The sequence below is a fragment of the Arachis hypogaea genome, chromosome 2 (assembly GCF_003086295.3).
Source record: "Arachis hypogaea cultivar Tifrunner chromosome 2, arahy.Tifrunner.gnm2.J5K5, whole genome shotgun sequence".
Classification (NCBI taxonomy): domain Eukaryota; kingdom Viridiplantae; phylum Streptophyta; class Magnoliopsida; order Fabales; family Fabaceae; genus Arachis; species Arachis hypogaea.
This window is the reverse complement of record NC_092037.1, coordinates 102,765,362-102,907,164: the sequence shown is the minus strand read 5'-3', so window position 1 is coordinate 102,907,164 and position 141,803 is coordinate 102,765,362. Positions and strand designations below refer to the sequence as shown.

The 141,803-nt window shown below is 31.6% G+C and overlaps 18 protein-coding genes and 2 long non-coding RNA genes across 30 annotated transcripts in view; 10 read left to right on the top strand and 10 right to left on the bottom strand.

Moving 5' to 3' along the window:
• The window catches only part of LOC112760556 (pentatricopeptide repeat-containing protein At4g38010), a 4,157-nt gene extending 1,247 nt beyond the window's left edge, over positions 1–2,910 (top strand). For both annotated transcript variants that reach the window (XM_025808125.3, XM_025808126.3), the window contains 2 exons: positions 329–382; positions 533–2,910. In XM_025808125.3, the coding sequence (XP_025663910.1) occupies positions 984–2,753 (1,770 nt within the window). In that variant the 5' untranslated portion in view covers positions 329–382; positions 533–983 and the 3' untranslated portion in view covers positions 2,754–2,910. The remainder of the gene's footprint in view (positions 1–328; positions 383–532) is intronic.
• Positions 2,911–6,478: 3,568 nt separating this feature from the next.
• LOC112760540 (cytokinin riboside 5'-monophosphate phosphoribohydrolase LOG3) lies at positions 6,479–11,380 on the bottom strand. The gene is made up of 7 exons (XM_025808124.2): positions 10,308–11,380; positions 9,885–9,982; positions 9,632–9,662; positions 8,780–8,879; positions 7,284–7,354; positions 7,030–7,173; positions 6,479–6,839 (listed from the first exon to the last, which is right to left on the bottom strand). Exons 1-7 carry the CDS (start codon positions 10,425–10,427, stop codon positions 6,744–6,746), a joined length of 660 nt encoding a protein of 219 aa, XP_025663909.1. The 5' UTR covers positions 10,428–11,380; the 3' UTR covers positions 6,479–6,743.
• Positions 11,381–34,090: 22,710 nt separating this feature from the next.
• On the bottom strand, positions 34,091–38,143 carry LOC112760488 (protein CNGC15a-like). 4 transcript variants are annotated; one of them, XM_025808120.3, is made up of 7 exons: positions 37,375–38,143; positions 36,749–37,289; positions 36,448–36,660; positions 36,083–36,375; positions 35,895–36,006; positions 35,569–35,805; positions 34,091–35,007 (listed from the first exon to the last, which is right to left on the bottom strand). In XM_025808120.3, the coding sequence occupies exons 1-7, from the start codon at positions 37,407–37,409 to the stop codon at positions 34,270–34,272; spliced, it is 2,169 nt and encodes a 722-aa protein (XP_025663905.2). In that variant the 5' UTR covers positions 37,410–38,143; the 3' UTR covers positions 34,091–34,269. The 4 variants fall into 4 exon arrangements, with proteins under 4 accessions (XP_025663905.2, XP_029149753.2, XP_072063653.1 ...); XM_029293920.2 differs by having other exon boundaries at positions 36,448–36,573; positions 37,375–38,140; XM_072207552.1 differs by having other exon boundaries at positions 37,380–37,559.
• A 701-nt stretch (positions 38,144–38,844) lies between these two features.
• LOC112760514 (29 kDa ribonucleoprotein A, chloroplastic-like) lies at positions 38,845–41,262 on the bottom strand. 2 transcript variants are annotated; one of them, XM_025808122.2, is made up of 5 exons: positions 40,723–41,262; positions 40,395–40,496; positions 39,681–39,983; positions 39,407–39,511; positions 38,845–39,265 (listed from the first exon to the last, which is right to left on the bottom strand). In XM_025808122.2, the coding sequence occupies exons 1-4, from the start codon at positions 41,059–41,061 to the stop codon at positions 39,449–39,451; spliced, it is 807 nt and encodes a 268-aa protein (XP_025663907.1). In that variant the 5' UTR covers positions 41,062–41,262; the 3' UTR covers positions 38,845–39,265; positions 39,407–39,448. The 2 variants fall into 2 exon arrangements, with proteins under 2 accessions (XP_025663907.1, XP_025663908.1); XM_025808123.2 differs by having other exon boundaries at positions 38,845–39,261; positions 40,723–41,256.
• Positions 41,263–50,667: 9,405 nt separating this feature from the next.
• Positions 50,668–55,302, top strand: LOC112760446 (phenylalanine ammonia-lyase). The gene is made up of 2 exons (XM_025808116.3): positions 50,668–51,673; positions 53,301–55,302. The coding sequence occupies exons 1-2, from the start codon at positions 51,279–51,281 to the stop codon at positions 55,048–55,050; spliced, it is 2,145 nt and encodes a 714-aa protein (XP_025663901.1). The 5' UTR covers positions 50,668–51,278; the 3' UTR covers positions 55,051–55,302.
• A 365-nt stretch (positions 55,303–55,667) lies between these two features.
• Positions 55,668–58,561, top strand: LOC112760462 (isocitrate dehydrogenase [NAD] catalytic subunit 5, mitochondrial). 2 transcript variants are annotated; one of them, XM_025808118.3, is made up of 7 exons: positions 55,668–56,208; positions 56,805–57,125; positions 57,213–57,374; positions 57,471–57,545; positions 57,642–57,751; positions 57,831–57,903; positions 58,059–58,561. In XM_025808118.3, the coding sequence occupies exons 1-7, from the start codon at positions 56,035–56,037 to the stop codon at positions 58,248–58,250; spliced, it is 1,107 nt and encodes a 368-aa protein (XP_025663903.1). In that variant the 5' UTR covers positions 55,668–56,034; the 3' UTR covers positions 58,251–58,561. The 2 variants fall into 2 exon arrangements, with proteins under 2 accessions (XP_025663903.1, XP_025663904.1); XM_025808119.3 differs by having other exon boundaries at positions 55,937–56,208; positions 56,792–57,125.
• Positions 58,562–59,857: 1,296 nt separating this feature from the next.
• LOC112760430 (adenosine kinase 2-like) lies at positions 59,858–63,953 on the top strand. The gene is made up of 12 exons (XM_025808115.3): positions 59,858–60,185; positions 60,375–60,428; positions 61,271–61,317; positions 61,471–61,502; positions 61,587–61,688; positions 61,796–61,863; positions 62,187–62,263; positions 62,359–62,456; positions 62,700–62,770; positions 62,846–62,912; positions 62,999–63,179; positions 63,436–63,953. The coding sequence occupies exons 1-12, from the start codon at positions 60,094–60,096 to the stop codon at positions 63,576–63,578; spliced, it is 1,032 nt and encodes a 343-aa protein (XP_025663900.1). The 5' UTR covers positions 59,858–60,093; the 3' UTR covers positions 63,579–63,953.
• A 1,637-nt stretch (positions 63,954–65,590) lies between these two features.
• On the bottom strand, positions 65,591–66,999 carry LOC112720627 (auxin-induced protein 15A-like). Its single transcript, XM_025771626.3, has one exon. It carries the CDS (start codon positions 66,262–66,264, stop codon positions 65,854–65,856), a length of 411 nt encoding a protein of 136 aa, XP_025627411.1. The 5' UTR covers positions 66,265–66,999; the 3' UTR covers positions 65,591–65,853.
• Positions 67,000–70,734: 3,735 nt separating this feature from the next.
• Positions 70,735–75,151, bottom strand: LOC112760393 (uncharacterized). 4 transcript variants are annotated; one of them, XM_025808112.2, is made up of 9 exons: positions 74,598–75,151; positions 73,836–73,897; positions 73,286–73,385; positions 73,017–73,069; positions 72,704–72,791; positions 71,947–72,563; positions 71,499–71,720; positions 71,360–71,422; positions 70,735–71,258 (listed from the first exon to the last, which is right to left on the bottom strand). In XM_025808112.2, exons 2-9 carry the CDS (start codon positions 73,884–73,886, stop codon positions 71,037–71,039), a joined length of 1,416 nt encoding a protein of 471 aa, XP_025663897.1. In that variant the 5' UTR covers positions 73,887–73,897; positions 74,598–75,151; the 3' UTR covers positions 70,735–71,036. The 4 variants fall into 4 exon arrangements, with proteins under 4 accessions (XP_025663897.1, XP_072063639.1, XP_025663899.1 ...); XM_072207538.1 differs by having other exon boundaries at positions 73,836–73,894; positions 74,598–74,915; XM_025808114.2 differs by lacking the exon at positions 73,286–73,385 and having other exon boundaries at positions 74,598–74,905.
• A 306-nt stretch (positions 75,152–75,457) lies between these two features.
• LOC112760377 (putative white-brown complex homolog protein 30) lies at positions 75,458–79,283 on the bottom strand. The gene is made up of 9 exons (XM_025808111.3): positions 79,019–79,283; positions 78,852–78,915; positions 78,628–78,774; positions 78,483–78,517; positions 78,313–78,386; positions 77,363–78,225; positions 76,385–77,286; positions 76,004–76,293; positions 75,458–75,925 (listed from the first exon to the last, which is right to left on the bottom strand). Exons 1-9 carry the CDS (start codon positions 79,233–79,235, stop codon positions 75,635–75,637), a joined length of 2,883 nt encoding a protein of 960 aa, XP_025663896.2. The 5' UTR covers positions 79,236–79,283; the 3' UTR covers positions 75,458–75,634.
• A 2,531-nt stretch (positions 79,284–81,814) lies between these two features.
• LOC112760361 (serine/threonine-protein kinase PCRK1-like) lies at positions 81,815–85,400 on the top strand. The gene is made up of 5 exons (XM_025808110.3): positions 81,815–82,279; positions 82,842–83,249; positions 83,829–84,089; positions 84,294–84,416; positions 84,585–85,400. Exons 2-5 carry the CDS (start codon positions 82,869–82,871, stop codon positions 85,098–85,100), a joined length of 1,281 nt encoding a protein of 426 aa, XP_025663895.1. The 5' UTR covers positions 81,815–82,279; positions 82,842–82,868; the 3' UTR covers positions 85,101–85,400.
• Positions 85,401–86,465: 1,065 nt separating this feature from the next.
• Positions 86,466–91,475, top strand: LOC112760319 (OVARIAN TUMOR DOMAIN-containing deubiquitinating enzyme 12-like). Of its 2 annotated transcripts, XM_072207522.1 has the most exons (11): positions 87,147–87,484; positions 87,562–87,681; positions 88,250–88,690; positions 88,781–88,935; positions 89,297–89,370; positions 89,647–89,701; positions 89,789–89,937; positions 90,018–90,066; positions 90,502–90,586; positions 90,880–90,936; positions 91,061–91,475. In XM_072207522.1, exons 3-11 carry the CDS (start codon positions 88,330–88,332, stop codon positions 91,120–91,122), a joined length of 1,047 nt encoding a protein of 348 aa, XP_072063623.1. In that variant the 5' UTR covers positions 87,147–87,484; positions 87,562–87,681; positions 88,250–88,329; the 3' UTR covers positions 91,123–91,475. The 2 variants fall into 2 exon arrangements, with proteins under 2 accessions (XP_025663892.1, XP_072063623.1); XM_025808107.3 differs by lacking the exon at positions 87,562–87,681 and having other exon boundaries at positions 86,466–87,484.
• Positions 91,476–91,681: 206 nt separating this feature from the next.
• LOC112760345 (transcription factor TCP11-like) lies at positions 91,682–93,032 on the bottom strand. The gene has a single exon (XM_025808109.3). The coding sequence runs from the start codon at positions 92,602–92,604 to the stop codon at positions 91,999–92,001; it is 606 nt and encodes a 201-aa protein (XP_025663894.1). The 5' UTR covers positions 92,605–93,032; the 3' UTR covers positions 91,682–91,998.
• A 2,376-nt stretch (positions 93,033–95,408) lies between these two features.
• Positions 95,409–96,824, top strand: LOC112730138 (uncharacterized). The gene is made up of 3 exons (XM_025780243.1): positions 95,409–95,904; positions 96,046–96,232; positions 96,428–96,824. Exons 1-3 carry the CDS (start codon positions 95,409–95,411, stop codon positions 96,822–96,824), a joined length of 1,080 nt encoding a protein of 359 aa, XP_025636028.1.
• Positions 96,825–98,133: 1,309 nt separating this feature from the next.
• LOC112760303 (RNA polymerase sigma factor sigF, chloroplastic-like) lies at positions 98,134–101,850 on the top strand. The gene is made up of 9 exons (XM_025808106.3): positions 98,134–98,512; positions 99,151–99,302; positions 99,406–99,509; positions 99,706–99,909; positions 100,027–100,300; positions 100,401–100,631; positions 100,722–100,862; positions 100,953–101,153; positions 101,395–101,850. The coding sequence occupies exons 1-9, from the start codon at positions 98,422–98,424 to the stop codon at positions 101,680–101,682; spliced, it is 1,686 nt and encodes a 561-aa protein (XP_025663891.1). The 5' UTR covers positions 98,134–98,421; the 3' UTR covers positions 101,683–101,850.
• Positions 101,851–101,930: 80 nt separating this feature from the next.
• LOC140177714 (uncharacterized) lies at positions 101,931–102,395 on the bottom strand. Its single transcript, XM_072210862.1, has one exon. The coding sequence runs from the start codon at positions 102,393–102,395 to the stop codon at positions 101,931–101,933; it is 465 nt and encodes a 154-aa protein (XP_072066963.1).
• A 10,972-nt stretch (positions 102,396–113,367) lies between these two features.
• LOC112760287 (uncharacterized) lies at positions 113,368–114,874 on the top strand. The gene is made up of 3 exons (XM_025808105.2): positions 113,368–113,606; positions 114,430–114,508; positions 114,639–114,874. The coding sequence occupies exons 1-3, from the start codon at positions 113,455–113,457 to the stop codon at positions 114,705–114,707; spliced, it is 300 nt and encodes a 99-aa protein (XP_025663890.1). The 5' UTR covers positions 113,368–113,454; the 3' UTR covers positions 114,708–114,874.
• Positions 114,875–115,087: 213 nt separating this feature from the next.
• Positions 115,088–117,198, top strand: LOC112760271 (thylakoid lumenal 15.0 kDa protein 2, chloroplastic-like). The gene is made up of 5 exons (XM_025808104.2): positions 115,088–115,683; positions 115,759–115,865; positions 116,453–116,612; positions 116,694–116,803; positions 116,894–117,198. The coding sequence occupies exons 1-5, from the start codon at positions 115,311–115,313 to the stop codon at positions 116,984–116,986; spliced, it is 843 nt and encodes a 280-aa protein (XP_025663889.1). The 5' UTR covers positions 115,088–115,310; the 3' UTR covers positions 116,987–117,198.
• A 16,500-nt stretch (positions 117,199–133,698) lies between these two features.
• On the bottom strand, positions 133,699–135,918 carry LOC112760250 (uncharacterized). The gene is made up of 2 exons (XR_011867902.1): positions 134,887–135,918; positions 133,699–134,052 (listed from the first exon to the last, which is right to left on the bottom strand). It is a non-coding gene; the product is annotated as an uncharacterized lncRNA (long non-coding RNA).
• A 5,713-nt stretch (positions 135,919–141,631) lies between these two features.
• LOC112760239 (uncharacterized) overlaps positions 141,632–141,803 on the bottom strand; it is a 2,459-nt gene continuing 2,287 nt past the window's right edge. The window contains exon 5 of the long non-coding RNA XR_011867901.1: positions 141,632–141,803. This exon is cut by the window's right edge and continues 103 nt beyond it. This is a non-coding gene — a long non-coding RNA (uncharacterized lncRNA).

Genomic DNA, 141,803 nt, shown 5'->3' with positions numbered 1-141,803 from the left:
GCAAATACGTTGAACTGAACTCGGACTATATTTATCCATATAGAAATTAGGTACATTTTCATACTTTATAGTTTTTATTTTTACTCTTTTGGAACTGAAAATGAACAATGTCCAAGTTAAGCTGGATTCCGTAAATGCTATATATATATATATATATATATATATATATATATATGATTTCTGAATTCTGAGGCCTGTAATACCGGTAGCATTCTGAATTTCTAATTAAATAGATATTTAATGCTTTGGTGTGTAGAACTCGTGGTTCTCTCTTCAATCAGTGATGACAAATTTTTTGAGATCTAACGGTGGCAATATCTGTTGGCAGGATGGTTTTTGACATTATTTGCAGTGGGAGGGACAAGATTGAAAATCCGAGCAGGTGCGATGCTTAGTTGCTATATGATTAGTTCATTTGAATTCTTATTTTGACTTGTTTAAGTACGGACAACACTACTGTTAAACTTTTTTATTTTAATTGAATTATGAATTAAAATGTTCTAATTTTAGTTTTTCCCTTTCCCCAAACTAGGATTGGTTAACAGTGGTTCCTGAGCTCAAACTAGGAGCCAAAGTAGAACAAGAGTTAGTGTGGCCATCAGAAGAACAACTAGGCGGCGGCAGCTGCACCAACACATGGCCTAATTGCTCAGTCGCAACAAACCCCGAAATAGGCCGAGCTTGAACGGTAAAATACAGCGTTGCATTTGCTGGAAAAGCCCAATAATGAGGATGGTTCACAACACTATCACTGGAAGAAGCAGCAGTGCCAGGTAACTTTTTCATAGATCCGTCAATTAAGGCCCATTTGGCCATTTTAAATAGCAACAAGGAGACGAGGAATTCACAAAAACGTGTTTTTATTGCTTGTTACTTTTTAGAATGCAAAGTTGACAAAAAGCATTCATATTAGTCATTACATAATTCATTGGTAATGGCAAAAATGATTAATCATGTTTGAGCATTGAGCATTCTTGATTGGCATGAATAAGGCTACGCAATCTCTGAAATGGGTTCTGTTGGAATTCATTGATAAATGTAAGGACTTGAGATCCTTCAAGAAAATTCATGCACAATTATTGACCTCTGCCCTTGTTTCCAATGACTTGGTTGTCGCCAAAGTTGCAAATCTTTTTGGTAAACATGTCACCAATGTTCATTACACCAGCAATTACTTGAAGCAATTGGATTGGAGCTTGAGCTCCTTCCCTTGCAACCTGTTCATTTCCAGCTATGCTTCTTCCCACTCACCCAGGGCTGCAATTATTGTCTATAGATGGGTTTTCAAAAATGGGTTTGTTCCTGATGTGTTCACTGTCCCAGCTGTTTTGAAATCATGTGCTCGATTCTCTGGGATTTTTGAGCTTAGGCAGTTGCATGCAGTGGTAGTTAGGAACGGTTTGTGGTGTGACATGTATGTGCAGAACAGTCTTGTGCATGTGTACAACATTTGTGGGGACAATGCTAGTGCTTGCAAGGTGTTTGATGAGATGCCTATTAGAGATGTGGTGTCTTGGACTGGTTTGATATCTGGGTCTGTGAAGGCTGGGTTGTTTGATGATGCCATTGCATTGTTTTTGAGAATGGATGTGGAGCCTAATTTGGCAACTATTGTTAGCATATTTGGGGCTATTGGGAAACTGGGTCGTTTAAATTTAGGGAAAGGGGTTCATGGGTTGGTAGTTAAATGTCCATATGGGAAGGAATTGGTGGTAGACAATGCATTGATGGATATGTATATGAAGTGTGAGTCTGTTGCTGATGCAAGGCAAGTGTTTGATGAGATGCCTGAGAAGGACATTATTTCTTGGACTAGTATGATAGGTGGATTGGTGCGATGTCAATTTCCAAATGAGTCACTTAACCTGTTCTATGAAATGCAGGCATCAGGTTTTGAGCCTGATGGGGTTATACTGACCAGTGTTCTTTCTGCTTCCGCAAGTCTTGGGCTGCTTGAATATGGCAGATGGGTCCATGAATACATTGATTGCAGCTGCATCAAACAGGATGTTCATATAGGAACAGCATTGGTTGACATGTATGCAAAATGTGGTTGCATAGAGATGGCGCAGCGTGTCTTCAATGATATGCCTTCTAAGAATATCAGAACTTGGAATGCCTTTATAGGTGGCCTAGCAATAAATGGACATGGACAAGAAGCATTGAAACAATTTGAAGAGTTGATTGAATCTGGGACCAGGCCTAATGAGGTGACGTTTTTGGCCATTTTCACAGCATGCTGCCATTCCGGCCTGGTCGATGAAGGTCGTCGGCTTTTCAATCAGATGACGAGTCCAAGTTACAATATTTCACCGTGGTTAGAACACTATGGATGCATGGTTGATTTGTTCTGCAGGGCTGGGTTGGTGGGGGAAGCTATGGAGTTGATAAAGACAATGCCAATGCCGCCCGATGTGCAGATCCTAGGAGCTCTCTTAAGTGCCTGCAGTACATATGAAAATGTTGGATTCTCCCAAGAAATGTTAAAATCACTTCAAAATTTTGAATACCAAGATAGCGGTATATACGTTCTTCTATCGAATCTATATGCAGCGAGCAAGAAATGGACCGAGGTGAGAAGCTTGAGGAGACAGATGAAAAAGAAAGGAATAAACAAGGTTCCAGGTTCTAGCATTATAAGAGTGGATGGTAAAAGCCATGAATTTTTAGTTGGAGATAATGACCATCCTCAAAGTGAGGATATACGTGTAGTGTTAAACACACTTGCGAATCAAATCGATACCCTTTCTTGATTATTGTCTTAGGCTTGGTTTATGTTTGTCGGTTTCTATTTGTATAGGCTTTGTTTATGGTCTTTGATCAATGAAATTTTGACAACGAAAAACTGGTGGAGGTCTATGAATTTATTTCTAGCAAAAGTTATAAAATAAAATCAGGGATTCCTGCTAATATGGCCCTTGTCTTTTTCCACAATTCGTGTTTTTCTTGGAAGAATTGTACAATTTATGTGGAATCATGACTATGATTATTATAGTAAAATCAACTATCATCAAGTGTACGCAAGAGAAAATATACACTAATGTTGCAGACTTCTTTATTGATTGCACTTTGAGTGGTAGAAATTGAAAAAGACTTGCTTGAATAAAAACAACTTAGTCGTGATTTATATTTCCGAGTAATGGACATGCGAATCCAAGACTTGAAATAAATAAATAACTGAAATTGTTGACATGGTTCACTGAAAATCATAGCTTTGTTAAATGAAGATCATGTTTAGTTATGCAGATACTATTTTCTTGGACAACACTAAGTGCATTACTATCCACTAAAGTGATCTAATAGCCACATTTAAATGATAGGAGATTAAATTTTTTTAAGCTTCAAATTTAACTTTTTAATATCTTAAGTACATGATGTAGTTAAACTGGTCATCTTGTTCTTTATGAGATGTTTCCTTTTGTGGGAAGTTTTGTTTTTTTTTTTTTTTTTTTTCTGAAAAAAATTGGCCTTACCTTTTTTCTTAACCAAACTCATTCCTATCATAAAAAAATAGCCCTATTGGGCTTCAAAGTGGGTTTTAGTTTTTTACACCAAAAAGTGTTATTGTATTGGTTTACTTGTCCCTTATTTGTGACTCTTCATTCTTCAACTTTCTTTAGGCCAAGTAGGAACTGGGAAAGTTTCGTATTTTAGCAATTATTTGTCTGTGCACACTGCAGACAATACAATTGACATGGGCATAACTTTCATAATGTTAAATACTTAAATATAATTCCACACTTTCTGCAACTCGTTGGATATATATATTTGTGGCCCTTCCAACTCAACAAACTCCAAATGACGGTTGGGAATTTGAGTTGCTTAATTGACAAGTTAGTTAGTTAGTTACTGGATAAAGCTGAGTTAGTTATACCAACCAACTGTCACTTGCACTAAGTGTATCTTTTTTCTTTTTGGTTGCCCACGGATTCCTCCAACCCGACAGGTCAAGAACTAATCCGTCATGGATCTGAGCTCCATTTAAGGGTCTGCCGCTAGCCAATGAGTTACTACATGCACAAGGCGCGATTCGAACCCCCAACACTTGCTTAAGTGGACGAGTGAGCTGACCACTCACCACTCAACCAGCCCAAGTTAGTTCTACATTAGCTATTTTTAATCATGTATAAAACTTTATTCATTGATTTAGTACAATCAGAAGCTCATTTAATTGTATTATATCAATGAATATACTTCATCTAATACAATCATGTACATTTAGTGATGCAATCTTTTATTTTTAATTATTAATGTCGAAAACCAATCACTATTCAGTTGGAAAGTTTGAGCTTTTCATAGTACCTTAAAAGGAATGGCTTATGTTGTTTTGGTTGCTAAGGACATTCACTTTTTGAATCCTTATAAATGCAGAGTTTTCTTTATAATAAGTCGAGTAAATGCATCAATCAATTAATTAATTATTTTCTTTATTATATAATATGATAGTATATTGATCCCCACTCCCTCCAACAACCAAAGCAAGAAGCAGGAAGCACCATGTGACAATCTCATTGGAAGGGAAAAAAAAAAAAAGAAAAAAGAAAGAGGGGCAATGTTCTGTTTACAGAAAAGGATAAAACCAAAGTACAAAAGAAGGAACAGCACTATGCTCTGTTACATAATTGGACTATTGCATTTTTGCATATACCAAAATGCTGTATATGGTGAAGCATGAAGATAAGATTGCTGTTTAATACAAGAAGATCTTCCTTATCCAAGATATATACAAGAGAGAATTGATCAGAAACCGTAGAAAAGGGAATATAATTTGACACACTAGGATACATAATGCAAGTCCTTTTAACTTAAGAAAACAAATGTGAGGCAGAATATGTAAACCAATGTTTACCTAACAATGAAATAGTGGTTGATAGCTACTCTACATGCTAGCGGTCCAAGATGTGGATGTTTGCCCAAACTATCACTGCATATCACACAATCATCCTTTTATCCTTTAGTCCCTTTGCCGTTACTAGATTCTTTTAATTTCAAGCAAAAACTTTGTACCACAAAACAACAACTTTCAACTAACCTACTCTTGCTTCTTCCCATATAATCCTATGCTCAAACATGAATAATTCTATGTTGTCTATACCCTTAATTCAAAACTTTATTATATTTCAATGCAACAACTAGCTTAGTTTCTGTTAAAACATTTGATAAGTTCTCTTGCAGAACACAGAACAGTTGTATCCACTGCCATCAACATCTTTAGAGTGTTGTATATATAGGACCTTGATGTTTCAAATTTTTGTTCTTCCTTGGCATGCAATGTTTCAGTTGAGCATGGCTTCAAATCAAAACATGATTACCAATACAAACTACTCGAGCTTTTTATCGAATTAGAGACCCCAAAAATGTACAAAGAAGTTGTTTCAACAACTGGCAATTTGAAAGAAGATACCGGGGACCAACAACATCAATGTATTGGGAATGCTATGATAATATGTCCTTAGACGCATGTGGCACATGATCACTTCATTTCTAGTTTGGATCCCATGTGGCCTTTGCTTAACACATGGCAATGTCATGTTTGATAGGATGTATAGGGCCTACAAACTTTTTCTTATTAATAAATCTTTTATGTATATTAATTAAACCATCTATTTCTTATATCAGAATTCACAAGTAATAGTAAAAGCTATTAAAAAGAGTGTCATGCTATCTTGAACATGTATTGGTATGCAAAGTTTGCCTAATTAGGCTGAGGGAAGAAATTTCATTTCTATACATATAAATTTAACACATTATACTTTATCATCTTAATTGAACTTGGCAAGATTCGAAAGTAAATAAGTGCATTCTAAATAAAAATTAATGCAACTAAATTTTATTGTGATAATACAGAATCACATTTATCACTCATATCGTCTTTTGTTTTATTGATAAGACAAGCTTCTCTATATGCCTCAGATTAACATATGATTCTATCAAATTTTCCATAATCTTAAACAACATATTCCAAGTTAATCAAACAACTTATTAGAATATAAAGTAAAATCGCATTCAGAAATGTAAGATTCACAAAAAAAGATGTGGTGCTAAATTAATACAGTAAATTTTGAGCGACTCTTCTTACTGTCAATCATTTATGTAAATATAAAATAGCAAATTTGTATTCATGTAAAAAATATCTAAATTGTACTCCCACTCAAGTATTGGTCTGAATCACAACCGTTGAAATTTGAAAGCAGTTACTTCAAGACAAGCAATGAACATGATTGTTGCACTATCTGTCCCATTCTAAAATTATTAACACTTGATCCTGTTCAAGTTGGACTATATTCTGCATGAACACCTTCCCCACCTCTTCCCAAGCCATGCATTGTGTCCTCTGTTTGTCTCTCTTCTTTTCCAAATAGCAGTTCTTTGTTTACAAATTTAATGAAGTGTTTTTGTGTGGTTGAAGTTGAAACTTTGCCAAGTCAAACAAAAATTACTTGAATAAAAAATATACTGTCAAAGGTACGCTGAAGAGTGGTTGAAAGGTAAAATTAGTTAACATGGAGTAATACTAATAACTAAAAAGGTACTTACAAGTTACAAATTGAGAGGAAATCATAGTTTCACATGAAGGGAGAACAAAGTACTTTCACATTTTTCAGGTCAATCACAAGTACTTTACAAAAGAAGTTCACCACCAAATAAAAGAGGCTAGAATACTGATATAACACTATAGCTTCTTCCACCTCCAAAATTCTATTCCTAGTCTCATATCTTCCGTGCAGATTAAGAAATTGCAGCTACCTTGACATGTCATACTCCTGAGGATAAGCAAGTTGTTGTTCCATCTGCCAGCTTAACTTGGAAGCAACACCTTCATGACAGGGAACATACTCCTGTGAAACAAAGAATATTATTTCATCTTCTGCCTAATTAAATACATTCTCTCTTACTACAGTAATAAATGTCACACTTTTAAGGTTTAAATATACTAAATCTATCAACTTGCAACGAAATGAGGTTATAGATAAAACATGGTAGCAGTAATATAGTTAATTAGTTATATGTGTTGCTATGAGAAATCACCTCCAATTTCTTGACAAGCTCTTTTGCTGTTGGTGCTGATACAATTATATGGCGAGCATTTGGACTAATAAACCCTTCTTCCACAGCTTTGTCAATGAATGACAACAAGGAATTAAAGTATCCATCAACATTTACTAACCCCACCTACAGGTTGAAAAGTATCAAATCTAGTTAGGCAACTTTGTAGACTTGAGCTTATAGTAATTTATAGTAATAGAGTTTCCAATTAAATGGGAAAAGTGAAGTATTATTACTGGTTTGTCATGAATCCCAAGTTGAGCCCATGTTATGACTTCAAGAAGCTCCTCTAGAGTCCCATAACCACCTGCATGTAACTTCCATGAGCTTTTCAACAACTTAAAAAGAGAAATTGGAATTCACTTTAGTATTAACTATTCTACATAAAGAGTGAATCCACTAAGAAAGTAAATACTAACTTAAATCCAACAAAGATTTTAATGTATAACACTAATTTTACTCATCAAATGTTTAAGCCAAAAATCCATTTTTCCTTATAAAGTGCAATGCATGCCATTATGGATTCGGTTCGTAGCTTGACAAGCCATTTTGCCTACCATTAAGATCAAGCTTTGATATATTTTTACTCTGTATATTGTGTAACAATGAACATAAACTCATCCACTTTTGGATTAAGTATAAAATCCACATTGAATAAGTTCACATTCTATCTAAAAAGTGAAAAAGTATGTGTCCAATTAATGTGCAAATCAAAATAAGTACCCAAAAAAAATTTTATTCCCATATTTTTGTCATCTAAGCAATAGAGTGATTAAGAGCTTTATCTTTGCGTGCCTCCTCTCTACTCTGTCACAAAAGCGCAGCACTCAAATACTCAGATTGATAACTACTAGAAAGAAAAAAACAAAAAGGTCTTAGAAAAGGATAAAGCATCATTCCAATTTCAGGTACAGGTGCTAATTAGAAACCTTATCATGTCAAAGTTCTTCATTTGAAAAAGGGTAAGGCTTTTGTACAATCACGTCATGGTTTGAAGTGAAAGGTAAAATTGGTATTCAACCAGAACCACAGATAAACCCATAGCAGCTCAAGTTCTTTGTTTTTGGCCAAAGATGGTTGAAAAGAGTGGCACCCTAATCAATCATCACAGTCATAGCATTGGAATATGTGAAAAAAAATAAAGTCACAGAGAAATTGTTTTTTTGGCAGCAGGGTCAAATTGAATTGAATATACATAACTGGCACAAAAAAGTTTTTTATTTATGATCCCCTTTTTTAAATCATGAAAAAACCTTGTCTACTTCTGGTTTCTTCAAAATGACTCATGAATAAGTCAGACCCAAAATAAGGAAAAAAAATGTCTTAACAAGTGAAGGAAGGACTAGTCCACATCCATTACTTATATATGGTTCGAAAATCATAAACAAGTACATAATATTAATACTAATATAGTTAATTAACTTGTCAACAACATTCATGATTAGGCGTGATAAGCTTTTTAATTTTTAATAATGTTAAGACCAAAAAAAAAAAAAAGAAAAGCATAACCGGTCTTGTTAAATGCTGAATATAAAAAGGGCGATAGACAGACACCAATTGGGAGACTTAGTCTTGAAAGTTGCATACACTGAGATACGGTCAGTGCTTACATGATAAAAGTAGAAAACTACAAGCACCATGATGTTTCTATTTTTTTATGTTTTATTTTTCTTCATATACCTTATATAGTTCTATTTTAATGAAACCAAATGAGTTTCTTTTTAAGGCTAACCTGGTAAGGCAATGAAAGCATCTGAATGCTTAGCCATCTCTGCTTTCCTTTGATGCATATCTGCTACTGCCTTTACTTCTCCCACTGTTTCACCAGTTAGCTGCAGAGTGTACCATTTTGCACAGTTGAGACAACAGAAAATAACAAGAAAGAAGAGCTGAATAGTTTAGTAGTTATGAGGTTTTTGAGAAAGAAAAATGTTTCTTAAACATGGTCATTATTGTATTTCAAGCCATATACTTGTCATTATTATTGGATAGAGTATGGAATTTAATCTGAGTTTAAATTCTAACCAATGACTATATGTTGGCACAAAGTACTATAGCTATGTTCAAATAATATTTTACTCATTTGGAGGATAGGTAATCCAATGCATGATGCATCTAATCTAGAAATGTTGACGTCAGGAATGTAATGTGCAGCCAAAGAGGTTGAAAACAAAAATAAAGTAATTAATTTTAATATACTACAGTACATTCCTCATGTAAAGTTTCATTATAGTAAAAGCCAATGAAGAAAAAACAAAAGAAATTGCAAGAAATTGAACAAAGGGCCAAGTTTTGAAATTGTCAAGAAGCTTATTTTGAACACAGAGGAACTGAGTAGGCTTTTAACTGAAAAATGAAGATACATAAGCAAGAAAAGCATAAGTAGAGGGTACACACATGAATGACATAGAAAGAATAAAAAAGGAACAAAATCTGAGTTCTACTCTCTCCTTGGTGTAGAGAAACATATAAAACTAAAAGAATAAAAATGGAAGAACAAGTAGGCATATTTTATTATGAGAAGCAAAAAGAGTAGAAGCTTTTTCTACTGCTGAAGCTGAAGCAGAAGCAGAAGCAGACATACCTCTCGAGGCATGAGCGTCTTGGGAATAACTCTGCAAAGAAATAGTAACATCACAAACAGTGTAAAAGAAGTAGAGACCAACCAACAAACAATCAAACATAGTTAGATGAATCATTGACTCTGATCCTTCTACCCTTTTTACCCCACATCTTTTGGGGGAAAAAAAGAGAAAGAGAAAGGAGAAAATAATCATAGAAACAGTGAATTGAAACAAAACTCAAAAAGAGTGTCATAGTGTCATACTCATACATACCCAATAACATGCCTTCCACCATCATGAACAGCTTGTGAAACCAAACCCATTAGACCAATGCTTCCACCTCCATAAACCAGATCAATGTTCCTTGAAACCTTGAGAGACATTTAACACAAATAATAAGCAAATGATAAGAGTGGCCATGATACTAAAATGATGACGACTAGCTCGTTTGGAAGAATATATTAGCATGAGTCTAGAAAAGAGAAAGAAGCTCAATCAGCAGAGGGAACTTTGTAAACTCGTAAAAGTGCTTAGCTAAGAAGCAATGATCTTGTCAACAGAGCTCAAAAACCCAAAGTGAATAAAAAAGCAAGCTTTTTAGAACCCCAGAAAAGAAAAAGGGGGTGTTTTTGATTGAAGAGAAGATTAAGGTAAATGTAGCAGTTTATGAGGTGAAAAGGGGTGATTCAGATTTACCAATTCATTGCCAAGTTGAATGGCAGCATCTTGGTAGGTACTCTTCTTGCCAGGGCTACTACCACAGAACACACAAACCCTCTTGAACTTTGACACCCTCTTCTCACCATTATTCTCCATTCTCTCTTCAACTCACAATAACAACGTAACGCTGCTGAAGCTAACAAATTTTAAGGATTGTTTTTTGCTGAACCTATCACTCATCCAATGTGTGACATGGAAAGAATCATCAGAATCATGATGTCATCATCATCATCATCAAGTTATTGAGTTCTATATATGTGTGTTGTTGTTGCTTCACTGAGTGAGCAAGAGGCAAGCACTCTTCTCTTCTCTTCTCTTCTCTTGTGTGCTCAAGTGCGCCCTCTCCTTCCTCTGCTTTCATGGCTTTATATAAACCGCCCCATTCACAAACACTGCCATGGCACGTGACTGCCACGCGTGGACCACTCTTTCATTTTTTTTTTTATTTAACATTCTCAATTTCTCACAAAAAATACAAACTTTTTATCAAAAGCTTTGTTTAGTTTACCCCCAAAGAGATTAGAGACTCAAGCTTATGAAAAACCCTAGTTTCTGAAAATCACGGAAATAATTTAAATATTTACTCTAATAAATAAGTTCCTAAAATGAGGTCTATAATAAATTACGAGAACGAAAAATTATAACTTAATTTGAATTGGCCAAATAGCCAATTTATTTATTATTTAAATAAGTGTTAAAAAATTTAAATATCTGTTTTATAAATATAATAATTTTTTGACTAATAATAAAATTTTAAATTAAATTTAGATTCGCAATGAATTAATGGATTAGACAACTTATATTATTTTGAGAGAGCAACAAATAAATATGAAAAGAAAACTTTATTGAGGTTGAATATAAGTTGGGGAAGTAATAGAAAATATAGAGTTATAATATAGATAGATAAAATGAGTGGGGGTGTGAGTGATATGATATAGAGAGTAGAGAGTAATTTGGGAGGCTTATCCAAAGAAAAATGAGTTAGTGATGGCCACTCAGTGCTCATAATAGTGCCAATTATGTATGTGCGCACTGCTTCATTCCCATTCATTCTTCAATTCCTTCCACTTGCTACCTTTTATATTGCTCCTTTGCCACAAACTCTAACTAATCTCATTCATTCATAAAATTCCAACTAACCAAACTTCTTGCATAACACAAATAATAATTAATATATGCTCCATTAAATATCTAAAGGATAGATTATTCAATAAATGTTTTTTGTAATTAAGTCTTAATTAAGTACTTCAAAGTTAGTTTTTTAATTGTTAAAAAAAAAACTTTTTCTATTTATCATATTTTTTTCTCTTAAAAAGAAAAATAAAAAAAGCTAAAACAATTAATTGATGGGTGTCATATTGTATAATATTTGTGTGAAATATACAAAATTTGGTTTAAGCAGAGGGAAGTTATGGGTAATAGGTAGTAGTAGTATATATTACATGCATGTGCCCTTAATTAGTAGACACACTTGTTATAGACATAGGAAACATTTCATTTTTATTTCACACGCTCCTTCGCATTACCCATTCTTCTCCACTACTTATATGAGGTTAGCAATGAAAAACATTATAATTTCATGGGGGTTTGGCTTCATGCAATTATTAATTCATGTCACAATATAAAATATTTGTTGTCAGGATTGCAGCCCATGCCTTTAAGTAAGCTAATTTATTTTTAAACCTATATATTATGCTAATTTTAATTTAGAGCTCCAATCCCAATGTATAAGCCTTTCTGGCTGTAAGCTTTTTATATGTTTGTCTACTTCTTGTCGTATGCCATTTTTAGAGATTATAAAACTCATAATCATTCCTTCTCATGCTTGCATGCGCGTTTATAAAACCCATGTTTTTGTGTGTTTCTCAACCTCCTACTTCTCTTATTACGTTACACAATATCATTATTAACCTTAACACAAGGAAAAAGACGATAATCATGTTCGTTCCAAACTCCAAACTCTCAAATTCGCCCTACTTTAATGATCATAATGCACAACCAAAACACTCATTCAAGGCATATGCTTGGAATTATCGAAAATTATATACTTCCTCTAATTTTAAAATTATGCTATATATGCGTGTATATATATACATATTTTAAAAAAAAACATATTATTTAAAATATAACTATTTATATATATTTTTTATTAGTTTAAATTTTAAAAAAATAATTTCATGATATAATATCAATAGTTTTATAATCTAAATTAAAAGTTTAATTAGAGTTCAATCTTTACTAACTCAAAAGAAAAAGTTTAGAATAAGATGGCCAACAAAAAGAGAACAAATACAAAACAATCATATAAACTCAAAAAAAAAATTTGGATAACAGAATGTATTGGAAATATAATTATTTATAACGTATATCATTAATCACTGGTTGATTAATAGTAAAAAGACCGTGGAAAATTCTAAACTATACCATGTACTTTTTTAATCAGAATAATAATGTTGTATAGATAGTAGGTATATATTTTTTGTCCACTAAATATGATACACATCGGGAATTTAGATCTTCTAAAGTGAAAAAATTTAGTAAAATAGTAAATTAAAGAGTTAATCATTATTGATTTTATAATTTTTATGAAATTTGTGTCTCATTATCTTAATTTAAGAGTGATTAACTTTTCATTATTTGTATTTTATATTTTGATAATATTAGAAATATAATATTGATAATTTGACATTTGTTATATTAATATTTTTGAATTATTTGAGAAGTAATTGAAAGAAATAAAATAAAATAAAATAAAATGATTTGTGAAATTGGCATTCACGGCAGGATAATGTTTTTTTCCAAAGGAAAGTGGTTGGTAATTAAGGATGCATGCATGCATGGAAGTCACATGCACAATTATCTTCCATATCATTATTGGTTTCACCCAAACATAAAGTGTTTGGAAGATCTGTGAATATAGTATACAATGGGCCGCCCATGAATAATTTGTTCAAAATTCCCAATTCTAGTTTGTGCTGTCAAATTCCGTATAATACAAGTTTGAGGATATGTTTGATTTCAAAAAGGGAAATGGTCCAAACTATTCATAAATATTATCTACCTCTAATCATACCATGAGTTTCATATATTTAAGGAAACAAAATGAATTAACCTCTCTTCTTGTTTCCGGGTATATCTTTATTCACATGTAAACTGCAAAGTGTCACCACGCACTACAAACCACAAAAGTCCTTCAATTCCAACCAACCATTTATTTAATTCAAGATTTGAGTTTAGAGTTAAAATTAATATTTATAGATGAAGATAAACATTGATTACCTTATGAATAAATAATTTAAATATGTTATTAGTATAATTTAAGGCATATCAAGAACACAATATATAAAAAAGTAAATCAAAATCAGTAATCTAGCTATGACAATAATGACATACTTCGTGCAGTATAGGGTTGATCAATAGAAATGTGAACAAATTTATAAATTTCTTTTTCAAAAGCTCTTTGGAGTAAAATCTTCTTAATTTCTTAAGATATAACATAATGCACATTAGAATGGGATTTAAAGAAATCGTTGTTGTCAATAGTAAATTTCTGTACACTTACTAAAAATATGATGACCTTTCGGATCTAGCACTCTAATACTATGTCATGATACCACTCATCTCAAAAGCTTTAGCTAATGGAAAAAGGTAACACTAATGGTTATATTTTTAATACTCCATAAACCTCCATTATACACATTGTACAAATATTCCATTGGCTTATCATACTTTTCCAAATATGATTTCCTAATTCGAGTTAAACTTAATATGGTCTCTGAGATTGGTGTCGTGCATTAAAATCGCCTATAAAATTTTAATTACACCAATTACGTATTTGAGATTGACAAAAGTATACCACATTAATTTCTAATTTATTTTCCATTAAATACGTGATGACATGGCTTAATAACGTGGGCTATAGTGACACGTGTCACTCCATGATTTAGCCACGTGTAATGGTATGATGATGTGTTGACCGATGACGCTTGGCATGCTAATATGGACAGTTGTGCCACGTGTTACAATGCTATTTGGCCACATGTCCATTTGTGCCACGTGTCGCAACAGTATTCGTCCACATGTCATCCACTATGTCATCAATTCATCATTGTAGATACACCAAGTTAGTCACTTATTTTATATTAATTGACTCGTTTTAGTCTCTGAAATTGAATGTCGTGCACCAAACTACCCTTCACTAATTTTTTCTCATTTTTTCTATAAATTCAAAATTCTCAATATCTTTGAATTCATTAATTTCAATTCTATTTTTTACATGTTATTTAAATACAAGTACTTTTATAAAATATTTTTTCTCTTGCAGGTACTTCTAACTGCCGTCTTAGAGATAGCAGTGAGGGTGTTTGAAGTGTCTTCAGTCTAACTTATTTACACACAACAAAAATATATATTTTATAAGAATTGAAAAAAAGTGTATTTTAATTCTTGATAAAAATACAAGATTTTTGATAAAAAAAAAATATGTCTAATTAATCATAGAATTTTTTTTATAATAATATATTTATATATTACAAATTTTATCAATGTTAAATTATTATAGAAAAAATTATATAATTAAAACTAAAATCTTAACATTTTTTATAAAAATACTTATATTTAAACGATATATGAAAAAATAAAATTGAAATTAGTGCATTCAAGGTATTAAAAATTTTGAATTTAAAAAAATGAGAAAAAACTAATAAAATGACTAGTTTGGTACACGATATTCAATTTCAAAGACTAAAATGAGTCATTTAATACAAAGTGAAGGACATCTACAATGATGACATAATAAATGACACGTAGACTAATACTGTTACAACACGTGGCACAAACGAACACGTGACCAAATAGCATTGTGACACGTAGCACAACCGTCCACATCAGCATGCCAAGTGTCATTGGTCAACACATCATCATACCATTACACATGGCCAAACTATAGAGTGACACATGTCACAAATAGTCCACATCATCAAACTACATCATCACGTCGTTAATAGAAAATAGATCAGGAACTAACGTGATGCATCTTTGTCAATTTAAAAAACGTAATTGATACAATTAGAATCTCAAAAACGATTTTAGTACACACGACCATCTCAAAAATCATTTTGAGATTTAACTCTCCCAATTCATTTCCATTTATGGCATGTAGTGCTAACTGTTGTCATGTTTCGTATGTAATTTTGGTTAACTTGTCAAGAATAGGTAAAAAAAATAATTTTTTCTTCTTAATATTGTATTATTAGGAATGATATTTTTATAATAAAATAAATTGTGTGTTAAATATCACTATGACTATTTACAAAACTGTCATTAATGTTATGTTTCTTTAATTAAAATAATATTTTTTTAACAAAACATCATTAACATTTTGTGTTTTAATAATTAAAATAATATTTTTTATTATAAAATATTAGTAACATTTTATTTATTTATAATTAAATATTTTTTATTATAAAACGTCAATAACATTTTGTAATACTACTACTATAACTGTGTAAAACATTAAAATAATTAAATATTTTTGTATTTCATATATAAAAATTTTAGCTAATAAAAAATTTTAAAGATATAGAATAATTCAATTATAAAATATTTTTCTTAAGATTTCTGTTTGTTTATATGTTTTCCGGAAGAATGAACTTGGAATAGTTAATGCAGTTCTCTTTTCTTAAGTTGGGTTAACACTTATTTGTTAAATTAGATTTGAGTTAAGTGATAAATTCAAAGATATAAAACTTGTATAATTTATGATTTATATATACTTAGAGACTAAATCAAAATTATAGTTATTTCATTTTTCTTCTTATTTTATGATTTATTCAAAATAATAAGTCTGTATGTAGTATAAGAAACAAGGTCTTAACTATCAGAAATGTTTTTCTGTGGTGACGACTTCTTTTTTTTTTTTTTCTTTTTTTAGGTTTGGGACCCGAGGGGCAAATAATTAAATGTGTCAAATTGAGCTCGCCTTGTACTTTGTCTCTTTCTTCTCTTCTTAAATAATTTTGATTTCAGTCTAATCTCATCTATCTCTTGATTAATTATTATCAACGAAAGTGGTTATATGATTTTATGTTGCTATGTTGCCACGTACAACTATCTCAATTCTCAATACATCAAAATTTTGTCCCTTCACCATATCTATCTCAAATCCCATCACCACACAAGTTATTTATTTATTTATTTATTCATCAATTTATTTAGTTTTTTTTTCCTGTCCATGATTTCTGCCTTTTTTAAATCTGTTGAGGACAGAGTACGGAGAAAATAAATTATATATACACAATTATTTTTATTTTCTAACACTAAAACTCCCATATGATCTAATTATATAATTACATTAATGATGATAAATTGCATAATTTGGAGTTTGAATAACATCGGTTACAGTGTCTAGTGAAAGATGCTCGTACATATAGAGTTTACTTTGCATGTTATATTAAGAATTTAGCTAATATTTATTCTACAGACATATATTAATATTATTGATTAAAAAATTTATATTTAAAATTTTAATATATTTATTTTTTATTTATTAAAACTAAAATTAAAAACTTCACATAAAATAGGAAGTAAAAATAATAAAAGAAACTAATAAATAGATTTCTTATCTCCTATTTTAATTATAAAATTATTATTAATTAATTAAATTTTTAATAAAAATGATACATAATAAAATATTTACTTATAATAAATTAATTATGTACTTTAAAAATATATGTTAATGAAATTGATGGTGAAATTGTTGTTATACCATAGGAGCAAAACTTGAGGAAAACTCAGATCCAAAAGGAAATGGATAATTAATGCAACGCAGGTGGTGATTTCAATTGACTTGCGGCTCCTCTGCTTTTTCTCAGTAAATAAAGGAATCTCAGTCCTTTTTGTAATCATTAATTTTAGGAATGATTGCATTGGTAATCTACAATATGCCAGTTAAACATCCATACACTGAGACATATCTCCCTCACTTGCTAAAAAAAAAAAAAACCCTCATGTTTTGCTTGCCAATAATAATGCTCAATATAGATAAATTATTTGCTTTTCTAAATTTGCTACTTATAGTATTTTCTCAATTCTTTGAAAACATCGAGTGCTTTTTATTGTACACATTATTTAATTTAAAATATTCGAACTTATTACATGTCAATGCAAGCGCCCTTTTATTATCTAATTTCGCAATTAAATTTAAACAATTAATTCAACTAGCTAGAATAATATTCTTAATTTGACCAGAGATTTTACAAAATCTAATTTTTAGATAAAATGTATGTGACTTCTATTTGTTGAGGAAAAAAACATATTTAATCATATGACTTTATTAATTACTTTGAAAATTAAAAAACTTCTTCTAGTCGATCATTTGTATTCCTAATTTCACAGCTAATTAATTACTAACGAGAGTTATTTAGATAAAGATACTAAAAATATTTTTTTATAAAAATATTTTTTAATAATTAAAATTTAATACATATAATCAATTAAATTATATTATTTTTATCAAAATTAGATTAGATAAATTAATTTGACCGAAAAATGATAAATTAAATCTTGAATTAATCTAAATTAATATTATTTTTTATAGAAAGTAACTACAATACCCTATTATAGAAAATGACTAAAATATTTTTATTATATATATTAATTTTAAAAATCATAAATTTTAGTCTTTTATTTTTCTATCGTATGGTTAGGATTTAAAATTTTTAAAATTAATATATATATATATATAAGAGTATTTTTAACATTCTCTATAATAAGGGTATTGTAGTCATTTTTTTATAAAAAAAATAATATTGATTTAAATCAATTTAAGATTTGATTTATTATTTTTTTCCGTTAATTAAATTAATTTATCTAGCCTAATTTTGACAAAAATAATATAATTTAATCAATTATATATACTAAATTTTAATTATTGAAAAATATCTTTAAAAAAAAACATTTTAGACGTCTTTATCTAAGTGACTCCTATTACTAATTTCTATATATACAAAAGAATCAATGAATATACATGAAAGTCTTTTAATTAACACATAAAAAAATGGACTTATTGAACCTGATTAATTCATACATACCTTAATTAGCTTGATATAAAATAAAGTGCTTTATTTTCATCTGATGAGATTCACATACATGTGACAACAATTCATTTTCTAAAGCAAGATTATTGTTGCATGCACTATAAAGTAGTACTTTGATTATCTTTCGGTTGCTTTTTATCTCCTTATTAGCTTATTGGAAAATGAAAACACAATTGCATTACATGAATAGAATAAGGGGAAAATTCAAATATAGTCAAATTCAGGTGAAGTTGATGATTAAGAGTTATTATATAAAAATTTAGTCAAATTATTTAACGATTCTCAATTATAAACTCACGTAAAGTTTACTGCGTTTTCACCATGGAACAAACCTCCAGCAATAATGTATGTCCCTTACATTTGAGCACTATACTTCCATTTTATGTAAATAATATAATTAAAGTATTTTAATTGAGATTTGAGAGAAAAAGAAAAGAGAGTGGGATAGAGTAGTTTGTGTTGTGAGTTGAATTGAAGGTGCAATGATGCATACTCATTAGAATTGAATGAGACAAGAATAATAATGCATGCTCCATATTCATCAGATTCAGAGGCACTCATTCACATATATTCATTGCTTCTCTCTCTCTCTCACATTATGTTGTCCACCAACCACGCTTACACGCATAATCCCCATCTTTATCTTCTCTCTTTTTCTCACACCTCGCCACTAATAATATTATTACTACCAATTTAATTTACATAACAAATTAATCCTCGAATAAAAAAAATCATATATTTTTCTAGAAAAAAGTTAAGGATAGATGAGTGATTATTGAAAATTGTTTTTAATTAGTCACGTGCGTTATGTAAATAAACTATATATATAAATAACTTTATAATATTATATGAATAGATAAAGATAATTATTATTGAGATGAAATGAAAGAGAGCAACCTGAAACTGGTGGAGGAAGCAGAATTGCAAAGTTGAATGCGTATTTGTTTTTGTTGGCCACTCATGAAGTCATTAGTTCCGACCATAGCTCCCAAACACGACGAGACGTTTCTTCGTGTCACCCAATTCATAATGTCTACCAAATTTTTATAAACTTTTCCCTTTCAATTTAATTTCAATTTTCCCTTTAAGGTTTATATATATAGCTTCGTATTTTCTTTTTATAGCAAAGTATAATTCGACTCAACTCCAATTAATTTATCATAAATGAATATTTTTTTTTATTAGACGTATAACTATTCATTTGCGTGTCTTTTTTTATTAAATTAAATTTTTAAAAAAATTAATTTTATGATATAATATTAAAATTTTTATAATTTAAAATCTTTTATTCTTATTAATTTTAAAATAAAGAATTTTGTATAAAGCCATATGTATCTTTATTAAAAATGGTATGAAAATGCTTATGAAAAAAAATCTCAATTCTCAACTAACCATATCTTCAAAAAATATAAAAAAATTTAAGTTTCAATACATTTACTATATCTTTATTAAAACAATTATTTTTTACTGATAATAATTTTAATATGTATCTAAAAAAAAAAATACATGTTAACTAAATTCATTAATTATTACACAACTAGTCCTAAATCTTAATTGCTACTAAGTGGTTACTTGGAGCATGATGTTTTCCCACTATGATGAGTTTCTTTTTGCATGGTCCCATAAAGCTGGAGACGTGGAAGGGCCCTCTAATTACGTCTGTACCAAAATAAAGCAGACGTTTAGGCATAAAAGTCTTGATTAATATGTAAGTATGTTACTAACAACAAATGACACCTCTAACAACTTATTTCGGTCATTTTGTTACTTTTGACCTTAGCTTGTTCTCAACCAATGAGTTACTATGTTAGGCTTTTAAATTTTATTATTACTTTCAATTAATTTTTATTCGATCTTATTTATTTTTTTACTTGTTTTCTTGGGCTAACTAACTTCAAATTAAATTTCAAAGTCAAACAAATGAACAATGCATGATAGGAAAGTGACTTTGAATTTATGGATCAAAGTATATTTCTTATGCTTTTTTGTTCTCAAAATGATACTATTATTTTTCAGTTCTCACTACTTTACATAGATACTTATTCTAATGTATATTAAAAGTATACGAAAATATAAAAAAGAAAATAAATATTATATTTTTTGAATTATTCTCTTTTTCTTTTTTTATGCTTAATATTTATTGTACCATATTTATTATATGTTTCTTTGGAGGCATAATCACCGAATTTGTACATTGTGATTAAAATGAAAGAGATTTCATTCACATGTGCTGGTTGAATATTAGACAACTTTATTTACTATTTTCAATCTTTGTTTAAAGAGACCAAAAGGACAATTTAACCTTTTCTCCTTTAATGTCATAATCTTTCTTCATTCTAATTCTCCAGCTTTCTGTATTCTAGTTATTTCTTTTAGTTCTTTATATTCTTTCACTGTTTGAGCTTTTGAATTTTTGTTCAATAGTTTGCATGTGCCTAATTTGTAACAAAAGTATGCTTAAGTATCAAGCATGCCACACTGAAGGAACTGTTGAATAATTGTGACATCTTTTAATGAATTAATATTTTCTGGTCGAAAAATACATTTTTTCTTAAAATAATTTTGTTTGACAACTAGATATTTATATTTATTATACAAATCATGTTTTAATTTCTTTTAAACACCATTTTTTACACTTCATTCGTATAAAAAATTACTTATTCTTAAAATTTAAATTAATAGATAAAAATATATAAATAAGTATATTTAATAAGCTTTCGTGCAAATTTTTTTTAATCAAGTGGACGAGGTTTAGATTTTTTTTAATCGAATTGAATGGAATAGAATGATTAAATTGAATTGAATATACGCATGTGTTCTGAATTGAATTAAATTTATAATCTCTCAATTATAGATACAGGTGTTTTGAATTTATATAATGGATAATGTTTCGTTCATTTAGTACTATACAATTGTTTCGCCATAATAACGTGTTCAGTTCATTCTGCAAAAAGCTGTTTGAATTTAATTTTATATAATGAATAATATTCTGTTCATTTAGTACTATACAATTATTTCACAATAATAATGTGTTCAGTTCCTTATGTAAAAAGTTGTTTGAATTTGATTTTATATTATGGGTAATATTCCATTCATTTAGTACTATACAATTATTTCACCATAATGACGTGTTCAGTTCATTATGCAAATAACGGTTTGAATTTAAATTTATATAATGGATAATTTTTCATTCATTTAGTACTATACAATTGTTTCACTATAATAACATGTTCAGTTCATTCTGCAGACCAGGTGTGTTGTGGATGAATAATTTGTCCCAAAGGTCGAGATGATTTTTAAGACACTAGAAGAAGTCGAAAAGTTCTACAAAAATTATTTTTCTACCAAAATAAGGAACACTACTCGGAAGGAAGACGAGATTAAGAATCAACTAATCGTATGCAGTAGAGAGGGGAGATGAAAATTCATTTCTCCAACTCTGAATAGTCACTTTTTTGTGTTTGATATTAGCTTTCTAAAAATTTTTTATTGAATAGTCACTTTTTTGTTTATTGAATAGTCAATTTATTTTGTTATGTCAAAGGGTTCAGGTGTTTCTGAAACTAAATACTGATAGCAATATTTTTTAAAAATTTAGCTCTCTACTATATTGATATATGAACTTTTTCGTTTCATTTATTTTTTTGGGGCTCTTAATGTGTTTGATAAATACCATGATTTCATTCACTGTGAACCTAAAACAAAATAGCAGTCAGACAATTTCAATAGATATATACATAAACATCTCAAACCGACAAGATAAGGCTAATCCATCTTAAATCATATATATATATATATATATATATATATATATATATATATATATATATTAACATTAGATTTTCAATAACATTTACATTGATATTCACATATATACATTGAAAGAAGCAATGTTTGCTTTTTTAAACAAATTAAACAAAATAGTCTTAATTACAACCAGTCAAACAAAGTATATCCTATTTACTATCTATATCCTAAGATGTGAATACAATAAGGACTGGAGAGGACAACAAATAACTTTGAGAGTCTTATTGCTTCAGATGCTCGGATCACTTGGTTTCTGATTTTGGTGATAAATATATTTAATGTGTACATATCCTTACGTTATAGCTCGGCTTCTCCTTCTTTGTCACCATTGTCTTCTTCATTTTTCAAGTGAATCAAAATGGCCAACCCAACTGAACCGAACACCATTCATGTGCTAAATAAAATGTGATAAACATTCAATCATCGAGAAAAACCTTTCTGCATGCAAAAGAACTCAACTGAACACATAACAATCAAGTGAATCAAAATGACCGACACTATTGAACCGAATACCAATCGCATGTGCTGAATAAAACATGATAAACATTCAATCATCAAGTAAATAATTTCTGCAAAAAAAAAAACTCAACTAAACACACTAACAATCAAATGAATAAAAATGAGCAACTCCACTTAACAGAAAAAAAATAAGAACACATTTCCATTCCTATGCCCTGGTTACGCCAAAAAAATGGAATCAGATTAAGTCAATCTACTAAACGAAGTAACTCAATTCAGTAAACCTAAAATGCAACTAGGAGAAATGCAAGATTGCAAAACTTTAAATGAACATTAGTTTTTATCATACCTTTCGTAGTCTCTGTTCTTATTTTCGTTCGTTTTTTCTTCTTTCTTTCGAAATCTTCTTGCAATTCTTTTCTAGTAACGATTTTCACAGAGAACACAAGTGAAGTTTGAGAGATGTTGAAAGAGATTCGAAGTTTTCCAGTAGCGGTTTCAATGTTGAAGAAGGAACGTTATTTCATATTCAAGGCACGAATGAATATGTTAACGTTTTCGATGCTCTGAGCACGTGTAATACATGCTCATTTAATGGTATTGGATTTTTTTGGTATTGGACCAGTTTAGATGGACTTGGATAAAAAATTATATAGATGTGTAGCATGACTGTTATTTTTAACTATTAAAAATTTAGACGCTAACAAAATTAATTAAAAAAAGTTAACGATATATTCATAAAAGATTAATTCTATTAAACAAAAATATCTAATAATTAAATTTTGTGGTAAGTGTATTTAAAAATATATAAAATTTTTAAATTACCCTCCATCATCTTCTTTAACATTTTGAAACCCTAATTCCTCCTAAAAATATTTAAAAAAAAAATCAAAACTTATAATCCATCCCTATTAACACGGTTACTCTCTTTCTCTTTTCTCCCAATAAAAACTTTTTAAGCGAAGACTTGTTCCATATGAGATCCTCAAGAATAGAAACCTCAATGCGAAGCTCACAATGAGCAACTACCTTTCACATATTTTGTTTTTACACTTTTATAGTATATTACTTAACGCAAGAAATACTACTAATTAAATAGATATGGTCGTAATTATTATAATTGATCTCTTACTTTTTTTTAAAGAATATATAAAAATAAAAATAACAATACAATGTCAATCATGCAACCACAATTTTAGTTTGAAATCATTCATAATAAAAGTCTCTTTCCTAAACAGATTCCATGAGAGATTAAAATTGAGATAGCATGAAAAAATTTCTGGTTGGAAGTGACATAGAGGGACAATAATTGAATGGTACTATATAAAGTTATTAACTCTTCCTTACACGGCAAGGGGATAAAAAAATTACAATCCTTTTTATGGGAAAATTCAACTTGATGCATACAAGGCTATGAAATATGATTTTATTTTTTAATATGGAGATTTTTGTCTTGGCCTGCACACTATTTGGCTAAAGACAGAACTAATTTTCAAGTACCATCAAGTTCCCTTGAATTTGAGTGTGACAAATTAAAATAAAGAGTTTGGTTATGGCCTTACACTAGCCTTGTCCTTAAACTTGAACACAATTGTTTGAGGTGTTGAATAACACATTAAAACTTCATTGAAAATTTGAAATTAAAACAAAAGTGATTTTTACCTTTAATGGAGAAGATTCTCAAATATAAGGAGTGGTCGTTTTCTGTCCCCGCACCGTTTATAATTAAGATTGTGAAATCTTGTATAAAAAATAGAAAACTCTATTTATATATTTATATTATAGACACCTAAACACATATACTTTTGTTTTTTCTTTATTAAAAAAAATGCTTGGAACTTTCTACTAAATATTTGTTGAATTACAATATGTTAAATTAATAACTTATATTCATACATGTTTTAAATATTTGTAATATATGACGTGGATTTCATTTATAAAAGAATATGTTATAAATAAATCTTAAGATAAATATAGTGGTATATTTGATGTGATTTAAGTTATTATAAATGTTGTGCCATGCATGGTCATGTTCTCTAGCTAGCTCTGAATTCCACCAAAATTTGCACCGCCAATTTTAGGTGCAAATGTTGGATTGCTTTTGTCACTTTTGTCAAGATTTCAATTCAACAATGGCACGCGCATATATATTTTCACAATTTATCTATAATATCATCCTACCTCCTACCTAGGATCGATCATATATATGTATACACCAAGTGCTACCTAGTTTCTTGTTTTCTAATGGAGGTTAAATCACAAAATCAAATCTATCACCAATTTCCATGTTTTGCTTCACTTTAATGTTTTTAATTAACTTTGGGCACATTACTTGGAATTAGAATTATATTTAAATTTGTTGTGTTATGCGTGCATGTGTTACGCTCAATTCTTCACCATGCATTATCTCAATTTTAGTAGTTTAAAAATTTGAAGATTCTAATCTAATATATATTAAAATTATATTGTGAAGGGAATGAATCCTATACTAGAATAAAATGTTGTAGTTTTTAAATCTGATGAATTGCACATGAAAGAAATTAGCAAAATTAAATGATAGCAACTATAATTCAAAATTTAATTATTATCGTTTTGGCCGATTCCATGCCACTCTACTAAATAATTAAATTTCTCATATTTTTATTGTGCAATTCATTTCAATTTTTGAAATAAGAAACTCAATACAGTAAGGTGAAGCATTTAAAAAATCCAGAATTATAATATAAATAGGAAAAGTCTAGGGGCCAGCAGTTTTATTGAATTTTGGCCAGCATGTAACCAGCAGAGGAAGGTGAGCTATTGGATGAAATCTCATACTAATCTCACACCATCAAATCATCATTGATGGCTAGTTGATGGCTAACAATCACAAAAATCGCTGGCCCCTAGCATTGCTCATATAAATACTAAACAAAAAAACTAAAATTATCTCTGGTATTGTTATCAATAACTAGACTGAACAAAACCAACTCACTCTTTGTAGCTCCTAATCGACTTGGTAATAACTTCCGCAATACATATTTCTTGATTCTTGAAAATCTTGACATTCCTTTCCAACCACGTATTTCAAATAATAGCAAAAATACCAATCAACCACCTGTTACGTTCGACTTTTCTTACAGGAGCTCCTGTCCAACTCATCTATTCTTAATATATAAAAGTAGATACATAAGCATGCACCACATTACTTTTGAGACATTTCTTTCCTTCTACTAATGCCATGTCAGCAATATTGCTTACTTGGCACAACTTTAGAATCAACCACTCAATTCTTGCCAAATCAACTATTATTTCTAAATCAACAAAAAAATAAAATATACGAATAAAAAACTAAAAAATAGAATCCAATAAATTTGTAACCTCCAAATATATTGAATTCATATTCCTATATTTATTATATCTTACCGTTATAAACAATACAAGAAATTTATAACCGCAACAATTAATTTATAAATTAAAAGTTTAAAAAATGAAAATTATATTTTATTATTATAATTATGTTTATTATAATCATTTTAATTTTTGCCAATGAGTTATACCTTAAATGGCATAGTCTCCCATATTGGTCGCGAGTTCGAGTTTCTGTATCTTTAGTAAAAAAAAATCATTTTAACTTTTAGAAGTAACACTAGGTACAAAGAACTATTATTGTAGTTTTTACTTATTATTAAAAATAAATTCTATTTTATTTTACCAATATAAAATTTGAAAAGAATATTTGAAAACTAAAAAAAATTTATTAAAAGAGTATCAAAATGAAATAAAAAAATATATGATATTAGACATACATTTTCATATATTAGATACATTCGTAGTATATAAGATGCATCATGCATGCATGTTTATCTCAAAACACTAATTAACAATTTTTTTTTACTCAAAATGTTTAACTTTAAGCTTTTGTTGCGTCTATTTGTACATATAAGATGCATCATGCATGGATACAAATCTAAATATATAATTATTACAATAATTATGTTGATGGCAACTCCATAAGTTTAGGCCATTAACTACGTCAATTGCATTGCCAACTTTAGAATAATTATTATTTGGCACAATTTTAGAATCAACCATTCAATTTTTGGCAGATCAACTATTATTTTCAAATCAACAAAAAAATATATACAAATAAAAAACTAAAAAATAGAATCCAATACATTTGTAACCTTCAAATATATTGAATTCATATTCCTATATTGATTATATCTTACCGTTATAAACAATACAATAAATTTATAACCGCAACAATTAATTTTTTAATTTTTATAAATAACTCAGTAATAAACATCCATATTACAAATGTCATAATAATATTATTAATCATAATAAATTTTACGTTATAATTATTTAAATTCCATACCATTTAAACTACATATATAAGTCTCTTATCACAATTCCTTCACATAACATCAAATCTAGAACAAAAAAATTATTTCCGAACTACACATCTCAAACTTACTCAATAGAGCATCATTTTTTCAGAGCAGAAGGATTAGAAATTGAATAACTATCCAAGATCTAATGGCCATGCAATGAGAATCTAATGATCATGTATGACAAAAAAAAAATCACAACATATATCATACATTCATACTTGCTCAAATACCATATACCTAATGATAACATAAATTGAATATTGGAATAGAAAAAGATCTTCACAATTTTAGCAATTATAAACGAAATTGATGACAAATTATAATGGAATTATGTTAAATGTAAAAAGTGTCAGAAGAAAGCATATAAAAAAAGAAACAACTACATTTGTGGCACATGTAATCAAACACCACAATATTCAACAATAAGATAACTCTATATACTTTTCATAATCTCATCTATTAAATTATTAGTTGCTAGCCCAATACTTATTTTAGGTTCAGAATTCAATTAAAAGTTTTAGATCAAAGTGTTACAACAACTTTTGTACTATTTGATGGCGGCACAAAAAACTTATTGGGTACAACTGCTTCAAATCTAATGACATTTCAGAAAAATAATGACATTGAAGCACCACCCCATCAAGAGATTAAGGAGAAAGAAAAACATACAAATTCAAGACACATCTTCGGAAGAAGAACATACATACAAAGATAGAACCAAATAACACAATAGAAAGTGTATCAAACTCAACAATTCATAAAGAACATGTCTTCGCAAGAACCAATGACAAAAAGAAGAAAGCACCAATTCTAACAAGTAACAACCAACAAAAAAAAAAGGAGGGCGAGCGCCACATAAGATGACTAAGTCCATAAACTAAAACAAATACAAAAATCAAACCACCAAATAAAAATGTCAATTTGTATAACTCTAATATCCAAATTTTTTGTACTACAAATTATTTAAAATAAAATACTTTTTAAATTTAACTTCAATTTATACATATTTAGTTTATTTCTACAAAACATAACAATTTTTAATATTTATTATATATTATCATTAATTTATCATCTCGCGTATGGCGCGGATCTCATTCTAGTTTTAATTAAATTAGAACAAATACTATCTATTATTTTTGTTGGCTCATATCTAACTGCAAGCAAGTTAATGCAAGTTAGGAAGAAAATATTTTCTTTTTATGGATGAAATAAAAAAGCAGTGTATAAATATATACTCATGATGATGAAAATGTATATAAGTTAAGGGTGATTGATTATATATGCACCATAGAAGACTGTGCCCGAATCCCAAAAGTTTCCTGAAAAATATTTTGACAAAGATAAGGGGATGTGTATTGTGCAAAAGTTGTTTGGCAAAGAGTGCTTGGCACGTACCATGCATTACTACTCATCACTGCCCAACACAGATTATTATTATTATTATTATTTTTAGGTAATTTAAATATTAAAATATGTTAAATTAGTTTATAATAATAAAAAACAAATAGGAATAGGAAAAATGTTAAAATAACATGATTGGAGGGTAAGTGTTAGAAAGAAGACATAAAAAAGCCTGCTAGATAGTAATGTTGAATTGAGTGGTTTGACTTTGAGGTCCACAGTCCACACACATAGCCATAGCCCATATCTTTGTGTTTCAGAGAGCAGTGTAAGCATTAAAACCCTACTTCACCCCCTTAGCCTCATCATTCTCCATTCAATGGGGTCTTGACACGTGCCATCCCCCACTATATCATTCGCCACCCCTCTACCTAGCTCCTATCCCTGCCTTGCCACTCTATCCCCTCGTCATTCATTATTCTTCCATCATATACTTTCATTTATATAATAGTATGAATTAATTTTTCACATAATTAAAATAAATGAGAGAAAGTGTTATGTAAATACAATATTTTGAAAAATTAAACACAAATGTAACAAACTTAACTATATATAATCTACGATACTTTAATGCGGAATCTGAATACACATAATTCGTTATATCTTATTGTGAATTACGTTCAGAAACTGCAAACACATAAATCGCTACACCCTATAGCGATTTATAAACAAATGGACCAAAAATGTATTTCACGAGACTCTGTAAGGGATTATAAAGAGAGTGACTCACTATAAAAATTGCGTGAGGGTGTAGTAGATTTTATGATAGAGACTTACAGAGAGAAAATAGAGAGAAGGCAGAAGAAAAAGGGTGGGTTTAGGGTGATATTCTTGGAGCATTTCTATTAAGTAGACCAATAGAAGATGAAAGACAGTTGTACTGGTTCAACAGCGTTGCTCACGTAGACGGAACCATAAATGAAGAGGTAAGTCTCTTTATTTTCTTTCAATTGGATGATATCTGTATATTTTATATAATCTTAAGGAAGTTATTTATTAATTAAAAAAATATAACCTTAGTTTAGTTTAAGGTTTTGAAAATTAAAATTTAAAATTTAAAATTTAAATTTAAATGTAGAGAATTTGAAGTTTAAAATGTAGATGGCAAATTTGTTGTAATTTTAAAACTTAGGTAGTTTATGTCTTGAAACATAAATTATGGTTTGGTGATGTCAGTGTTAGAAATTAATCAGGTGTTCTTTATTTCTGAATATGTAGCCAACCCGATGTATTTATAGCGTTCATATGCAATAGAATATGCCGTTACATGATAGGATCATACCTTGCTTGGAGAGGGCTGGGTTGTACCACCTGTCTAGGCTGAACGCGCATTGATTCTAGTTGGATTAGCCTCTGGTCAGCGCATTTATCGAAAGATAGCAGTCTGAGACTCACACTTTCCATATGCCATTCGAAGAGTGTACTATCACGCTCTAGGACGTGGCATATCAGCTGGGGTTGCCCGTAGATGGCCAGCCTGTTTCTTGGTACATTATTGACTTTCACCTGCACATCGAGGGGTCAGACCGGCGTGGGATTAGTTCCAGGAGTTATTTGGTGAGCTTCCGCCACCAGATAAGAGAAAGTTATACACAGTCCACTTCACATGGTTCTATGAGAGGTTCAGGGTGTAACCGGCTGATGCTTCCGAGGAGACCGTGCGCATATATATACACGTGCGCATATTATGATGTGCTGTCCCAAGTTCCTGACTCCCAGCTGCCGATCGACCTTAATGAGCATGCAGACAATCCGTAAGACACTTGGTTTGGCATGGGGGGGGGGGGACGCCGCCATCTGCATTTGGAGTGAGTCTACAGGATGCTCCACCCGGAGATTAGCGAGCGACCAGAGTTAGGCGTTCGACTTGATGTGGCACAGGCTCGCACCTACTTGATCCATTTGGGGACGACCATGATCATGATGGTGATCAGTAGTAGCGCCCCTTGTGTTAGTTCTGACAGTTATATTTGTATGAATTATGACTTATTTATTTCCTGTTAGTGTTAATGACTTATGTAGTCATTTATTTTGTGTTAGTGTTAATGCCTGGTGGCTATTATATTTTCTATGGCTTCATATATTTAATTTGCACGACTTATTGCTCATGACGAGTATATTTGTATGACTTCATGCATTTTGCATCATGGATTGTTACTATTATACTGGTATTCATGAATTTGTTCCAAAGTTCCACTTTCTTCATAATCCGCTACAAGATCTCGCGAAATACATTTTGGGCCAATCTGTTCATAAACCACTACAGGGTGTAGCGGTTTATGTGTTTGCAGCTTCTGAACGTAATCCGCGATAAGGTCTAGCGGATTACGTGTATTCAGATTTCACATTAGGGTGTTGTGAATTACATATAATTAAATTTGTTGCATTTGAGTTTGATTTTTCATAATGTTATATTTACGTAACACTTTCTTCTATTTATTTTATTTATGTGAATGGCCATAATCATATCTATATGTATATAAGAAAAGTTTGAATAATTTTGACAAGCGACACATTTTTATTTAGAATTAATTTGAAAATTTTTCATGATGACATGCATGGCTAAAAGCAGGATTATTGAGGAGTGAAAAGAGTAACTAAAATGGTGCATGTCCAAAGCCTAACTTGAAGGAGTTTAATAATATCCTATATCTATCTATATATATAGCAAATGAAGTGAGAACTCAATCAAGCTAATTGCTTTTTTGGAGCCACATTGGTCAATTTTGTCCATTTCTTATTAAAGATTATTATTATTGTGTGTGGTGTTTATTTAACAAGAGACAATAGGCCTTTCCTAGCCGATTTTGGTGTCGACCAAAAGCCTTGCATTATATGAAATCATACAACTTTGATTTGTAAAATCAAGACAATACAATATATATAGGACCTAAAATCATACATTCATTCATACCCTAAATTTTCATTTATATATATATAATATTTTTCCCCCTCCTTGTAGCTCAGATATTGTATTGCCTTTAATGGGAATTTTGTTTCCTTATGTTTCTTCCTTATTTGGAAAAGGAGTAAAGGTTTAAATAATGCTATCAAGAGTCCTCTCTTTTGAATAATACAATAACTGCTTTTTTGACTGCAGTTGTTTGCATGCTTCCTAACAGAATGAATTAGAATTACATATAAATATAAGGAGTTAAAAGCCTCTTTAGATTATGGAAAGTTAAGGAGTTCTTTTTCTTGTTCAAAATATTTTGCAACTAACTTTATGAAAGACAACTAACTTTATTTATTTACAATTTTTGAATGTCTTAGATATGAATACAAATTTTGAAACGGCTGTGGTCAAACAAAAAGTAGTATGATTCAAGAAATAATAGCATGCAATCAATTGGACAGCCTATATGCTTTGGATCCCTTTGTTGATACAACATTAATTATTAGCTATTTAAAAATGTACAATATACCAAGACCAGTTTCAATTCATTCTTTGAATGTCAAAAAGGGAAGTCAAAATAGAACATAGCAACATGTATATATGTGTCATATTTGAATTGAAAAAAAAAAAGAACAAGATGTACGTGTCATATTGATATCCCCTGTATATAACAAGAAGAAAAATAATAATAATAATAATAATAATCCTGTAACACGAATTTTAGATATGTAATTCTTTTATTTTTTTAAGGGTTTAATTTTCAAATTTTGGATGTGGATGTTGAAAGGAAATTATTTAGTAGCTAAAGGTGGGTTGGGCCGAACGTGAAAAGTTCTTGACAATTAGGAAAATTTCGGAAGGAATCAAGTAAGAGAATATAATATAAGAAGACACCACATCCAACTCAAAACCTTAAGGTGTCAAGTTAATAGATCTCTCATCTTATAAATTCCTCATTCTTCCTTATTTTTTTTGATGTAAGACTAATTTTAACACTCCTCAGACTTGCAACATTAATAAAATGGGGATTTCAAACTCTAAAAATTCTTTTCGAAAGAAAAAATTATAGCATTATTTACAATTTTTTTAGTGATTTAGTTTAAACCAACTGTTTATATGTAAATCATTTAAATACATAGTATGATAAATAATTAAATCAAATATATCTAATTGTTTAACTATTATTTTTACGTAAGTAATTATTACTTTTAAATTTTTCACCCGTAGAAGAAGTTCGGCTTTGAAATAATTAAAATGAATGAAATATCTTTTTTAATAAACTAATCGATTTATTATTTGTATCCACAACACAAGAGATTTATGGTCCATTGAATATGCCATAAAGTTCCAAAATGGCATATACTTTTTGCCTATATATTCCGGCAGTAACAGACAAAATCAAAGGTGGTGGCATTGCATTTGAACGATATACTAAAATGCAGATGATACGTATGGCTTGCCTTCAACACTATTTAATTTGTCACATATTTTTGAGACATCCTTATTCAAAATCATGTTCTTGCTAGTAAATTTTAATTCATAAATTATCCACTTTATTAGTAGCCGGCAACTTTAGTATCAATAAGGAGAAATCACAAATGTTAGTTAATCTGTAAAAAAAAAAAAAAAAAAAAAAAAACTGTTTAATATCAACATGACATTGATGGCATGGAGTATTTAATATTGTAAACATGTTTTAAAAAAATGTTGAATAATAATGGATCCCATATATATAGGTTGTTCATCATGGTAGCCATTAATAATAGTGAATGAATGGATAAGTTTGGCTAAACGAAGGGTTTTAAACTTTGATTGGATTAATGTTAATTTTTTTAATTTTGGCTTGGCTTGCAAGGCAGTTTTCCTAGGATAATTAATATGAGTAGCTACGAGGCACTTGTCTCTAACATGCACTCTCTAATCATCATTACATTTAATTTTATTCATTCAAAACTTACGGCTATATGACCACTTTGATTTGCACAAATATATGCTCATAGGAACTTGGAATTAGGCCAGCTTCAATTCAATGTAAACTAATATTATACTACTACTAATAGAAGTGGCGGTATTAATTAAATAGTATGTAACATATATAATTAATTAATTAACAAGCTAATTAGGTTACATTGATTAATTAAATATAAAAAGAAGGAAATATATAGAGTAGTATTGTGTAGAAGTAGAACACAGCATACTATTGGGACATTTCTGACCACTAAGAATTAAAAAAGGACTTTATTTCATTCTTGGAATTAAGTGTGTGTTTTAGGCTAGTGCATATAATATAATAGGTACTTAGCAAATGGGTTTGGAATATTCTTTTTCAGAGCTTACATTTGATGAAGAATCTTCCATTCCTTGAATGTTAGGTAATGTTGGTGAAAAAACATTCTGATCGATTTCCATGGTAATGAATTGTTGAATTCCAATATAGTTAGTTACTTACTAGTCAAACCTCTAGTACTCTTTCGGACCCACATTAACAATGTCCAAAATTTTCGTCATTCAGAGCCGCCAAATGCTCTTCAATATGCCCAAGCTAACGTTAGGTGTTTCCCCATAATAAATAAATAATAAAACAAAACATCAAAAGCATTTATAATTTTTAAAATAATTCCTATGATGGGGAATGACATGCTATTTAGAATTTTTGCAACCAAAAGAAAATTGAATTTATAAACTTTTTAAGAGAGAGAAATCATAATTATGTACAACCAAAAATTTTCCTCAACACTAGTTTATTTATATCTTAAAGGCCCTAATCTAAAAGATGAGCCCTTAATTGTTACAAACTTCACTGTATGTATACCTCATTTTCTATTTATATTTGATTAATCCAACAAATAATTTTCCACTCTCTAATTAAGGAATTAATTAAGATCATTAAACTTGTTTGTACTTTACTTATCATCATCATTATCATCATCTTCATCTGTAAAGTCTGGTTCAAGTGGCTTCTTCAATGACCCAAAAAACATATCAAACTCAGGCCCATGTCTTAGGCTCATACCTCTCCTTGGGCTTGCTGCCAATTTTGATGAATACATACTTAAACTTGATCCAGTCATGGGCTGCAAGGGTGCAGAGAAGTGCTCAGGCCCATTTCGAGGCCCACAGGCCATCATGATCATCATTGGACTCTCCTTTCTCTGGAGCTCACTTGTCTCCTTGATTCTCTTATACCTAAACCAAGCTGCTTGTATAAAACATGCAGCCCATGTTCTCCATTGATGAGAATGGAACCTGAAAGTTTGCCTAAGTTGCTTGCTATGTAACCTTCTGAATTGGGCCGCCACAAATTTCAAGTCTTCAGAAATTAGTGCAAAGGCCTCAACTTCAGTTATGGCCCTCACTGTTCTTGTTGATGAAGGAAGGGCCACAGTTGGACGTGGGTCCAAGGCCCATGTGAGAAGCTCCTCACCGCAGAAGTCACCGGGCCCAATTCGACACGAGTTGAAGAATCCGGTTCGGCCACCATTGGTGGTGCAAGAATCTAAATGGCCTCTTACTATGAAGAACATCTCATGAACAAGGTCACCTTCACGGACAAGGCATGTCCCTTGGGAACATAGTGACGGTTTTAGCCTCTCACATATTGCATCTAGGATTCTCTCATCCATCTGATCAAATAATGGTACCTGATCACATACAATAATTTGTCACATTCAAATATGAATAATCACACGATGAAAATTCAAGTACAGTTAACTTCACATACAATTGATAGGTGTTAGATAATAATTTAACCAAATAATTTAACTTTTAGTTATCAACTTCATATGAAGTTAACTGCACTTGAGTTTCTATCTAATCGCACACATCATTAAGAATAAGAAATTTTAGTTATATATGTTACTAGTGAATCCAATAAAAGGATATCAAACATATTGTCATAATGTCATATGTGTGTTTAAGATGTGGTGGAAACTCAGGTGCAGTCGACTTCACGTGAAGTTGATAATTGAGAGTTTTTAGATGATTTGATTGATTTAACTAAATTTTTATCTAACGGTTCTCAACTATTAACTTTACGTGAAGTCGACTGCAGCTAAGTTTTCGGCTTAAGATGTTATATATATCCAACTAGGAGTTAAACAAAACAAACAACACTGCATGAGAAGAAGCTTATTGAAAACTATGATGCACAAAATATGAGTCACCTAGAATACACGTTGAAATACAAAATAAAAGAAACATACTTGGCGAACAAGATTGAGACAAAGGTGGCGCTTAATGTCACGTCTAAGATCAGCAGGAAGGTCTCTAAGAATGGCTTCTTCATCAACACCACGAGTGGCAACCCATCTCAATTGGTCATACCTTCTCACATTTTGCTTCAGATGCCGAGGGAGTTGCCTATGGTGCATCCATCTTTCTGTATCTGTTCTCCTTATTCTCCATTCTTCTAGTCTCATTGTTGTTGATTGCAAATATGTCTATTTAGAAACACAACATAACAATTTATTATCCACACTCAAATCTATTTCTATTCTAATTCAATAGAAATAATCATAGATTTCATTACTTGCATATTGCCTATGAGCAATGCAAACAGCACCAATCCAAGAATTGCAACAATCACAGCAAAATTTATCTCTGTGACTTGCGTGCTTGTCAAGAGATTCTGTCCTAAAGAGCTGAAAATTTGACATAGGAACAGTGTTAGAACATGATTTTCATTTATCACTTTATAATAATCAACAAATTAGTTACCTAAGATTTCTCAGTCCCCACCAAAGACAATAATAGTATTTGCTGAAGAATTCTGAGGCTGTAACTTCCAAAGAAAGAGCATCAGCAAAAATACCAAACTGAAAGAAATCACTGTCCTGATCACAAAGGCTTGAGATATTGCTTGATTTGAGCCATGAAGTCCTACTTAGGTCCCCTATGCTTTCACATTCAAGATAATGGTACTTGCAATTTCGGTACTCAAGATTACAAACTTTCTTCCAACACTCATCTTGCCTTTCAATTGACAGCAGATACCAGCATGATCCTAAAACCTTTTCAACACATATTGTTAAGAACAAAACCCCGAAATCACAATATTATATGAATTTGAATGGGTTACTCACATGACTTGCTAGCATATAGAGCATAAGATTATATGCTGCACCAGCCCAAGCTTTCTCCATCATTACCCCTTTAGTCTTGATGATTTCATGTGAGAGTGGATAAATCAGATATAGCCTCAAGAGGTACTGAAAAATGGTAACCATGCTCAGAACATGCCTTGAAGCAAACATTTGTGACCCCTTTAGATTTGGAATTACGGTCCAAATAACCACCTAACATTTTATTTATACGAAATTGTAAGCTGTAGCAGCAGAAGAAACACAAGAGGATTATGATGGTCTTAACAATTCAACAGCATACCTGTGGAAGAGGCTGTGCAGCCAGTAGATCAATCCAAAAGTCCTTATGCATATACTGTGATGCAATCTTGGAGGAGTCTATGATAAGCTCTCCTCTACCAGAAACACGCGAAGAAGGCGCCACATAAGCAGTTTGAAACCTTACATAAATCTGAATAATGTAAAATGCATCAACCATGGACCGGATTATGGTGAGGGAAACTTCAAGACCAATAGACATGTCAATGCACATTTCTTTCTTGGCCACTGGCAAGTAAAAGAACAAAGGATCCACAAACAATGAAATCAAGCATGCTACTAAGAAAATCCTGTTCCATCTATTCACTCTTGGACCCCTTGGATCCAATATCAGAATCTCATCTGCATCATAATCCTCTGAGAACACTCTAGATAGTTCTCTTCTTCTCTCCAGGCACTTTCCTCTTGTTGCATCCTTCCTATTATTCTCTTTTCCGCTCATTATCTTGTTATAGCCATGCATTGATAAGTGGCTCTTTTCCTTGCTTTCTGTTAACTTCTCTGTCTCAACATCATCATGAAACCTGCAACCACATGTTATCAAACTCATTAAGCTACTCATAGTTCCCAAGATACACTGATTAGAAAAAGGGTATAGAACATGCAAACCTTACAGAAGATCTTGATCTACCACCAGAAGCCATAGTTCTCTTCTTCTCTACTTCAAATATATGATCTTCACCCCATGAGAAATCACCATTTATACAGAGTTATTAGCTACTGAAAAGATATTCGGTTAAGATCTCAACCACATAAAACATGTAGTCAAAATTTGCCTTGCCATATCCCCCCACAAAAATCATGTGACTAAAAAGGTAGAACAACTCATATAGTGTCATAAGCTATAAAATACAGTATCTTTTAACAGGCAAAACCTGTGAATTTGGAACTGCCAAAAGCTTTGGTTGGAATTGAAGTCTTCCCTATAGCTAACCTTTTTTTTTTTGCCCTTGACTCTGCCTATCTTAAACTTTATGGCAAAGTTTTACATAGCCGGTGCCAAAAATAAAAGAGGAGTATTGTGCTAAGTTATTCAATGCACAGGTAAATACTTTGTCAAATTTTTATGATGTAGTTACTTTTTCTTGTTTTGGAGATAAAAAATAAATAAAATTAGAGATAGTGAACAAAATGAAACTTTAAGTGAAATTGAGTGATGACAGATGGATAGCCACAAAAGAACTGTCTTTATACACTACTTGTTGAGTTATATATATACTTATATAGGCATGCAAAAGATTTATGGTGCAGTATGGAGAATTGTATCACTGAAAAGAAGCACATTAAAAAAAACAAAGATAGAATAACAGGAGAGTGAGAAAGAGCAGCTAGAAGAATGGGTAATGAAGCATGCAATTCTCATTCTTTCTTCTTTTGGCAAATAAACTGCATAGCCATAGTCATATATAATTATTAATGGTGGTAACTGTTAACGCCAAGCTGCAAGCAAAATCATCTACCATCCTCTCAACTGCTTCTACCACTCTTAGGACTTGGGAGTTAGGACAGTTATGGGTTAATTAATACTTGAGATTAACCTAAACAATATTGACAAATAGGATTTTAGTATTGGTTCAAATCACATACATAATTAGTGCTTTTTTCCGTGCACAAGTGGCTTTAGAAAAAAAAATGGACTAATCATCTAGATTGAAGAATTGTGTTGTGGTCGAGGTCTTGACACAGTAGCAACATATTTGCCTCCTTAGCAACCACACCCGGATTTGAAACTTTGTTAAAATCAAGTATTGAATAAGAACCCTTCAAAATGTTACTTGTAAATATGCGCATGTTTGTAAAGACTAAAGTTGAAGAGTAAACAGGAAAAAAGAAAAAGAAGAATTGTGTTTACCTAATTTTATTAGAGACAATCTGGTTCTCCCAAATCTCATTAATCATTTAGGCAATACCGTGACTCTGAATGGAAGACTGGCAGCGGCAGCATTAAAGATAAGATGAAGCTCGTGCACGTATTGTAGCATTCACCTCAACTACTCCCCAGTCCCCATGCTACGTCTTTGTTTACAAACTACCACTTAATATATATATATATATTAGTCAACATACCACACCTCATTATTTAGATTTTAATCATTCAATTTTAACATTAACTTGCCCGTGGTTCGTAATATTCTATCACAAATCTCATAATTCTATCTCAACTTGAACAGGGAAAAAAAAAAGAAGCAAAACAGCTAGAACATTTGCTGCTGAAAAATAATTTTCCAGGCACATTGACAAATGAAAATAACCAATAATATTGAGTTATCTACTACTATGACAAAAAAGTGGTGAAACAAGGTCTATAATTTAGTTTCCAATCACAACCAGCAACTTTGAAGCATACATCAAACTCTTAAAGACACACTTATATGCTCTTCTCCACAGGAAGAAAGCCTCTCAGATGTTGCTCCTTCTCGTTGGATGCAGCCGCAATGTATGGAGTTCATTTTCTTCTCGCAAACACGGATGAGTTGCATCCACTTAGCTTCCAATCTACCTGTCAATGAGTTAGTAGAGGATTACTAAAAACTCAATGCATGGATTCAGTGAGGAAATTAATTGTGGTGAAGACCAGAATTACATGGTGTTTTTCCAATTGAATTCACAACATAAATTGAATAGGTTTACAAAATAGTACCGAATTCTACTCTTGATCAGGCATAGATGATATGTTGAATCCTCAAAACGGGCGCTTTGGCTTAGAATCTGCTAAAGAAACTCTAATAGCTCTGCCATTCAAGTCCTGCAACCAAATGACATCAAAATAATCAAACAATGGTATGATGGAAACTAAATGCCACAGCAACTCATTACACTTACAATGTAACATATACAAATGAACAAGTTCAAACTCATTAAATTGTTATTTGTGATTAGCAAACGGGATACTAGGAGTGGATTCACGTGCTTACCGCGCCATCTAGGGATTCAATAGCACTATTGACCTCTTCAGGGCTGCTGTAAGTCACAAATCCAAAGCCTCTTGATCTTCCACTTTCCCTGTCATAGATTACCTTGGCCTCCAAAACTTTTCCTTGTTCACGAAACAAGTTCTCAAGTGCTAAGTGGTCAACACCCCAAGCAAGATTACCAACATGAACACGGTTTCCGTTATCTGAAGAGAAACCACCCCTAGAAGGAGATCTGAAACGGGAACCCTCATTCTTAGCAGGAGGTGGTCCAGAATTCACTCTCAGTGCCCTCCCATCTAGCTCCTACAAATTTCCAGCAACACTTATCTTAGACAGTAATAACTAATAAACAAAATGGTCACAAAGGGACACCATAGTATACAATACAACATTAACAAATAGTGCAATTTGAACATAGTAGTTATCCACATACCACCCCATCTCCCATTGGATACGGTGCGCACTCCAACTAATGGAAAACTCGAACCTTATCCTATCCAATGATGGATGAATGGTACATTCAAGGAACATTTCTCATAATAAACACATTGATATTTCACAAAGCAAAACTCAAAAAACATATTCACATAGCACTGTCAAATTTTAACATAGATAACTTCACAGAATAAAAGATGTAATAATCAGAAAGAAACAGAAACAGAAACAGTAAGATGCTAAGATGTATTATCATCAAACAGAACACCACCAACTTACATAGCCATCGAATTGTTGTTTAGCAGCTTCAGCTTCCTCAATCGAAGACATGGTCACAAAACCAAAGCCCCTGCTTCTTCCACTCATCTTATCATAAATCACCTGCCAAAAAGCAAACAACTTCATTCAGAACACCCAACCCAAAAGAAAGAACAAAACTTTGTATGCAATTCAATTCGCTAACCCTAGAATAACTAGTTTAAATAATTTCCATGAAAACAAACAGGAAAATCCCAAAACCAATCCTTCCACGAAGGTTTCCTCAGAGGGTAGAAAAATCAATGATAAAAAACCAAACTTTAAAGAAAGAAAAAGAAAAAAGACGCACCTCAACGACTTCAACGGTACCAGCACTTTCAAAGAGCTCAGCGAGTTGGGCGCTGTCAACACTGAAAGGAAGGTTGCCAACGAAGAGCTTGAGGTCAGGGGAGAAGCTGCGGTCATCTCCATCGCTGAGAATCTCTTCGTCCTGGTCGAATTGGGAGGAAAGAGCGACATTTGAAACGAACCTGGTTGGACGAAGAGGAAGGAAAGTGGTGGAAATGGAAGCGGATTTGGTGGGGTTGAAGGAAAAAGAAGCGAAGCATTGTGGAGGAGAAGAAGAGAGGGGTTGTCGGGTTCGAAGTGATAGGGTTGGAAGAGCAAGAGAAGCTGCAGAGGTAGACATTGTGGCTGAGACTGAGGTTTATGAAACGGATAAGATAAGAAGCAGAAGAAGGGAAGAGAAGAGAGAATGAGAGGGTTTATGAAATGAAATGAAATGAAATAATAACGGAGGGAGGCTGAGATATTTATCCAACACAAGGGAAAATATCTCACACTCTCACTTCTTCAGATAAGGTAAGGTTACTTGGTTCCTCTTTAGGGTAACCTATTTTACCAATTTGACCTTTTATTCACATTTTTTTGTTTTATTTAAAACTAGATTAAATTATTTTCTATTAAAACATTCAATTTTTCACAAAAGAATTTAAAAATGGCAGTTTCTCTTAAAAATTATTTTCTCAATACTAAAAATCAACTATTAAGTAAATTTCTACATATTTATATATGGGAGATACTCCTATAAAGACGCAAAAAACGTCTTTTTTTAAAGATATTTTTTAATAATTAAAATTTAACACATATAATCATTTAAATTATGTTATTTTGTCAAAATTAGGCCAGACAAATTAATTTGACCGAAAAAAATGAATCAAATTTTAAATTCGTCTAAATTAATATTTTTTTTTATAAAAAATGACTACAATACCTCTATTATATAAAATTACTAAAATATTCTTATAATATACTTCTAAATTCTAATCCTTTTCTTCTCTATAGTTATAGGGTTAAAATTTAAAGTTTTCAAAATTAATATATATATATATATATATATATATAAAATAGGAATATTTTAGTTGTGTTTATAATAGGAATATTGTAATATTTTTTTATAAAAAATATTAATTTATACTAATTTAAAATTTAATTTATTAATTTTTTTGCTAAATTGATTTATCCAGTCTAATTTTAATAAAAACAATATAATTTAATTGATTATATGTATTAAATTTTAATTTTTAAAAAATATCTTTAAAAAAAGACGTTTTTATATCTTTAAAAAAAGACGTTTTTGACATCTTTATATAAGTGACTCCCTTTATATATATTTATACATATTATTTTATAATTTTTAATAAAATAATTTAATCATCAAAATAGTTAAACCTAATGCAACAAAATAATCAACTTATCATTTATGTAAAACTTAAAATAAAAAGAGTATTTTATAATAATTAAAATTTTATTTAAGCTTGTAGGCTTGTAGCTAAGCATGGGCGAAATGTGGTGAGGAGATATTTTTGTTGTGGGCCGAAGGACCTAAGATAGATCCAAATTCAAATTATGAGTCCAAGTGGGCAATTGTGCACTGCAATTTTCGTTGTTTTCTGCCTTGGATGACCAAACAAAAGCTGGATTTTCTTTATTCTTTTCTGTTACCAAGTTGGTGGCTAGGAAAAAAATATTGTCTTATGAGTTGAGTAATGATTATGAAAGTGAAAGAAAATTATAAAGATTATACATGTTTGATTGATAACAAATTACATACGTGACAAATTCATAACCTCTAGAATTATTTGGCATATCTTTTCACACTTCATTAATAAGTTGTCTTTATAAAAATATTTAAAAATCATTCGAGTGTTTTTGCTATCTAAAACATATGGAATGAATAATGATTAAATAATATCTATATTATTTCATTTAAATTATAAATTATCATTATTTGGAGTCTATTATTGGACTCTAACTCGCACTTATAAACAAAATAAATATTGGAGAACTTGAACTAATTTACTAGGAGTCCATTTTCAATAGTTTGTGTGGCCTCACAATCTTCACATATATGCCAATCAAAGCCTCTGCATTTCAAGCCCACTAGTAGCCCATAAATAAAATATTTTTTTAACGGGAGGCATAAAAAAAAAGTCGACCTGTTCAGTTGTTTGTTGCTATTCAATTTTCTTTTTAAGAAATTAAATAATATTGGTTTTGGTGTTTTATACTACTAGTGAAATAATCACATGTTTAAAAAAGAAAGAAAAATTGCTCTAAAAGGAAATTAAAAAAGAATAATGCATGCTCACGTCTACTACTAAACCACATCATGCAAGAGCCTTCTTGAATTAGGTGCAAGGCCTTTCAAAGTTAAAAAAAACTTTGGTGCCTAACTCAACGTTGACCAGTTAAATTAAATATTATTATTTTGTTGACGTTATTTGTGTGTGCATAATAAAATATTAACGCATATGGTTGATACTGTATAATATAGAACTGAGTCATGGTAGGTAATCGGTACTTTGACAACATATATATAGGATCACTGGTAGTGGTAGGTGCTTAGTTAATTAATTTCACTAGTTTATGAATGGTGATAATCTTCGAATATTTTAAACCCCTTTGCTCTAAATAAATATTGTAGTTAAAATGCATCAGTAGCGGATACATTATTTGTAAGTTTTAATTATTTGTTTCTGATGTAAGTGGGGTTTTAAATTTTAATTTAGTTATCGAGATTAACTTGGTGCGGCTCCCAAATTTATTTGCCACATTCTCAGTTTCTCACTATATTTAATTTCGACATATTGATATATCTAAACATATATAGATGTGAATGTGAATGTGAAGTGAGAATCAAGTTGTGTAATTCGAGGATGAAAAATTAGCAGTGGTGAAAGATCAGAGCCTAGTGATAATGATAATGATGGTAGTTATATTTGGTGTAAAATAGATATCTGAATTAGATAATTATATCTTGTATATATATCATTATTAAAATTATTAAAAAATTTATGTATATTTATATTTAAATAAAAATTCAGGTGCCAATTAAGTTTACGTAAAACTGATAACTGAAAATGATTATATAAAAATTTAATTAAATCATTTAAATTATTTAATAATTCTTAATTATTAATTTTACGTGAAATTTTTTCACTTTATACTTATATCTACTTATGTATTTACGTCTAAAAGAAACCAACCAAACCCCGCCATATATTCCTATGCCGCATGTATTCACCAAAAGATACACAGACTTTTGAAAAGAAATTTTGATAACTAACATTGATGTTGTCATATTATAGTAATGACTTTATTGAATGTGTACGCACTCAAATCCTTTTCACACCTACGGATATGGCTTTGATTAAACTCTTGAGTCTTAAATCCTTATGTTTCTTTATGTTCGATCCGAGGTTCTAACATGCATCACAAAACTCATCATCAAAAGGAAACAATGTACATTCTATTTCTATACATATAAATTGATTTTCACAAATAATTTTAATCACTATATTACAAGAAATGAATTAAGCTAAGCTAATAATAAGGAATAGTTGATTCCTATTACAACAACTATATATAGCGCATTTACGAAAAAGGCAGGCAACTACTACGCAATTGTGGTGGTAGGTGTGTGTGATTTATTCAGCTTCAGTGGGTTATTATTACGATACCACATTGCAAGTTGGAACACTTCAATCCTTCACGTTTTGCTTTCACCCTTTTAATTCCCATCAACTTAATATATATTTATGGTTCTCATCATTATTAGACTCTCTAATTATTATTAATAGTTATTGTATTATGGATGATGATTATTTTGGGACTTAATATCTGGGGGTTGGTTTTATGGATACTTTTCATACTTGTGTTGTGTGTATAGAGGTGATTTCTTCTCATCAATAATCTTAACTTAAAAGATCGAGTTTTACCAAAAATCAAAATTGATTTTGCATTAAAAGCGCCCTATCATCAATTCTATGTATTAAGACTTAATTAAGATTGTGTCAATATTAATTTTCAATTTCGAGAAATAAATGGTGTGCACAAACAAGAACTTGGTAGGAATTAATCTCAACTTTGTTGATGTAGATATGTGCATGATTTTCATTTTCAGATCTGTTGGCTTTATAAAAGTACCGTTTTATTATTGTCAAATAACAACCTCAGTCTTTTGTATGGGTCAACACATTTCTCACACTTACCTACTCCATCGTTGGCGCATATGTATGTAAACATACTATTTATATGTATTTTGTATTAGTTATTGATGATTTTGATATATATATATATATATATATATATATATATATATATATATATATATATATATATATAACGAGAAAAAAGGTCAGGAGCCAATAAATTCTAACTAACATTTGATTAGGATTTGTCTTTTTTTTTTCCTGAAAAGAAAGACAAGCTCAATATATTAGGTGGAGTATACATAAGTTACAAAATAACAGCAATTCAGTTTTTATATCATTTTTAACATAGTCATCAATAACATAAATTATTTTTCACACCATTCTTTGAAGCAATAAAACAATTTAGCAACACAATTTACCGTAGTTGTAGTTTTATGCTGAAAAATGTGTTTATTTTTACATAATGAAACATTTTATATAACTGAAAAGAAACTCATTAATTATGTTTTACATTTGTCTTTTTTTATAGACATCAATTTCCAACTCTCAAAGTGTTATTTTATGAATTCTAAGATACTCCAAACACAACCCATATGAATAATTCATGTGCATCATACCTGCCAGGCAAACTTACACTAACAAACAGATGTTGTACAGATTCAACTTTTTTATTACACATAGCACAAATGTTATCATTTTGATCAATGATATCCAATCTATTCAAACGATCCTTTGTACTAACTCGGCCTACTAGCACAAACCAAGTAAACAACTCAAACCGAGGGGGCACTAATCCTTTTCAAATTCCATTTGTGAACTTGTAGCTAAGGATATCATCCACCAAAGTCTGTTCCTGCAAAATCTGCACAAATGAGCTAATAGTATAAACGCCATTTTTGTCAAATTTTCATACCACTTTATCTTGTACTCCTGTTATCAATCTCACATCATGCAGGATATCCAGCAATTGATTCAAACTGTTAGTCTTCCATTGGAAGTTCCACACTCACTCTATCCCGTCCCAAAACCTACAATCCCCAATTATGGATCATTTGTTATTTAAAACCAAGAAGAGTCTCGAAAAGGAGTCTTTCAGCTTCCCATACTGTAACCATATATCCTCCAAAATTTGGTTGATCTACCATCTCCTACTTCCATAATAAGTCCATCAATAATCTTTTGTCTGACATTTTGCTCTTTTATTTGTAGGTGACATATATCTCTCCACGGGTCTCTTTTGTCAATAACTCTTCAGTAGACAAAAGCTGTCTAGAGTTCAGATTATTGCACAAGTACACAATCTTCTTCCACAGTGGACAATTTTCTTTAGAAAATCTCCACCACCACTTGAACAATAAGGCGGTATTACGAACCATCACATCTCCCACACCTAATCCTCGTAAATTCTTCGGAGCCTGAATCATGTCCCACTTTACCACAGCCAGCCCAGGTCGACCATCATCTTTCTCCCAAAAGAACCTTCTTTGCAATAAAATTATTTTTTTCGCCATCGCAACTGGCATTTTATACAAGCTCAGATAGTAAATGGGTATGCTATTAATAACTGACTTGATGAGAACCAACTTTCCTGCTTTATTGAGTACTTTTGCTTTCCACAAGTAAATTGTTGTAACTGTTATATATCGGTTACAAGTTATAATTTAGCCATAACTACAAATACCAAAACGCCAGATATACATTTATTCTCGACTTAAAACACCATTATTCGGAGATTTGACAGTTACTATTATTTCTCAGATATAAAAAAAATGGTAAAAAGATTATTTGATTCATTGTATTCTGCAAATTAAAGCTTGTTATTACTCACTTACTTACTTGAGCGTCAGAATGCCTTTTGCAGGCCCTTACTCCTTTGTTTTCTCACCGCCAACATATATCTCATCTTGAAGAAGAAATTGCAAGCATTCACCAGTGGACGAGTTATACATTGACCAAAATCAGCAAGAACATTTGGCGCCCACCGTGAGGTTTTGAAATAAAGACCTTTTGTTTCTATAGGCCCCAAAATTTCCTTCCTTGATCATGGCTGACTTACCTCCTCTCATACCATCTGAACTTCTCCGATCCGGATGGTAACAGGGTTACAACAGGCCAATTAACGCATGGCGGAAAAAAAATTAACGGATGACAAACCAAATAGCTGAGCTAACCAATGTTCGGATTGAGCATAACAACGGTCACAATGAGCAATTAGATGATGAAGAAAATAATTCTGATCTAACACATGTTTTTGAAACTCAACAACCTGAGAAAATTCAACAAAATGATGATGAAGACGATTTAGACAACGCTGTTGTACCATTCATGGCCGACGTTATGAGCTTCAAGTTACCTAGGAACTTCACCTTACCGCTAACGTTTATTCCCTATGATGGCGTGGGAGACCCAAAAAAGCATATTAAGAAATTATGATCTATGATGATCGTTAACAGTGCTTCTGATCTTATTTTATGTCATTGCTTTTCTATTTTTTAAACAGTGCTGCACTTGACTGGTTTTTCTCTTTGCCTGTAGATTCCATTTCACGCTTTCAGGAGCTCGCCAAACAGTTCGAAAATCAATTCGCTGCATCTTCTATCTACTTGCATGACTTTGACTATTTGAACACTATTAAACAAGGACAACACGAAAGTTTAAAAGACTACATCATTCGCTTGACCAAAGTTGCAATGACTATTCCATACCTCCATCCCGAGGTGCACCAACATGCTATAAAGAGTGAATTCCACCGAAAAAAATTTCAAGAAACCATCACAGTGGTCAAACCGAAGACCTTGGCCAAATTTCGAAAAAAGGTTAAAGGTCAAATGAAAATTGAAGAGTTGCAGTAAGTTCGGAAATCCGAGAAAAATCAAAACAATAAGGAAGATGACAATGTTGGAACAACAAAAAACCTTTTCAATTAGTATCATGTTATGATTCTTATACCCAATTCAACACTTAAAAAAAAGACATCATCAAAAAAATCCTATTTTCACAAGTAATTAAAGTTCCATTGTGTATCTTTTTTTTCACAAAAACACTATGTATTTTTTCTGCTAATTATAGTATTACGCTCTTTATTTTTTTGTACTAATACTTTTGATACGATCTTATACACATATTCTACTATGTTATTAATTGAACGAAAGTCTCATTTTCTTTGTCCCAACAAATTTAAGAGCCATAACCACTCAGGTAATATCAAAATCTCTTGATAATTTTGCGATTTAAAAAAGACTCACCATAATTATAGTAAATTCTGACCAAATATCTCTCTAGCTAACACTTATTTTCTATCTAATGATCAAATATAATCAATTGGTTATTTTTAAATAATTAGTATTAAAATAATCAATTTTATTAATATATTATTAAATATTTTAATATATAAAATTTATAACCGTAAATAATTTCTTCATCAATCACCAAATTAATGTCGTCTTGATTGTAGATATGATGGAGGAATCATTTTGATTTATAATTTAAAATCGAAGTATCATTTTGATTATTTAGTTAAATTTGAAGGACTATTTTGATTATTATCTTATGCCAACTTAAAAATTAATGTGCAAGCTAAGCAAAATTTTTATTAACAACATTAACTTAATAATTAATAAAAAACCATTTTAATTTACAGTTTAAAGTTGAGGAATAATTTTAATTAATTTCAAAACTAAGGGACCATTTTAACTTTAAAGGGAAATTGTTATCTATAAACTTATTTCCTGACCTCAGAAGACTCAAGTCAATGATGGAAAAAAATCACGGTCAATAATATTTAATTTAAAGATAGGTCAAAATAAAGCTGCAAAGAAGACCGGCGGCTGTGATGATAAGCATTTTTTTCTTGTGGATAATGCATTATTTGAATCTATATATTAGTTTATATATATACTTCGTTGAATAATTATAAATATTTTATTGATATTTAAATATGATGATTGATGAATGTAGTGTTCATGCAGCAGCCTGCCATGTTAGAACAACTAACTGTATATGTTAATTAATACACAAACTATATAATAAGCTCCATTATTTGACTCGTTGACTTATTCCTCATCTTGAATTCAACCTATGAACTTTCTCCCATACTTTGTTGGAGGCCAAGACTCAACTATCATTAAGGACTTAATTACGTTATATTTAATAATTAATTTGATGCAAATAACATAATGTGGTTGTATTTCCATGTGCTACAGCCTTAATGTGAGATTCTGATCTGTTGGTTGTTTTCGAACCCATCCATCATTATTTAAAATTTCATATATACTTTTATAGTTTTTTTTTTCAGTACTAATTTAGAAACTATACATATGCAATGTATGTGTTATTCTAATTAATCACAATTCAGAAGTGTATATAGTTTTAATATTTCATCCTGATCAAGTTCAATTCATCATGTCACGTTCATTTGTGATTTGCAGCCCCCTAATCTGTCGTTATGTAATTAACTGATCTTTTTTGCTTTCTGTGACTAGAAATAATATATTCGGGAGTTTAAATCTATAAAATTGTATAGTCAATTTTAAAATCTCTAGAATAGTATTAAGTAAAACACCAATATTATCTGGTAATTAATTCGTTAATCTGTTTAAATAAGTGTTAAGTAAGTGTTAGGATTCAAATTATATATGTAATAATTTATTGGCTATTAATAAACTTTTAAATAGAATATAAAGCTTTAATCTGTAATAAATTAATTTTTAGCATCGTTGAATTAAAAAATACTGTAAAAAATAAAAAAATATTTAACGAAAAAAACTACGTTTTTTTTATTCAAGCTAGGGGCATTTAGAAAAAAAAAAGAAAAGAAAAAAAGTTTAAAGAAAAATATGGAAAACCTGTATCGATATTTTCACTATTGTAAGTGATGGATATGAGTGAGTTTACGTGGAAACTCAGTTGCTTTCCGTTACCCATGCGAACAACGTGGAATGTCACTCGGTGGTTGCAATTATTTATTTCATTCATTAATTTATAAAACTGCATTGATATATACATTAAAATTAATAATTAAAATTAATTATTAATATAAAATATATATTATTTAATTTATTTTTAATATATTTTTTATTTATTTATGATTAATTTTAGTATATATTTATCGTAATTGTTGAAAAATATGTAAAGTTATATGTCCTTTTTCGTGTAATTAGGTGTCGTTTTCCCAAGCCGTCACTAAATACTACAAATTGTTAGATTTTGTCTTCATTGAAAACATTTAACTCTGCGTTCAAACGGGGTGGCTTAGTGGCTATTGCTTCTCTCAATAAAGAAAGTTTTAATCAAACCCCAAATTTCCTCATTGCAAGTGGTAAATGTATAATAATAATAATAGACACAAGTACTACTCTTTTAAAAATATATTTACCAAAGATTTTTGATGTAACGTTGTTTCTTGCACTTGCCCTCTCGGTTTGTATATATCTCTGAAGAAACTAGAATACAAATTTCCAAGAAGCTCCTAACATTTACTCGGTCAACTGCACTTTCCAATACATTGTAAAGCTTAAAGCTTCAATCCAAAACAAATTTCATACTAAAATATATGATCCCAATATGGTCATGTGGTATGTATATATGTCTAGTTTTAATTGAATTCAGAAAAATATAGAAAGTCAAGTGTCGCTAATTATGTCTGACATTCAATGTATACGACTAATATTGGTGCTATTCAACGTATATATCCTTAGTAACTACTATATAATTGAATAATAATAATGATTTTCTCTATATAGTAACATATTTAATTTTCATCAGTCTATAAAATAACAATTGTGCACAAAAGAATAACTAAGGAAAGAATGTCGGAGCAAAAAATACTAGTAGAAATGAAATTAACAGTTAAAACGCATATTAAGAATATTATTGAAAGATTAAAATATTGTTTTAATAATTAATAAAACCGTAGATCTAAAGCAGCCATAATAAAAGGAATAAGAGTAATAATAGATAATTAAAGAAGTAGTAGCCAGCTAAGTAGTAGTAATGTGTGTAAATAAAAAATAAGAGAATTACATACAATGTAGTTGGTGCTTTCACCAACTACTACGCTCCAATGTTGTTCCACTAGGCAGGCAAGCCCAGCTACCAGAGGAGAGAGAGCCTCCACAAAACATAAAAAACAAGACGCCACGTGTCACAATCTAAAACCGTCCATTAGTCTCCCACCAACCCCCTCCCTCCTTGCCACCCCTTATGCTCACCTACCAAACACACCAACGCATCAGATTTCCCTTCTCCCCCTTTATATAATAACCCCTCTCTCTTCCAACCCCTCTCAGGAAATCATTTCCACTTCATTTCATTTCATTTCCATTTGCATTTCATTTGGTTTCCTCTCTTCACTTCCCCGTAACCGACTAACAACCTCTTCAGATCCGTTTCCCCATCACTACTAACTAACATGGACACTCACGTGAATGGTGATGCCACCTTCTGTTTGAGCGCCAACGGTCAGGTGCCACGTCACGACCCATTGAACTGGGGCGTCGCAGCCCAGGCTTTGGAGGGGAGCCACTTGGACGAGGTCAAGAGGATGGTCGCCGAGTACCGGAAGCCGACAGTTAAGCTTGGCGGCGAGACTTTGACTATATCTCAGGTGGCCGCCATTGCTGCCAAGGACCAAGGTGTCGCCGTCCAGCTCTCCGAGGAGTCCAGACCTGGGGTTAAGGCTAGTAGTGACTGGGTTATGAATAGCATGAACAATGGTACGGACAGCTATGGTGTCACCACCGGCTTTGGTGCCACTTCTCACCGGAGAACCAAACAGGGCGGTGCCTTGCAGAAAGAGCTCATTAGGTACGTATAATTAGTTAATTACTCTTTATTATATTATTCTTAATTATTATTGTTAGATTCGTTACAGATTTAACTCTAACATATATACGTAATATTAATCTCTTTAATTATAAAAAGAACAATGTCTTTCCATATTAAAAAAAGTAGCTAGACATCAGGAGAAATCTATCTATAATAATAATAAATTAATAATAATGCCGAGTTAAATAGTGTCGGTAATGAGTAAAAATAAGTTCAATAATTCAATTAAAAAATTTTCGTTAAGAATATAATTTAGAATTTATTATAAAATAAAATAATATTAATAAAATTAATCAAACATGAATCGAATGAATTATATTTTTTTATTAATTTTATTAAATTCTCTATTTTGTTTCCCTTACAGTGTCTTTTATGTATCATACATTTTTTGTTTGATGTCTAAAAATAGTTAGGAATGAATTATGCTATAACTTTTACGCCTTATTATTGTAGTGAGATTCTAATTTCAATACGAGCCACTAATATATTATATGTATCTTTTTCTTTATCCCGCACAAAATTAGTAATATCATGAAATAAAGCATTTTCGGACATTCTCAAGTTAACCACTTTAAGTATCTATAATTGCCACGACACACCGCACCGCGATGCTGTCGCAATTCATGAATAATTGAATATACGTGACATCCTAGTAGAATCTGTTTTTTATAAACGATAATAAAGATCTATGACATAATTAATTCACATGGTGCGTAAATCTTTTTACTGTTTATGTCATCCGTACATTCTCATAATTAACAATTGATGTTAATAATTAGCTGGTTTATAATAGTTATTAGAAGTAGTAGCAAGTTTTATTCTTTAACCATTTTTACCAGTAATAATAAATGCCATAATGTAAACGTGGTTATTATTTATCATAAGATACAGTAGTATATTTTGGCAAACATGTGAAACATGACCTATCAAATTTACTGTTTTTGTTAGATGGTAAATAGTAATGGATCCCTAAAACTGAACAAGTATTGTAGGGAACACGAGGTACCCGTGGAACAAACAACAAAAGGATTATTTTTTGATAAATCATAAGCATGTTGGGGACCCTAGGGTAGATAGATGTCCACATCATATCCGGTACTGCCAGTTCTTACACTTATAATTATTGGATTTGGTGTCCAAGCCCTAAATTTAACCAGTCAACGTGGTGAGTTGATTAAAGTCGAGAGTTATAATTAATTATTCACCAAAAATAAAAAAAGTTCCGTTTGGTATTTAATATTAAATATATATAGTTTGAAAAATTGTTAGGTGAAACACGAGCGTTGCACGTGACATGGAGTTAGGTGGGTGCATAGTCTTCTATAGTTACTAACTTTTCTTAGTGCTAACTCCTAACTCCTTTGGCTAACTCGCTAGTCACCATCTTTGACTTGGTGATTCCTCATTTTCTAAGTTACTTTCCATTTTATTTTAAAACTTGACGGCTCTAAAATAGTACTCTAATTGACTATTGACTATTCCCCACCTAACTGCTAACTATACTTGTGTTATTGAATTAAAATTTACCTATGATTCATTGTTGATTAGGAATAATTAAATTACATAAAAGATTTCTCTAATCCTTAGTTCTTTTTTCTTCTTTCAGGTTCTTAAATGCTGGAATATTTGGCAATGGAACAGAGACAAATTGCACATTGCCACACACAGCTACTAGAGCAGCAATGCTAGTGAGGATCAACACACTCCTCCAAGGCTACTCAGGAATCAGATTTGAGATCTTGGAAGCCATAACCAAGCTTCTGAACAACAACATTACACCATGTTTGCCACTTAGGGGAACAATCACAGCCTCTGGTGACCTTGTTCCATTATCATACATTGCTGGTTTGTTAACTGGCAGACCAAATTCAAAGGCTGTTGGACCCAATGGAGAGATCCTTAATGCAAAAGAAGCATTCCAAGTGGCCGGAATCGGATCCGAGTTCTTCGAGTTGCAACCTAAAGAAGGCCTTGCACTGGTGAATGGCACTGCTGTTGGTTCCGGACTAGCCTCAATTGTCCTATTTGAGGCCAATATCCTAGCTGTCCTGTCGGAGGTTCTTTCGGCCATATTTGCGGAGGTGATGCAGGGGAAGCCAGAGTTCACTGACCATTTGACACACAAATTGAAGCAGCATCCTGGACAAATTGAGGCTGCAGCCATAATGGAACACATTTTGGATGGTAGCTCATATGTCAAAGCCGCCAAGAAGTTGCACGAGATTGATCCGTTGCAAAAGCCTAAACAGGACAGATATGCACTTAGGACTTCACCTCAATGGCTTGGCCCTTTGATTGAAGTGATTAGATTCTCAACCAAATCAATTGAGAGGGAAATTAACTCTGTTAACGACAACCCTTTGATTGATGTGTCAAGGAACAAGGCTTTGCATGGTGGTAACTTTCAAGGTACTCCAATTGGTGTGTCTATGGATAACACAAGATTGGCCATTGCATCAATTGGGAAACTCATGTTTGCTCAGTTCTCTGAGCTTGTCAATGATTTCTACAACAATGGCTTGCCTTCAAATCTAAGTGCTAGTAGGAACCCCAGCTTGGATTATGGCTTCAAGGGAACTGAAATCGCCATGGCCTCTTACTGTTCCGAACTGCAATATCTTGCAAACCCGGTGACTAGCCATGTCCAGAGTGCTGAGCAGCATAACCAAGATGTGAACTCTCTTGGTTTGATTTCAGCTAGGAAAACAAATGAAGCTGTTGAGATTCTCAAACTTATGTCATCGACCTTCTTGATTGCACTTTGCCAAGCCATTGATTTGAGGCATCTGGAGGAGAATTTGAAGAACACCGTGAAGAACACTGTGAGCCAAGTTGCCAAGAGGACACTAACCACCGGCATCAACGGCGAACTCCACCCATCAAGATTCTGTGAGAAGGATCTTCTCAAGGTTGTTGATAGGGAGTACTGTTTTGCATACATTGATGATCCTTGCAGTGCTACATACCCTTTGATGCAGAAGCTAAGGCAAGTTTTGGTGGAACATGCACTTGCAAATGCTGAAACCGAGAAGAATGTGAACACCTCAATCTTCCAGAAAATTACAACCTTTGAGGAAGAATTGCAGACCCTTTTGCCTAAAGAAGTTGAGGGTGCAAGAATTGCATATGAGAATGGACAAAGTGCGTTACCGAACAAGATCAAGGAATGCAGGTCCTATCCATTGTACAAGTTTGTGAGGGAGGAGTTGGGGACTGAGATGCTAACTGGTGAGAAGGTTAGGTCACCTGGTGAAGAATGTGACAAATTGTTCACGGCAATGTGCCAAGGGAAGATCATTGATCCTCTTCTTGAGTGCATTTCTGAGTGGAATGGTGCTCCTCTTCCTTTATGTTAGGTTTAAAGTTTGGTTTCATCTTTTTCTTTCTGTGTTTGTATTTTTTATTATATTGCTAAGAATTTGGTTTGTTTGTTAAGCATGTGGGAAATCAGATGCAGAGATTTGTTAAGCATTAAGAGTGAGTGTGATTAATGATGTAATAGATCAGAATCTCTCATTTGTTTGCCATTGCTTTTTGGGCACAGATACAATACCCAGCCTTCTATGTAAAGGAAGTTCTTTCACTTAAATAATGCTTCTAAATTTTCATTCTTTGTGTGTTATAATCTTTTAACTAATTGTCTTTTAACTTTGCTACGAATCATTATTAGTAGCGAGTTTCAATGGGAATTGTCAAATGCCTCTTTGATGCCGGAGATGACAATTCAGCCAATTTCAGACTATTAATTTCGAGAATAAAGGAAAGACCAAAAGAATATGTCAAATGTTAATGGAAGTGTATTAAGAAAACTATTGCTTTCTTCAGTTATTAGAATTAAAAAATCACAAATTATTGCCTTAAAAGAACACTATTAGAAGAAGCAAAAGAATATATATGGACCAACTCATTCTCCAGATTTTCCTGATTATTATACTTGTGTAAAAACTTGGTATACTAACATAACATGTTATATATATAAGATTAGGTGAAAAACTCAGATAAAGTCGACTTCATGTCAAGTTGATATATGTCAAGTTGATATCTGAGAGCCGTTAGATAAAAATTTAGTCAAATCAATCAAATTATCTAATGGCTCTCAGGTATCAACTTTACGTGAAGTCGACTATATCTGAGTTTCACTATAAGATTAACCAACTTTTATGTTGTTTTATTGACAAACGCCACAAAAAAGAAAATAATAAAACAAAAAGTATATTTATTAGAAGTTTAAAACTTAGAAGTATAACGGAAAAAACTGCAAATAACTAATAAATATATTTGATTGTAATTGTGCTGCGTAAGAATCAATCCATCAAACAGAGTGTGTGTCGCCGTCAACTATGGCTTCTTCTTGCATTCACCTCCTCAAACGAACCCTCCGAAGCGCCCACCTCCCATCAAACCCTACCACCCCAGTCGCCAGATTCTTCTCCTTCGCTTCTTCCACTCCGATCCGCGCCACTCTCTTCCCCGGCGACGGTATTGGCCCCGAGATCGCCGAATCCGTCAAAAAGGTTTTTCCTTCACCTTCTATTCTCTTCGATACGCCATTTATTTATTTTCAATTTTTCTTTTGCTTATTTGATTTTCTTTTTGGCATCGGTGCATGGTTTGAGTAAAGATCTCTCCTTTTTTACTACTGATTGTTTACCTCTTGTGATTAATATTTTCAGCTGAATTTTCCTGTTTTACGTAACATAAATTTATGAAAGTAAAATTAAGATGATTCGTAAGATATGCTCTTTAATTCCGTAACTTTGATTTGATTTATGTAAATTTAGATTTACGGTTCACTACGTCATGCTCATGCAAGTATATATTTATTTCGTTACTTAATGTTTTTGAAAGCATAATTTGCGTATGGAAATGAAGTAATGGAACTATGCTTATGTGTTTGATACTATGCGTATGTGTTTTTACTCATTTCCAGAGTTATAGTTAACATGTCATAACTTTTCGTTGGAGTTAAACGGATCCTTTATTAACAATCCCAACTCTCAAGTTTCGTATGCTGCAAAAATATGACTCTTGTAGTATGGTATATTAATAGAAAGAGACTTGTGTTGAATCAATGTAATGCTTTGTAAACTCTTACAGTTTCAATGATTAGATATTCAAGGAAGCTGAGGTGCCCATAGAATGGGAAGAGCACTATGTGGGAACTGAAATTGATCCGAGAACCCAGAGCTTTCTGACATGGGAAAGTTTGGAATCAGTTCGGCAAAATCGGGTTGGCTTGAAAGGGCCAATGGCCACCCCTATTGGAAAAGGGCATCGTTCATTGAACCTTACACTAAGAAAAGAACTGAATTTGTATGCAAATGTTCGACCCTGCTACAGCCTGCCTGGCTACAAAACTCGGTATGATAATGTAAACCTTATCACCATCCGTGAAAATACTGAAGGAGAGTATAGCGGTCTTGAGCATCAGGCAAGTTTCACACTTTCACAAATTTTGATGTTGGATGCTATGAACCAAGTTCTGATTAATATATCTTTTAGTTTTTTTGTGTAACAGGTTGTGAGAGGTGTAGTAGAAAGTCTCAAAATTATTACACGCCAAGCAAGTTTAAGGGTGGCTGAGTATGCTTTTCACTATGCCAAGGTACATGGAAGAGAGAGAGTGTCTGCTATTCACAAGGCCAACATTATGCAGAAGACTGATGGTCTTTTCCTCAAGGTCCAACAATACATACAAATACCTATAAGTGTTAATCTCAAGATTTATTTGTGATCCCTACCTAACAGTGACCTTGTATTTGGAAACTTGTTCTAGTGCTGTCGTGAGGTTGCGGAGAAGTATCCTGAGATAAAATATGAGGAAGTTGTCATTGACAATTGCTGCATGATGGTATATCTGTGAACTTGGATGTAGGATACCACTGTATATGGAAATTCTTTTAGTATTATAAAGGGAATGACATATGTTCTATTTTACCATCTACAGCTTGTGAAGAATCCTGCTCTTTTTGATGTATTGGTGATGCCTAACCTTTATGGTGATATTATCAGTGACCTTTGTGCTGGCTTGGTTGGGGGATTGGGCTTGACACCAAGGTATAACTTTTTGCAGTTTAGTCAACAAAATCAAGAAGTTACAATCTTATCATCTGACCTTATTTTATGCCTTTTTCAGCTGCAACATTGGTGAAGGAGGTATTGCACTTGCTGAGGCTGTACATGGTTCAGCACCTGATATTGCTGGAAAGGTAAGGTTGTGTAGAAATGAAACTTGGCTTGGCTTATGAGAGTAAGGTTGCATAGATATGAAACTTGACACAGGGTGGCAGGCAGGGTCACCCTCATTTGAGGGTTATATAATATATACTGTTGCTTGCTTATATTTTCCTTTGGATTTGTGCAGAATTTGGCAAATCCAACTGCTTTACTGCTAAGTGGTGTTTCAATGTTGCGCCATTTGGATCTCCATGACAAAGCGGATCAAATTCAAAATGCCATCCTCACCACAATTGCAGAAGGGAAGTACAGAACCGCTGATCTTGGTGGCAAAGCAAAGACAACTGAGTTCACCAATGCAATTATTGATCATCTCTAAATTATGCTTTTGAGTCAGCAAGTAATTGCTGACAATGATTTTGTTTTCTGTTAATGACTTAATGTTCATCCCCCCTCCCCTTCTCTTTTCCAGAGGAATAGGACCTCAGCATAATGGAAAACTCATCTAAATGTGTGACCTTGAAACCAAAGACATGGAGTGAGCAGCCTCCATGCAGTCTTATGGCCTTTGACAGGGGACAAGTCTCTAACACTTCTAACATGCACTTTGATTGAAAACCTTCCTTACTCCATTCTAGTATTCTTGTTAATGATCTAGCTAAATAAAAGTACCATACAATGTTTCGTTCATTCATAGTCGTCAATTTTCTTGTCTGTGCCGGTTATTTGCTTAGTAACTTATTCGAAATTTGCTTGATTCAATCACTACTATCTATATATACACTTTGTATTTTATTTCTTATTGGTTCAGGATATATACACGTTGTCTAAATCATGATTTGAAGATATCAAATTTGGGAAACAAACACACAAGTTTTTGTTCCTGTTGGAAGTACATAGATCATTATTCATTGGTCATTGGCTAGGTAACTAAGGTCAGACAATACCATTCATCCAATTAGCCTCCAACAACCACGTAGTGTCAAGGGTTTATTGGAATTTTGCTAGTGCTTGTCAAATATGATGACATTAATAAACTACAGATGGAAGCAATGTTATGGTCTATGGATCGGGGACCAATAATATCCTAATCTAATGAAGCGAAGCTCCAATACAAACCATATAAGGTTTTGGTAAAGGGCAAAATTGGAAACATGCAGCGCAAAAGTAAACAAATTTTGTCTCCATCAAGTATCCAAAGTATCATCGAATATAAATCAATATTAGCTATCTAAGTTGATATAACAAAAGGGAAAAAAACACACGGTTGTTGGAGAAGATTATATCTAGAAGAAAAATATTTCCTATGCTTAGTTTGTTTTGTGTAAATAAATTGATATATACTACTTTACTAATAGATAATTACAGTGTAACTTTCACATTTTATCAACAATAAAATAGAGGGCTGTTAATTCTTTCTTTTTTTGTCTAAGCTTGGTGACACTATATTCCTTGCCCGGAAAAAAAATGTCTGGGGTTGGTGTGGATTTTTCACTATCAATCAATGTTATATATAATAATAATTTGACTTTTATTTTCTTAATAATAAATTATACATATAAAAGTATTATGTGTATATTTAAAATCCATTATTATTTATTTATGTATATATATATGTTTTTGTATATATTTATATTTAAAATATATTTTATTTAAATAACTAGTTTTATAGATGATTTTCGTATATAAGGAGATAGTCAATATAATAATTTTTTAAATTATTTCAAAATAGAAAAATGGTGACCGACAAGTTAGGGTAGCTTTGTGGAATTGTGGTATGGCCGTATGGCAACGAATGCCAAACATTTATGGAGTTGGAGCTGAAATGGGACCCACCTGGGTTGGTGGATTCTCAGATCTCACCAGTTACTGCCTATTGGTGAAACAGGGTAGTTGAAAGCGCACACACTGCATTCAATTACAAAAAACACCCCCATTAGCAATTGGTGAAGGGTATATTATCTAACCAACCTATGTATACATATCATATCTTATTCACTTAATGATGTAAGAAAAAAGATTTTAAATGAAATGGATGAAGGTAAATTATTTATTTAATAAGTAAAGTATTTTTCATAAATGTGAATAATAGAATTAATTAATAAGTAAATAACAGAAAAGAATCTGAAAGCGCCTATAAAGCGTGAGCTAGATCTGCATCTCACTCTCTAACTCACTCACTCCTTTCATTTCATTGCTTTCTCTCACTGCGTTTCGATTCAATGGCGTCTCAGTCGTGCGATGGCATTCTCCTCGGAATGGGAAATCCTCTCCTCGACATCTCCGCCGTCGTCGACGACGAGTTCTTGCAGAAGTAAGCATAATCTCCTCTTCCTTCTCTCTCTTTCTTTCTGCGTATCTTATCAAGTGTAGCTCTGAGCTTAGAAGTAGTAATTATAGAGTGATGACGAAAAGTATAGTAGAGTTTTTTGTTTCCGAATGATCGATTCGTAAGTCGTTGTTGAGAAGATTCAGATCTCGCGGTTTTGTGTGTTTGGCGCAGGTATGATATAAAGTTGAACAATGCTATTTTGGCAGAGGACAAGCACAAATCCATGTAAGACTACTATACACAGTTACTACTTTCCAACAATATGCTTTACTAATTGCTACTTCGTTTTCATTTATGCCTGAAATCAATCTCTTCAAAAACATGCTAATTTTTGTTCCATTTCTCTGCCTTCTTTTATTATTATCTTTAGTTTTAGATATAGAACAATTACTTCTCTGTTACTTGCTAAATGGCTAAGCTCGTTAGCTTTTTTTAAAAGCAAACCGGGAGCTGAAAACCGAGTTGTTTTCATTTTAAAATGAAAGGGAAGGGAGTTCATTTCATTTCAAACAATAATGATGACTATGAATTGCATTCATTTCAAGGAACTGGAATCAATAAGCTGTTAACTTCTGATTTTGGCTGCTGCATCTGACTACTATCTTAGATTAACTTTTTATTACTATTAAATTAAAGGAATTATAATATAGAAGTGAAAATCCATATGAATCCTTGATGAGCTTCATAGCATGGATTGTAGGGAAAAATTGCTGTGCCCATTTATTATCCACTGCTTCTTTTCTGGCAATCCTGTTTTCTATGTATATAATAAATTTTATTATTAAGGTGAATCTCACGTTTTAGGTGTGTTAGATACTCTGTTTCTTCTGATAAGTATCGTTAAATACTCATTGTTGGAATTTCTCTTTTAAGCTATGAACTTGACGTAGTAATTAGAATTGGACATTCAACTTACATTTATAGAAGAATTATCATTAGGTGTTAATGTCACTACCCAAGCTCTTTTGTTTTTTGTTTTGTAAGTTGCTACGCTTTGGTTTTAGGCAATTTAGTAAGTGGACAAGATTTTTTTTTTTAAAATTAATATGACTAAACCATCATTTCAGGTATGACGAAATGACCAACAAATTTAATGTGGAGTTTATTGCTGGAGGTAATACATCAGATCTAGCTTATTGCTTTACTATTAATTTGTAATATCATGATTCACGAACATGCTGGCTAAAGAAGGAGAAAGGAAAGAACAGAAAAAGCGGATGTCAATATTTCATAATAATGATTCTATGATTTTCTTGTTGGCTGGCAGGTGCTACTCAGAATTCAATCAAGGTTGCTCAGGTCTGTACTTTATCTTTATTGTTAGTAAATCCCAATATTGAATTGTTGTGATCAAAATAACTCACCCTGTATTGCTGCTTACAGTGGATGCTTCAAAAACCTGGTGCAACAAGTTATATGGGTTGCATAGGAAAGGACAAGTATGGGGAGGAGATGAAGAAGAACTCAACAGCTGCTGGTGTAAATGTAAGTATAATCTTGTTATTCATCTTCTCCTTTCCTTGCCATTTGTTTCTCTGCACTGATAAACATAAAAATCGATTCTGAAATCAACTTGTTCATTAAATGATCAGGTTCACTATTATGAAGACGAAAATACACCTACAGGAACTTGTGCTGTTTGTGTAGTTGGTGGTGAAAGGTTTGGCAGTCAGATTTTCCTTAAGTTCTTTCTTGTTTTAGTTTTGGCATAACCCAAACTGTTTATGTTTGATTATTGTTCTCATTATCTATTTTTATTTTCTGCTTTCTTATTTTTAAGATTCCATGAAGAAAATAGTAACAATAGAAAATGAAAACAGGAAACAAGGTTTTCGTGTTTTCATTTTTTTCTTCTCAAAGTTATCAAAACAAATGAAAAGAAACGAACAGAAAATGCCACTCAGGAATCAAAGAGTTATACACTTTATGCTGTTTTTGCAAGACAATTATCTGAAGCTTTCTATTGATTGCTTCTAAATATAGGTCACTTGTTGCCAACTTAGCAGCTGCTAATTGCTACAAGTCTGAGCATTTGAAAAGACCAGAAAATTGGGCATTAGGTACCCAGTTTATTTGTTTGGACCCCTTTATGTCTCTATATCTGAATAGTCCTGAGACTGACATTTGTTATTGTTCATGTTTTGTATGTAAACAGTTGAAAAAGCCAAGTATTACTACATTGCTGGCTTTTTCCTAACTGTATCTCCAGATTCCATTCAATTAGTTGCTGAACATGCTGCTGCAAATAACAAGGTATGATACGGATAGAATGTGGTATTTCCTTTTGATTAATGATATAAGCCTCTGAATGTTGTGCTTAAAACTTCTAATTCAAAAATTTCACTTGCCATAGCATGAATTGTAATTTACACCATATCTAAGGACCACCGAATAGATGAGTGAGATTTTATATTGGGAGGATTCTTTTGTGCACTAGTTAGGAGAATTTATCATTGATCATTCTTTTTACTACCATTTTTTTGTTGTTGTATGCAGGTCTTCACCATGAACCTTTCAGCCCCCTTTATCTGTGAGTTCTTCAGGGATCCACAGGAGAAAGCCCTGCCGTAAGGATCTTATCTAAATGTAACTGAATTGAATCTTACAAATTGATATTAAGAAGTCTCATTTTGGGGATACAGGTATGTGGACATTGTTTTTGGAAATGAGACGGAAGCGAGAACATTTTCCAAAGTTCATGGCTGGGAGGTAATTTTGACTTGTCCGAGCTCAAGAATATTGCAATTTTGGTTTTAAATTTATCTTCATATTTTGACTACTCTTCTCTTTACCAGACTGACAATGTTGAGGAGATAGCTAAAAAGATTTGTGAGTGGCCAAAGGTAACAGCAAGAAAAAGAATAGCCGTTATCACACAAGGTGCAGACCCTGTGTGTGTTGCTGAGGATGGGAAGGTGCAACTGTTCCCTGTGATCCTATTGCCCAAGGAGAAACTCGTTGACACTAATGGAGCAGGTATATCCCTTTTGCTTTTAGTAGATGAATATAGAACAAAGTCATATGTGCAACTGAATTTTTAACACTAAAAGAAATTGAGTTTGGTTTTGGTATACTTCAACCGATAATCAAGCATATGTGACATTGAATGCTTAGAATTTTAATAGGCATTTGATAAAGTGATCTACTCCTGGTCATAAAATGTGTGTTGTCCATGGTTTATCAACATGATTATATGATGATACGTTTTCAATTATTTTTAATGTGGTTGTAGGAGATGCATTTGTTGGAGGATTCCTTTCACAATTGGTTCAGGAGAAGCCAATCTCAGAATGTGTAAGAGCTGGTTGCTATGCAGCAAATGTGATCATCCAAAGGTCCGGCTGCACTTACCCAGAGAAGCCCGATTTTCAATGATTCTGTTGCCGCCATCAAGTTTTGATTATTTTGAGGATTTTATTACAATTCGATTATGGTACTCTTAACTGGTATGGGATTTTTTAATCCCCCAGCAAAGGGAAAATACGTGAAGTTCAACAGGGAGACATTATATTGATATATTTGAGTCCTCATTATTGTTGTCATGTCCTTTTTGGGTTGGTTACATGTTATCTGTTAGATACGTAACAAGGTGTTTGCACTTAATAATTGTGATTGCTTACAAGGAACCGTCGCAACTTCGCCTATGATCTTGGGAGAAGTTTCGTAGGTGCCTTGAATTTTCGGGACTCGACCACTTTGGTTCATGTCTTCATGATTATATGTATTCAATGATATAATATTTTCTATGGATATTCTGTTCTTGCATTTTAGATACGAATTTTCAAGTAAAAGAAAAAAGGGAGGAAATAAACACTGCCTTTAGTTGTAGATTTACAAATGGTCTAGCCTTTTGCCGTGGCTTAAATGGTAAGGAAGGATTTAACCGAACGATAGTTAAAAATTGACAGTAATTAAAGGAAAACAAGACAATCTTACATGGGGAAAAATCTACGAGCATTATATTATACGTCCAAAATTTTCACAGGTAGCATAGACAAAGGCACTTTGAAGTTAACTTATTTCTAAAGCAAGGATGTTAAATATCACGTTCAGTATCATTTTCCTTGAAAGCTTTACGCTCAATCTTTCACCCAAGAGAACCCTGTTTATATCTTTTTTTTTTTAAATTTGTCGCGGATCTAAACTCCGTTTAAAAATTTGTTATTGGTCAATGAGTTATTACATGCACATATACTTTTTTAAACGGATGAATGAGTTTATTATCCGACCATCTCAAGTTGGTTCTTAAACTGTATCTAAATCTACTTTCTAAAACACTTTTTAAGAATATATGTTAAATATCTAGTTATTTTTGCTATATTTTATTTTTTTTCTTATTTATCGTTCATATAGATCAAAATTATTTTTGTTAGTTTAGTGGTTTATCGTTTACCCATAATCTAATTAATACTTAAGGCCTCTTTCCTATAATGGTTTCTTTTGTGAGAAAGAACTATCCTACTTTTCCCATTGAAAACACGAACTACATACCGTGGACCAAGTTTTTCTATCGATAACTTTTCTGAATGGTGACAATGCCTTGTCAATTTGCCTCCATTATTATGCTCTTTTCTCTCATCGCATTATGAATTTATAATTTTCATTATTCATTGCTGAAAGCATCACTCACTAAATTTTTCAGCTTCAAAATGCTACCACTAAACACAAACAGCTAGGCGCATTGACCAGAACCGGGAAAGAAAAAGAGCTTAAATGACTAACTATGCATATACCCTAGCATACAAAGCACAGGTTCAATAGAATAAACCCTTTAAAAAAAAACATAGAATAACCATTATATTAAGTGCATGGTGAAAAGGAAACATGGTAAAGAGATGAAGTTCTTTTTGATAGATAATTAGATATTTATCTAAATGAATGTGTTATTTTATTTTGATTAATTTTTTAAAGTAGATTATATATTCTTTTAAAATATAAAAATATTATAATAGAAGAACTAAATTTAAATATTAATTAACGAATAAGATTATATTAGATTTTTTAATTTTGATAAGTATAACTATTTTTGAAATGTTTTACCTTAATTATTTTTAAAAAATATTTTTATTTTTCAAAAGCTGCCTACAATCACAAATACATTATTTTTTTATTTACCAAACTCAAAATTGTTTAAAAGTACAAACATCTCTGTAAAAAATGTTGCCAAGCCAAACCCGATTCAAAAATATTATGAATACAAGATTTTCACTCTTTAATAATTGATGAATATAATAGATGGTGTATGCTATGGTGTCTATATACACTTGCCTAACTTACTAAAAAGAGATAAAAATTAATATTTAAATTAAAAAATATAAAAATAAATAATTTTTTAATATTTAAAACTTACTACAAAAAACAACTTCAACAATTTCGGCACTAAAGTTAAAGACATAGAAGAATTGGCCATAACGGATATGGTAAATGATCCAATGATGATAGAAATTAGTCAATTACTGCTACTAAATTTATTAATCAAACAATCGAAATTCCCCGGCCCATTATTAACACATAATTTGTCATATTCTTCCCACTAATGTAATTGAGATCGTCACTTATTTATACATAATAAATTATTTTCCTAGAATTTATTAGATTGAAGAGATATATGTATACAAAAATTATATATGTTCATATAAGACTACTACTCTCAGAGATAAAGACAGAAACACACACGATCATTCTGTGGAGAACTTGCACAGCGAAGAACACTGAGGAAGATGTGTTCATCACAAGGAATGCATAGTTTGGAATCGGCAATGAAATCATACTCTTCTTGAGCTTGATCCAACAAGGCCCTAAAGAGTGGATGGTGAAGCAATGCAACTTTGATCACAAATCTCTTGTGTTCTTCTCCAACATACACTACCAAGTGACCCTTTGGAACATCATTTGGAATGGAGCATCTCTTATCCAATGAATTAGAAGATGAAGGCCACAAGTTAGTGTATTTTTTAAGGTAACATTGGTCGCAAGAATCAGACACAGTAGTACAAGGTATCACTTTGCTTCCCATTTTCTTGCACTTGTTAAGGCACCCTCTAAGAAACCTTGTCTTCATAGTTCTTAGAATTTTAACTACTTGTTGATGAATGATATATAGATATTAAATATAGAAAGAGAGAGAGAGAGAGAGATCATATAAGAACAGAGGAAAAGATTCAAAAGAAGTGCAATGAGTATTACTTGGAGAGAGTGAGAGAAGCTACAAAGGTTTATATAATTGTGGCATTGGCATGTGATGAAGTGGAAAAACCAATGCAATGAAGAGCATTAATGTTTGACATGATTGGAAGCCTATGCTATTGATAATATAAATATATTATTTGTTATTATTTTTTTTAATTAAATAAATAAATGTGTGCCAGTTACATATATTATGGTATACTATATAGTTGCTGACCCATGTTCATCAATTTTAAAGCTACTTTTTATATAGATATAGAAAATTGAATATTTTGATTATACGAAAATGTACGATCATGCATGCTGCCAATGATTATTTTAGGGAGGTACAGGTACATATATATAAAAATGTATACATCAATGTTATCATCATCATCATTACCATCATCATCATCATGTATGTATAACTGATTAACACCCCTGCCTCCTAGGATTGGAAGAAGTGAAGGATTCAGTGCTTTCTATCTGCAATTCTTGAAAGGGTATGGAGCTTATGATTCACTATCCCTCTCACAATGCTGAGACCCCACAACATGAAGGAGAAGAAAAAATAAAAATAAAGATAAGATATGAAAGAGAGAGTAGAGGAATGGGATAAGTGTCTTGGGCTAAGTGCAAAATCCACTTGGGATGGCTAATTTTTATTTTATGACACATGTTGGAACTTTATTCAGATTCGTGTTTCATAGGGTGGCTTCAACTTTCCTTTTTGAGTCGTAATTCTTGAAAATTTTTCGTACTGCTAAGTGCAAAAAAGTCGGTGATATAATATTGCTTTTAATTGCCACAATGCTGTAAAGATTTGGATTAATACTTAATAGTATAGTGTTATATATAGTGGATTATGCATGGTGGCTGGCTGGCTGCGGATGTTAATGGAGATGATTGAAAAACACAAGGGTCAAAATTTCGTTACTAGAATTTTTAATTGCATGTTGATATTGATATTAGCATTTTTAGCTCTAAATAATTGGTAGATGGATGATGCGCATTTCTTTAACTTAAAAAAGATAAGGAGATTCGAACCCGCGATTTCTTAATTGAACATGGAGAGACTATATCATTTGAGTTATAATTCATTAGCTAATTCTAATGAATCTTAATTGAAACAACAATTCTTACGAAAAATGGAGCTACATGGTTTATGAATCACGTTTTAGATTTATACAATGCATCAAGACCACGGAAAAAAACAAAGAAAAAGATTTGTATATTGCATTATTAATTAACTAACTGTAAGTAGTGTTAGTGTCTTTGTCAATCTCAGTATTGGATGCTTCTATGCATGGATTGAGATGTGAATTTATTATTCTCAATCTGGATAGATTATAGTCGGAGTTTGCCATATAGCGTTATTTATTTATTTATTTATTATATTCTAAGGACCAAATAAATATTGGTACTAGTATGAGTATCCGTACAAAATATTAAAACTTTAAAAGTGTCAGCTGGTATGTATGTTCTGCAGATGAATCTAGGATAAGTTTGAGTTTTCATTAGCTTTGTAGTTCCAAGGAATTCAGGAAATGGGCATATGCATGGCAAAGGGGTGGATACGAAAATATGCTTCTTGTGAGCACAACACACGAGATTCAATGGACATTATGGATCGGATCGGATTCTTTACATTTTCCCTCAAAAGTGAAAACTACATTTAACTTTGACCCAAAATGTAGATTGGACTTTGATTTTATTTTCTATGATCTATGATATGTCTTGATTTGTTGTTATGCATTCATTATTCACCTCTTCAAAAATAGAACAGTATCATATTTTAGTTTATAAAATATTAAACCATTGCAATTTATTAGCATATCTAATAAGAGTTAGGGTATGGTTGTAAAGGTGGTCTATTATCTCCAATTTTTTAGGTTGAATATATATATATATATATATATATATATATATATATATATATATATATATATATATATATATATATTTGAGTAAATACCAATTCGGTCTTTATCTATTTTCATGAAGGACAAAACGATTCCTGTCCAAAAAAAAGGGGACACTTCGATTATCAACTTTTTTATTTTGGGACAATACGATCCATCTGTTAAAAATTTCATTAAATAATAACAAAATTCAGTTTTGTGGGAGTTTTATTTGTATTTTAACATAAAATTCTTTTTAACAATATAACTAATTACTATTACTATTATCACTACTTTTTTTATTCTCATTATTATCATTCCTACCTCTATTATTTTTATTACTTTATCATCATCATTATCTCCTCTACCGTCATCATCACCAATACCAATATTATCAAAATTAAAGTTCTCTTCTTTCATTTCTTATTCGATTTTACTTTTTTTTTTTCCTTTAAAAGGTATTTGTACTACAATCACTTTTTTGTTGCGACATCATTTTCATCAATGGTTTTTCTTCACTTAACCACAATTGGTGAGGAAATTTTTCAAAAACAAACTTATTAATAGTTTGTGGAGATTTAAAACCCCATAAAATACAAATAAAATTCCCACAAAACTAATTTTTATTATTATGTAATGAATTTTTTAACAGAGGGTGTCCAAAAATAAAAAATGTTGACGGTAGAAGTGTTCTTTGTTTTTGGATAGGAATTGCTTTATCTTTTGTAAAAATGGATAAGGACCGAGTTGAATATTTATTCTATAATTTTTTATAATATTTTTTAGTCTGGTAGGCCAATGATTATTTTATCGTGAATTTAACCTCTATTTAAGGATTTGTTATTTGTTATTGGAAAAAAAAATTTTACATATATAAAATGTAATTCAAATTCCCAATATTTATTTAAACGTATTAATAAGTTGACCAGTGAATCAACTTAAAATATAATTGTTAAAGTGGAAAATATGAATCATTAATATAGAGTGAAAGAGAGTAGTTGTGGGAATGGGGAGACAATATAAGAGATTTCCCTTTTTGGATGCAGAAGGGTCAGAGAGATGATTGAGATCCAGCACATTGATACATCCCCTTTAAGACACATGTGGCCATTGCTAGGTTGGTTCAAATTACAATAATTAATACCAACTTCAGTTTCACGCATCATCTATCTTCTTCTGCAGTAATAAACTGCCATCAACACTATTCTTCTTCTTCTTCTAGATAAGACACAAAACTAGAGTTATATATTAAAATCATTTTTAAAACGGAAGCACTTCATTGGATGAACAATGCACTTCTCAATAATATATTCCATATTATTTTGAAATGCCATCAAGGTTGTTCTGCATCCTTTGCTGTCCAAATTCCCCATAACAATTAAGATACTTGTAATTTATGTCACATGCAAGGCACCATGCCAAACTACGCGGAATATTGATTCAAAAACAATCTATGCACTTTTTTTTTTCCTTTTACAGTACCCGGGAAAAAAAGGAATTTAAAACTACAAGAACAGTAAGAAGGAAAAAGATAAGAATGATGATGGAATTGTACACTATAGGACAAGTGATGATAAGGTCCATGATGATTAGGGTCATTGTAGAAATGGTGCACATGAGGGTTGGGCCACGAACTAATGGGAAATGGATCCTCTCCAGTTTTTAACACTTTCTCTTAAACAAGAAATTCTTTTGGATTTGTTTGATTTTTATATAGACTTTCTTTCTTTTTTTATTTATTTTACGCTATTTCTTTTCACTTTTGAAATTCATCAAGAATTGAAATCTAGATTTTTTGGATATAAAACTTCGATGCCATGTCATGAACTATATCTAACGAGAGAGATTTATAGCTAGAGATGAACTGAATTCAAATCAAATGATGAGTCTATTCGTGTAAAAAATGATTGTGATTATGATTAGACAGCCTTTCCCTTTTGTTTCCATACCACGTGCATATATCTGTTCTATTGAGCTGTCATTTTGGATGACACTATCATTTGTGTTCCCATCTCCCATATCTCACAATCAACACCTCTCCATGCTTCCCTATAGGAAGCATACTTACTTACTCTTCATTCTTCTCTTTTGAGAACTTGCTTTGCACACAACAACGCCTCAAGTTTTAATCTCTCTCTCTCTCTCTCTCTCTCTCTCTCTCTCTCTCTCTCTCTAGCTAGCTTAACGTCTTTGCTGCTCTCTACAATTTCATGTGAAATCATTTGTAATATTCAACTAATGCAAACACATTTATGTAGTACTCTTATTTTGTTACTTAGCTAGTCGTGCCATCTCTGAATTTCTAAAGAATTGAATCCTCTCGTAACAGTAAAAAAAAGTGGAGAATAAAATGAAGGATAGGTTAATGATAAAGGGGAGTAAAATTCCCTAGGTGTCAAAAGGAAAAAACAAGAGTGCAAACAACTCGATATTTTGTGTGTGAAAAGAAGATAAATGCTGCAAGATGAAGCTCATAACACCCTTCTCTCATCATGATGTCAAATGTTTTACATCTAAACTTGGTTTTAAAACATATCAGACATCATTTAAGAAATCATACTCTTGCAGGGATTAGGCATTAACCATGGCAAATTTATGTAGAGCGGAGCCAACTAATAATTCCTCAAGTTTACAACTAAAAAAATTTTCTATGCCTTTGTAAAAGACCAACAGAAACTACTAAATGTATATAGCTGTGCAAATGATATATCTAAATTTCAACAAGATTTTTTGTGACTATGGATTCACCTCTGTTACAGAGGGAGTTTCACTTGTAAGTACACTTCCTCCGTATATTTCTTTTGCTCTGGCCAATGGGAGGAGAATCTTTACTTTGACTAACTGAAGTAGAAGTACCAAGTTTGCTACCGCGAGAATTCTTTGAGCCGCCGCGTTGCCTTGGGTACGGGTGAATTTTAGCCAATTCACGCACACGGCATGCCACGTTAAATGGTAGGGGGCGTAAAGTATGATCATCATTTTGATCATCCTGCAACCACAAATGATTGTAATCATATATTGGCACCTCAATAGAACTAACTGAAATATTTGTAATACATCATCAAATTTTCTTAAAGGAAGAAATTTAACCTCTTTCTGGTCTATTGTGTTTGTCTGAATGGAACTGGCTCTTAAAAGATTACGCCACTTGTCCTGCAGAAATCACATTTAGAAAACTCTGGTTTGCAAAGAAGGAAGCAATTGAAATAGACAAGGCTTTGTGAAGTACCCTGAGATCTATGGGTGTTCGATAGCTTGAAGAAGAAAATGAAAACCTCTTTATATCCGTCCACCTACCAACTCCATATTCAGATATGCCATCAACCAACTTAATAACCTCAGAGAGAGTCCACATCCTCTGATGCTTTCTCCGATCTTTCTTTTTAGATCTTTTTGGTGTCAAACATTCATCCTCAGAGTCCAAGGAAAATGCCTCCTCATCATCAAGTTTCTACAAAAACAAATGCCTTGTTAAATGAAAAAGAATAATGTCCAGTAATAAAAGCAGATATAGAAATGAATAACATAATATTAGAATATAGAATTACGAGCAAACTAGAGGTGATTATTGATCTTGTAATTGAGAAATAGTGTACAATGAATCTAAGCCCCACTTGGAAACAAGCAAGACACGAGGGATGCACAATGAGAAAAATTCTTTTCAGATAAAACCCTACCTCTTTCTTTGGTCGGCCCCTGTGAGCTTTCAACTTTGGGATTGTCACATCACTAATTCCATTACTAGACTTCTCAACTCGAATCTTTCTCAATGCTTTAATTCTTATATGAAGTTCATCACATGATGAGGCACTTGAATGTTTTCTTTTTGTACCAGCAGTTGGTACCTTTTCCTTTGACCTTGAATTTGAAGTCTCTTCAATGTACCTAAGAGTAGGCTTTCGGAATCTCTTCTCTTTAAGTGCAGTAGGTTGACTCTTTTCAATTGAACCCGTTTCCCTTTTACAATATAATATACCACCAGCCAAATGATGATCATTATTCAACTGATGTAGATGCGGTATGTCGAGTGAAATGTTGTACAGGCAATCCTCATTTGCCGGTTGATGAGGATTGTTCCTGAAGGCACCACGTGATTGATAGGATACTACATCATCTAGAGGATTATTTTTGCATTCAGATTGTGCAATGGGTAGTTTTGTAGATTCTGATACCCAACCAACAATGCTGCTTCCACTCAATTCTGAAGAATGACTTTCTGAAGTTGAGTTTTGCAGAAGGGAACCTTCACAAGGACCAGGGCCAAGCACCTCAGCCTTGCTGTCAAATTCAAAATCTGTAGATTGGAAAGATAAAATTACAAAATACAATATTTGAAAAGGAAAAGCTTAACGAAAATAACAAGGCAAAGACTTGTTCTTTTCTTTTCTATTTGAATATCATATCATTATAAGATATTGTTACTTAATTATTTACCAAAAAAAACCTCCTCGCATGCACCAGAGAAAACATCAGTTCCTTCAAGGTCATCGATTTCAACATCATCCAAAAATCCATCAAGGACCTAAGAATATTAAGACAATGTTCATACTAACAAAATATGGGCATGGAAAATTTTTGAAATAAGAAAAGGGGAAAATATACTGTTCAACATTAGATGAGGCAACATACAAATATACCATGATAGCCTCAAATTTCAAATACTCAATCATCAAGCAGTTTAAGTTCAATATATTTGAACTACTAGTTTCAACATCACCTAGTAATAACTGTTAGTAGAGACAATTACCTCCATCTCCAAGTCATCCTTTCCATTGAAAGCTGCATGAATATCCAAACCACCTGATGAATGTACACACACTACTATCAGATTGAACATCACAAATAACTTGGGAAATTACAAATAAAGTCTGAAAGCAAATTCCCATTGTCCTAAAAAAATAATCACAATATCGATATAGAATTAATAATCAATTTTAAATCCAATTAAGATCCAAAGGAAACATTTTCAACATCAAAGCATTTCCTTCCGTCATTCTCATATAGATTACAATATACCATCTACTGAGACATGCTCATTTCTATTTTCTGCAAGAAAATGGTCAACTTCCATTGCTTCATCTTTAAGAGCAGGCACAGATGATTCATCCACCTGAACCTAAGGAAATGTGAAATAGAGAAATCATAAATCATATACCTTCAGAAATGCCACATTGCTGTTCACAGTTAATTCAAGAAGACCATTACAAAACAATGACATAAATTCAGATGAGTGTTCAATGTTCATACAAAAACACTATTCAAATCAGGCTTGCAAGTTGACTTGCACTAGTTCGCAGAGCAAATACAATTTACTCATAATTTTTTAAAGGAAAAAAAAAAACGTGTTTGAATCGTTTCAACAAGTGAACAACAATCAAATTATATTATACCTAAGGTTTGTGCCTACTTCAACATTATTCAATTTAAGTTAACAGAGCATACATTTTTGTCAACACTCAATCCAGAGGTGTGCTTCAATTAGGGAAGAATGCGAAGAGCAGGATGAGTTAAACGATTTGCAATTATATATGCACAGAGAAATGACAATTTCAACCAATGTCCTTACCCTTTGGCATTTCATATTGGAACACTTCCGCAACTTTTCATCCTGATCCATCGCATATTCTACTGAATATTATACAATGTCAACATGCATCAGTTTAATCTTCTAACTCATTCATATTCAAAGACAAAATACATGTTTGTAGAAAACAAAAGCTAGCATTCGCCCTTAACATTACTACAATGTATACAGATATAATCAATTTGAATTGACTGCCCCTTTATCATTGTTTTTCTATCAGCATATCAACACAAAAATAAACACCATTGTAATTCAAAATCAGAGATTTCTTCAAAATTCAGAACAAACGGGAAGATAAAAGTGCTCCAAGCAAGTGAAAAGGAAAAAAAAAAAAAAACGCATGCAAAAGTGCCACCAACACAGATTCCATTGATATCGGGGGAAAAATCATTGAAAAACCAAAATGATTGCTCATGCATAACACACAAGCCTCTAACTCAATTATACACAAATCAATCAAAAGCACAACACTATGCACAGCTACCATTTCCTATGCTCATTTTTTTATCCTCAGTAAAATTGAGCTAATTCAGAAAAATCGAAGTAGTGAAAATTACAAGGAAAAAAAATCCCCAATCTCTGATTTATTCAGCAAGTAAAGCAATCAACAGAGAAATAACCGATCTTAAAGCTCATACATAGAAATAAAAAATCAGCACCAGAATCAAATTGAGGTAGAAATCAAGATCTAACTAATGAATAGCAGAAAGTAGAGAAGAGTAGTAACAAGGATGAAGATCTAACCTCAGGATAGAAAAAAAAAAAAGAAGAAGAAATGAATTGAAATCCGTAGAAAGAGAGAAGAGAGAGATTAGAGAATGTTCGAAACCGAAAAATGCTGAAACCGCCAAAAAGCGACACGAAACGAAGGGATAGAATAGAACTGAAGCTGCCGTGTTTTTATTCGATGGAATCAATCGCTAGTTTTTCGTTTTCTTTTTCTTAATTATTACTAAAATTTAATTTAATCTGAAACATATACGAGAAAATAATTAATTAAATTGTTGATTCAAGTGCACAAGTGTTTTTAACTCCTTAACTATCAAATTTGCAAACTAAAAAACTTTTCACAGTAACCAAGTTCTGTTTGATAATTGTGGAGAGTGACACGTGTCAGATGTTGAGTGCATGAGGTCTTTTTCTCTCTTTCTCGTTCGCGGCGCTGTACTGTCAGAAAATCCATCGAGCACGCTATCGCCGCCACCACTTGCAAGTTGCAACATAACGACGTCGTTTTTCGCTTATTTTGCGCCTTCGCGTTTTTCTCGTGTCCATGTCTACTCACCACTCTTATCACCTACTACTTACTACATGCAACTCATTTTAATTTTGATAGAAACTTAGATATCTAATGTGCAGTTGGCTTTACCTAAAGTTAATAATAAAGAATTGTTAAATAAAAATTTAATTAAATTAATTAAATTATCTAACGGTTTTTAATTATCAACTTCATCTAAAATTAACTGTATTTAAATTTTTATCTTTAATTTTATAATTAATTAAAATTAAATTTTTACTTTTTAAGGAAAATACACACTTTGAAGTTTAAACCACAGTAATAAGCACATTCTAGGGAGTGATAATTGGATTGAAGAGATAAAATAAAAGTATTAATTTCTAACTTTTTTCCACTGACTAATTCTTGTCTATACAGGGAATGAAGGGCCTAAAATATGTAATGACAACAAGAGAATGCTAATTAGTAATTAGTGCTAATCACATATTCTACTAATAGTATTATAAACATGTTTAATATGTGCATTAGGGATGATGGATGAGGACTACTTCCTTTGTGTGATCAAGAGACAACCAAAGGCGAGAATTCTGAAGAGTATTCCATAGAGAATGAGGATTACAAGGCACATAATCCACTCGTTCACATTATAGTCATTAGTCTTAAGTGAACTACAACGTGTAATTAGCCACACTCCTGTGTACCTTTCAGCATTTGCAACTACAAAGGCCTCTAATGCATAATTTGGGTAGCACAGTTTTGCTAGGATCTTCATCAGTGTTGTGTCTCTCTTTTGGCTTGCAATCAGAGTCATAACCACAGGAAATAGCACTGAACACTACATACAAGTAATCAAAACAAATTGAGATACTGAAAGAAAGAAAGAAAGTAAGAAAGATATTGATTCCTTCCATACCAGTTGTGCAGCAGAAGGAGCCAAGTAAATTGCTAATATATAAGCCATGCCAGTAGCACTGTAGACAAGGCAAAGCAGAATCACATAGTTACTTGCAAAGCTTGACCTTGGATTGCTAAAGAAATAGAACATGGATAGATACACCACAGGCTTGATTACTGTGTTGAAAAGATCAATTGTGTCTTTGGACATAAAATGAGCAAGACTACTAATCCCTGATGCACTTTCCCTCCAGTACTGTAATTTGTCAAGTGAAAATGATCTAAGAGCTGCAATCTTGCACAGTAGAGCTGCAACAATAACAACAACAACAATAACAATAAATATATGAATGAATTCATGTCCCTAGTCCCTTATTGTGTATGTTTGAAATGAACTTACACACAGCAATAACTGTGAATGTATATCCAAGGGAACCAAACGTTTCATCATTGGCTGTAGTTAGCATTCCTAAGATCGCACCAGCAACTAACAAAAGTAGATAATCAACTGCTTGAGATTTTCCTTCTCGTAGTTGCTGCTTACCAACCCTGCCAAGATAGTATCTATATTGTCGAAATACACCAGGTGTTCTTCTATTGGACAAATCCTTAACGATCAAAAAGTTTGAGTCTACATGATCTTTCTCTATCTCAACACTATCCCAATGATGCTCTGATTGCTCTTCACCACCACCTTCAGCTTCACCCTTGGATGAAGATTCAGGATCATGGTTTTCAGACATTACATGAAGCATATCAGGAGGAACATTGTAACCATTATGGAGCATCCACTTGATGGGAAGCTGCTGGTATGTGACACCGGAAGAAGGCTTCACAATACCTTCCAAAACATCAATGAAGTGGTCAGGGGGATTCACACGGTCAGGGACAGGGATTCCAATGCTAGCAAAGTATTCCTCAACTTTCTTCACTGGTCCATGATATGCAGTAAGCCCCCCTTTGGCTAGAAATATTATATCATCAAACATTCTGAACAATGTATAGCTTGGTTGGTGAAGTACCATGCATATGTTAACCCCTTCATGGGCTTCACGCCTAAGAGCTTTAAGAAGCAATGAGGATGAAGCACTATCAAGACCTGTTGTAGGTTCATCTAATATCAATAGTGAAGGCTCCATCACCATTTCTAATCCCACATTCACACGCTTCTTTTGTCCTCCTGATATTCCTCTCCTTTCCACTGTCCCAACAAGGGAATCTCTTATTGCTTGCAGTCCTAATGTCTCTATTACTCTCTCTATAATCAGAACCTTATCTGCTTTTGCCATGTCTGCTGACAACCTTCAATATCACAATCACAGTTAGTTACTAGTCCTAATGTTCAATCTACGTCTTAGATATATAACTATTCATGTACCTGCATCTTGCGCTAAAGCGAAGATTCTCCTCCACGGTCAAGTTACCATGGACAATATCATCTTGAGGCACAAAACCGATAATCTTTTGATAACAATGAATGGATTCATGTTTGCCATTGATAAGAATAGATCCAGTCATGGTGCAACCTCTAACTTTGCCAGCCAAAGCAGAAAGAAAAGTGGTCTTGCCAGCTCCAGAGGGTCCCATCACAGCTGACACTCTACAAGGCATCAGTTTACCTGTCACACACCTTAGAAGATGCTTCTTTTTCCCTCTCAAAGTTAGAGTCAAATCCTTGAATGAAACTTCAATGGCTGGCCTTGCTTTAATCTCTTCATCAACATTAGTAGCCATTGATATAACTCCAGAGAATGTTAAGTTATTGCTCTGTTCTTGTTCTTTCTCCTTCTCAATCTTCCCATAAGCATACCTTAGAATCTGGCTTTGTGTGTGCAGATTTTTACCCTTTGGTTGCTTGTTCTTCAGGTTCTTATCTCCAATGTTCAAGTGGAATCCTTCGCTGCTGTTCAAATCACTGTCAGCCGAGTTCATCATCTTTGTGAGGTTGCTTTCCTTTTTCTCAGAAGAGTTGTCCGAAGGTGGCAGAGGAGAAGCAGCAGCAGCAGGATTAGTAGTGTCCTGTTTCATGGATTTTCGGCGCGAAAAGGATCTTAATTGTTCTTGCAAACCTTTCTTCTTTGTAATGCTATCTTTGGCTGATCTCCATCTTTGTCTTGCTTGTGCAATCTCTTTCACATGCTTGGCAGCTCGCTCTCTAGAATCCGCCTTTAGCTTTTCTCTTGTTGCTAGAATTTGATCAGTACAGTTGTAAATGAAGATCAGCAGAGTACTCAGTGCAACCTATACACCAAACAATGATAATTGAGACTAAATTTTAAGATATATATGATTAGATATTTCATATTTCATAATCTACTTAGTCCTTACAATAAGCAAAGCAGCATAAGCATGCATATTTGGGCTTTCTGTGTTTGCTTTACAGGAACTCAACATGGAGCATGCTGTAAAAGTGAACAATTCAAATTAATTTTATCTTCTCATTCAAAATACAAACTACATATTAACATATAGAGCTTAACCAAATAAAAAAAACTCACAATTTTGGCGAGTGGAACCCCTTCTGCAGTAATATCTGAAAATTGGAAATGTAGGTAATAAGAAACAGTATTTCTCTATTAACAAACATACTTATAAGAAGAATGATACAATATACATATAAGAGGAGATGAAAGAAAACAATACCCACGATCACAAGCCACTTTACGTGTTGTAGTTGGGCAATATGATCCTGGATCACAAAAGATATCACTGTTGTTCACAACTCCACTCCATACATCTGCACTTCCACATGCATGGTTTGGATCTCCTGCAGGTATCTGGTAGCTATATCTGCATAACAAACATTATAATAGTAATGAATACATATGAACCAAGTCTAATAATGAATGCTATTAATTACAACTTACGGTTCACATGTTGAAGTGGTTGTATTCAGTTTCCCAATTGGACAATAAGAGCCTAGTGGGCAAGCTGCATGAAATGACAGCAACTAATTGATGATTAATAATAATTATTACTAATAATGTATGTAAAGTTAAGAAACATGGAGAGAAGCATAGCATCACATACTTACGTATCATGCAAGTCAAGCCTTGAGGGCAAAAGAAACCCTCACAACAAGGTTGACAATTATCAATTCTAGAAGGAATCTCAGGTAATTCCTTTTTGAGGTCAACAGTGCTTCCAACACTACATCCCCAACCAGGTTCACAACCAGCAACCCATGATGACAGATTGCAATTCTTGTTCGGTTTCACATAACTCTGAGATGTAGTTCCTGTTGTATCCATAAAACTCTGAAAATAGTACCTTATTTCAACTGAAGTGCATATTCTATCTCTGAAATCTCCTGATTCAGTAATCAAAATTAACCATGTTATTATCATTATTATTATTAAACATCCATCACTCAATACTTAATTCAACAACTCATACCTTTTTTCTTTACACAAGAATCCACAAAGTCTAACCTCCCCTTAAAATCAAAAGCTTCCTCCCAATCTTTTTTCCTGAAACATAGAAACAATAATGTAGTTAAGAAGAATCATAGAGGAAAAAGGAAGATATAGATACATATATATATAACTCACATGTCCTTTATGCAGAAGCTTAAAGTTTTTCTAATGTCGCTAGTAAAAAGCGTTGCAAGACTCTGAAGTTCTTTATAGATTTCCTCAGCATAAAACGAGGTTACATATGGTTGATCCGCACATTGAATCCTAGTTGGTAGCAAACTCAATGATACAAAAAACAACACCAAGAAAACAAGAGTAGCTACCGAGGAGGAATAAGAACTACCATTATTATTCCTCATCCCATTCATTTCCACAACACACCAAACCAAATCAACAATATGACCATGCCATGTATGTATGTTATTACTCAGAACTTTGTCATTTAAGGTTGTAGGTTGTGTTAAGCAACCTTAACTCCGCTATATAACTCTTATGTTAAATCTTATCAGTAATAATCCAAATAGATGAATCGAATATTACTATAGAATTGTGATAATGAAGATGTATCGGATCGGAGGAGGTGGAAAACGGTGATGATGATGAGAAAGGAGTTTCATTTTTTGTGTTTGTGGGAATGAAATGTGAGAAGGGAAGTGTGTCCTTGTTTTGGGATGAAGAAATGGAGGAGAGAAAATGGTGCCTAAATTGGAGGGACGTGCATGGATTTTTAATTTGCATGCAAATATTTCACAACTGGGATATTATTAATTCAATTTGATACAACCGTTAAGCACAAAAATTCATGTGTAAGCTACCAAATATGCACGTTCATAAAAAGTACTAACTTTGGAATTTGATTTTGATGGGTACATTTCATTTCAACCCAACAAAATTACTACTTCACTTATGGCCTAAATTAAATACGGATTTGGAGACTTTCAATAATAACCACAAATAATTTTTTATAATTCAAATCATATAAAATTATATCTTTATATTAAAGTGTTGAAATTTTTCACTTCTGTAGAGATACCAACATAAAGATATCAATTCAGAACAAAGAGATATGTAAAGTTTTGTGTTTTAATTTTATAAATATATATACTACGAGCTAATTCTAATTCTTCTTCTGAATTATTAAGAGTTTCAAAGTTCAAACTTCTAATTAAAAATGACCTAATCAGAAATTAAGGTAGTGTTTGATTGATATCCATAGACTGATAGACACAGTGACACATGTCTGCTGTTTGATTTGGTGAGACACAACTTTTCGAAGGATACGGGAGGACACAGAAACACTAAATTTATGTACCTCCAATTTGGTGAGACACGAGACACAACTTGTGAGACACTGATTTTTTACTCTTTTACCGTTATTAAAATTTTAAAATTTGTTTTCTTATCTCTCCAAACCTTTCTTTTTTTTTCTCTTTCTCTTTTAGATTATACAACTAAATTTATCCTTTTATTTTCTTCAAGAAAAAATTGTACATTTAATTTTTTTATTTAAATTTTTATTAATCTTTGATAAATTCTGAGCTTTAAATTTTTATTTTTTTAAGAAAAATTATATATTTAATATTTAAATGATAATTTAAGATGATATTAGAAGAAATAAAAAAATTAATGGTGATGATGAACAATGTTTGAGGTAATAGGTATATAGTGATGGTGGTAAAATTTGTAGTTAAATGAAGGATAATTCAATCTTTTTTAAATATGTGTGTTTTGTTCTCTATTTTTATCAAATACAATACAAAAATACAAATATTTTATGTCTATATCTTTAATATTTATGTCTATATTTATGTCTCATCATATATATTAACCAAATGGAAACTAAAATAATGTTCATAGATATATGTTTATTAAAGTAATTTAAGGAAAAAAAATAGACATAGCATAGTAAAAAAAAAAAAAAAAATTCATATGTAACACGTGAAATTAAACCGTTCTCCAACACCAATGCACAATCATATAAATGATATAATCAAAGATGAAGTCATTGATTTAGCCCTTCATGACTTGTATTCAAAGTCAAAGACTCTGGTCAACCATGGAAACGTCCATGAAGGTTCCTATCTAGGCTCCACTTTGAGGCGAAAGCCCTTGCTAATCATACCTCCTTCCTCGTTCTTTCTATTAACATGAAAAAAATTCACACTTTTAATTTCATTGAGTTAAATATGGATCTTTAAAGTGAAAAAGTTAATAGAATTAGTAAAATAAATAACTAATTACTTTTAAATTAAGATAATAAAATATATATTTATGAATATTATAAATTAATAAAAATTAACTTCTCATTTTACATTTTTACTTCTCTTTCTAAACACTTTTGATTTGAGTTGGGTGTTACCTAGAATCTACCGAAGATAGCAGTGTATATTACTAACTAACTAACACACATGAGTGTGTCCAAATCCATAGAAAGAGACAAAGCAAGGGGCATGTGAGCGCCACTTAGATTCATTCATCCTTTTCTCTCTCCAATTTCACAACAAAACTAAGCTGTTTCTGCCCTTTCTTCCCTTCTTTTACTTGGTCTCTCATATTCCAAAGACACTTTCACATTACACAAACTGAAATTATTATTATATATACTATTTGCATTGAAGAAACATGAATTGAGGTTGTTTTTTCATTCCTTCATTTGGCTTCTCATTTTGGTTGGTGAGCTTTAACCTGCATCCTATGCAGCCTCTCAAGTTTCCAAGTGGAGTCTTTCTATTCATGTGGAGGCCATGATTTGAAGAGGCTCTTCTCAGAATCTCACTGCTGAAAAAAAAAAGGGAACTTTGTCGCTTTGTTTAGCTCCCACAAGCTGAAGCTTTCTTTGTGATCAAACTATATCTGATTCAGTATATTTAGGATTCGAGGTGAGTTTCATTTTCATGAAAGTTTCTATCTTTTCCTTTTATCTGTTTAGGGGCAACTTATGCTGTTCTGGAATTTGGATTTGAAGATACATGTGCCGTTCTTATTTTGTGACTTGTTTTTGGGTTTTGAAATTAACTCATTAGATTGTCCTCATAAACAATTGGCTTACTTCAAATAGGGTTGGATCTTTGAATGATGACCATATTTCATTTCTTAACAGAATTTATGTTCTGGTTATCTGAAAATTAAAGCTGCTGTGAATTATGATAGGTTAGTTAATGTCTTAATGCAAATGCTTGTTCTTTTCCCCCCTCTCTCTGAGTTAGTGGTATATTATATATATATGACAAGTCTTCATCATATATCTATGACATTCAATTTTGGATGCCATGTTGCATTTTCAATGAAGAAATTTAGGGAAAATGAGTTGTCCTTCATAAATTGTTGAAGTCTTTGAGATATTTCCTTAAGCTGTGACCTTTAATTGAAGGTGTTATGTTGCTTCTCAATGACCTTTCATGTATGTTTCTCAAGTTTTCCTTCACTGTTCTGAAAATGCAGTCCAGCTCCAGTCAAGTTTAATTTGCAATGAAGTGTTTTCCATTTAACTATGGAGAGAAAAAGGATGATCCTAAGAACTTTCTATCGCTTTCGGGTCGGTCTAACATGTCTACTTATGTTGAGGGTGAGATGAAGAGATCTGGTTCCGAATTGAATTCTCAGGATGTCTCAGACAACAGCACAGATTCCTTCAGGAGGAATGCATTTCCAAGTATGTCACAGAGACCCAGCAACCTCAGAGTATTCTCTGTATCCGAGCTGAAATCAGCCACGAAGAATTTCAGCCGGTCCGTTATGCTTGGAGAGGGTGGGTTCGGGTGTGTCTACAAGGGACTTATCAAGAGTGCTGATGATCCTTCAAGAAAAATTGAAGTTGCAGTCAAACAACTTGGTAAAAGAGGGATTCAGGCAAGTCTTTTTAACTTCTTATCTTACCTCTATTTCACCTCTTCAAAGTTATACAAATTTGGTTGTTGTTATGTATATATATATATATGTATTTGGATTCATTCTGTATGGCATTTTGATGTGTTTTGATATCTAGGGCTTAGTAATTGAACTTTCACTAAGTTGCTTAAAGTAGAACAATATTAGAAGTTACAATAATGGGCTTACTAAGATTCCCTGCCTGCTATACAAGATTGCAATTATGTTATTAGAATTGAGCAGGTCGAATTCAACCCGAAAAGCTAGCTTTGATGTTAAAGGTTACTGAGGCTTTATCTCTAGAGTCTACGTGATATGGAACTTTAATGCACCCCTTGACTAAGACAAGGACTTGGAGCCTGAAATTTGATTAACTACAGGATAGGCCATGATAATCTGATACCTTACTATGAGTTATTCTATTCCAAAAACTTGAGCTATTAGGTAGAAGTATATAAATAATTTTACATTTAGAGTGTGTTACCTTTTTCTGTATTTGTTTCTGTTCATCACAAATTCACAATGCGTTAACCTTGTGTTATTATCTTTTTGGCTTTATAGGGTCATAGGGAATGGGTTACAGAAGTGAATGTCCTAGGCATAGTTGAGCATCCTAATCTTGTGAAACTAGTTGGCTACTGTGCCGAAGATGATGAAAGAGGAATCCAGCGGCTTCTAGTTTACGAATACATGCCAAAAAGAAGTGTTGAACATCATTTATCCCCTAGATCAGAGACTCCTTTACCATGGAGCATGAGATTGAAGATAGCTCAAGATGCAGCTCGAGGCTTAACATACCTGCATGAGGAAATGGATTTTCAGGTATAGCCAAAAAGATAGCATATAATTTCCCATTGTGTAAATTTTTCACTTTGGTCCGCGACTTTGTAAGCATATAATGTCTCATATACAAAGTCAAGGACCAAAATGAAGTAGTAACTAGCTAAACTGAAAGATAGTCAAATGTGTTATGCATCTTGTAATTCTTGTGCTAACTAAGTAACTATCTATGTGTGTCATATTTAGATAATTTTCAGAGATTTCAAATCTTCAAATATCCTTCTGGATGAGGAGTGGAATGCAAAGCTATCTGACTTTGGTTTAGCAAGATTGGGACCATCTGATGGATTAACTCATGTCTCAACTGCGGTATGGCCATGTTTAGCAACCTATAATTTCATATATTTAATCCACTCTTCACCATAAACAGAGATTTTATTGATTTTGATCTTTGCATAAGCAGAAACAGAGAAGATACATAAATAATTATATCTTTAACAATAACAAATATTCTTAAATGGTTGTTGTATCAATCAGGTAGTAGGAACAATGGGGTATGCAGCTCCTGAATATGTTCAAACCGGCCGACTCACCTCAAAGAGTGATGTATGGAGCTACGGTGTCTTCCTTTATGAACTCATTACCGGCAGGCGCCCCATCGATAGGAACCGGCCCAAGGCCGAGCAGAATCTGTTGGAATGGATAAGGCCATACCTCTCAGATAGTAGGAAATTTCAGATAATATTGGATCCAAGACTTGAGAGGAAGCACCTCTTAAATTCGGCACTGAGACTAGCCAGAGTAGCTAACCGATGCTTGGTTAGAAATCCGAAGAACCGGCCTAAGATGAGTGAGGTGTTAGAAATGCTGAACCGGATCATGGATTCTTATGTAAATGCCAATCCACAGGCACCATTGAGCTTTGTAGAACCAATAGAAGCTTCCCATGACACTGAAATAAACAAGAAGAAAAGGTTCATTATGGATACAAAATCTGCAGATTGTAGTAATTGGTTTAGGATGTGGAGACCAAAGGTTATAAGAGCATGTTGATTATTATATTCTTAGCTTTTAAGCCAATCAAATAACCCTATGAATTTGAGGCAACATTTTCTTTGTTACTCTTCATCATCTCCTCTAACAAAGTGTACATAGCTGCCATAAAGTTCTACACTTACCATATGAGTTAGTTTGCATTGTTCAAAAAATTTTAGAAAATTCTAAGGATGTTACTCTACCAATGTTTCTGAGACATGGATGTAATTTTCATTCCATATGGATGTATAATTGTACATTATTGAATGAGTTGAGTTATATGCAAAGAAATATTATATAGATAATCTATTTTTCATATACCTCAAAGAAGCTCTATCATAATTTCTATTTGATTTGTACAGATTTTACAGGTTAATTTCATGAATATGGGTTTAAATTTTTTGTAAGTTAAAAAAAACAATATATGAATTTATATGAGTTTTTTTTTACAGATTATGATTTTTATATATCATTTCAGCCATTCATTTTGGTGAATTACACCAACTAAATAACCATCATAGAACTAACCTTATTTTGTAAATTAAACACCGTAATAATAAGATTCAATATTAACATGAAAGTTTTAGCTATGTCTTCTAGCATCATTATTATATCATATAAAATATATTCCACTCATCATCCAACTTGTTTATATATGTGTGTATTATGTCAAAGATGTGTAAACATCAACTCTGACGTTAAGATCACACGGGATTTATTTTCGGTGGAAACTCAGACGTGAAGTTGATATTTGAAAACCGTTAGATAATTTGATTGATTTGACTAAATTTTTATTTAACGACTCTTAAATATCAACTTCATGTGAAGTCGACTTCACCTGAATTTTCACCTTTATTTTTAATCTAAATTATTTTATTGCATGAATAAAGCCAATAAAATGGTGGCTTTTTCTTTTCTATGAGTGATTTGAAGGGTAGAAAATATATGTGGAAATTTTATGGTGGAGGTTGAAGAGAAGGATTGGATTGGAACAAAATATTTGACTGAATCGGATAGGATAAGGATATGCATAATAAAATGCTTGACTATAATAACTATTGGATTATTGTGGTGGCAGAAAATTATTAAATAAAGAAAAGCCCTATAATTAATTTTGGGAAATCAAAATAAAATAGAATAAAGAAGACAACTATTATAATTTTAGTTATTATTTACTAGTAATTACTAAATTTGCCTCATAATAAATATAAAGGATAACCTCTATCACTAAAAAAGTGAGAATATTCAGTGTACCTGAATGTGACACTCCAAAAAATAGGTTTAATTATAGAAAACTAATTAAAACCTTTAGTGCATCACACGCGTATTTAACTATTTATATTGAAGTCCATAAAATAAAATAAAAACTAATGTGTAATATATAACTTAGGTAACAAGTTTTTGTGGCACAATTAGTCCATTACTATGAGCTGGATTTTTCTGACCTTAATCATTCCAAAAAGCCGACTTTATTAGGTTTCTATATGTAATTATAGAAAAAGACTCGTAATAAAAAAACAACCAAAACCTGCAAGCTAGGTTGCATGCTTCCAAGGTCACGTTTCATGGAAAAAACAAATGAAAAGTTATTTATTAATTTTATGTACTTAAGTTTTTTGTCATGGACAACCTAAATTCATATATTAGTTATCAGATTATGTATAATCATGTTATTATATTATTGTATTAGTCACTATCATCTTAAATTTATATTGTAGTATATTTTAATCTATATATCATCATAATATTTTAATTATTGAAAATGTCAAAAATTTATAACTCATTTTTAAACGATAAAAATCATAACTTTTTCATTCTGATATATTCTTTATTTATATTTATTTTGAAAAATTGTATCTTCTCAATTCCCACATCAATTTATTGGACAATCCTCCACCAATCACAGCCGTTGATTCTGGTACCTTCATCACTCAGTAATCAATCTGAACCGTACGTTCTCTCATTCCCTCAAATCCAACGTTCAATGATGCAGATGATTGAAGTTTCCAACCACAAAATTTAATTTTGATGCTTTAAGCATCATAAGTAGTCATTTGGGTCGGAGATTCTAAGATTTTAATGTTATAAATTTTAGGATTCTAAGGAAAATGCCGCTAAAATCAGAAAAGTTGTGATTTTTTTTTTCTTCAAAATAGTACAAAACCAACGAAGGTGTTCGACATTTAACGGCGTGGCAAACTGTATATAAAGGCTTCAAGTACACACTTTTATGTCCTATTTTTGTTAGCTCAAAACACCATCAATATGAATGTTCAACGCATCGTATGGTCATAGCCATCTTCCTTTGTAATTTTTCATAACTACACAGTGGTTTTCTGTGAAGGTCCCTTGAACAAACAGGACTTGGAGTTTTTCTGAGCTGGGTTGGAGCTGAATCCAAGGTACGGAAGCTTCTCAAATATGTTACTTTTTTTATATATATAAAAAGTTTTCTTAGTTGATTGGTTATGCTGCTCAGTCTGTGGGTGCTGTTGTTATTGGATCATTTGTTGTTTGTGTTGCAAAGTTGGAACCTTTCCTTTTTGAGCTTATTTGGGTTCGTTTTGGATTGGCACAACTCATAAGGATTAGTCTCAAGGTAGACTTTGGATTTTCTTTTTCTTATTTGTGTATTTTATTCATTTTGTTTTTGTGAGGTCACCTCAAATTTCTATCATGGTTTATTTTGTTGATATTGAAGTTGTGTGATGTAGAAATGGAGTCAATAGGAATAAGAAGTCTGTGAATATTGTATTTTCCTTTTGTAGCATACAGAGACTGTAAGTGATAGTTTTGGTTAAAGAGGATCAAATTTTAAGGTAAAAGAGAATTTGTGAAGTTGACTTTGGGTGTTGGTGGAAGTTTAGGAGGATATGTACGGCAAAGATGCTTGATCTCAAACACAATCAATGAAATAGATGATTAATGGTTCCTGATTTTGTGTTTTAACTTTTAACTTTGAGAGGAAGAATTTGTGCCTGTATTTTATTGCCTTTTTTTCTTTTTAAATAAATAAATAGCTTATGATGTAGTTAATTTGACTCATAATATCTGGTTTAATGATCATAGCCCATGTCATAAGTATTTTCATGAATAGCATGTCTTTGTATTCATTAATTATTACAGCTGAAGCTTCAACTCTTAATGTTCAAAGCTTATTTTGGCAGGTGTATTATTTTGCTGCTACAAAATCATTTCAATATTTTCGTATAGAAGACTTTTCAGATCTTTCTGTTACTATTTGAAAATGGGTTTATATGAGCATTCGGATGTTATTCAGTGGGGTATTGATTTTCTTGATGGTGACAATGGTTACTGTCCTGGATACTACAGTAATGCTTATCAATATGATAATGGTGATGCCTATACTGAACACTGCTACCATAGCCATTATGATCCCTATATTGGAGACTGCTCCTTCCGTAGCCATTATGATGCCGAAGAAAGTAACCAAGTGGAGAATGATGAGATCATTGCGCGTACTCTTCAGGAAGAGTTTCAACAGCTACAGATTGCTGAGCAATCAAGACAGTCGCAAGCAGAAGAACAGCAGTTCGCTGTATCTGATTATTGGCCTAATACACCAACTGGGAACTATTGTACGCCAGGTATGGTTAAAGGACTTGTGCTTGTTCATGTTAGATGTTTTTCTTGTTGAATGAAGTTGGTTAGTTTATTCAGATATGTTATTTATGCAGGTCATGACTATACTCACGAAGAAGTTAATGGCGTAGGAACTTCTTATTCATGTTATAGTCCTCATGAAGTGACAGGATACTCATTGGAGCAAACAGACAAATATCCCTTTGATGATGAAATTGAGAAGAGGTTGAGTCAGATGGATCCAATTCGTGTATGTGTTTCTTCTCATGCTTGTGTGGATTCATTTTTGAATCATCTAGTGTATCAATAAAATAAAAGCTCAGTTCCTTTGGATGTTCATTTTAGTAATAAACAACTATGCTTTTTAACTTGTTAGCTTAATTGATGTCAATGTTGAAATTCAGTTCAAACGATTGTTGCTAAGTTTTATTGTGGAATTTGGAAGCAGTTATTCCTACTTCTGGTTTGAGTTAGTGGTAATTTTTAACATGTTGGTTTGTCCAATCCCTCAGTTTAAGAAATACTATTCCCTGTTAATTTTCTTACCCTCATTATGAAATTTGTATGTTAATGCGGTATGATTTTAAAATTGTTTTTCCACTATTGTGTAGCATGTTCCAAGAATAAATGGAGAAATTCCTTCTATTGATGAAGCAACTTCGGATCATCAGAGGCTTCTAGATAGGTATACTACCTTTGATCTATTTTATTTGTCATGGTCATATATCAACTACGAGTATGTGGTTGATTTTCAAATTCTATCCTTTACACAATAGTTTAATCACACCCAACATCAATAGAGTGGTTTGGTTGGATATGAAATTTCAGGAAGTGTATTTCAGTTCAAAAAAAGAAAGAAAAAATAAGTTTAGACTGGCTGACAGAACAATTCATTTTGTGTAACATTGTCTTTTATTAGGCATATACTCAACATGCCATATGTATTGATACTTTTAAACAGATTGCAGTTATTCGACTTTGTGGAGCATCAGGTTCAAGGTGATGGCAATTGTCAGGTATGATGCTTTAATTTTAATGTTCATTCAATGTTAGATAACATCTTCCATATTTCAAATAGTAAAATATTTTAAATTCCTGACCAGTTTCGTGCATTATCTGATCAACTATATAACACGCCTGATCACCATGAGCTTGTGAGACAACAAGTTGTGAACCAGCTGAGATCACATCGAGAGATTTACGAGGGATATGTTCCCATGGAATATGGTGCTTATTTGGAGAAGATGTCTAAGTAAGAATCCAGTTTCTTCCTCTATAATTTCTTCAAGGGTAACCAATAACTCCTTTTACTTAAATTGTTAATGGAACCAGGAGTGGTGAATGGGGCGATCATGTCACTCTTCAAGCGGCTGCAGATTCGGTATTAGTCTTGCAACTTCAATATTTATGTTCCACTGTGACAGATATTTGCTTGGCCAAAGTTTTCATGAATTAGTACTTTGACCATTTGAACTTTAATGTAGTTTAGGCTTGGAGTTTTCAAGTTTCTTCATGATTAACAATTACTATGACATATTGTCATTTCTAAATCTTCTAGAGATTGAATGCTCAATTTGCCTGGCAGCAACCAATTGTCATTCCTACTTAATAAAATGCATGGACCAGTTACCGATTTTTAAACATTATTCGACCATGACACTAGAACACAGGATGAATCCTTTTTGAAAGAAACCATTCATAAAATTTCAATCATTGTGAAGTTCATAATAATACTTGAAGTTACCAGTGGTGTGATATGCATTTTTACTTACTATTGGGCAGCTCTGAAATTTTGTTCCTTGTGTTATTTTTTCAGTATTGTGTAAGAATTTTTGTGATGACTTCTTTCAAGGATACCTGTTGCATAGAGATTGTTCCTCATTTTGAGAAACAAAAAGGAGGTAAGATATTATTCTTAATTCTCTTCATCTCACATTGTTTCTTAAAATCTTTCCGAACAATTCGACATAGTTTTCAACCCCAATGGTACTTCAGAAATAGCAAATGATTCTAAATGCAACGTTTTATATTCTCTGTCTGTTTCTTAAAATTGTTTGAATAAATTACCATCATGAACAACATATTGTATTAATAATTTTCCATTTTCTTAAGGTAACATTTATTTTAGGACCTCTTTTTCTGTTGTTCACCTTCATATACCGTAATCAAATTGAAAATTGTGTGTTTAATGCAGTGATTTTCCTCAGCTTTTGGGCAGAGGTGCATTACAACTCAATCTATCCTCAAGGAGGTACATTTTTAACAAAACTTTCATCCTTTTGGATCAGAATTTGATCAAATGACTTGGGATTTATGTAATTAAATTACTATGAATGGCCAAGCTTAACATATATTGTATTAAACTATTGATCCAGATATACCTTCAATTGAATCAAGAAGGAAGAAAAGGTGGTGGAACTTTGGGACTAGGCATTAAGATTGTGTAGCAACAAATTATTTGGTGTGCCACTCTCCTTTTTAGACCAATGGATTTCTGTATTCAAATTCATCATCTAAGGGTCGCCTCAGGAGAAATCATTGCATGCTTTGAGCACAGTTAATGCATATTTTAGGAGCATTACAATGTTTTTAAAAGTTTAAATACTATACAGATATACCCAGAACAAAGAATTATAGATGATCATAAAATATGTAATAAATGTGCTCCAAAACCATATAAGTATTTCTCGTTGTACAGGAGCAAGAACTTTTTGTGGTGCTATAGTATAACCTTCATGTGCCACATTTCTGAATAAATCAATTTGATTTTCCTCCTTATTAACAATATAATCTGGGCTTGCACCTATGAACATTTCACATTTTGGATACTTCTATAAGGTGAATGATTGATTCGTACTAGTTTGTTTTCACATTGGTCCACGGATACATTCAAAAATATAATATATATTAGCATCATAACAGATCTTCTTCCTATTCTCTTCAATTCAAATCTTAAAAAGAGCTCCAAAGAATAGATAGATAGTTCACTTCAGATGTTCATATTAATAAATAATCATTATATTCATAAGGTTTTTAAATCATTTACATAGCTATCTTAGTATCTTACCCTTCTTTATGTAAGATAAGGAAACAATTAAAAAAAAAAAAAAACAAATAATAAGATAGACACTAGCAGTAGTAGTAGCTAAACACCTCTAACATTGATCCCCACCCAACACTAAAAACTAACCTTAAAATAAAATCATTTAAAAAAGAAGCCCTAAAATCTAAAACCCACAAAAACATCCACATATTAATCTCGTACGCTCCGAAGCTAAAAATAAAAAATAATAAAATTAAAAAGCTCTTATTATCATTGATCGCTGAGAGCCTCCTCGTGCTGCGATTCATCCGCCGTGGCTGGCTGCAACAGCAACGACGTGAACGGCATGTATCGGTGACCGTTCACCGAGGCGTACTCCATTCCTGGAGGAGGCTGGCAGAGGTCGAGTCGGCGGCTCGGCCACTGACTCCCGCCGGCGCAGACCATCGTCGGAGTGGCGGATGCAGACGGCTGGACACGGCACGAAACAGAGGGAGCTGAGGATGTGACGGCGGCGGCGGAGGAAGAGACCGGGGCGGCAGGGACGGTACCTGTGCCGGTTGCGGCGATGATGGATGGCTCAGCGTGGCGGAGAAGCCACTCGATGGTTTCGCCGTCGGAGCGGTGGCCGAGCTCGCGTGTGAGTTGAAAGATCCGGGCGGCACAGAGCGGCGGCATGCGAACGCGGCGGCCGCGGCCGTTGACCTTGGTGTGGCGGTCCTTGTTGGAGCGTGATGAAGTCGTGGATAATGCGCCGGCGCCGGAGGATTTTCTGAGGGCGACGCCGGTGGTAGTGGTTGTGGTGGTGACGGTGGAGGAAATAGGAAGAGGTTCTGATTGGGAAAATTGCTGATGGAGAACTATTTCGGAGCTCATGTTATTTGAAGGGGGAAAAAGGTGAGATTTTTAGGGTTTTAGAGAGAGAAGGGGATTGAAAAGTGAAAGTGAGACGATGATGATGGATTGACCCCACAAAAGGGTAGATAATGTTTATATACCTCCCTTCAATTCAGGCCTGTGGGTCCTGTCCAGTGGGCCTCACTTTTTTTTTTAACTCCTCTTTATAACAAAACTCTGTTAAAAATTGTATTTAAAAATAAATTATACACCAAAATTAGTTAATAACTCAGTTATTTATATAAAATATATATTAAAAATTAACTATTAAATTAATTATTGATATAAAATATATATTAAAAATAAATTAAATAATATATATTTATATATAAATATATAATAACTGATTTAGTCATTAATTTTTAATATTCACATCACATTTTTGCATTGATATTTATACACATTTTATTTGGTAACTGATTTTAAAAAACGAGAAGAAGAAGTGTTGCATACAACAAATACAAGGTCATTCTAGCTAAAAGGAGCAAGACAATATGTCCATAATCACATTACATGGATATTAGTAGGATCAGATGAATTTTTTAATTCTAGATGCTGGACACCAGATTTGGATTGAATATTTCCCTGAAAATTCAAACCATGTACCATTCATTACAACGGATATTAGTATTAATGAAAATGGATTTATTTTTCCAAATAAGTTTGGTGAATCTCAAACCATTAAAATACTTTCGTTTTAGTTCTTCTCTTTACTCAATTTATCAATTGTCTTATCGTTTATAAAAAAAAAAAAAATTAAATTTATTATTATTAATTACAGACTTTAATGTAAAAATATAAAATTAAAATTTACTAAAAATAATTTTAAAATTTTTTACTGATAATAATATTAACAAATATACATAACTACATCCATATTTTAAAGTGCGAGTACAATCACGTAAGTACTATTGTGAAGGTGTAACATGTTCCACTTTCTTATAAGTATAAAATACTGTACGAATGATGAAATGTACCAGAGGATAAGGTTACTTAAAATTTACTAATGTTGTTTGCATCACAATTTCCCAAATGGTCAACATGTCAGTTGACTCACCAAACCTGAGACAAAACCACCTGAACTCCACGCTTTTCTATGTCCCAACTGTCCCATCTCTTTCACAAAATCATTTTACTTGTGCTAAAAATTAGTAATGCTTGTATAATTAGATTAATTAAAATTGAGAGTAAAAAACCATAATAAGCCAACTGGCTCAAAAAATTACGTAAATACGTCAAAGCAAAAATCGTTTCAGCAATAAGCCAGATCGTATTTTTATATAATTCGAACCAGGTTGGTTCGAACTCTAATTGTTAGTAAATCGAACCAGGTGAGTTCGAATTAGGTTTTGTTGGTTGGTAATAAATCGAACCAGCTTGGTTCGAATTAAGAATGAACGTAATTCGAACCAAGCTGGTTCGAATTATAGAGAGAGACGGTTTCCGTGTAATTCGAACCGGGCTGGTTCGAATTACACAAAGCGTAGTTCGAACCAGACCAGTTCGAATTAGTGTGAGACTGAGCTGTATATATATGGTTCCAAACGTGAGTTAGTCTCATTAGAGGGAGTAAGATGGCTAGTGAGGAGAGTTTTGTGGTTTTGGTGCACCACAGAGGATCTGTTAATAGAAAAACTCGTTCCGGAGTAAAGTTCACAGATAAGAATCCTCTATGTATTGTCGTAACATCTACGACGAGTTATGATGACCTTGTTAGCGCTGTACTAATGAAGCTCGGTCTGGATGGTGCGAAGCGGGTAAAGAAGTTTTTCTATCGCATTCCAGTCACGGTGCTACAGAATACCGTGAAGTATGATTGCTTCACGATTAATAATGATGTGGACTTGCAAGTAATGTTTCTTTGTCGGCGGCAGTTTCCGGAGGTGAGGACACCGGAGTTGTTGGCACGGCTGGTTGATGTTGTATCCAGCTCCGGCGGTTCGAACAGGAATACGAACACGTTAGTGAATCCAGCAGGTTCTAGTTCCCGGCCTGCCGTTGCTTCCTCGTCCATCCCTGTGTACGAACCAGTGGTCCAACATGTCGCCTCCCCGTCTTTTGCTGTTGACCTCAATGGCACCGAAGGCGAGGAGGTAGTGGAAAGGGAAAATTTGCCGAACGCTTTAGTGGGAGTTGCACCTGTTGGCGTAGGAGACGGTTTTTTGGTTGATGAAGAGGAGGATGACGTCGAGCCGGATATGATTGACGATGACAGCGCTGATGATATTGGAGCGACTGGGCCTGCATTGGAGGTAGGTGGTTCTAGCTCTGGCACACAGCAGTATCCACCACATTTTTCCTCGTTGGACTTGGACGCCATGAGACATGAGGGGGTATTAGGGCACGCTGTTGGATTCGGAGCTAGAGATGCGGAAGGGACTACTGGTCTGACAGAGTTCCAGGTTGGTCAGCAATTCCAGGATAAAGATGAGGCCCTTTTAAGTGTGAAGACTTACAGCATCCGGCGAGGGGTACAGTACAAGGTGGTGGAGTCCGATCACCGCCGGTATGTGGGCAAGTGTTCCGAGTTTGGGAATGGGTGCACATGGTTGATTCGACTGAGTCTCCGGAAGCGCAAGGGCATTTGGGAGGTTAAACGGTACAATGGACCTCACACTTGCCTGGCCACATCCATCTCGAGTGACCACAGGAGTTTGGATTATCATGTGATTTCGGCGTTTATTATGCCAATGGTTAGGGCCGATGCATCCGTGAACATCAAGGTGCTCCTGAACGCCACGGCAGCGCACTTTCGTTTTAGGCCGACTTACCGGAGGGTTTGGATGGCGAAGCAGAAATCTATTGCCCTCATATACGGTGACTGGGATGAGTCCTACAACGACCTACCTAGGTGGGTGTTGGGTGTGCAGATGACGATGCCTGGTAGTGTTGTCGTCCTTAAGACGAGCCCAGTTCGAGTTGGAGGACAAGTGGACGAGTCTCAAGCGTACTTCCACAGGCTTTTCTGGACTTTCCCGCCGTGCATCGAGGCATTCCGTCATTGCAAGCCACTAGTGAGCATTGACGGCACCCATCTGTATGGGAAGTATGGGGGGACGTTGCTCATCGCGATTGCACACGACGGGAACTCGAACATTCTACCTGTCGCATTCGCACTAGTAGAGGGTGAGAATGCGGAATCCTGGACATTCTTTCTCTCGCACCTTCGACAGCACGTGACCCCGCAGCCCGGTCTGCTGGTTATATCGGTCAGGCACAACGGCATCAAGGCTGCGCTTGAGGCCCCTGACGGCGGTTGGCTACCGCCATCTGCGTACCGTGCATTCTGCATACGACACGTAGCGGCTAATTTTGCCCTAACCTTCAAGGGCAAAGACGCTAGGAGGCTACTAGTGAACGCGGCGTATGCGAAGACCGAGGTTGAATTTGATTACTGGTTTGATATCCTGCGATCTGAAGATCCGGCGATGTGTGAGTGGGCGAACCGAATTGAGTACTCGTTGTGGACTCAGCATCGTGATGAAGGGCGGAGATTCGGTCACATGACGACGAACATCTCCGAGTGTGTGAACTCTATCCTGAAGGGGGTCAGAAATCTCCCTGTAGCATCCCTGGTGAAGGCAACATATGGTAGGCTTGCGGAACTGTTTGTTCGCAAGGGGAGAGAGGCTGAGGCCCAGATGGGAACAGGACAACAATTCAGTCAGCATTTGGTGAAGTGTATTGAGGCCAACATGAAGACGGCCAGGTGCTTCACGGTGACGCTGTATGACCGGGATAACTCCGAGTTCACTGTAGCAGATACCACTCCGACTGGTTCTTTCTCCTTGGGTACTTACAGAGTATCACTTGCCTCTCGGACATGTGACTGCGGGTACTTCCAGTCTCTTCATTTCCCGTGTCAGCACGCACTTGCATGCTGTGCATACTCACGGGTCACCTGGACCTCTTACGTTCACAGCGTCTATCAGATTAGCTCGGTGTTCAGTGTGTATCGGATGGGATTCACACCTCCGATCCCGGAGGGATTCTGGCCACCTTACGACGGGCCCACGGTGATTCCAGACCCTGACAAGAGGCGTGCCAGAGAGGGTCGTCCTAGATCCACTAGGATACGGACGAATATGGACGAGGCAGATCCGAATCGGCCAAAGAGGTGCGGCCTATGTCGCCAACCCGGACACACACGACGTAGTTGCCCACAGGTTGGAAGCTCGTCTCAGACAGGACATCATTAGTATGCATGTTGTTAGTGTTAGCATTATCTACATTAGTGCGCATGTTGCTAGTCTTAGAGTTATTTACATTATTTTGCATGTTGTTAGTGTCAGTATTATTTACATTAGTACGCATGACTTTTAGTTTGATTGTTGCGAGTAGTAATGAATACGGCTTCTTTAATTATGTATAATGCTACATTTTCCGTAGGTGCACAATTTAATAAGAAAAAATAAACACTGAACTGTTTCAAGATTCATTGATCATACATAATCAAAGTCCAACAACACAAATAAAAAAAACATAGGTGAACAGACTATAACATAACAAAAAAAATACAAATCACTTTCGTACATGAATGAACTTTAAGGAAAAAAATACATGAAACGTGAATCATCTAAACAGATGCGATGTCATCCCCATCATCTGGTGGGGCAGGCTGTGCTGGTGGCGCAACATGCAGGGGTGCCGCCGAAATCCCTGCGACAGACTCTGATGCAGCGGTGAAGGCGGATGGAGGAGTACCTCCGAGACAGAATCTGGGTCGTTTTCTCTGAGATTTTGTGGGGTAGGGGGTAGGAATAATAGTTCGAATGAGGGTGATTCGAACTCCTTATATAGCCGAATCACCCATAATTCGAACCACCTTGGTTCGAATTATAAAGAACCACGCCAAGGGTAATTCGAACCAGCTTGGTTCGAATTACATGGTTTGGTTTCCAATGAATAATTCGAGCTAGGCCAGTTCGAATTACGTGCAAGAAGAGTTCGAACCACCCTGGTTCGAATTACGTTTAAATTTCCTCTCCCCTAATTTGAACTACCCTGGTTCGAATTATTCAGGTTTGTAGTTCGAACCACCTTGGTTCGAATTACATAAAGATAGTGTTTGGCTTATTGCTGAAACGATTTTCGATTTGGCGTATTTACGTTAGGGTCTTCTTGCCTTGGCTTATATAAGTTTTTTACCCTAAAATTGATTTGCACTAGTCAAAATCTTTTACACCATCATTTAGCTATACAATTCATTTCAATAATTATTTAAATAATATAGATGAAAAATAGTTATTTTTATTCACATAATTGTATATAATTAAATACTATATTAAAATTAAATTTATATTTAAATACATTAATCTAACTTAATTTAATCTAACATATATATTAAAATCTAATAGTACTAAATATATAATGAATTGGGGAAATAATAAATATTCAAGCAATTTTTAATTAAACTAACAAAAATGCATGAAAAAAATATGAAACTTAGCCCACATCCAATAGTGAAGAAAAGGCCCATAAGGGTGGCCCAAAATAAGCCCAATGGAAGATTTTGTATCATCGTCATCATGATTCATAGGCATTAATGAAAAAAAGAACAACCTAATCCGTTGAAACAAAATAGAAGAGCAAAATCTGAGGTCTGAAATAAGCTACGAAGACTTTAGCTTCTGCTTTATCTATATTATCCATAACACAATACTCACATACAGCTTCTACTTCTACTTCTACTTCAACACAATGAATCAAGCAACAACACAATCCAACTTACTACTTGCTACTACTACTAGTAGTTTAGTACTATGATATGATTTCTTAGTACTTTCAGTTTCAGTTATGGAATCTGTAACAAACATGTTTTGTTCCTCTTCACCTTTTCCTTCTAGAGCTTTTCATTGCAACAATTCACCTCCTTCTTCTCCTCCAGGTACTGTTTATCACAATTCAGTTGCTATGTCAATTTACATTCTGAATTCCACGTATATTTTATATTCTGAAAGCAACATCGTAATGTTTTGTTGTTTGAGGATAGGAATAAATGTTAGTGTTATCTTAAGGGTGAAAAAAAACAGCTAGTAATCTATGTTAGTGTTATTTTTGTCTTCTTAGTTCTTACTATTACTTACTTCAGTGTTTCCCTGATCTCTGTACTTTAATTTACCAATGCTAGTTTAATTTATGCAATGTGCATTTCCTATTTGTTCCGCTGGAGCTCAAGAACCCTTGCTCTATTTGTGCTATTGTGTTGACTGTTGAGTGAAAAGAGAGAAAATAATTGAGTCGGTTCAATTTGCAAGTGTCTTAATGCATTTGATTTTGCTAATTTGTGGATGTGATTTACTCCTAATTTTCACCTAAAGCTTCCTTTTTGATTTACTCCTAATGCATTTGTGTGAGTTGAAATTGTCTTCTTACATGGTTAGTGTCTTAATGCATTTGATTTTGCTAATTTATGGATGTGATTTACTCCTAATTTTCACCTAAACCTTCCTTTTTGATGTACTCCTAATGCATTTGTGTGAGTTGAAATTGTCTTCTTACATGGTTGTGCTTTTTAATGTGCAGTTTTGACGCTCCGCGAACAGGTCGGCCTCACATTTTCCTCTTGTTCTTCTAGCATTTCAGCACAGCAATTTCCTACCTCGGTTCTTTTACAAGAGCCACGTGATGAATATAAATCTCTTTTGCACATGTATAAGGACGAAAAGACGTCTCAGGTCTAGATTTTGTTGATATACTTTTACATTTTGGTATAATGTTATGATCCCTTCTGGTTACATGAAATTCACTGACTTGTTCTTAAAATTAAATGTGAGGCAGATGGATAGTGCCCTGGTTGATGAAGAGAATGACACTGCCACTGCTGATCAATTAGTGCATGATTTTAGGAAGCAATTGCATGTTTGGTCTCATTTACAGAACATGTAAGATATGAAATTTCTTTTTCAATCTTTTATGTTTAGGTTGTGTTTGTTTATGCTTCTCAAATTTGTGTAATTTATTGGGATAAGCTTCTCAAAGAATTAGAATGAGAAAATTTTGAATTGGCAAGCTTGGAGCTGCTATTGCTTTTTGTCTCAAAATTAATGAAGACCTTGGTGTATAAATGGTCTATTGTAGATTGAGTTCTTCGGGAATAGAAGACATTGCTGCCTCTTCGACTACAGAACGTGTCGCTCTTGACTCTGAGAGGCTGGCAGATGACTTGCAATGTAATGCAGTTTCTCTTGCTATGAAAGCGTTGTCAGCATCAAAACAAGCGGCCTCAGTAGTTGAAGACTTGAAATCACTTAAAGCTGATGATGATGAATCTCTTCATTTTGGGTTAGTTCTATCTTTTTAGTTGACTCTAACATCCTTGATACAATTTTCATGTTTATGTTTATAGGTCAATTTGTTTGGAGTGTAATGCTTAAATTCTTCCATTCTCCTCTACATTAGTTTGGATGTCCCTTCGCTTCGAAGCAACAAAACTGTGAGGTCAACACGACTTCTAGAGAGACGATCAAAACAAAGAAAAGCGCCAAAGTCTAGAGCTAAGGATGATGAAACTTACCTTCCAAGAAAGGATAATGCTCAAGGAAGACTACGCGTAGGGAAGAAAATAAATGCAGAACTGAACCAAAATGATGCGCTGCACATGTTCTTGTGGGGTCCTGACACAAAGCAACTTTTGACACTTGAAGAAGAGTCTAAGTTGATTTCTCAGATACAGGTGTTACACTCAATTTCCTAATATCTTTCTTTTTAACATATGATATGCTCTATTAAGGATTTAAGGTATTTATATTACCTAAATGTGCGTAATGTAATAGGACTTAATGAGATTAGAAGAAGTGAAAACCAGGCTTCAGTCTCAGTTTGGGAGGGAACCAACTGTCGTAGAATTGGCTGAGGGTACGGGACTTAGCTGCCGAACGCTGCAGATGCAGATTCATTGTGGTAACAGAAGCAGAGAAAAGCTGATACAAGCTAATTTACGCATGGTAGTTCATATTGCGAAAAATTATCTGGGTCGCGGCCTTAGCCTCCAGGACTTATTACAGGTAATCTTGAAGAAATTAAACATGTTCCTTCCTCCATGGTAAAGGCCTGTTTCCATTTTGATTTTATAGTGCTGCAATCATATCTTTTAGGAGGGAAGTATGGGTCTAATGAGGAGTATTGAGAAGTTTAAACCACAAGCTGGCTGCCGTTTCAGTACTTATGCATACTGGTGGATAAGGCAATCAATCCGAAAAGCCATATTCAAACATTCCCGGACAATCCGTTTGCCCGTAAGCTTGGTTGTCTAAGTTTAAGCTTTCACCTTCTGATTAGAAATGATATGTTACCCAAACATCAATGCTATTCCTCTGTTTATCCAGGAAAACATATATATCCTTTTAGGAAAGATATCTGAGGCAAAGAAACTATACATGCAAGAAGGAAATCTAGAACCAACCAAGGAAGAATTAGCATTGAGGGTAGGGATTACACGAGAGAAAATCGACCATTTGCTATATGTTGCAAGAAATCCAGTTTCTATGCAGCAAACTGTCTGGGCAGACCAAGCTACAACTTACCAGGTATGTTGTAGTAGCTAATGCCATTTTTATTTTGATATCATGTTACTTCTTAAAGATCTGTAAAATGAAGCTTAAAAAAATGCAGCGTTTGCATCAATATTTACAGCGTTTTCAATGGTTGAATGTTGTACTAAGGATCTTTGTGTTGTGTTGATAATTGCAAAATAGAAAAACAAATGGAGAAAGTCTCGTAGTAATGATTTAGAATTAAGAATTAACCACCTATCTCTTATAATATCAGGAAATTACAGCAGACACCACAATTGAGACCCCAAACACGACAGTTGAAAAACAACTAATGAGACGGCATGTGCTCAACCTCCTACGTAACTTACGCCCAAAGGAAAGGAAGATCATCCGCCTAAGATTTGGTATTGAAGATGGCCAACAGAAATCTTTATCAGAAATCGGAGAAATATTCGGTTTGTCTAAGGAGAGGGTCCGTCAGTTGGAGAGTCGAGCATTGTTCAAGCTTAGGCAGTGTTTGGTGAGTCAAGGTCATGATGTTTACTCAGACTTGCTTGTATAGAACCATGGCCTGCACAATTTTTCTAGCTACGTTTTTTTATAGCAGTAATAGCTAGGTGACGTTTGGTAAATGAATATCCAAGTGTTATAAAGGTGAGGCTTATGTTAATATTGTTTCCACAGATAATTGTTGTATTTAGCATTAATAATAAATGGTTCATTATTTAAATATCAGTTTCATAATGATAACAAGATTTAATGATTTACGACATACAATACTACTAATGTCAATCAAGCGACACTACTAAATCAACGAGGTTGAAGCAACATGGCGAGTTCAACATCCGAATCATCAGTGACATAATATGCGCTAAGAGGGTAACTATCCTTCATCTCCACTTTGAAACGACGAAGAGTGAATAACTGTTGAGGAATTGCCCAATACTTCTCAACTTTCCTGCGCAGGTCGCTTACCTTGTCCATTTCTCTCACCCTCACATAACCATTGCTACCATTGAACTTCACCAGAACATGTAGTTTCAGGTCCGGTGGCAGTGGCGTAACGGTTAGGATCAGTGTTGTATCATAACGGAATCCATAGTCTCTAATGCGTGCTTCATCTTTGAGCTTTGTGTTTTGATACCATAAGGCTTGCCTATGTATGCCTACTCCTAACTTCTCCTCAATCTTATCTTTCAAATCAAAAATAGTTTCATTTGGATACATATCTATCTCAGGCACTATTTGTGCACCAGCTATCTTGAATAACACCATAGTTTCAGAGGGGGAAATTGAGCAAATTTTGTTAATATTTTCTTTTTAATAGCTGCAATAAATATGACATTTTATAGGCTGCATGTGAAAATTGAGATGTCAAACTAACAGAGTCACAAATCCTTTGTTGTTTGGGCATGTACGTAGTATGTGTTGTGATCTTTATGATAGATTGGTTGATATACCATCTCATTTTATTTTTGTGATCTGAGTCTCTGATGAATATATATATGTAAATGTTGCACAAGAAACAATAATAGCATATACTTCACATCCATGAGGCAGTATGTAGCAACTAGTAAGAGGTAGCTAGCATATAAGAATGAATATAATATTTTTTCCAAAAAGAAAAAGAATAGGTAGCATTTAAGTTTTTCGTTCAATTCTATGCAAACTACTAAAAATATTACTTTAAAATTAGTCACTAAAATTAATTATTATATATTTATATATATATAAAATATATATATATATATAATTTATTTTTTATGTGTATTTTATATTTTAATCTAATGATTGATTTTGGTGCACACCGATGTAGTATAGTTGAATAATTATTTATAAAACTATTTAAAACTTTATTTTAGGTTAAAAAGAATAAATAGGGTTTAGTTAGTATTTATTATACTAGAAATAGTGTTAAATGTAAGGATGTGCGGTTTGAATCAATTTTGAGTCAAAAACTAAAATGAGATACATAATTGGATGATAATTTAGAACAAACTTACTTGTAAAAAAGAATCTTTACCAAATTTACATTGAATACCAAAGTTACCAACCCTTCCACTGCGAAATTCCATATATATATATATATATATATGGTTGCCATAAGGCATAAGCAGTAGTATTGTAATAAGTTGTAACAAGAAAAAGAAAAAAGTGACAATATTCTTGTATTCACTATATTCTAATTGAGAAAAACAAGAAAATCTTAGGGGGTTGAATAGGTTCTATATAAATGCACAGCTTCAACTGGCCAAAAAGTCAAACACGACATGGTGTCAAATCTTGCATCATATTTGCTTCTTTTTTTGCATTCATCAATAAAGTAAGAAAACCACTTCAAAATAATAATAATAATAATAATAATAATAATAATAATAATAATAATAATAATAATAATAAATAAGAAAACATTTATTTCCATACTTATTATTTAGCAGCCCTATCTCTCAGAAATCAGTAACTATATAATCTAAGATAAAAAGTGATGACTTCATTTTTTTCGGTCTAGCTGAACTTGGGAGTTTTTTAAAAATATTATTTATATATTAAAATTAGTCATTAAAATTAGTTATTAATATATTTATACATACGTAATTTATTTAATTTGTTTTTAATATATATTTTTATTTTAATATATATTTTATATTGTAACGATTTTGATATACACATAGCATAATCGTTTAAAAAAATCTATCCAATAGTTAAAATTTTTGCTGTTAAGATTTTTTATAAAATGATGTAATCACTATATGCTGTAAGCCTATCTTCATTTAGGCGACCAGTAGTTATTGAATCTTTACAAATAATAATGTTGACCAAATGTGAGATATTAATTATGTTAGTTTTTCTGTGGAATCAAGAAGTAGCTAAGTGGAAATTGGGTTTAAATTTTTCTTAAAGAAGTGTATTCTTACAATAAGTCTCCTTTTAGTATTTGGAAATAGGTTTTTAAGTAATGCATGTGGTTTTTGCAAAATTTATTAATAGATTGAACAATCTGTCAATAATTATTCTATCGATAAAATTGACTATTTTTTTGTAATTTATTTTTCCTAAAATGATCCTTTATAAAGAGATAGTTTTGTAAATAAATACATTATATAAAAGGATGAAAGTTGTAGAAAACTTATAGAAGGGACGTTGAATCTATGACATTTTTTTAGTTTAAAGAAATAATGCTTAACTTATCACCTTTGACTTAGATTCTATTCGAATTCAGCAGCAAAAAATTTATGAAACAGTTTTATTTTGTCTCATGAATATCAAAAAATAAAACAGAGAAAGGAAGAGATAAGCTAACACCATCATGTATCCTAGTTTAGTTGTCTTGTGCAATGCAACTTACATCCAGTCTCCACCACAACAGTGGTGGAATTTCCACTATAGTTAAAGTATTACATACACCAATTCTACGGGATTGACACAATCCTTTCTCCCTCAAATTCTAACCTAACTTGACTTGGTTATGTTAATACCTAATTCTTCATTCTTAGTGCTTACCCAACTAAGAAAGGAGTACCTCACTGATATAAGATACAAGACACAAAAATAATCTAAAAAAATCAGAAGACACTCTAGACTTTTCACTCACGTGTATCACTCAACCTTTTATCACTCTTTGACTTTTTCATAAACTCTCTCTTTTTGTCTTTTACCACTCAAGAAATTATAGAAATATATACATTGAAAATAAAATTACAATCTGTAAAACATGAAGAAGATTAATGCTTCAACAGCCTCTTTGCTATGTGATGAACCAGATTTGCTTGCCTCTGATTTAGTTTCTCATTTTGGTGGAATGCTCATTTGATTAGGAAAGATTGTCCAAGTTGATAAAATTTTTTAAAGAGCTCTTCTCAGAACATAAACCTCAAACGCTAGTTCTCTCTCCTTGCTTCAGTATAAACAAATTTTTTTTATATCTTCTTGCATGTTATTGAGTTGCTTTCTTCCAAGTCAACCCTCGAACTTTGTGCTACACCAACTTATCTTTTTTACTCTGTTCAATTAATTCCCAAATTAAAATTTTGAAATAATTTTTTTTTTTACCGAATGCCTCAAAACAGTAAAGAGGACAAGTTTTCAATGACAATCACGTATCTGAATCCTTGAGATACTTCATGGTCTCCAAGAAATAATCTTAGCCTTTGATTCACAGCAGTGTGTTTTAGAAATGACTTTCTCCATATATCTCAAAATGAAGTAGCAGAGAGTTAGAGAAGGCGGAAAGAAAATAAGATGCATGTAAAAAGAAATGAATCACCTTTAACCTCTAACTTAGATTGATGTGGTTTGATTTAGGTAATTAGACTTCAACCCTTTTTGCTTAACCCTTCTCTTTCTTTCTTCTTTGGTGAATAGTTGAAGAACGAAACTTTCTCTCTCTTTCCTCTGAGTTATGATCGAAGTGAAAAAGTGAATGTTGCTTTAGAGGCAACAACTTGGAGAGATCAGCTTGAGAAAATTCAATTTGAACTTGGGTTTTTGATTTATTTTCCACTCAACCCGTCTTTGTTTGTATTTGTTTGGGCTTTGACCGAGAAAGTTGCCCATAATTACAGATTTAGTTTGTTCTATATTGGGCTACTACAAGAATAATATTTTAACCTGCATTGCTTTAAATAAAATCATCAAAATTAATTGAGTGATTAATCCAATAAATTAATATTTTTCATCATTAAATTATGTTTGTTAATTTCTTAACTCAACAAAGGATAAGATAACAAAAAATAAAGCAAATGAAAATTTTTTGCACCCTTTATATATAACAATTTTAGGGTATCCAATTACACATTATTTTTATTAAACCATAGAGTGAAAATGCAGGAGATGGAGTAAATTAAATTACAGGACATTACATTATCTTCCCCTAAAACAAAACAAATTAAAGAACATAGACAATGGGCCAATCCTTTTGTCCCTTTGCTACTGTATGTATGTCAACTGTTAGGTTAAAATAACATCAATGTATGTATGTCCATGATGAACATAATCTAGAAGATCCCGAATTTACTATCTTCCAATATCACAACATACAACATATCCACGTACTCGTCATCAGCTATATATAGATTGCTCCACACACATATTATAAAATCATTAATTAATATTCATCCATGGCAGCAAAAGAAACCGCCACAATAAGTCGAAGTAATAATAATAATAATCATCAGAAACAGCAAGGAGAAGAACAAGTTTGCAATAGAAGTGCTTGCCACAACAACAATAAGTCTTTTGGGAAGAAGTGCAGACATCTCATGAAGGAGCAAAGAGCCAAATTCTACATTCTTCGCCGATGCATAGCAATGCTTCTTTGTTCGGATGAGCGCAGTTATTAATTATTGGTATTCTAATTTTGTGTATTAGGTGCTTCTTCTCTACTTTCTTTTTTTTTTTATGTTATTTTAATTAATGGTAAAAATTTTACTTGTTAATTTCATTGGATTGTAGAGGTTCATCAATTACAAATATATATATTTTTTCACATACATTGATGCGTGCCTTGAAATAAATATGCATAGTGCATGTATAAATTAAAGTTACTATGCCTTAGTTTAATTAGCTTTATGTATGCTCAGAAATTTTGTTAGGAATAATCACTACAACAGAAACGACTCATAGCCGTGGCCATTAGCGGCAGTTTCTTCAATCTCCACTATCTCTATGTTTAGTGGCAGTTTGACAGCAATAATTTTGAGAACAGTATTTCTATATTTCGATTTGGATAAAAGTAATTAAAATAATTTTGATGGACGATTAATATAAAATAATTTTATACGTGTATTTATCAATAAAAATATTTATTTTTTATATTATTTACATAAATAATTTTTTGAAAAAATAGATGTAATTTAAGATTAACAATTATTTTAAGATAATTTATACTATTAGCACATTCACTACAAAAACATTATTAAGTACTATTGAATTTATTACTATCGAAATTAATTATCGCTTTTACGGTTTTACCGACAACTTTAAACTCAATAACAACCAAATGATGCAATTTTTTAATTATTTATTAACGATTTCATCTATTATATTTTTTTTTATAGCTATGGTCCATTATATTTTATCTCAATTTTTTTAACAATTTTGATTTAAAAATAATATAGACAGTTAGACAGTAGACACACCAACAATTAATTATTATATATTTTTTAATTTATTTTTAATATATATTTTATATTCGAATAACATATATTTTATATTAATAATTAATTTTATCGTAGACTTAAGATGATTGATTCTGATTCTCTCCAAATTCTCTGGTCATAGTTCTTGACTGCTGTTCTCTCTATCCTCCTGGGAGCTTTTGTGTACCCTTTTCCCTCTTTTACCATTTCAAGAAAAAAAAGGGCTCCCGAAACTTTGCTAACCCAGTAACCCTATTTCATTCCCCGAACTTGTGTTAGCACTGTGATTCCAATCAAGTCAATTTCTGAGTAATGAAGTCCTACCACTGCCTTCATTCATGGCTTTATCTTATATAAGTCCAAATTGAAGCTTACTATTTATAGATGGAAAGCCAAGAGAGATCACAGTCCATTTCCCCGTGAAAAAAATAGGACACTACTCATTTGAATTATTTTCCAGATTTTTAACATGTTATGAAAAAAAAAAAAAAAGCCTTATAGTAACATGACTACTATTGAATGTACAAATAAACGAATTTACTTTTATTGAAGAGGAAAAACAAAAGAAAGAAATCATAGATATAGCCATTATATATTACTGGCTACTCGTAACAATATTATAAATCTTTAAAAATTATACTCGCTTTGTTTTAATGTTATTATAGATTATGACACAAAAAATTTATAAAATCAAACTATTTTATAAAAAATTTGCATGAGACAAAAGTTGCTGTCGGCTTAAAATACCAAGATCGGTGTAGATAAAAAAAATTAAATAATAAATTTTTTAGTTATTATTTTCAAGAGTTTAATTTTTTAATAATAATTGATTTAATATTCATTATCTAAAACTTAAAAGGATTTAATGTGTATATATTTATATTTGATTAGGTGTTAAGTATGTACACAAATAAAAATAATTAATTTTCATGTTTGTTATTTAAAAATAATATATTTTCTATATATATATATATATATATATATATATATATCAAAATATAATTAGATATTAGTATACAAAATTTATATTGCTTGTTATAAAATTAATTTAAAATCAATTTTTTTAAACAATTAAATCTAGATTCTAATGATAATCACAATATTAGTATTCTTTTCAAGTTATATGTAATAAATATTTAAAGGATAGTAAAAATATAAATTAAAAAGATAAACAATAAAAAATTAAAATTAAATAAAAAACTAAAAAAATATACATAAATAATAATATATTTTTATGTGAATATTATGAAATTATTTTTAATTATATTTGCTTATAAATTTAATATATTTTTATAATTTTATGAATTTACTTAAATTATAATATTTTTTACTAATTTTTTTAAAACAAAAACGTAGAGATATAAAATGAGAGAGAAAAGAGACAGAAAAATAAAAAAAAAAGAAGGGGAGTGAAAGTTTGTTCATTTTAGAAAAAAATATTTAATTTTAATTATAATAAAAGAATATCTCATGAAATATTTTGGTTTGTCAAATTAGTAATATAAAATATAAATTAGAGTAAAAATTATAGAGAGAAATAGAGAACGAGAGAGGTAGATAAGAGGATGGAGGAAGAGAATTTATTAATTTTAAAAGAAAATAATTAATTAAACATTACTATTTTACAATTATATCACTACTTAACGGTTAAACATATAAAGTATAATAAAATGGGAGCCACTTAGATAAAGACGCTTAAAACGTTTTTTTTAATATTTTTAAGTAATTAAATTTCAATATATATAATTGGTTAAACTATGTTATTTTTATCAAAATTAGATCAAATAAATTGATTTCTCCAAAAAATCGATAAACTATATCTTGAACCGGTCTAAATTAATATTTTTTTATAAAAAATAATTATAATATCTCTATTTTTAAAAATGACTAAAATATTCTTTTATATATATATATATATATATTAATTAAGAATCCTAACTTCTAATCTTTTTTCTGTGTCGTTATAAGATTAGAATTTAAGATTTTTAAAATTAAAAAAATATATATAATAAAAATATTTTACTTATTTTTTATAATAAGATTATTGTAGTCATTTTCTATAAAAAAAACATTAATTTAAATTGATTCAAGGTTTAATTTACTAATTTTTTAATCAAATTAATTTGTCTGATCTAATTTTAACAAAAATAATATAATTTAATCAATTATATGTATTAAATTTTAGTTAATAACAAATATCTTTAAAAAAAATATTTTAAACATCTTTATCGAAGTATCTCTAATAAAATTTGATTAACAATTGACTAACAAACAATAAATTAACCTATTGAATGCAATTTTGGAAACTACATCAGTACCTTCAAAATTTTAGAAACAAAAATGCATGCTTACGATTTTAAAAATCAAATTAAATGTGTATGTACTCGATCCAACTATTATTGTTTAGTCACTTTTCTAGAAATCCATCACAATGTCATTGTGCTAAAAAAGTATCAGACAATAACAGGTCTCAAATGTATTTATATATTATTTTTTCTTGGAGATACAACCCATTCATCATTAACTTTTCACTTTCTTTTTTGAATTAAAAATGGTTCTTTCCCCTGCAAGAACTTTTTGTATCAGACATTTTTTATGGTGTTTATGAAATCGTACTAAACATCTTAATAAGCTAAACATTTTAAAATAAATTTAATTTTGATGTACCGATAAAGTTATATAATTGTGTGTAAAATATTTTATATAGTTGTGTAATTATAATCATTTTTTTAGATATTATACAATTAATGTAAAAAATAGTTATTTTTTATTAATGTGACGTTATGTAATTAAAAATACGTATGTGTAAAATAATTTTATACTAATAATACATTAAAATCAAATTCTTTTAAAATACAACAACAATCAAACATTGACCTCACTAGGTGGGATCGGCTACATGAATCAAGTGATTCTATTGAGTTCTGTTATGTATCATGTTTATAGAGAAACTGTTTACATATAGATTTTGTTTGACCATATTATGAATGATCTTCTTAGGTCTTTCTCTGCCTTTCACCTTCCTAACTGGGTCCAACTCTTTTTCTTATATTTTCGTTCCTTATTTTATCCAATCGCGTATGACCACTTATCCATCTCAACATCTTCATCTCTGCTACATTTAGATTATGTTCGTGCTCCCCTTTAGCCGCCGCCCAACACTCCGTACCATAAAGCATAGCCGATCTTATAGCAGTGCGATAGAATTTACCTTTAAGTTTTAAAAACACTTTTTTATCGCATATAAAATCAGATGCACTCCGCCATTTTGACCAACCTGCTTGGATCCAAATTCTTTTAAAATATCTGTCTCAGAATAATATTTTGTATAATTAAACAAACAGAAAGGGTGCAATGCTAATTAACATGACCAACTATTGATGATTAGGAGTGTTTTGTTGCAACTTCGAAGCATCAAACAAAACCTCATCATCAAGTTGGAATTGACTGAAATTTAATATGTGAATCCACACAGAAACAGTAACTAATGGACTTGGTCACACAATGACCACAACTTTGAATAAATAAAAACAGTAGCTTAGGTTTCCTTGTTCATTCGTACGTTGGCAGGACTCATCGATAATCCATTATCACATGCATGCTTGGTCGTCACAATAACAATGCTACATTAATATTTATTTTCAATAATTAAATTAAATACTCTATCAACAAAGTTTAAAGGTTTTAATTAGTTCGTTGTGTTGCATTATATATGCATCTATATATACCGTTAGACTTTTAGCCATTTTAATTTCTAACTATATATAAAGTGTTAAAAACAACTAACCTATCAATCAATATATATAAGAAAGATAGTGTTATTGATGAGACCAATACTTTTGTTGTTTTCTTAAATAATTTGCGTTCAAATCGATAGAAAGTGGAGCTTTTATATTGGTTGTCACATATTGAAAGTGAGCTTGAATTTCACCCTCGTAAAGTGGTCAATAATGTGGTTAGCTATATAAAGTTCAAGAAATCAGAATGGAAAGTTTGTGATTGATGAGAAACGTGTACAAGGTGATTAACAACTTTAATTTGCTGATTTTAAGCCACAAAATAGAGAGTAAGGTGGTGTTTCATTGTTTATCATACATCTAAGATCTAACTAATCTAGTGTTTATTTAATTTGCGATAGAGAAAATTGAATAAGGGGGACAAAAATGAAAATTACAGTCTAATCAAGCTTGAAAGTTTGTTTATATGACATGGTTGAAAGATAGAATTTCATCACCAACATTTTTTAGCCACCAGAAAATAAACCCTAAACCTAAAAGTGATTATGTCCATGTAATATGCATAACAATGATCTTTTTTAATTGTTTTCGATTCTCAAATAATAATTTCCCCTTCCTAGCTCCCTGATAAGATACAACTTTTATTCATCATCACACATTGAAAGCAAAACTGTTTCTCTGAATATCATCTTAGTCATCACCCACCATGAAATTTCAATTCTTTTTTTTAATAAAAAAAGGGAATCTAATAATGCACTTAAAATAATGGACAATATAAATATGAATTGGTATATGTTAATATTGTGTTAGTGATAGATACACGTACATATTATATACCTTATTCATTAGATTAGACATATATAATATTAGGTCTAATAATATAAAAAAAATGAAGAAAAAAAAGTACATTAAAGATTAAGAGAAAGCACAGTAAAGGATAGGGAGCCATGAGTGAGATATGGAGGTCTCTCTCTATAAAGTAGCAGTGAGCCGACAGAGAGAATCGAAATGATATAAGGAAGGGAATTTTTTTTATTAATACGACAGAGAATTATTACGAAATTCTATTTTTTTACAAAAAATTAAAATTATTAAATAGGTACCTATAAATAATTATATATATATGAAAAAAAATGATTAAATGATCATTATTCATATATAGTACATTAACTTCTTTAAACTAAATGTTTTGAAGTTATATATTTGATTTATATATACATTAGTCACATTATTATTACGAGGCTAATAGGATTATTATCTGAAAGATAAAAGAGATTACTACCTGTACCTAGTGAAATAAAGAAAAGGACACTATGAATAGGAGTTGTGCGTAAAATAAGAAGGTAACCGTAATATAAATGAAAAAAAGTTAATGGTAATTACATTTTATACCAATTTTTAAATTGTAGCTACGTCAAGGTTAAAATGGGAATATGAAAACGGGACACCATTTTCTCTGTATTTTCTTTATATATTGTTATAGATTAAGCAACAACACGACGTATTATCTGCGCTCGGAAGATATAGAAACTAAAAAAAATAACGATACACACTGAAGGTTTTTCCAAATTTAGCTTAGAATGTTGAAAATAAGATGATTCCCTATAAGGTGGATATAACTGTCGGCATAACGTCAAAAGTGTCTCATGTTGAAGGACAAGAGTGCATATCTGGGATATCCTAGCAATAGCATATCCAATCCAAGGTCATATTTATAAATTAAAGTAATCTAATAAAATAAAAATTACAGGCAAATACATATATCTTTAGACATTTCGTGGTTATGATAATTAGGTTTAGGAAGGGAGCGAGGACCGTACCCCATGGACCCATTGCAATAGAAAAGCAAAGGTTCAAATCATGTGTATATAGTATATACCCCTACAATGTATTTGTCTTCACTCTTTACCATATATAACACCATGTGAATTTGGATCAGATACACTCAAATAAGATTATTTCACATGATTTGATTTATTTCACCCTACTCTTCACATATATGGCTATGTACTTTGGCACCTTCCTCATGAGGTAAAAATTTCTGCAACACAATCAAAATCACCCAACTTTAACTGCTTTTCTTTTATTTCTTTTGCTCAGGAACTGCTTTTTCTGAATTTTGCTTTCATACATCATTTCTTAAATTTTGGCGCCATGCCTCATTTTAGGTGGATTAATCAGCGTTAAAACTTAATAACTCTACTAAATTTTTGTGAGGTTTTCAGCCCAAGATCAACTACCAAAAATTAGGCCCAAATATTTTCAAATGCATTAAGGTTTAGGTCATTTTTGGAGCCCATGAGAGATATCTTTTTTTTTAATCAATGGCCCATTGGAAAAAAATTATAACTTCTAGGGAGCAAACGACGTCGTAGAGAACCACTATAAAAGGTTGTGACACAGTAGAGGATAAGAAGAGTGTGGAGTGGTGGTTGAAAGAGAGAGAGAAAGAAGAAGAAGATGGAGAAGTATTTCGGAAAAGCGTATCGTGGAGACCCAGGTGTGCCACACGCTGAGCCTGAGAGGTTCGTCAACATTTGGATCGGAGCCGCCGCTTTCGCGGTTCTCACTTACTTCAATCCCTACGTGTGGCAGCTCAGCTACACCTTCAAGTACCTCTCTTTCTCACTCTCCCTTCTATTCCTTCAACAAAAAGGTTTAGGGTTTAGGCTATGTAATCATTGAGAAATCGGCTAGTGTTCACTTTACTGTAGTTTTTTTTTGTTCAAGTTTGTTTTTTTTGTTTTGTTTCGCTGATTGTTGATTGGGTCGTCTGTTATGTGCTTGTAGAAATGCTGCAATGAACTCATAATGCATGCTATTATATGCTGTCTCATTATAATGCACAAAATTGATCTCTTTCTGTTTTTCGGTGTGGTTATATTCGTAGAGTTATGTGTATGTGCTGATGCATTTGTTTGAAGTATTCAGTTTTTTTTTTTTTGGCATTTCGATTCTCATAAGTGCATGAACATAAGGTGGAGGATGATGGGAGAGGTTTTAACTTGGCTGCCTGTTCAATAGGCTTCAGTTTTTAATCTATTTCGGGTTTTTCGAATATGCCAACAAATTAAGAATTCATATATTTCAAAATGTGGAAGTGTAAACTAGGAGTGTAATGTAGGTTACTACTATTTCAACAATTAACACATTTAAATCTAAACGAAAAAGGAAAGGAGATAATTCTTCACGTTATGCAGATACAAACAATCATTCTGTGGGTGAGAGAATGTGTTGGTTCAAGATTGATGTCTTGCATTCTTCTTGCCTTCTTGGTTTGTTTTCTTATCCATTGTCCTGCTAATGAAAATATTGAGTTAATTTGTTTATCCCATCCCATCTATTTTTTAATTCCCGGTTCGTGATTTGCTTTTTGCTGCTTCCTTTTGCATCAACTTGTTTGCGGAAATTAAACTAAGATCCTCTAATGCGCAGCTTTCATGATAAGGCAATGTTATACGAGCAGTACCATTGGAAAAGGGCAAAGAAGAAGGGTCAGCGCTATGAATTCCTGGTATGCCACTTTGCTTTCTTTTCTAGATGCAATTTTTCTGGAGATTTATCGCCCAACAGAGCTGATAATTTGTGCTAATGGTTTGTGAAAATCTAACCTTAATTCTCACGAAAACATGTGTGGTTTGCAGTGGAACAAGACCTGGGACAAGGAACACCGAGATGCATACTATTACAACTGGCCTATTTACTTCCCTTAGATCCTGTCCGTATTTGTTTCTTCTTGCTGGGATTGTCTTATATTTACTGTGCTTGTGAAACTTGGAGGAAACTGAGACTCCTTTCCCTTTCCCTTGCATGCAATCTGGAATATGAATTACATTTTATGTTTGACCTGAATCAAATACCGGAAATGTTGCTTGAGATACATCTTTCTGAGTACCAAACAATTCGAATCTCAACATTTAAGATTGAAGTTTGAAGTAATGGCTTAGGCAGTTGATAAAAATTTCTAATGATGGAATGAAAATGAGTTTGACTTCTAGGAAGAGTAACCCTTTTTGATAGTGAGATTACACAATTTTTATGTAGAAGTTTATCAAAATTTATACGGGTTTTGTTTATGAAGATATTGTCCTACAAAAAAATAAGTTAGCTCGATTGCTGTGTCTATACTCTATAATGTATTGCAAATACTAAATAATATACTTTATTAGATGTGGATTAGTCTACCCTAAATTCGAAAGTGGAGTTTCCACAAAAATACTAGAACCAAAAGATAAAAATAGTTTAAGGAATAAGTGTTTAATTTTTGGACTGGGCAAGTTAATTAAACAAGCCCACAATAGGTAACACCATGCAGCATGAATGTTGCACTCACTTTTCAAGCCCAAATAGTAAAGTTCAGAGCCCAAAACAAAGGGGTGATGATCAGAACTCACAACCACCACAACGAACGCATTTATATGTTCCAAGAGGAGAGCGTAAAGCAAGAAAGAAGTATGATGATGGCTCGTTATCTAACTCAGATTGCATCGTTATCACCATCATCATCTTCGTCTCTGACTTGCTCATCATCAAATACGTCTCGTCCTTTCCGAACACCACACTTACAACAACCACCTAAGACGCTGTCGTGTCACCTCTCTTCATCTCACAACACGAACAACATTATCACTTCCAAGCCTCTTCACTTTGCTCTCTCAGCTGCACTTTCACTCGGTTTCTTCTTCGGAGGTAATTATTTAACTTAATTCCTTCTCATATCTTCGATTTTTGTTGTTTCTCAAATCTCAATTGGCATGTATGCAGGGATTGGAGCTGCAGAGGGAGCAAAAGTTGGAGTAAACAAGCCGGAACTGCTTCCTAAAGACTTCACCACCGTCATTGATGTTGCCGGCTTCCTCTCCGACGGACAGGTACCTCTCTCTCTAACCTTTTCTTATTTCACTGTTGAATTAGTTATGCAATGTTGTTAATTTCTATCCGATGATTAATTTAGTTGCTGACTTTCGGTACACACGTAGCATGGTTGTTAATTATGATGTGTATCAACCAACTTGGGTTGGTCTAGTGGTCAGCTCACTCATCCGCTTAAGCAAGTGTTGGGGGTTCGAATCCATGCAACAACTCATTGGCCAGCAGTAGACCCTTAAATGGAGCTCAGATCCGCGACGGATTATTCCTTGACTTGTCGGGTTGGAGGATTAATGAAGAACTCTTACAGCAAGAAAGCTATGATGAACACTCTTGATTTGAGAAAGAAAGCAAAGAGAAACCGAAATTTTGTATTATAAATATTACTCATAAGACTTGAAAATTTTACAATAAAATGAACGACCTACCTAAGTCTCTTTACATCACTAATATTTATACTCTATTCATTATGCTAACTACCTAACTGCCACTGCTTTCCATTTGAGTTTTCTGTTAAAGCAGTTATGTGTGCTGAACCACTACCCTTCACAATATGATGATATGTTGAATTGTTGTGTTACATTTGCAGGAGAAAAGGCTGGCACAAGAGATTGCTGATCTTGAAAATGAAACCGGATACAAATTGAGAGTGTTGGCCCAAAATTACCCCGATACCCCTGGATTGGCCATTAAAGATTTCTGGCAAGTTGATGATAGAACAGTTGTCTTTGTTGCTGATCCCACCTTTGGTAGGATTAAGATACTTTCATCTTTTGAAGACTAATTAAACTGTTTAAACAAAACGTGATGATGCGGTTTCTGTTGATTAGGAAACATATTGAACTTCAATGTTGGAGCTTCCGTTGATTTGGACATTCCTCGCAGTTTTTGGAGCCGCTTGGCGGGGAAGTACGGTAACATTTTCTATTGGAAAGAAAAGGTACACTCTGCTTTTAAATTTTTGCTTAATTATATTATCTCACTTTTAAAGATCATTGAAGATTTAATTACCATATATATGTTGAAACAGGGTGAAGATGCATCTATTGAAGCAGCAGTTATGGCAATATCTAATTGCTTGAGAGAACCCGTTGGGCCTAATAATTGCTCTGAGGTCAAATAATGATTTTATTTTGTGATCCTTTTAATTTGGTTGTATAGACCATATTCTATAGAGTATGAACTAACATGTATAGAGTATAAATATATGTACTTAGTATGTACTAATGTCATGATTCATTGCTTGTTTATCCTAATTAACCTTAGTTCTTTTTTATGTGCTGAAATTCCTGATATCAACATCATTATTTTGGTAATGGCAATGGCCATAACAAATGTCTCTCTTGATTTAATTTGCTGCCACCACTATAGTATGACATTGCAATTCTTTTGTTATTACACATATTGAATAACAAAAATGCTATTTTAATATATATTTTCATGTGTAGTTTATACTCGTAGCTAATTTTAATAATTAATTTTAATGTATATCTAATATGGTTGATTTAATAAATATAGTAGTAGATTGATAAAATTGAGTTTGATAACCACCACTTTTTAGTCTCTCTAAATAAAAGTAAAAGTTTGAGTTCGATGAACTATCTAATTGAGGAGAATGACTGAATGAGGTGAAAGTTAGCAACATTTACTCTTTTTAGTTGAACTAATGTATCTTTTAATCTTATTTTGTTCGAATAAAACGATAATAATATCGAATTTTGTTATTAAAAAAAAAGTAAAAAAATTCTCTTTCCAAATAGATCGAAGTGGCCAAAAATTTTTAATTGTAACAAAAAAAAGCTCTTAAATTACCATTAAAGTCAAAGCGAAAGTCAAAAGAATTTATATAGGAAAAGTATAAGTAGACAATCAAAATATTAAACAATATGAATATCGAATGTTCAATTTACTAGATGTACAGATGATTATCCCAATATTAAGATTTAGGTGGATAATTTGAAGGTGTAGTGTATTTTTACTTTATTTGGCCAATTTTAGAGTCCATTGTTCACAATATTCACAAAAATCATTGTCTACTTAATAAAGTCCATTTATATATGAGATTTTTGAAGTATAATAAATTTGCTTTTGATTAGCTAAAAATGATGAGATTTTAAAATTCATCGAATGAAAAATCAATAAAAGATTTTTCTTTAGAAATTACAAGCCGAACTCATAAAAAATCATCAAAGAACTTCAATTACCTTGAATTTACAAAGCAAAATATCAAATTCCTAGATGTGATGATGAGCTCTATTGCTAACAAGATCTCTGAAGTGTATGCAAAGAAGAAAAATAATATGATATACATCTTTATTAATAATAGCCATAAAAATTGATACAACGAAACATCTAAATTATTCCATGCTGCACCAAAAGGCTTCTTAATTAGCCTTAGTATATATAATATAAAATATACATACATAAACTATAAACTATATATCACTATAGCTAGTAGCTTTTTATAACACATACATACATAGGGATGGTATATTATTTCATCAGCACCTTTGGTGCCCTAGCTACTAATAATAACCATTTTCTTCTTCTTCTTTTTTAACATATAATAATTAAGAAAAGCTTAATTAACTCTGGAAAAGAAAAACAGAAGACACATGAAACTAGATAGTGAATATTATGACCTACTCAACCTTCTTTCATTGCCACCATCCAAAATCTTTTGGAGTTCATGAGGCCTGCAAGGGACAGAAAGAGCTCCCTTCTGTCTGAAACCATATTCTTGCTGAGCTTGATCAAGCAGCAACTTGAATTCAGGATCATTCAGGTAATCCAACTCAATACTGAACCTCTTTTTCTCTCTACCCTTTTCAGCAACAACAGTTAAGTACCCTTCCCTAGTATTATTGTTATTATTATTATTACTAGTAATAGTGGTAATAACATCTTCATCATCATCACTAATGTAACTTAGTGATTTAGCCCTTCTGTGATGCACCAAGTTTGAGATACCCCTTTTCACCTTTCCAAGATAGTAGGACTTAGCCATAATATAATAATCTTCAAGTAATAATCTTTCTAATGTGTATGTATGTTATGCTATTGGGGAGAGTAGTTAGGGTTTTTATAGTATAAGAAGATTGAAGAGAATAATGAAATAGAACCACAAGAAATTTCTTAGGTGGTGGCAAGTGGCTGGGGGTGCCTCATTCATGAATATGGATTTGTCAATTTTCTTTGTTGAATTGCTTCCCATTGAAACGCGCTAAAGGGACCATATAGTAATTTCATGATAGATATGTCACAAAGTGTGTGTCTCACACTCATCACTAGGCTACTGTATAAATATATAAATGTCTCAATGTATGGTTTTTTTCCTTATCATTTTAGATATATGTGGGGGCATATGGATAAATCATCACCTAAATATAATATACAAATATAGTTGGAAATTTCAGTTATTTGTTTAGTTACTGTGATGATAAACCCAATGAATTAAGCTAATTCTTTTGTGTTAACATATGATATGAGAGACAAGAATGCACTACTCGCATCAACTTGTTATTTCTTGTCTATCCGTTGAATTTAATTAATAAAGAAAAAAGTCTTTCACTATAGTAGTTTCATCGTGTAAGTCAACTAAAATTCCAAACATTAACGTGTGGTTTCTAGTTGTTTTTCCATGTGTTGCTTAATATATACCACAATGTTTTATTAGGCTAAGTGCCTCTGATTAGGGGTTGAAGTGAGTCGAGAGATCGGCTCACAAAAATTGAGCTTACCTCACGACTCGACTTATTAATAATTGAGCCTATTTTTTAAGTTTAAATTTGCTTCATCAAAAGCTCACAAACTGGCTCGAGCTCACGAGCTAACTCAAATAATAGAAACATAAATATATAATCTATAATTCTATATCAATAAATTATAACTTAAATATTTTAAAAAATATTTAAAAATATCAATTTTATATATTGTTATCTATTAATAAATTATATATTTTTTATTTATGTCCTACATCAAAATTATATGTAAAAAATAAATATAAGATTTTAAATAATTAAGATAATTAATATATATAATTATATAGTACTATTTCATATGTATATATATAATATTAAAAATATAGATTAAATGCATAAAAGATATGTGTATTAATAATTATATATATATATATAATCGAGTCAGCTCACGAGCTAATGAGCTGAGCTTATCCAAATTCAACCTTGACTCATTTACTTTATGAGCTCAATTCCAAGTTCAAGCTTGGCTCACTAACTCACGAACTTAGCTTATCGAACTATTAACGAGTCAAACTCGAACTAGCTCATGAGTTGACTTGACTCACTTCTAACCCTACCTGTGATAAATAAAGACTTGTTAATGTTTATAATATTATAAGAAATACTAAGTCTACCTTAAAATCAATCATTAAAATAAGTTATTATATATTTATAAATAAATATATATAATTTAATTTATAAAAAATTAAAAAATTAGTATAATTTATTACTAAAGTACAAATTAAAAATATATTATTAAATTATTATATTAAAATAATTAAATTAATAACTAAAAATATTATCAAAAAATAATAAATTCTGATAATTTTAATATATATTTTATATTTTAATATATATTATATTCTAAAAGCTTATTATTTTAGCGTACATCATGACGGTTGGCTACTTCGCATGATTACTTAGTTGGTCACTTAAATTGTTACAATTAAATTATTTTTAAATTAAATATTAATTTTTAAATTTTTTTATAAATTAAATATCACATTTTAAACACCATATCAATCATCTATTTTTTAATCATAAAAAAAGGTGTATACTATAATATCTATATACACTTGTCTAATTTATTAAAAAAAATAAAAATTAATATTTAAATTAAAAATTATAAAAGTAAACAATTTTTTAATATTTAAAACTTACTAAAAAAGTAACTTTCACAATTTTAACACTAAAATTAAAGACATGGGAGAATTGACCTAAAAAAAAGTTCGTGGTTACCGACAATGTACCAACGCATCACTTGTAATTAATAATGCATAAAGTAAAATTTAGTTTAATTAATGTGATATTTAATGATTATATGTCTAAAAACTTAAATTAGGAGAAAGTTAATCGTTTAATAAGTTTTAAATAACTTTCTCTTTTTAGGTTTATTTAAATTTTGTATAGTTTTTTTATTTTATTTGTCTTATACTATTTTTTATATTTTAAAATTTACTAAAAATTGAACTCTAAATTTTTTAAATATAAAATTTAAAGTTCTAAACTAAAATAATAAATATATGAATAATTATATCTCTAACCATGTCAATAAAAATTATTAAAAATTTGATTTAAGTCACATTAATATATTTTTAAGGACAAAATGAAATAATTTTAAATCTTTTAAAAATGAAATTACTTCGTGAGTATTTTTTTTAGATATCAATTCGACCATTATTCCTTATTTCTCTTTACATATATAACTGCATTCAAGGCAGTAATAATGTAACTCATATTTTAAGTTGATAAATTTCTCCATGATTTGTCAAATATCAAAATCAATGCATACCAGAAAAAAAACTATTGCTTATAAAACTATTTCTCTGATCCGATCTATTACAGTCACATCTTTCAATGCATGATCTGACTGATCATATGATTTGAATGTTCATTAAACAATATAAAATTCTAAACCGAGTGTGGAACTTTCTTATCACAAAACCTGTTAGGTAAGATTTTTATTTCATAATTTAGAAGTGATGTCTAGTGAGGACAAAAGTGTCGGTATATCAAGTGTGTAAATCGTGTTCAAGTGTGTAAATCTTGTTACTGCATTTTATTTTCATCCCATTACACCAAATCTACTGAGTTTCTTTTGTTTTATTTCTTGTTTTTCCTGAGAAAAAAACCTCTCCCGACAGAAAACAAATAAATAAGAGTAATACTCAGTACACAGTATATGTTTGCATAAATTATTTATTACTCTAGTATTTTGGGTTATAAAATTATGATATTATATCATAAAATTATTTTTCTAAAAATTTAATAGTTTTATTTTGATATACTGGTATTATAAAGTATTTTATACAGTTGTGTAATTATATCTATTTTTTTAGATGACTATTATATAATAAATAATTATTTTTACTAATATGACATTACGTAATTAGATGTACATATAAAATTATTTTATGATAACAATGCATCAAGATTAAATTTAAGTTTAAACAGCTAAAAAAATACACATAGAAAATTACGGCGGTAACAAATTTATGACAACTTTTTTAGCTAAGTTTACATTATTGACAAAATCATCCTTGAAATAATTAACTAAAAATCTTATTCTTACAATGACATTATTTAATTTGCCAACTTTGAAATAATCCACTTCATCAGACTTTGACATATACTGAAATTGAAGAGAGTATGATGAGTATCTAAAGAATAATAATTGAATATCTGAAACTAACCATGCATATAGACAAGATTATATATTAAAAATCCATATTAATTATTATATATAAGGCAAGAAATAATATATATTTCCGTGTAAATGCTTCATGAACTGTACCTATCAATATTGTTTCATTGTTCTAATCAATTTAGCTTAGTTTCTTTGATATTGCCACATGATATTGCTATATATCTAGATGTAAATGGATATATATGTACATGACTATATCCATCGATGTGCTATTATTTAAAACCTCTCATTATCTTGAATATATGGAATGCATGGAATCAACCTAGCAATTAATTGCAATATTATTGGTGCATATATAACTGAATATATAAATTGGTTCCCCGGCCTAAGAGTGGCTTCAATTTTAACACAAACTAATGAATTTTTTTTTTTCATCTGCATAAACTTATTATTTTTTTATGAGATATGACTCTATAAATAAAATAGTGTCTGTATGTATTGTATTCTCTATGTCCTATAATATAAAGGTATTTTGTTAACAGTATATATACCATGAAAATAACTATGCTTTTCTGCATATAAAAAATTAATGGCTAGAATGCACGGTTTTAGTTGAATTGAATGAAGTGGCGTCTTTCAGTATACTGTGCATTACTACTGTTAGCAGAAATAATGTTCACCAATATACTATAAAAAGAAATATAAATGTTAGAAAGATTGAGATTGTGATGCTTAACATTAGATTACAAAAATGTGAAAAGCGTTGAAAATTATGTGTATAAAAAAAATAAAAAATGCTGTATTTTCATGAAATAGAATATTTTGCCTTATATTAAGGTGACTATAAATATAATTATTCATGTACTTTTTTCTATTAATTTTAAAAATTCTAGAATTCAATTTTTATTAGATCTAAAAAGAAGAATTTTAGTATAAGACTAATAAAAAAAATTATAAAATTTTTTACATAAATCTAAAATAGACTTCTATATAAAAGTTAATTAGAGATATAATTATTTATATATATTTTTTTATTTTAAATTTTTTATAGAAATAATTTTATGACAACTACAAATTGAAAACAAAAAATTTTGAATAAAAAATGGTTAGTATATCTGATGATGTTGTAAAAATATCATGTTATTACTTTTGATTGAAAATATATTTGGAACAAAAAATGAAAGGAGAGTATATGTGTGGTTGTTGGTGCAGAAACAAGTCTTTTCGTGTTTGTACGTATGTGTGCAGAGTGAGGGGGCCATCCGTGCATTATATAATTCGTACCTTTTTTAAATCAGATTCATATTCATATATGTCTTTCAATGTTTGTAGTAATCTCATTCATCACCATACACTATACTAGATTCTTGCTACTTAAAGAATCTATCTTCTTTAGGTTTGAATCAAAATAATAATAAATGTATCACTGAATTCATAAAAGAGTTGTCTCGGGATACTGATTAACAATATCTTAAAACATGCAAAACACACAAATTTATTATTAGATTGATTCCAATATTATTTGACAAATAAAAATCTTAAAGCATGCATAAAGATTAGAAGTGTTCATTAATCGGATCTGATTCGCATATTCGTAGTATTTATCTAAATTTGATATGTAAATTGCGGATATAGATCTGATCTGTAAGACTATTGGATCATATCGGATTGCAAATTTTGTATAGATGTTCGTATATCCGATCTACATATCCGTGTATCTAGAAAAATAAAGAAATAAATAAATAAATATTTTTTTTATATTTTATTTCAATTAATAATTATCATCTATGTTGTATTATTTTAATTTACTATTTAAGAAATGTATATTTAATATTATTTTTAAGAGTAAACATATTTAAAAGAATAGAAAAAATGAATTTTATTGATATGTTTTTTAATAAAAATAAGCTTTTAAAATATTTTTGTGTGTTGCGAATATATCTGATATTCGATCCGATCCGATCTGCACATCGGATTCAAATTTAAAAACTGCGGATATGAGATCGGATTCGATAATTTTAGTGTAGATTAAATCAAAATTTTGACTATATTCGATCCGATCCGCGTTCACCCTAATAAAGATAAGATCAAGATCTCAACAGGGAGAAGCTAAGCTAAGGAAATTAAAGCATTTCGGTGTGGTGTTTCCTGAGTTATAAGCATCATTCATTGTTTACTAATCACTACTGCTTCATTATCAGTGTCTTGTGATGGGTTTAATATGGCACCATTCATAAATATCATAAGCTTATTCTATATTAAGCAACAAGGTATTATTTCAGCTAACAACATATAAGTATTTTGTTTTGTTTTTATTTGATATAATTTTTCATATAGTATTATTAAGTATTAAGTAATTGCTTTCTCTCTCTCTCTCTAAGATCGTCACAAACAAACAAATCAGAGAAGGAATCAATTTTTTTAATCAACCATTTGCCAATAAAATACTAGACCAGCAAATATTAAAGGAGAAAAAGAGAAATGTTATTAGTTTATTATTGGTAAAAGAAAAAAAATTAAGTTCTAAGGACACATTTTAAAAATATAATAATAAAAACTTTTTAATATTTTTTATGTGTTTAATGTATTGAAAACGTAAAAAAAAATTTGAATAATAATTTTTATAAAATATTTTTATTTATGATATACTTAAACTATATTCTTATGGCACAAGTTAGTAAAATTCAAAAAAAAAAAAGTTTTTTATCTTTTTATACAAAGTATATATTTAGGAACAATATTTTAGTGAAAAGATTGAAAAATAATTAACTAGTGTTTGTTTAAATAAATATAAAGTAAAATTATTAGATCAAAATTCGTATGCACTTGTATGAAATAATTAATAGTTAAAAATTATTAAATAATTTAATATATTTAATAAAATAATTATTATATAATAATTTTTAATTATCAACTTTACTTAAAAATTACCGTAAAACTAATAAAATAATTATTGATATATTTTTGTGTAACATATGCAGTAGTGGTATTATATATGTAGAGCAAATCGCTGGCATATCGCGTAAGAGGTAGTAGGGGCCTGGGACAAGCATGTGATGACTACTGTAACTGTAAGCTACCCTAATCTCATCTTATATTATTAATGTACAATAATAAGAGACCTTAACACAATTACACATAAAATTCTTGTGCCCTAGAGCATTCAAATTCAAACATAAAAACAAGTACAATTAAAGCTCAGAAGATGTCTAGTGATCTTAGCAAATGGAAAAAAGAAACGTTAGGGTCAATATTTTTATAAATAATTAATATTCTATTTTTGTATTATTAAAATTTAAGAGATATCTCATGCAGAATAAAAAGTACAAAGATACAAAGAGAAAAGTAAGAATCATATATATTTTGTAATTTTTTTTTAATGAATGTTATAATAAAATTTCTGTATCCTATATATGATATATAAATACGTATGTGAGTATTTTTTTTTTAAATTAGAATTTAGAATTTAATTTTTTATATTTAAAAGTTAAGTATTGATAAAAAATAATAAATTTTATTATTTACATAACATTGTTGAATAAAAAATTATATAAATCTATTTCTTTACCCTTGATTGCTGCTTTCAACTATACTATATATAACCATTTATATATTATATAAATATTCATTTATGTACTTCTATATGTAGATAGAGCTAGGACATGATCTCCTTATATATATGCCAAAAAGAGAAGGGAAAAAAACTGATAGTAGTTATGAGTTATTATCAGCAACTTCTTGTTCTTCAATCTTCTCCATGCATTGTCATCGAACATAGCATATTAACATACAGCTAGTTACAACTAGAAAAGCTAAGCTACATACTATTTGATGGAATAATCGGATTCACCAAGGATCGAACTCTTGACCTTTCGGATCTAGAGAGCACTTTAATACCATGTCATGATACCACTCATCTCAAAAGTTTCAGCTGATAGAAAAATGTAACACTAATGATTATATCTCTAATACTCCATAAACCTCTATTGTACACATTGTATAAAAAATTCATTGACTCCTCGTACTTTTCCTTTTAATAACGTCATTACATATTCCAAAAGCTATACTGTTTGAGAATTATTCTATATACCAAGAACTTGAATTGGATATTAGATTACGATGAAACAAGTGGATCCAAAGGCTTATATACTAGTGAGATCAACACTGTCAGAGAAATGTTGACATGACAATAACATCATATTATTAGTGTTAAAAAGATATAACTAAGTTGAGTTGATTAAGTAATTAGCTTACTCGTCGTCAGTTTAAGAAAGCGTCAGAGTTTAAATTTCACGTTATATTATAATTCTCTAAATTAATCCTATATATGTCTGATGATCAATCACTTGTATGTATTTTCAAAACATTAAACTCGTGTGACAGAAAAAATTAATCACTATTGTGGATTGCGAATAGTTTTCATTCTAATAAAAATTAGAATTGGTTTATACTATAATTAAATGCATAAAATGCAAAGTTATGGAGATGTGATGCAAGCAGAAAAGCATGGATGAATTTGGTGATGTTTGTTTTGTCGAGCAATATTAGCAAAACCAATCCCACTGCTTTGGGTGTTGGTTTCCGCTGATGATTTGATAATAACTTTCATTCACGTGAAAACATTGATTGCTGTTTTGCCATCAAGTGACTAAAACCTAATAGGCAACCATGATAAACTTCTGTAGAAAGTTGAATATAATTATGAGCTGTTAAAAGAAGAAACAGGAAAATATATATAATTGCTTTTGCATTGTAGTGGAATAGTAGGTGAAAATTCGTATGAAGCCAAAAGTTAAATACATTAAATTATTTAACTTATTTTAATTAGCAATATCGTATAAAAATAACTACATTAAAATTTTTTAAATTTTTTTTTTTAGTTTCTGACTTCATTTTAATTAGGAAGTTGGTAAAAAAATTTTGGAGAGACATAAATATCATTTCAATCCCTTTCTATTTGATAAATAGAAAAATAATGTGTTTGTTTTTTAAATTTTGAAAAGATTAGGAGTTTCTTAAAATATTTATAAAGATGAATTTTAAAGTTAGTTGAATCTTTTCAAAATTAAATCTAATTTAATTTTATATGGCAATAAATATTTACACTTATTATTATTTATTATGTTTATATTTGTTAAATTCATTTTAAATGTATTAATTTTATCAAATATAACTTTGATACTTTTATTTAATTTATTAAAATTTTGTATTTTAATTTATCAAATATAAATAGCTATATTGAAAAATTAACTTCAAAAAGATACTTTTAGAAGGTAAAAGATTTATCAAACCTAACTTATAATAAGCTCAATTGCCTCGTCTTATACTATTCAATAATCTTGATTGACTTTAATTTTACAAGTGAATTGAAAAATTGAAGAATACAATAATCCACAAGCAAGATTATAAAATTCGGTTTAGTCATTATGTTAGTGTTGGTAGTTTAATTTCTTTTCTTCTTTCATAAAATGTCTTCAAGCAAAGAAATGCAATATAATAATGCATTACTATCTCATTAAATTAAATTTCTTCTTCTCTTCTTCCTCATCACTAAGCTTATTGGCTGATATTACAACTTTTAATGTTTACTTGATCGATGTCAATAAATCAATATTTTTCTTCATAATAGAGAGTGTGACAACCAATGATTCATGAGCTTTCTTATTATCACACAAAGAGAAAGTTTATGGGGCAAACAGTTATATTAAAATTTCGCCCGCACTTAACTAGTAAAAGAAAAATAAGTAATTTTATATCATTAAATATAATTTTACACTATTAAAAATATTAATAATAATTAATTAATGGCTATTGTAAGGTCCCACATCGATTAGGGAAGAGAACGAAACATGCCTTATAAGAGTGTTGATACCTTTTCTTAGCATGACGCATTTTGACGAGTGAGTGTGGGAGGCTTTAGCTATCATCCCTATCGTCAAAAGTAAAACCGTGGGACCTTACAGCTATAAATTACAAAACTTGTTAACCTCCTCGTACTCTTCTATTACAAATTAAAACAGGCCTATATGACCAACAATATTTTTTTAAATAAAAAATAAATATAAAAATTAAAGCTGCTTATGAAACACTACTACTAATGCGGGGATACTATGAACTTATTAGGATTCATCAACATATAGGACCTTCATCGATCTAGTTAGGACAAATTAATCAAATTTCTAAAATAAACATGAAAATGATGAGATGCCAAATTAAAGGTTCAATTGAAAAAAAAAAAGTATGATTATTACTAGCCTACCTTCTAATTCACAGAACAAACAAATAAAATTGGAAAATTATTGAGGCAATAATAACACATGCATACACAAGTATAGTTTTATTGATTTCAAGAGAAACTTAACAACCAATTGACTAAAGATTAAAGTGAGCAAGTAATCCTTGTTGGTAATTGGTATAATCCTTAGCCAACTGTTAAACTATAGTAGTAGTATTAGTAGTTGATTATCTTAATTAATTAACAAGATGCACATATATGAAGCTTAGCTTCATGATTGAAGTCTATGCTTTCATATCATCTAGAATCTTCTGAAGTTCTTGAGGCCTACAAGGAACAGAAATAGCTCCTTTCTGTCTGAAGCCATACTCTTCTTGAGCTTGATCAAGAAGTCCCAAGAATGCAGGATCAGTCAAGCAATCTAACTCAACACTGAACCTTCTTGTTTCTTTGCCCTTTGTGGCAAGAACAGTGAAATACCCTTCCACAGTTTCATCATCAACTTCATCATTGAAATACATCAAATGTTCTTCTGAACTACCACTTCCCCTTATTGCTACAAACAACACTGAGAGACCCTTTCTTATTATGCTCCCAACAAAAGCCCTAATCATCTTTCTCCTAATAATAAAAATGTTTGTGAAAAAATTTGAAAAAACTTCTCAATTGTGATCTCTACGTGAAAAAAAGTTTGTGTATTTATAGTTGGAATATCTCAAAACAGTATCTAATTTTTCTGGCTTCCAATTTTTCTAGGGTTTTTTCTTCAACTTATTTGGGAATTTTGCTTGCCACCGTGGCCACCGACGTGGATGTGATTGTAGCCATTGTGATTTCTTTTTTTTTTTGGTATCTATTAATGTTTGGGAGTCATCGAAAATCATAAGGAAACAACTTATTTTTTTAATCTATGATTTTTTTATTTTATATTTTTTAATTATTATAAAAATAAATAAATAAATTTAAATATAAACTCAGGTGCATTGAAGTTGATAACTGAAAATCGTTAGATCAACTTCAAATCGTTAGATAAAAATTTAGTCAAATTAGTCAAATTATTTAAGGTCTCTTAACTACCAACTTTACGTGAAATTGATTACACCTGAATTTTTACATTTTAAATATTATACATAAAATTATTATATTAATATTAAATTAAATAAAATAATATTGTGTTATTGCCTCTCTAATTAATATTACTCATCTGAAAATTAAAGTAGACGCGGATATATATCTACGTTGCAAGTGGTTTTAGCTAACCATGGATTATTCATTGCTATTATTTTGAAAGGTCAATTACTTCCTTCCCAATCGAGAAGCAACTCTTATCTTTAAGGGAGGGCCTAGAATCTGTTGTCACTTTCTTAAATATTGTTTTATTGTATAATATGGTTAACTAACACAATATCCAATTTTTTGGTTTCTCTTCTCAAATCAATGTTTCTAATAGCTAGCTAGATTATGTTAATATGTTTTAGCCTAAACGACGAAGAAAATCTTGATTTCTTTTGAAATGACTTGTTGTCATCAAAGGACTCGTCAATGCATGCAATGCATGCAAGCTTTTGATTAACTTTCATCAAACAATTAAAACTACTACTTATTATATTTAAACTAAGTGCAACGTATGAGATTGCAAGATTTGCAAGCTAATTATACACTGAGTTGTCGTATCTACGTGTTGGACATATTTTGGATACGATACTCATTGACACTCGTTCGACACACATGTTTGTTATGTTCAACCATATCTTAATAAAAAAATAAAAAATTCTTTTTTGAATACACTTGAACACACCTAAATATCATCACATGTCAGCATGTCCCGTATCCCTATCAATATCCGTCGTAGCGTTAGTAGACAAAAACTGCTCTTTCAAACTTTCTAATATATTAACATGCTGGTTCAATTAGATTTATCAAAAATTGGTCATCAAACTAATTTAGTTAAAATAAAAAATTAATTGATAATTGAATCGATATAATTTTTTAATAATTAACTAATTTAAAATAATAAAATATAAATAGATCACTTTTTAAAAAATATATATTATATATAAATATATTATTTTATTATTTCAATCTTTAAATTTGTAAATCTCTCGCTCTATAAATTCCTGTTCGACTTTTATAACCTTGATTATAAATTTATAATCCATGCTTAGAAGTTATAATTAAGAACAAAATCCTAGTCAAAGAATGGTAAAAGGCATTAGATTGCAAGTATAATTGCAAGTAAACTCATATCAGTTATTGCAACGACAAATATTTATATGTTCACAATTTGAAGACTAATAATTATTAAAACATATGACGATATTCCATTGTAATGTGATTGGAATGGTAACTATCTATAACCTCAATATTATGTCCACGTCAAGAATCGATTTTGAATCTATGGATGGAAGTGTTTATGGTCCCCTTTTTTCTTCTGCTCATAGTTAAATACTTAAATGTATTTTTGGTGTATTATATATATTGTTAACTATCATTCCATGCAACAGTGCGACGTATGTGAATGATAGGGGCCTGGGGACAAAGCATATGAATGTATAAAGTGTTAAATAATATATAGCATTTTTTTAACAAAAAAAAACCTTGGAGTAAATTAATCTACCTACATTTTTTTTTCTTTTCCCCTCTCATATGCATGCAGCATATACATAGTAGTCGTGCTTAGTGCTTACTACTATAGAACTTTAATATATTTTAGCTCTTTATGTTTATTTTCAATTTATGGAGCTGTGTTTCGAAAGAGAGAAAAACATACTACATGGTATTAAGGGAATAAATATATTTCTTAAGAAATGAATTGTAATCCATTCACTTTGATTTCGAAAAATACCATTTGGTCACTAGTGTTACTGCGTGGATGAGATCTTTTTAAATTTTTTTTAGTTGATTGGGATAATTATATTAGTTGTATTTTTAAAATATTTTGTTTGAACAAAGATAGTTAGATTATATTTAATTATAATTATTTATAAAATGTGTAATTAATTTTATTATTGAATAATATTATGTGACCAACAAATATGATTTTTTGTCAATAATAATTTGCGCTCATATTTACAAGAATTTTACACACACAAATTTAATTTGCACATATATTTACTAAAATTTAAACACATAAATAAATACGATTTGCACTTATATTTTTAAATTTTACACACATAAATTAGTAAAATTTATTTGTTAAATATAAGTTAATATTTGTACTGATCGAGTGATGACAAAAAATAATAAAAGTACGGTCTCTAAGATGAGATTAAAAAAAATGGTGAGTTCTATGATATCTTTTACTATGGTACCTAAATTGCCTAACTTGTTTTTAAAGGTAAAAAATAAAATATTTAAAACAAAAAATAAAATATTTAAAATTTATTAAATATTATCTATTTGTCTTTTTTAGTAAGTTAGACACAATCTCAAAGGTATCATAACATTTACCAAAAAAAAAATATTGAAATTCCTTTTCCTTTGAGAAAACTAAAATTCTTCATTTTTATTTGTTAATAGTCAAAGTCCCTCGACAAAATTGCTTCAATTTTTTTTCTAAAGAATATTCAAACACATTATTTTGCATAAAATTTTTATAAATTCTTTAAACTTACTTTTCCTCTTCATTGTTCCATTCCTTCCAATCAAACTCACTCTTAGTGACTCCTATAAAAGTTCAATCAATATAAAATTAAATCTACATATCTTAGCCATTCTATTTCTCATCAGACCATCCTTGCTACATGTGGACTTATTGAACTATATCAGCAGGTCAGAATTACTAGAAAGCGACAGAGAACCATTAAAATTATACAAATTATGGTATATATATATACCATGATTAGAAGGGAAAGTAGACAAATAACACCTATATATACAACAAGAAAAAGGCCCTGCTACTGCATTAACAAACCTTTGTACCTGTTGCATAATCTCAATAACTAACAATGTGATAAACCTTATTATTTCAATGCTTTGTTAGTTTACTTCTAATGATTCTCTTCAACTCATCAGGCTCACAAGGAATTTCCAATGCTCCCACCTGAGAGAATCCAAACTCTTCTTCAGCCTGCTCTAGCAACTTCACAAATTCAGGGTGATCCAAATAGCTCAATTTGATGAAGAACCTCTCTGGCTTCCACCCTTGAGTTGCAATCACCACAAAGTGACCTTGTTTTACCCCTTTTGAATGTGTTAAGCTAGTCCTCAGTTTCCTCATTATGAGCAACATTCCTCCAAAGCCCCCCTTCAACAATCTTCCACAAACACTAGTCTTTGCCATGATCAGGTGGACAAAGCTCTAGTCAATATATCAATAAATTGGAAAAGTATCTTTTTGCTGATATTGTGAATGCAACACTAGAAAATATATATATATAATGGGCTATGCTAGCTAAAATGTATGGTAGATCATAAATATATATTGCTGGTGGATAAGTATATGTAAGGGACAGTGACATGTGAACTTTAATAAGCGGCTAGTGTTAACTGTTTCCCACATTTTTGTGACTAAGGTAGCTGTATACCCTTGAAGTATCATCTTTCCATTCAGTATTGCAATTTGAATGCAAGAGACGAAACATAGATTAGGGTGACAACACAAAAGCAACCAGGGCCAACATATTAAGTTATGAACTCCAAGGGTCAGCGGTTGTGTTTAAATCCGCTTCTTCAATCATCAAGCGTCCTAATCAACATTGTTTAGCACAAGTTTATGATGGTGATGCCAAATGGAACTCTAAAATCGAGTTCATTTAGCTAGGATTAAGAGTTAAATGCATAATCTAAATAATAGAAAGTGTTCAATGCATAAACTAAATAAAATGGGAGTGTTCAATGCAAAGAAGGTAAAGGGGATAGGGACACAACAAAAGAGAGAGCTTAACAATATAATCACATGTTATTAACAAAAGATCAGCCACACAGATATTTTCATGTACAATTTTATTTCACGTAGACTATTTAATCGAGAATAAACTAAAGAAACCGTGTCATAGACAAAACGTAACAATAGTTTTCTAGGACTAATACTCAGATAGGTAAGGGAGTGAACTGTAACCATATCAAACTTTTGGATGTAAGTGACTTTTTTTATAATTCTCCTTTTGTTTAGTTAATCTGCTAGGCAAAATGTTGTGATTATCTCTAATATATAAAATGGCTTATTAAATATCTATTTCCAATGACTATATGGCTAGAGAGGAAAACCTCTGTAACAAAGAATTCGCATGTGATCACTGTTCCATCTAATAATTAATAATTAATATCCCCCAACAACTCCATATATATATAACATGATTGTGTTGATTTAAAAGTGGGGAAGACAAAGAGAACACAAAAATAAAAAACAATCATTTCAGTCCCAGACTAGTACATATTTAGAACATCATAGCAGAAACAACGAAGAAGAAATTATTACAACACTAGTAGTACTTGAAACATTACAAAATATCAGTAACTCTCTTGCCTTTTCCTGGATTATGGTTTTCAGCTGCAATGATATAAGAGCCAAGAAGGGAGGGAACTCTTCAAGCACTTCATTTGTCTCTAAAACTCTAACTCATAACCTGCTTCCGGTTTAAATTAAGAATTCAAATGTAGTCATTATTCTGATAACAGAACAAAAAAATACCTTAAGTGCATGGCATGAGTTACTTACTTAGTCCTATACTTGTGCTTCTATTTTAGGGAACTTCTTTGGTGAAGAGTGAAGATCATAACTAAATTTTTAAATGGAGTGTGCATTGAACATGATTTTTTTATTCTTTTATTATTTTTTTCTATTGTAAAACAAACAATCTTCACACTTCACCCAACTTCTCTCTTCACCATAGTATTACCCTCTTTTTTATAAACTTTTTCTTGTGCCATTCACCCTTCCACAAACCAATCCCTGTAATACTAACAGACCAAATTACGGCATGGTTGCTACACATCTACTGTTTTCTCCAAAGGCACTCACCATCTATTGTTCAATTCTGATAGTAATCATAGCATTGTTAAAAAAGAAAACACCACAAGTGGGGATTCCTTGAAACAGAGACTATTGAACACATGTGGTGATCTTCTTTAGTTCCTCCAATCTTAAGTGGCATTGCATTTTCGCTATCCTAACTACTCTTAGGCATTGAATCAACAAAACAAACTTCTACTTTTTGAATAAATAAGAATCATTAACCAGCTAACTCCCATGAAAAAATATTCAAAGCTATATAATCACATAATTCATAGCCAAGAAGCAAGCATCTATGATCTATCATAACCAAAAGGCAGGTATAGAGTATGCAATTACTCACAACGAGGACAAAACAGTGTGGAATGCTCATAATAACAAGCACTAGTACATAACAGAAATTACACTGGTAAGTGGTAAACAAAAATAACAAACAGCAAACACTAACATTTTTTTTCCTTTTTTTTCTGTCTTAGTCATTTCATCAAACAGTTGGTTTGCGTTCGAAGCCATTGCCAGGATCATCCGTGGAAGGAAAAGCCTCGAAACCGGTGACGATGGCATCAGGCGGGCCACGTCGGCACCTTTGCTCCATCTCCTGGACGGCGTCTGAGGGGCCGGAGAAGAGGGCCTCGACGGAGCCGTCACGGCGGTTACGGACCCATCCTTTAAGGCCCAACTGGGTAGCGTTCTCAATGGTCCAGTTCCTGTAGAAGACACCCTGCACCTTCCCCTTCACAACGACCCTCTCAGTTTTGGTGGAAGCGGAGTCTTGTGGAGTTGCCATGGCGGAAAAACAACGTCGTGGAATAGGAACAGGGATATAAGAATAATGAGAATGGGAATCGGAGATTATTCCAGAATAAGAATAAGAATAAGAAGCTGTTTTAGTTTTAGACGAGCCAATGGCATTGATCCAATGCGAAAGTAACCGTGGCGGAACCACCCAACGCGACGCCGGAATTGATGCCATTCCCACCCACAGACCCACTATCTAGAAGCTAGTCAAGCTAGTACCTCCACCTGTTTTTTTTTTTTTTTTAATAGATAGTGGTAGAAAAGTTTACTATTTGGGCCACAGGCCCAGGAATCAAAGTGTTGCAAAAGTTAATATTGGGCCATGGCCCAATTAAGGCCCAAAGTAAATACGATTTGGGAGCTATGGAATTTGGGTTCTTGGATGTTAACGATGCTGGGAAGGTACTTGCTGAGGGTATACACATCGGCGAAGCACATGACGGCGAACGTGGTGGCGGGGAACCACCACGACGGAAGGGTGGTGGCGAGCGCGTCGACGGTGGAGCATGCGATCAAGGGCGCGTTTGTATGGGGAAGAGCGTGCGACGTGAAAGCGGCGGAGGCGGTAGGTGAGGTGCTGGCGATGCGGCTGAAGGCGGAGGAGGCGGCGGGGGTGACGGTGGGGATGGGCGGCGAGGTGCACGTGGACTTAGAGAGAGAGATCGAGAAGAAGGAGAAGGATAGCGGGGCTAAGGTGTGGGCAGTGGTTAATGCTTTCAGGAAGAGAGGCATTAAGGTTGTCATTCACAATCATCGTCAAAACACAGGTTAATCTTCCATGTTCATAAATTACTATTTTGTTCATGTATTTTCTTTCTTTTTTTTTTTAGTATTTTGTTCATATATAACAAACAATAGCTATTATGAATTATGTGTTGTCACCAAAAAGAAAAAAAAAACTATTAAGAATTATGTGTATTTTTCAGTTTTTGAAAGAGTGAAGTTGCTTAGTAAGAAATAAGAAGAATTTGATAATATAAAATTATTTTATCAAAATTAGTAGTTATTCATATGAAAATATTTTTATAATAAAATCATAGTTAATATGTGAAGCGAAAGCGTCAGCCGTTATGCCATTATTTTTATTAAAATTGTATTTAATTATTAAAAAATATATAATTTTATATTATTAAAAATATTTATAACAAATTAATTTATGATTATAAATCATAAAATATGTTGATTCTTAGCACTACTGATATGTGAATTGACATGTGTTATGTTAAGTTAGTCAACTATATAATTCATAAATAAATAAATAACAAGTGTTTTAGTTTTTAAAGTATTTTTTTAGAAATACAAAATTAAAGTATATAAAAACGTTGAAATGTTATATTCGAAAAAGTTTATTATTAAAATTCTAATATTAATAGATGAACAACGGCCTTAGGATGAGTTGAGTAGAAATAAAGGTGAACTTTTCTTAGATAAAAGTAGCTTTTAGTAGAGTTTGATTAATGGTACATAATCATGCTTACATTTCAACCCTTGTATTTTTCATTTCACGATTAGTCAAAGAAGTGGGGTGCTTTTTTTGTTGCAAGATATTTAAGGAAATGTCTATTTCCTTATTAATTAGTATGAAACTTAGGGAGGAAAATCATTATTTTTGAGTATTGCGTCACAAAATTGATGTTAAAATAATAATACCTACTTCGACTAGAAAAGGCCAAATACAATTCACGGGTGGTGCTGGTCAAGCTGAAGAAAATTTGAAGTCCAAATCCTAAACCTTATCCACATGACCAAATTAAAATAAAATAGAAGAGAAAAAAAAAGTCATAGATGAAACAAAAACAGCGTCGAAATTTTTCATCTCAACATAACGAATTTATAATTCAAACCAAGTTGTGCTTGTACCCATAAAAATAGGCAAGCTTTTGCATGCGTATCATGCTTTTTGAGATTGAAAAATTGGAATTGTAGCTGTAGTAATAGTAGTAGAAAGAAGAATATTGAGTGGAGTGCACGTGGGTTTTGAACTATAACAATAGTTTTGGGTCATTTTTTAAACGAGAATTCCACTCTTTGAAGTTTGACCACGGGCTTCAACAGAAATATATTAGGTATTATGTGTATTTTGAATTTTAGATATCTAATTAAACCGTTTAATCTCTATTTACATATTTAATTTGCAAATTTAAGTTTGTTGTGTATTTTCGTGAAGCCATATAACTATGATTAATAAATTCAACTTTTGCGAATGAAAAACAAAATAGATTGAGCTGTTTTTTTTTTTTCTTAATATTAATTAGATGAGAGCATACTAGTTGTGTATGAATCATATCATAAAATTTAATGCATGAAATGGAAGAGACGTGTTAAAGTTATGGAGAGGCACGCATGGCGTGCAAAATCAAACACCAACACATACATCCACATGTGTTGTTGACGTGGAGTGGGACCCAACAAGTACCCCCCTTGTCTGGTGGCTACCCACAATTTATAAGAGTCAAAAAAGGAACAAACACAAAAGGGTCCCAACCCCTAAACCTTTTTCAAACTCAAATTTACCAACATCAATGCACTTTTGTATGTAATTATTTTTTATTAATAAAAATTAGCTAAATTTTGTACTAATATTCCATGAGGTTTAGACATTCATCTAGGCTCGTAATATTTAGAATAAAGAGAAGAAAAATTCTAAGTGATTAATATTTTTTATATTTATTTAATTTGCTTTTAAACTAAAAGTATTAATTTTCTAACATTTTCTTAAAATCACTCATTAACTAACTCTTATATTGATAGTAAAAATTAATGTTCCTTATCAATTATATAAATATATTTTATAATAGATTTAGTTATTTTACTAAATTATAATTAAATTTTTATATATTTTTTTAATTAAATTCTTACATTATTTAGTTTTGTAATTAAGTCTTTTTTAGTATGAAAATTATTAAAATTAACTCAATATTTATCTGTAAATTAAAGATATTCATAATTAAGAATTTAATTAAATATTTGATTACATATTTTTTTAAAAAATGAATTACAAAATTAAAAATAATCTAAAAATCTTCTTAAAAATTTAGTAGAATAATTAATCCTTTATAATATATATGCTAGTAGAATAGTAGTAATGCAGTAGGGTAGAGAAGTAACCGGCAAAAGGATTCACATGATCCATGATGTGTGTATTAGCCATGTTATGATGCATGGCAATGGATGAATGATGATGTATGTATGATATGATGCATCATCAAATACATGGCCATAATAATAACCGACATATTAATTTGTGCGTATTACAGTCATGGCTGAGTCACAAAATGGACCCACATTGATGACTCACCTTCCTCTCCCTCAAAGGTCTTAACTAGACAACAAGGTCCTTACAATTTCAATTCTGTGTTTTGACAAATTGCAAAGGAATTGGTATTGCTGTTTGGCCAAATTTCCTTTTCAAATAATAAATATCATTATCTTAACTTCTTGTTGCTAACTCAACTAGCTACCTAGTTCATAATATAACCAGAATCATAATTTATTATATTATTCTAAACTACCCTTTTTTGGCAACCAAAATAAAAGTATAATTGGAAAAGAAAAGAAGGAAAACTACTGAATCTACAAAATCTTGTTTCAACAACAACAACAACAACAATGCTTGTTATACTTAATACACTGAATCTGAATTATGAATAGTAATGTGTTCTACTGTTCTACTTTATTTTATTTGATAAATGTGTATTTCGCTTTAAGTACTAACAAAGCTAAAGGATAATGAAGAATTATGAAGAATAATCAGCTAGTTAATAAATTAAATTGGGCTTATGATTATGTTTAGCCATCATTTAATTTGAGGATATGCTCTCCTAACACTTGATCATTACACTTGTCTTGAATCAATTTATTAGCTCCTCTAAAGGCAATTTTAAATAATTTTAGTTGATGACGGATATATCAATCATTCATATATATTATTATATACATATCATTCTTTGTTTATTATAAAATTTTAAGTTGTTGATTTTCATTTACATTTTTTTCCATATCAGTGGATGAGTTTATATATCTATTTGTTCTTCTCTAGTGAAACCTATATTAGTTGAATATAGCCAACATATAGTTTCTTCTTTGGTCTCTCTTTTTTCTTGTTATTTACTTTTTTTTTAAATATTTATTTTATCTTTTTAAGATTATATCATTGGACTAAGTACTAATAATAACTTTAATTGAAAGGAAAAAAACACACACACACACACATTAACCCTCACGTACATTTATTATTTATTATTAGCATGCATGAATCCAAAAGCGTTGCACGTAAAATATTACATTTTATTATCTTGCTTTAAAAGTTACATAAATAAAATTAATATCCTATTTTTTGTGGCTCTTATTGTATTACATACACATGATTTTGACTGTGATTAGTTATTACCCCAATGACAAACTTCGCCACACGAATTGGTTTCAATGACAGATAGCAACTTGAATTTTAGAATTATAATATCCAGAAATGATTTTGAATTTGTAATACTAAAAGTCTAAAATCTACGTTCAAGCCAGCAGATTTTGAATTATGTTGGTAATTAATTAATTGTGTCACTCGTTATAAAGTATAAACACAAATAATATGCATGACCCATAATTGCCGTTATAGTCCTCACAATAATATTGTTAAAAACTGAAGAGTATGAAGTATAATTTATTCATATGAATATATGATGCATGAAATTAAATAATACCTGTACGTCGATAAGGCTAACCATAAAATTAAATAATATAGTTGGAAAAAAAAAAGAATACGTGATGAACATTGATACGTACGGTGGTTAATAATAAAGAACTTACCTTAACTTTCTATAAAATATGATTGAGTAGTCTGTCTATTTATCACGATGGCTACAACAATAAAAAATAAAATTCTATAATTTTTTTTCCAAAGAAAAAAAAATCATATATATTCTTGTCCTCGTGCTCTTCTAAACAAATGTGACAAGTCTTAACTATGCTACACGCACCTTCTTATTTGAATAATATTATTAACAATATTAATTATGCGACGACGATGATGCATGCAATGTGCAAAAGACTTTACACGTTCAATATTTTTGAAGTGATCATCAACAAGCTAAGTTAGTGGTGGGCGCAATTTAAAATTAAAAGGGAAACAATATAGTGATGAAACCGCTAGAAATAGCAGCTCTCTGACTAGAGATGAACGTGGATCGGATCGGATATAGTCAAAATCTCGATTCAATTTACACTAAAGTTATCAGATCGGATCATATCTAATATCTGTAATTTTTAAGTTTGGATTCGATTTGCACATTTATCGGATCTCGGATATATCCGCAAAATATATAAATAATTTAAAAATCTTATTTTTATTTAAAAAATATTAATAAAATACTAATTTTTCTACTCTTTTAAATATATTTATTCTTAAAATATTATTAAATATATTTTTTTTAAATAATAAAATAAAATAATACAACATATATGATAATTATTAGTTAAAATAAAACATAAAAAGAATATTTACTTATTTATTTATTTATTTTTGCGAATTCGCAGATATACAGATATGTACATGAAATCCGTAATCTGATCTGACAACGTTTGTGGATTGAATCCGAGCCAAGCCAATAATTTTGCGGATCGAATCGAGATCCGTAATTTTCAAATCGAATTCAAATAAATATCGCGGGTATGCAAATCGGATCCGGTGCTTGAATACCCCTATCTCTAATGATATTTTACAAAACTAAAATGCTTTGTTTCTAGCTAAACGGCCCAAACCCGCTAGTATTAATTACTGAAATTATGACTTTGGCCAGCTTAATTAAATAATGTATACTTTTCCTATTGTTTTTAATCAATTATTAGTCACCTAATTTGGTTAGGCCATGTATGAATCCACAAAGTTTTGTGACGCCACCTAAAAAGCCGCAAATTTAAATTATGTTTTGGTAATTTGTATATGAACATAATACCGACTCACACTTCATATATCATTGGATAAGATATAAAATTTAATTGAATTAAAATTCATATTAATCTAATAATATAATTAAGGACAAAAAAGAGTGTAAATTAACACAATATATATCCCATACTCTATAAATAATTAAATATAGTGAATACTCTAATAAAAATTCTGTAATATCTTCATATAAAATTTTTGTTTTTAATTGTTATTGAATAATGAATTTTATGATTTGATTTTAGTATATTATAAAAATATTACTTTTATTTAAAAGCGTTATTTTTTTATAATTATATTTTTAAAGTGTGACCAAATAAATATTTTTATGAGAAAATAATTTTTTATATTTTTATTATTGTAGATTCCTGTAAATATACTAACATAAATTGTCAAAGTGATAAGTATTTTGATTCTAGATTTTGAAATCGGATGTTTAAAATTGAAAAAAATTCCATAAGAAACTCTTTAAACCTATGTTGATATGACTTGGATACCGATGGTACTAAGTGACATATAATATACTACAAATTTCCCAATTAATAAATAAATCATTAAGAAGATAATGTTTTTTTTTTTTTTACGAAAAAACGGTGGGAAGTGAGTTGGGTGGGCTCATCATTAAATCC

Coding starts and splice junctions, on each gene's coding strand:
- LOC112760345 (XM_025808109.3), bottom strand. CDS start 92,604: ATGAGCTCCGAAATAGTTCTCCATCAGCAATTTTCCCAATCAGAACCT.
- LOC112760514 (XM_025808122.2), bottom strand. CDS start 41,061: ATGTCTACCTCTGCAGCTTCTCTTGCTCTTCCAACCCTATCACTTCGA. Junction 40,497..40,722: donor GTACCGTTGAAGTCGTTGAG/GTGCGTCTTTTT, acceptor GCTTTTTGGCAG/GTGATTTATGATAAGATGAG. Junction 39,512..39,680: donor TTGAATCCCTAGATGGCGCG/GTAAGCACGTGA, acceptor ATTTGGTTGCAG/GACTTGAATGGCAGAGCTAT.
- LOC112760319 (XM_025808107.3), top strand. CDS start 88,330: ATGGGTTTATATGAGCATTCGGATGTTATTCAGTGGGGTATTGATTTT. Junction 89,702..89,788: donor AAGGTGATGGCAATTGTCAG/GTATGATGCTTT, acceptor ATTCCTGACCAG/TTTCGTGCATTATCTGATCA. Junction 90,587..90,879: donor TTTTGAGAAACAAAAAGGAG/GTAAGATATTAT, acceptor TGTTTAATGCAG/TGATTTTCCTCAGCTTTTGG.
- LOC112760446 (XM_025808116.3), top strand. CDS start 51,279: ATGGACACTCACGTGAATGGTGATGCCACCTTCTGTTTGAGCGCCAAC. Junction 51,674..53,300: donor TTGCAGAAAGAGCTCATTAG/GTACGTATAATT, acceptor TTCTTCTTTCAG/GTTCTTAAATGCTGGAATAT.
- LOC112760462 (XM_025808118.3), top strand. CDS start 56,035: ATGGCTTCTTCTTGCATTCACCTCCTCAAACGAACCCTCCGAAGCGCC. Junction 57,126..57,212: donor ATAGCGGTCTTGAGCATCAG/GCAAGTTTCACA, acceptor TTTGTGTAACAG/GTTGTGAGAGGTGTAGTAGA. Junction 57,546..57,641: donor TTGACAATTGCTGCATGATG/GTATATCTGTGA, acceptor TACCATCTACAG/CTTGTGAAGAATCCTGCTCT.
- LOC112760303 (XM_025808106.3), top strand. CDS start 98,422: ATGGAATCTGTAACAAACATGTTTTGTTCCTCTTCACCTTTTCCTTCT. Junction 99,303..99,405: donor AGGACGAAAAGACGTCTCAG/GTCTAGATTTTG, acceptor AATGTGAGGCAG/ATGGATAGTGCCCTGGTTGA. Junction 100,863..100,952: donor CCCGGACAATCCGTTTGCCC/GTAAGCTTGGTT, acceptor CTGTTTATCCAG/GAAAACATATATATCCTTTT.
- LOC112760377 (XM_025808111.3), bottom strand. CDS start 79,235: ATGGATACAACAGGAACTACATCTCAGAGTTATGTGAAACCGAACAAG. Junction 78,775..78,851: donor ACCACTTCAACATGTGAACC/GTAAGTTGTAAT, acceptor TTTGTTATGCAG/ATATAGCTACCAGATACCTG. Junction 78,518..78,627: donor AAAGTGGCTTGTGATCGTGG/GTATTGTTTTCT, acceptor TCCAATTTTCAG/ATATTACTGCAGAAGGGGTT.
- LOC112760488 (XM_025808120.3), bottom strand. CDS start 37,409: ATGGCTTCTGGTGGTAGATCAAGATCTTCTGTAAG. Junction 36,661..36,748: donor CTGCACAGCCTCTTCCACAG/GTATGCTGTTGA, acceptor ATAAAATGTTAG/GTGGTTATTTGGACCGTAAT. Junction 35,806..35,894: donor TGCTCATAGGCAATATGCAA/GTAATGAAATCT, acceptor GTTTCTAAATAG/ACATATTTGCAATCAACAAC.
- LOC112760540 (XM_025808124.2), bottom strand. CDS start 10,427: ATGGAGAATAATGGTGAGAAGAGGGTGTCAAAGTTCAAGAGGGTTTGT. Junction 8,880..9,631: donor AGACGCTCATGCCTCGAGAG/GTATGTCTGCTT, acceptor TACACTCTGCAG/CTAACTGGTGAAACAGTGGG. Junction 6,840..7,029: donor AGCTTGTCAAGAAATTGGAG/GTGATTTCTCAT, acceptor TTTGTTTCACAG/GAGTATGTTCCCTGTCATGA.
- LOC140177714 (XM_072210862.1), bottom strand. CDS start 102,395: ATGGTGTTATTCAAGATAGCTGGTGCACAAATAGTGCCTGAGATAGAT.
- LOC112760393 (XM_025808112.2), bottom strand. CDS start 73,886: ATGGATCAGGATGAAAAGTTGCGGAAGTGTTCCAATATGAAATGCCAA. Junction 71,423..71,498: donor GAACACCCATAGATCTCAGG/GTACTTCACAAA, acceptor TGATTTCTGCAG/GACAAGTGGCGTAATCTTTT. Junction 71,259..71,359: donor ACACAATAGACCAGAAAGAG/GTTAAATTTCTT, acceptor TTGTGGTTGCAG/GATGATCAAAATGATGATCA.
- LOC112720627 (XM_025771626.3), bottom strand. CDS start 66,264: ATGAAGACAAGGTTTCTTAGAGGGTGCCTTAACAAGTGCAAGAAAATG.
- LOC112760430 (XM_025808115.3), top strand. CDS start 60,094: ATGGCGTCTCAGTCGTGCGATGGCATTCTCCTCGGAATGGGAAATCCT. Junction 60,186..60,374: donor GACGACGAGTTCTTGCAGAA/GTAAGCATAATC, acceptor TGTTTGGCGCAG/GTATGATATAAAGTTGAACA. Junction 60,429..61,270: donor GAGGACAAGCACAAATCCAT/GTAAGACTACTA, acceptor CCATCATTTCAG/GTATGACGAAATGACCAACA.
- LOC112760271 (XM_025808104.2), top strand. CDS start 115,311: ATGAATGTTGCACTCACTTTTCAAGCCCAAATAGTAAAGTTCAGAGCC. Junction 116,613..116,693: donor TGTTGCTGATCCCACCTTTG/GTAGGATTAAGA, acceptor TCTGTTGATTAG/GAAACATATTGAACTTCAAT. Junction 116,804..116,893: donor TTTTCTATTGGAAAGAAAAG/GTACACTCTGCT, acceptor ATGTTGAAACAG/GGTGAAGATGCATCTATTGA.
- LOC112760361 (XM_025808110.3), top strand. CDS start 82,869: ATGAAGTGTTTTCCATTTAACTATGGAGAGAAAAAGGATGATCCTAAG. Junction 83,250..83,828: donor TTGGTAAAAGAGGGATTCAG/GCAAGTCTTTTT, acceptor TTGGCTTTATAG/GGTCATAGGGAATGGGTTAC. Junction 84,417..84,584: donor TAACTCATGTCTCAACTGCG/GTATGGCCATGT, acceptor TGTATCAATCAG/GTAGTAGGAACAATGGGGTA.
- LOC112730138 (XM_025780243.1), top strand. CDS start 95,409: ATGGCGAAGCAGAAATCTATTGCCCTCATATACGGTGACTGGGATGAG. Junction 95,905..96,045: donor GCTACCGCCATCTGCGTACC/GTGCATTCTGCA, acceptor TGCGATCTGAAG/ATCCGGCGATGTGTGAGTGG. Junction 96,233..96,427: donor TATGGTAGGCTTGCGGAACT/GTTTGTTCGCAA, acceptor GGGTACTTACAG/AGTATCACTTGCCTCTCGGA.
- LOC112760287 (XM_025808105.2), top strand. CDS start 113,455: ATGGAGAAGTATTTCGGAAAAGCGTATCGTGGAGACCCAGGTGTGCCA. Junction 113,607..114,429: donor CAGCTCAGCTACACCTTCAA/GTACCTCTCTTT, acceptor TCTAATGCGCAG/CTTTCATGATAAGGCAATGT. Junction 114,509..114,638: donor GTCAGCGCTATGAATTCCTG/GTATGCCACTTT, acceptor TGTGGTTTGCAG/TGGAACAAGACCTGGGACAA.